The sequence below is a fragment of the Mytilus trossulus genome, chromosome 4 (genome assembly GCF_036588685.1).
Source record: "Mytilus trossulus isolate FHL-02 chromosome 4, PNRI_Mtr1.1.1.hap1, whole genome shotgun sequence".
Lineage (NCBI taxonomy): Eukaryota > Metazoa > Mollusca > Bivalvia > Mytilida > Mytilidae > Mytilus > Mytilus trossulus.
Window position 1 is genome coordinate 88,511,342 of NC_086376.1, and position 144,179 is coordinate 88,655,520.

A 144,179-nucleotide genomic window follows, 5' to 3' on the forward strand; every position below is an offset into this window, starting at 1 on the left:
TATATACAGATGAAAATGAATTTTTGAGAATTTTGCATTCACTGCACCGTAAAAGACCTAAAAGTACTAGTGGCCTTAGGATTTTAAAAATAGCAAAAAAAGTAAACGGTCATGGTACATATCCAAATTCATTTCTGAATGGTAAAATGAAAGTACTTCAGTTAACTGTGAATGTAGAATTTTTTGCAGTGTTAGAAAGTGATGAAAATTCTAAAAAGGCTATCATTATCCCTTATGGCCAGGAAATACTACCGTGACACCTTCAAGATAATCATCCAAGGCGCCACTAATACCTGTTTCACGGAATCCACTACGGACAATATCCGGATTGTTTTTTATGTGTTGGAACATCTGTACGAACCATTTTGCTGATAATGGTTTAAGTTTTGTTAGAGACAAATCAACCGGCACAATAGGTTCATTTTCGGAATCAACAATTTCTTTTCCATCCAACTGTTTAATGACTTCATTAGAATACCATTGTTCAAATAAGTTACGCATTTTATTTTTTACTGCTTTTAATTATAAGTGAGTTTCTTTATTGTTATTAAATCAGATAAGTGTTATGGTTAATTATTTTTTGTTACCTGAATGACCTCTGATGTATTAATTACTGATGCAGTTAATCCTTAGAATACCGGTAACAAAGATCGATATTTGTCACAGGTGTTAAAACTTCTTGTAAATGTTACCGTTGATAAATTATGAAATTGATCGGACCTTTGATGTACTAATTAGGTTCTAAAATTATCAATAGGAATTTACCTCTCTTATGTAATTTGACACTAATTAATAAGGGTGAAAAACCTGACAAAGTACTTTACACACTTAAATTATTTGACACTATTTAATATAATAAGGGTATAGTTCAGATTTCTCAGCCGGTATTATTTTCTTAGGTTTAAAGAAATTTAAGATACTCATCTTCGGACTTTAATGAACAACTGATATTTTTACATGTGTGAAAAAGAAACTCAGTTTAATTAGAACTCACGACGTCATTTTATAAAATACAAGTATGTACAATGCCCTTTGGCATTTATAATGTTAAACTAAAATGTTCCGTTATTGACCTGACGACCGGAAATAAATTATCGTTCTCACTTTACCTTTGAGAAAGTACCGAACGTATGCATAACATTTCGCGGAATTTATTTTCGCGATTTTCATTTATCCGCCAAAATAAGCGAAAATAAACACCCCGCGAAAATAACCCGCTATACGGTAATACTTAGAACTCTTGTACGCAATTGGCATTGCTATTACTGTTCTAGTTCATGTTGGTTTTTTTTTTTTTTTGTCACAAATTTTGCGTGTTTTGCTGTTAAATTACGTTTGAGAGACTGATCTAAGAACTTGGTTTCCTCTAACGATATTAGGATTTATATCATATATATTATGTTCTACTGTTTTAATGAGTAGAAACCATGCATTAATGATCAAAGGTCTTCATCGGACCGAAATACAAATAGGTTTTTCCTTTCAAGAAAGGCATATTTTTTTCTAATCTAATGATTTACAATCTTAAAAAAAACATTGACGTAATGTTTGTTTTATATGGAAACAATATTAAGAACACGGAGACGATTACAAATACGGTATTAAAAAACTTTATATGTAATACCTTTTTATTGAGTACATTGGATAACTTCATATACCCTGTCGATAGATATATTGGTTTTGGTAAAATATAATTAAATCGTCTTTATAGTAGAAGGTAGCTAGGATTACCTTATATACAACACAAGCAGAAATCAGTGTTAGTCTTGGTTGAATATACACGAAAATGCAAAAAAATGTGCAATGTGACCAAAAAAGGAAACAAATATCAAATTAAATCATAGTTGGTTATTATAACCTGAACATTAAATTGTTTGATTGCCTTTTGAAATGAACGCTTTTATTGCTTATCGGTGGCATATTTGATTAATTGTTTTTATTTCCTAATTTTTCTACAATTTATTTTTTAACCATATATAATTGGTGAAAAGAGATTCAAAATAAAATACCAATACGTCGTACAATCTGGTTGATCGTTTAAAGTGGTATCAGTAATATTGTCTTTAAATGTTGACAGTAGGGATTGACACTTCAATTTATGGCCTGAAATGATCAGTTTTAGTCAATTATGAGTTTTAACATTTACTGTAAACAGTTATACTCTTTCGACAAACAGGAATACGAATGTGTTCATACTAATATTTATAGCTGTTTTTCAACTATTGTCTCAGTTTTAGTTTTCTGTAATTAGTTAATACTTCAGTTTCTTTGTGTATGTCTCTTTCATATTCATTTGATAAAATTTACTTTTTGCAATAGCATGAATTGTTCTATATAATAACAATGTTCTTATCCCGGGCATAAAAACAATGCCGTATTTGGCGAAACCTTTTCAACTTTTTATCTTCAGTGCTGTACAACTTTGAACTTTTTTCACTTTCGATCTTTTATATCTGGGCGTCACTGGTATGAATGGTGGGGACAAGACGCGTTTTTTGGCGTATTGAATTTTAAACCTGATGCTTTTTGTTATCTATTAATCATGTTTTTCTTTGTCTAATATGTTCTCCTATTTATTTGTATTGTAGTCCTGTAATATTATGTTGTCATTTCAATGTTATATTTAACTTTGCCATTAAAGTGCGAGGTTTGGCATGCCATAAAACCAGGTTCAACCCACCACTTTTATTCCTCTTTCAAAGTGTCCTGTACCAAGTCAGGAAGATGTCCATTGTTATATTATTGTTCGTTTCTGTGTGTGTTGCATTTTAACGTTGAGTCGTTTGTGTTTTCTCTTGTTTTTGAGATAAGACGTGGCACGGTACTTGTCTATCCCAAATTCATGTATTTGGTTTTCATGTTATATGTGTTATTCTCGTGGTATTTTGTCTGATGCTTGGTCCGTTTCTGTGTGTGTTGCTTTTCGGTGTTGTGTCGTTGTTCTCTTATATTTAATGCGTTGCCCTAGGTTTTGGTTTGTTACCCCGATTTTGTTTTTTGTCCATGGATTTATGAGTTTTGAACAGCGGTATACTACTGTTGCCTTTATTATTCATGTCAAATATTTATACTTTTTAAATCGCCTAATCAAGTATTATGCTTTGCAAATGTTGTCTGGCTGGCGACAAGATGGTTTAGAGACTTCTTTTGTGTAATTGAAATCGTCCTATACATGTAAATTCATTTAAAATATTATTTATGTAAATTGTCGCTCTTGTTGTTACGGATTTATATAGCTACACATTAAAACAGAACTCTCTCGTGAAAAAAGTAAATCTATACGCAATTAAGAGCCCATAAACTGATTGTATAAATTGGCATTATAAACAAAGACACAATATTTGAACGTCATTGTAATCTGTGGTACATTTTGTATCTCAAAAGTAACTTTCATCGTGTTTACTATTTGCAAGTTAAATAATTTTAATAATTTAAGTAATCTTATAATAGGTTAGTAGCCTTATTTCTATTTAATAATATATTTATCGACTTATATTTGATATCAGTTCTACATTTTCTGTAGAACAGTTTGGTCGTTCTAACATAAAAATAAGTTTAAGAAATTCTAAACTTCTACCCTAGGACATATCATGAAAGTGATATGTATAGAACAGTTTAAGACATCGAGTATATTGAAATAAGTATTTATATAAACTATTTATTCATTAAATGTTATTTATTTAATTAGTTATATAGTTTATATTATTTTATTTATTTCATTCGTATTATTTATTTATGTCTGTCTGTCTGTCTGTCTGGTTTTTTCTTTTCGTTTTTCATTTACTAATCCATTTCTGGTTTTTCATTTTAACTTCACAATTGTCCATTGTACTGGTTAATCATTTGATATTTTATTTAATCGTGTTTTTGTTCTGTAGCTTTATTAAGGAGTGAAAAATAAGTTACACATATAATTGTCTTCGGGTAAAAAGGATTTTAAATTGCTTATACAAAGCAGGTGTTTTCTTGGTAGAAAGATAGCTTAAAATAAAAGAAGACAAACAGACAAACAACAAAACACACGACAGAACATAGAAAACATGAAAGGGAAGGGGATTGCAGTTACAACGTAAGGAACAAATTTGATATCATTTGTGAAACGATAAGTCCTTAACGGTCAACCAACTCGTGATAGCGTCCGTAAAATATTCGGAGAAGTATCGTTTATCCCACGATACCATGTTCAAATCTATATTTATTGAAAGTTTAGTCTAAGACATAGTAGTAACGATATAAAGGTCAAAGATGTATTTCCTGTTGATGATCATCTCCGATCAACAAATATAGTATCGATTTTATTTTCTGGGGCTCATGAAGAGGATTACGTGTTTATTTTTTCAATATCGCTATTTAAAAATTAATGAAGCATTTGAGGTGCAACATATATATTTGATTGATATCGAAAAAAGGTCATCCTTTTTTGTGATTTTCACGAAACTGTTGAAGATCATGGAAAACCTAACCCTTCCCAAAAATCTCAGCCTGATAAAAACAGATCTGTATGTGACATTGATCTTACTGTTCCAAGTCATGAAAATGACAGTTGTTATCTTCTAGTTCGTTTCTGTCTGTGTTACATTGTTGTTTTTTTTTGCATTGTTATGTTTCTGTTGTTTCGTTGTTTTCCACTTAAAGGTGATGTTTCATTTTTAGTTTTTGTTTTCTATCAATCGATTTATGACTTTTGAATAGCTGTATTATATCGTTGCATTTATTTACTATTCAATCGTACAGACGTTGCGTTACATTAACCTGGTTGTGCAGTTATAGTTACATAGTTGTGCCTCTATGTTAAATTTAATTTTGCCACTTACTCAAAGAATTTCCATTTTGAACCATCCTTGGCGTTCGGTATTGTTGTTATTAAATTTGTATCGGTAAGTCTCCTATTCACGTTTATTACGCATCAGCTCGTTGCATAATAAATATAAAGAAATGATTTTTGGACTTATCATTTACGAAAAAGGCAACACAAATAAAAGGGGCTGGACATATTATTTCCAATTTTCTAAATAAGCTAGAGTTATTGCCTTCAATTGATTATGTCTTTCCAACAAATACAACTTATTTGTAAAAGCAAAATAAGGTCCTCTGAGCATCTTTCATCAATAAGAACTTTAGTAATGATGACAGTCCCTCATCTATAATTAAAATGTAGAACACTATGTTATTGGTAATAGAAAAAAGTTTTGTAATTTACAGCTATCTTGTCGAGTCTGTCAAATGAAATGGCTCATGTTATTCGAATGGCTTATTCAAACTGACAGCAAAAAGCATTAAAGACATGGCATATGGATTAACATAATGCGTGTTTTATTTTATTCAGGAAAAGGAAATGTTTGAAAAGGGGGTTCCTTGATACATATTATTTGATTTTTGATAACAAAGTTATAGTTTGTCATGTCATTTCTATCAGTTAGTGAGTAATCTGTGTTGGAATTTTGTAAATTTTGTAAATTTTTACTGGGAATTAAAAAGAATGCATATAATCTTGTAACTAGAGCTGAATTGGAGACTTCCTATAGAATTTATTATTAAAACAAACTTTATTATATTTGAAGAGATTTGAATGCTGTAAGTTAAATCATCTTTTGAAAGAAGCCTACATGCTTAGCAAAAATTTAGACACATATGATTATACTCCTGGTTCACATTTGTAAAACATATTCTAAGTGTACTTAATATAGATATAACACAAATACAACAAGATACTAGTTCAGACGTAAAAAAACATAACCAAATTATAAATAGATATATAAAACAAGCTCTTAAAACTATATTAGAAATATGATTCATAAAAAGATGCAAAATATTGATAAAAAAAGTAAACCTTTTTTATATAAGAACTTGAAAAAAACTATTGTTGAAGACTATTTCAGATCATTAAACTTTACTTACGGAAAATAAATAACAAAACTAGAATCAGTGACCATAATTTAAATATACAAATACGAAGACATTCTAATATTTTAAGAGAGTGGAGATTAAGCTTTAATTGTTACATATAAGAAGACGAAAAACATGATTTATTAAATTGTATATTAAGGATGTATTCTTCTGACTTTTCATTCTCGTTCAGTCCCGTTGAAATCTCGTTCTAGAATTATTTCCAAAACATGTGATAGAAGTGGAAAATATCAATGAATTTTAAAAACATTATAATCAAACATGACTGTGAAAAAAATGTGCATGTGCAATGAATGTTTTTTGAGTAACTCAGTTTTTAAATTTTACGACCAATCAAGTTAGTATTTTTAGTCAAAATGGGTGAGGGATACAAAAAATGATTTTACAAGAATCATTTACATCCCATATCATTTTCATCTTTCTAATTTCTAAGATATGTATCTTTTCAATCATTTATTAAAAAAAAGTTGAAATAGTATGCATTTTGTTCTTAAAACTGAGAAAAATCACAAAAATACAAAATTGACAGCATGGTAAATTTTACACAAAAAAGCGTCAAAATATGATAAAAATTTCTTATATTAACACCTACCTATAGTTTTTGTAAGTTAAAATTATTCAGATTGGTGTACATTTTAACTTCATCTTTATAGAAAGTATGAAAAAAAGTTCACTGTTGAACTGTGATTTTCTTACGATTATAGCCCAAAAATAGGTAAAAATCGATGAAAAATGGGAAAATCATCAAATTGGGCATTTTCAAAGGACCGTAGCAAAAAAAAGAAGTGCACCACCATATGATTATCTCTTCACCAACTATTTTGTTACAGTCTTATAAACCCAAAAATCAGGTTAAGAAAAAAAGTTTAATTATAGAATTTTTTGGCTCCTCAAAGGTGTACATCCTTAAATAGGGAACTTAAAAGTTAAAAATTATTTTAAAGATTTGACTGATGAATAGAAAGTGATTTATATATTCAATCCACCAACAACATCATAGGTTAATACATTGGGGTCCTACATCAAAAAGTCATAAGAACTGAGGACAGGGGCCAAAAGACTATTTACTGTATATGATTCTGTATATACATTATTATGTTATACTATCTGCTAATTTTGTATTTGTCACAAACTTAATATTAATAAAGTTTTTACGGCAATAAAAAAATGAAAATGATGGTCTATGACTGAGCACGTATTCAATGTTTTGAACAACAGTTTAGTCCAGGATTTTCTTTTTGGCGACCACTGAATGTAGTATCGAAAGCAGAAGATGATGGTCATGTCCAGATAGGGTGTCGTCTCTTTAATCAATTTCTATATAAATCAGAGGTTTGTATTCTTAGTAGCAATATGATAATTCTCTCAAGAACACATATGTATTTACAATTCTGTCGCACACAAAACGTACAAATCTATATTTAGGAACATTCAGCACAGCGCTTGCTGTCAACATCAACTTGTGTTAGACTTTTAATTGTCACATTCCCTTATTATCTCTATATAGATCAGAATTATGTAAATTAGTCTTTAGACCGTGACTTTTTCGAATTTGTTGCTAAAGAATATTAGATAATAACAATGTATATCAATGGTCATCTTACATCATCTTTATATTTTTGTCATTTAACCATGTAAATGTCACATTCTATAAACAGTAAAAATATGTGTATTTGGAGTTGGCGACCATTTTAAGGTCTTAAAAACAGTAAGCGCCTTCATTTATAATGGTTTCATTTTAAAACATAAAGGACATTGCAAACTGTTTAAGCTTTGTTTTAATACGTCGCTATTTTTTTATGTTCTCAAAACTTTGCTTTTTTCGCGCATCAAGCCGCCTGACATCGTTAATTGGACCAATTTTCCTATTCGTAAAAGCTAGAATATACCATAGCTCGATTATATCTCGGTGTGTGAAGTTGGCATTAACTTGACATATTTAGATAAATCAAAATTTAGATAATTCGTAGTACTCTTGTACATAATAGACATTACTATAACTGTTATGGATGGTTGTTATGTCTTTCTTGTGTTTCTTTTATCCTATTTAGCGTGTTTGTTCTCTTTAATTACGTTTGATAGACGAGGAATACTTACTATTCTTACTCGATATTTTGATTGTTATTATATATACTATGTACTTTTATTTTAAGGAATATGAACCCCTGGAATGACTGAATGCAGTAAAAATAAAATAGCTTTTATCCGACCAAGATGCAAACAGACTTAGTATGTTTGTCTTTACAAGAAAAACGTAAAGTTAGTAATCTAATGATTGGCAATCTAAATAACTCATTGACGTAATGTTTGTCTTATATGGAAACAATAATGAGAAAACGGAGACGATTACAAATACGGTATTGAAACTGCTATCTTTAATACCGTGTTAAGTAGCTTGGATTACCTAATATACAATGTGACAGTATTGGTGGCATATTTATGTACTCGTCTTAACACTATGAAAATCAAAATTCCTATTCATGTTACAGGAATATTTCGTCAGTAACACAAACTGATTGCATAATCATGACATCTTTCTGGTGGTTGCAGTGAATGATAGAAAAAAACGAATACATAAATGATAGTATATTTGCTTTGGTATACATGAAAACAAATAATTCGTTTGATTGCTGTCGAATGACACGTACGTTATAGTAACTTCTTCCTTAATTTACATATAATTCATCCATATCGATACAGGATTGGTAAAAAACAGCAAGATAGACCATACGCGAGAATAGCATACACCTTTTAAATATCATTACTCGCTTAAAGTGATATCGTTAATATTACTGTAAAAGCTTTCTAAAAATGCCACTTATAGAATTGAAGAACTATCAACATATTTCAATATAATCTTACCAGTAAGAAATGATTCATCAAGGTTAAGCAGAGTCTGTTTCGTCGTCTTTGTCAAAGGTTCAGAAACTGAAATATCAACTATTTTTTCATCGGTATAATATACGATTTGAACTGTTTAATATTGTCTTGTAGTTATTTCATTTAATACATTTTTTTAGTTTTGTTTTATTGTTTGTCTTTTTTTTTAAATAGCGAGGTCAGTTTTTATTTGACTTATGAGGAAAAAACTCCAAGATCTCTATTCTGCTAAAACATCTACGACTATGCGAGCGGCTGGGATCCATTTCCAAGTAAGCCCATAGAAAAATATAAAGACCGCTTATTCGAAGTCGTTATTTACTACCGTCTAGATTAATCCTTAAAACGCACAAATAAGGGTGAAGCTTTATAGCTTGCTGTTCTGTGTGACCCAAGGCTCCTTGTGAAAGACCGTACTTTGACTTATATTGGTTTACTTTAATGAATTGTGACTTGGATGGAGAGTTGTCTCATTGGCACTCATACCACATCTTCTTATATCTACTCTTTGATATACTTATTATTATGAAGTGTCAGCATATCAAAATCCAGCATGGACTGATTAAAAAAAGTTAACAGGATTGGCACTTCAAATAATAGATGTACGTGAACAGTTTTATATGCTTTTGAGTTTACGCCTTATGTATATTTAATAACACAGTACTCATAAAACCAAAGGAAAATAACATTAGATTCCAGCAGCATTTTGAAAATGTTAATACAACAAAAAAAAAACAACAACATTAAAAAGATAATGATCGAATTTAAAAAAAAGTAATTTGTTTTGCCCTATAATGTGTTAAATAGAAATGGTGAACATACTAGGTGTTTTTCTGTAAATATATTTAGTTATTCATTTAAGCTTTAAAATTTTGTCTTGTTGGCGACAAGATGGTTAAGAGACTATGCATAACGATTATTTGTTTTGTCCGATTGATATCGTTGTATACATTGCTCTAAAATTTGACAAATTAATTCTGTTATTTTTTTAAGTGTTATGAATGGACTTTGCTACACTGAAGTTCGACATTACTGCGGAACACTGTCGTGAAATAATCTTATCAGAAACAACAATAGAGCCCATTAACTGATTGCGTAATTTGGAAATACAAACATTGACAAAATATGTGTTACATGAACACAATTTGACCATCGTAGATATAAGTTATATGTAGTCGGGAGATAGTGGCCTTGTTTTTCTAAACAAATCACTCTGATTCAGTCAAAAAAATCCCTAGAACTGACATTATTAAGATGTTTGTATTATTGATTGCAACATATTTACATTTTATTTAGAGGATGTGTTATTTTAACAAACAATCAACATTAATTTGACAATCAACTGTGGTTCTTATCTTACTGACTTATTTATATTTACATACGAGGCTGTATCCATACAATAGCATGTTGGAAAGAAAGAAAAGTAACTAGCGTTACCTTAAACTTTACATTCCGCTATGTAGATGACGGTCTCTCACTAGATAATTTAAAATTTGGTGACAATGTTGACTGCATCTACTCCATTGAACTTGCAAATAAAGAACACAAAACATACAGCAAATACTGCCTTAATCTAGACTTGATAACGAGGGTCGGTTGAGAACAAAACTTTACGACATAAATAATGATTGCAGCTTCTACGATGTCCACCCAGTCTTTTTTTTCGACTTTTAAGTTTGCATATTAATTTGTTATCTTACAACTCTATTTTTCTACTTTATAACATATACTGAATGTTATATCTCTATGACAGATTAAGAATTACCTATTCATTTAGGTGTTTATTCGATTTAGACTATTTACCGGATTTGTATTCACATAAGCAACACGACGGATGCCGCATGTGGAGCAGGATCTGCTTACCCTTCCGGAGCACCTGAGATCACCCCTAGTTTTTTGTGGGGTTCGTGTCGTTTATTCTTTAGTTTTCTATGTTGTGTCATGTGTACTATTGTTTTTCTGTTTGACTTTTTCTTTTTTAGCCATGGCGTTGTCAGTTTATTTTAGATTTATGAGTTTGACTGTCCCTTTGGTATCTTTCGTCCCTTTTTTAAACCTATTATGTTAATCATATGGTGGATTCGAATCCGATTTGTTCGATTCGTCCTCAAACTTTGCTTTTGACGTAGTTTTGTTTTAAATTTCTAACAACCTCGGTGGCCTCGAGTTAGTGTGTTCTCCTAATGATAGGGTTAGTTGATTTGAATCCGGCCAGGTCAAACCGAAATCCTTGAAACTGAAATTCGTTGCTTCTTCATTTATCGAGCAGCTTTGTGGATTTCGAGACGGAATAATGTTCTTGTAAGGACGAAACATCATCATACAGACTTATCTATGTGAACTAGCACGTTATAATTATATATATGGCTTCGAGTGTTTGTCAATTAAAAAGGGTTTATACTCATATTACAATATTTTCTCGTCTTGAATATTCATTGTATTTTTTAAAATAGACGTTAAAAGGTCATCCAGCCATCTATATTTAATTTCCCCCTATACCCGAACACTGAAACAGAAAGTCAAAATTTCTACACGTAAACATTGATCGATTGGATAACTCCAATATGCTATTATAACTAAGACAAATATCGACACCTGATAGGAGTGCCGACAAGATGGGTTAGAGTATTTCATTTGTTTGATTGTTATCGTGATATATACATTGTAGTATAAATTGACAGGTTATTTCTGTTATTTGTCTGTACGGTTAACATAGTTGTCAAGAAATGATATTTCTATATAGAAGTCTCATTACTTTGGAACATTGTCGTGAAATAACCCTATCATAAACAACCACAGAACCCATTAACTGATTGAGTAATTGAGAAATGCAAACAGGGACAAAATGTTTAAATGCTATTAGAATTAAGTAGGTCGAGAACTCTAGATTTTCTGACGTCAGAATATATTTGCATAGTAATTTCCAAAACACAATGCCAATATGGCCTTGAAAAACTGACCAATCGACTCAATGAACTACAATGCATTGTGGGCTACGACGAGTAAACTACTACTTAAAACACGTGGAATTAGTGGGAAAACAGTCAATTGATATATTGTCTGGTACTCGCATTACCAAAGTTTCTATTCTGCAAACATATTTAATGTAAAATATATAATGTAATCTTCAATTTGCATGCTCAGATTAAAAAAATATTGTTTATTGGCTTCACGATTCGACTTTCTTTTTCGCCTTGCAAAAGTAGTTGAACCGGTTTTGTGCATTGTTATGAATTGAACCAGCATTAATTTAACGACATGACACATATATTCAATGAAGTGACCACTGTCAAGTAAGAAAATCATTTGAGGTCTTTTAAACCTGTATAATGTTATTGCAAAATCATTTCTGCCTAGAAAAACACGAAACTTTCATTGAAACACTTCTTTCTGTACTGAATGTGTATTTTTTATCAGGACCTGAACTAATAGTAAGAACATCATAATATTCAGTATGCTAAAAATAAGTGTTATAAAAGCGGCAGGGACAGGTCCAACCATTTTAAAAAGGGGAGTCCTAACCCTGGACAAAAAGAGAGGGGGTTCAAACTACATGTCCCCATCCGAATGGATTGATCGTCCAAAAAAAAGGTGGTCCTTCCCCCGGATCCCCCGCTCCCTGGATCCGCCACTGAGCGGGTACAGTATAATATCTCAATACATGTTTTTGTATAGTTTCACCCATCGATAATATCTTGATGCTAATTTTATCACAAAATGTACCTCAGAGTTTTTTTTATCATTCGGCTGCTGTCCTGTTGACATATGTCAAATATCTCCAATATTAAAAGTCTCTGGATCATAGTGGGTGCCATATTGCCTATGTTTTTTCTTTCTAAAACGTGCATTGTATATAGAAATAAGAAGATGAGGTATGAGTGCCAAATGAGACACCTTTCCAACAAAGACATAATTGAGAAAAGTAAGCAGTCATAGGTCCAAAGCTAAAAAGTAAGCTATTAATGACCCAAAAATTACTTGTGTAAAACAATCCAAACAAAACAACAAAAAAAAAAAAATACCGACCCAATTAAATATATAAAAGGACAAGAAATCTATCCCATCATAAAAAATATATTGTATAGGAGCCTTTATATAGATTAATTGTTTAAAGATGTCAATCTTTTTTTCAAAGCTTGTATAAACAACTATACAAACAAAGCAATCAAGTCAACCAAAGTTTTACTTTGCAGGTTTAAGAAATCATCTGTAATGATTTTATTCAGTTTGGCAAATGTCCGAGCCCGTTAAAAAAACGAACAAACTGAAACTACAGTTGCTGACTTCACTACATTCAAAACAAAGGGAACAGTTTGGAAGTCCCATACTATACTGAAATGTGACCAACAAAAATACTTATAGAATTTGTTAACACTGCCATGTATGTAAATATTTCTTCCGTTTGTTGACGAACACAAAATTCAGGGATCCCACATTTGTCTTTAATTATCTATACGAACATTGCTGTACTCTTGAATATCAGCACCGGCTGTTATCGACGGCTAACTTTATACCAGTAAGTTTGTCTCATGGGTAATTGTGTTTTTTCGCTGTTGTTTTCTTGCTTCTGGTGGACAAATACATGAAATCTCTGTGCCATCATCAAACATGTAAATGGCTATATATCGGGTTATTCAAACCCTTTTTTAATTCTTTGCATAGAAACAACTCATCGTTAATCTGAGCATGGAAGTAATACTTTATATCACGAACTATAAATGAGGATACACAAAATGAAAAACTAAGCGAAATTGTGAATCCCGCATAGCACGAAAAAATGTGCGGTATTTCAGTAAATACCACGTGTTGTTGGTTGATTGTAAACACGTAGTAGTCCATCATGCATTGTGACTCATTTACTGGATTGGTCAAAAACCTAGGTTAAAATAAATTGCGTCACATGTAAATAAACAATTACATGTGCGAGAACATGAGTATGCTAATTTATGCATTTCCATATAAGGTAGTGGTCCTGATCTGTTAAATTTATAACAGTGTGGTCGACGGTAAAACGTTTGTTAGTAATTATACTGAAAAATTCGCCTATAACTTGTTTGTCGTTGGCGATGATTTTATGCTCACTCAGTCTATCAGAGGCCTTCAAGTGGGGATTTAAATAATCACTTGTTAACACATTTTGATACATAAAATGAAACTTTCTTTTCACAAATCATTTAAGCAATTTGTTTTAAATATTTTTTTTACCATCACTTTTTAATACTACAGTTTCACTTTTAAGAATGATAATGTTCAGAGCTGATATCAATAAATAACGATAAAAAAAAAGTTTATTCATGTAAAAAAAACCAAACTTTTAAGTAATGGGGACCTGCGTTATTTCACAAAATATCTTATTGATTAAGAGAACAAAATCATTTAAGAGTGACCTTCTATTTATTCAATGCTAACCATGTGGGCTTTGTTTGTGAAGAGTTCCAGATGACATAAAAAATAATTTTATTGTTGTTGTTATAAACAATAAATCGATCTGTTCATTCAGATATTTGTCAATTTGCCTTGGGTCTTAAGTCCAACACTTGGGACAGGAGGAACAAATGCGTCCTGTATGATTTTGTAAATAGATGCATCTTTTAAAAATAGTCGAAAAAAAAATTGTCTGTCCAATGGAAAGGTCGAGGCCAAAAAAAGATGAACGGTGCATTATAGAAACATAGAAGCTGGTTGCAAAAGTTGACGACAAGATCTATTTTCAACTTGAGTATGGCCTTATACTATTAACCTGAAATAGATATTTTTATAGCAATTCCCTTGATACGAATACATGTTGTCTTGGGCTTGTTTTGCCCTTTGGTTGGGTTGTTGTCTCTATGGCAATTCAATTCTCATTCTTATCATAGATATAACTGCATGTACAAAAAAAAGAATGTGTGGTGTGATAGACAATCATACAAATTATTTCCAGTGACCAACAGGCGTTAGCAAAATACACACTTTATAGAATGAAAGCTCCAAGAGGTCTTGGCATGTAAAAACAAACACGAAAGTTGAGCGAGAGAAAAACAATAAGGATACCGCTTACAAATTAGAAAATGGTCCGCAATATTACTTTTGTCAACTCACTAAGTTGAAATGAAAGACCTGGCGAATTTTAGCCTTTTCAATGGATGTGATGTATGTTTAAAAAATCATGGTTTGTTTAGACATTTAATTGAAGTCTTGGTTTTAAATTATTTGCAAGTAAGTTTAAAGTATTTAAAACAAATAAGCACTCACAGAAAGACGTCCAATCCATCTTCAAAAGAAAGAAAAAAATGAATAGACGACCTATAACGCACAGAATATCATGTATGTGTTTGGGCCGTATGAGTATTTGGACCATACGCGTATGGTCCGGAAAATATTTTATTTGCGATCACAAAATGCACGAAGTCGTCCATTTCTATGTAAATTGGGTCGATTTGAATATTAATAAGATGAATGCGTTTCTGTTGCCAAGTGTTTTTCATAAAGTAGTAGCAGTATAGCAGAACAGTTTTACCAATACAATACCGTAAATGCATGCAAATTTTACAAGGTTTAATCCAAATAGCTTTCTTACTATCCAATAACTTTCAAGTACGAAAAAGACAGGGCAGAAGTATATTTTGTCTATATGTTATGTATTTGCACAACTTTTGAAAGTGGATTATGCATTCGTTCTAAAATAATTTTTTTTACCAGATAAAAAAGTTAAAAGATGACATTATTCGACAATCGCATTTGTTAAATATCGTTGACGTCCGAAAAAGATAATCAATCAAAATATGCACTGCAATTTTTAAAGCCAGTAATTCATTCTTTTTTCAAAACACAAATTCATGATTAGTATTTCGAATTATTTTATTTAGGCGTTGAAAACCTTTGGTGACCCCACAGTTTAAATGTCTATACTAAGGACGTCGTGATCTATGGGCGTTATAGACGAACGTTCACCTAATCTGTCCCAGTCAATGGGAAATTAAAGTGCACCATTCAATGTCCACAGCCACACTGTTACGAATACGATTCTATAATCTTTGAAATCTCAAAAACGAATATACTTTTTTAAACTTCGCCTGAAAATGTAATGAATTACATATTATCAGTTACACGATATCAGGTTAAGACTTCCAATGATAAGGAATGTTATCAATGATATGGTTAACTTATATTTATTTATTTACTGTCCCCATTGCTCTTCAACTTCGTACTTTATTTGGCCTTTTTAACTCTTTTGGATTCGAGCGTCACTGATGAGTCTTTTGCCTCTTGTCTTATGCTAAATAATGCTTCTTATCACTGAACATTGAGATGTACTTGATAAAGTGAAGCGGATGTGATTTGTTTTGTATACATATTCTTATTGACTGTCCCTTTTGTATCTTTCGTCCCTCTTTTAGTATCTTGCAAAGTTTGTGAATATAAAGAACCTATAGGGTTATTGAATACATTCATAGATTGATTATATTACTGTTCCATTATTCATCTATATGTATGTGTTCAAAAGTAGACGAAGGCAGGCGATAAACATGTGTGCATTGAATATGTGGCAAACTGAGTCAATTGTTTTTTAAAGGATACAAAAAAAGAAAATTTTCGCCTTTCTGTCTTCTGTAATAATTTTACAGGATATACCTATTTGGTTTCTTTTTGACAAGATTTGTAAATAAAAACCTCAACAACATTTATTATGATTATCGTTATTGTTGTATGTCACTTTCGTTTTAAACTTATTTGTTAAGCAAACAAGATTTTTTTGTTTTGAATTGTTCCTCGTTGAATGACGGGGTATTTTATAGTTTACTATACGATATGGGATTTGATTTTTGTTGAATGTCGTACATTAACGCTGTTTACATCCTCGATCCTTAGTCGCTGGTATATAGTTGTCCTATTGCAAATCGTTATACATCTCCACTTTGGAGAATTGTGGTCCTTAATGCTCTTCAACTTATTACTTTATTTGGCCTTCTAACATTTTTAGATTCGAGCGTTACTGGTGAGTCTTTTGTAGACAAAACGCGCGTGTGCCTTAAATGCAAAATGTATCCTGGTATCTGTGATGAGTTTATTGTATACGTTTTTTTAAACACATTGGAAAATCGACTCTTTCTTATTCGGGTATATATATATTTTTTTATCATTGAGTCTAGTACGGTCGGTCGTTCGTGTGATCAATCCTGACACCATTGGAAAGGTTGTTATACGATATCAGAATCCTAAAAATATCCATTATCTATAACTTAACTTGCAATAAGAGTGTTTCATTTTTGCCTTGTATGTCTTTTTTTTTATTAAAAATTTGATGTTGATTTTCATATTGCTCATCAGTGTGAGACACACAAAAATCTATTGTCAGTATTCCCGCTTTGAAAAATGCCGTCTTTAGTTTTTTGTTTGTTAAGTTTGCCTATTTCGTTTGCGTTTTGTATATTGTTGTTGACCTTTTGATCGTGTTTCGTTTTTACATGGCATTGTCAATTAGTTTTCGACTAATGAGTTTAGATATTAAAATACAATCAACATTGTATGATATCATGGCAATAAAATAATCAACTCCCAATGAAAATAACGTAAAGACAAATAAAGTTAGTAAATTTATTATATTAGAAAAACGTCGTCCTCATTTTAAAATTGATAGATTTTAGCGCAACTTGAAGTTTAGATATATCATGAGTTACAAGATGCCTAAGTGACCTGGTTTTAACCCTTAATAAAATTGAGAATGGAACAGGGAATGTTTGAAAGAGCCAGCAGCTCGTCCAAAGGCCGCTAATAATCAATACATCAAGTAAATCAAGGAGGCAATATATAACAAAACATGTATATTCGGTCAGATATAAGTTACTGAAAATCAATCTGAAGCATTTATTAAAAACCTCATTAATTTGTCGTTAACCTTGTCGTATATTCAAAATCTTTTACAAGCACCAATAATCTAAACTGTTTGTTGGGAACGAGGCATCATTACTTTTTTTTTTTTTTTTAACATTCATAAATTCTTTATTGCACTCTTTGCTGTTTTAACAAGGCATCATTACTATTAAAAAAGGCACAGGATAACAATATTAATGTATCTAATAGATCTCCAAAAAATATCTTAATACATTTCTTTTCATCTAGATGATTCCAAAATATAAAATTATTTATAAAAAATCATTGAAGGATATTATTGAATTATATGATATAAAAAATACATGATCCATTTTGTTTATATCTAAATCCAAACTCAAAAGAGAAAAGAAGCACAGAATTTAACGCATAGCTTGACTTACATCTATAAATTGACAATAAGGGTCGGTTAAAGACAAAACTTTACGACAAAAGAGATGATTTCAGCTTCCCTATTGTAAATTTTCTATTTCTTTGTAGCAACATTACAGTAGCGCCTACATACGGAGTATATATTTCCCAATTGATACGATATTTCCGGAATTTCATATCCTATCATGATTTCCCTGATAGTTGATTGCTGCTTACAAGGAAGCTATTAAACCAAGAGTTCCAAATGGTGAAGTTGAAATCATCCCTTTGTAAATTTTACAGACGCCATCACGAGTGGATTGACTTTCATGGAATAACCGTTTCACAGATGAAATTGGATAATTATGTTCCTTATGTCCTGACTACAATACTCTTTCCTTTTCACGAATGTGACCTACCGAATTAGAATATTCACCGGATTTGTAATACAATAAGCAACACGACGGGTGCCGCATGTGGAGCAGTTTCTGTTTACCCGTTGGAGCACCTGAGATCAACCCTTGTTTTTTGTGGGGTTCGTGTTGCTTATTGTTTAGTTTCCTATGCTGCATCTTCTGTTCTATAATTTGTCTGTATGTTTTAGTTTTTAGCCATGGCGTTGTCAGTTTATTTTCGATCTATGAGTTTGACTGTCCCTCTGGTATTTTTCGTCCATCTTTTGCATATGCAATGATATGTGGATGTTCTCCGCGTTTCACTGTTAAGCAATTAGAGTTTTTTGTCTATATGCAAATGTTTGATATTTCTCATTTGTTTCGAAATCACTGATGAGTCTTCTGGAATCAAAACGCGTCTGGGGTACAAAATTATAAGAATGGTATTTTTTATGATAAAATTGAGAATGGAAATGGGGAATGTGTCAAAGAGACAACAACCCGACCGTAGAAAAAACAACAGCAGAAGGTCACAAACAGGTCTTCAATGTAGCGAGAAAGTCCCTCACCCGGAGGCGTCCTTCGGCTAGCCCCTAAACAAATATAATTAGTTCAGTGATAATGAACGCCATACTAATTTCCAAATTGTACACTAGAAACTAAAATTAAAATAACACAAGACTAACAAGGCCAGAGGCTTCGACTTGGGACAGGCGCAAAAATGCGGCGGGGTTCAACATGTTTGTGAGATCTCAACCCTCCCCCTATACCTCTAGCAAATGTAGAAAAGTAAACGCATAACTATACGCACATTAACATTCAGTTCAAGAGGTCCGAGTCTGATGTCAAAAGATGTAACCAAAGAAAATAAACAAAATAACAATAATAAATAAATAACAACAGACTACTAGCAGTTGACTGACATGCCAGCTCCAGACTTCAATTAAACTGACTGAAAGATTATAATTTCATCAAATGAACATCAGGCACGATCCTTTCTGTTAGGGTTTAAGTATCATACCATCATAACATATATGAGATCAACATAACCCGTGTCATGCCAACAACTGGTGTTAGAATAAATGTGTTTAGTTCCGATGCAAAGACCCTATAAGTAGTCAATATTAACGCCAAAATATGCAATTTTTAATTACCTGACAACAGTATCGTAACTATATTCCTCCTTAATAAGTCTATTCAAAGGTTTTGTTAGTTTCTGGGGTGAATACTGACACTTTTGTGCTTTATAAAGACTATTTCCATAAAAAATTGGATGTGAAATACCTGAACGTATAAGAAGTCTGCATGTTGAGCTAATATATTTACGAATGGTGTCCTTATACCGATGATAAAATTTAGTAAATGTTTTGACTAGTTTGTGATATCGAAAACCCTGGAGTTGATTTTGATTTTTTTTTATCATAAACAATTTCGACAACCGACAACACCACACAAAAAGTTATATAAGGTTATATTCTACTTAGAATCCGGTTACCAATAGGATTATTTTCTAATATTCAGTAATATGTGAAGTGAAATTACAGAAGAGTTAAAAAAAACCTTGTCGGAAATAACGCATAACAGCATTAAAAGCGCCTTTTCTTTGCTTTATGTATTTTTGCATTTTTTTTGTTGGTTTTGTGTCATGGATAGATACACCTGTATATACTTTGTTTTTCTATTATTTTTACTTACTTGCAATTAAAATATTAAAGAATGATTTAATTTTTTTATTTTCTTCTATTTGATTCAACAGGGAAAACATTCCTAGTCTAATGTTCAGATTTGTTATTGACAAAAAAAGGAATTCAATGCATCTATCAGTATAAAATAAAATGAAAAATCAACATTATTTCTGAATTGTGACAGGCACTTTTCGTGAAAAGGAATTTCTGACGTCAAACTACCCACTTACATGAGGGTTATTGATGTTTCAAAGCTGTGTAATATTCAGTAAAAATGTGTTTCCTTGAATGTGTTTGATACAAAGAAAAAGAAAATGTACCAAAGTTTAAACGTATAAGCTCAGTACACGGTGCTTCTGTACTGATTGCTGTTGTGTTGTTTTCCTCTTATGGTTGACCTGTTTCCTTCGCTTGTGGTCTGTGACCCAACTCGATTAATGACTTTTTTATAGTGGTATACTACTTTTTCCTTTAGAGATAACTCATATTTCTAAAAACTATCAATAACATTTTATACTGTTCATGTGTCCGACGCGATTTTTTGGATTATTGTCATCAGGAATATTCAAAACGAAAATTTTAAAGCAAAGTATGTATAAGAAACAAATTATAACCAAAACTTGTTGTTGAAGGCTGTGCAGTGACCTAAAATGTCTATGTAATTTGGTCTTTTATGAAGAAATGTCTCATTTGCAATCATACCACATCCTCGTCATATCGGCTTTTGGTGTTCTTGTTAAAGGTTGATCTGGAAAAGCGCTTTGGATGCATGAATTAAAAATAAATCGTTTCAAGTCAGGAATATGACAGTTGTCATTATTTCGTCTGATGTGTTTGGGCTTTTGGTTTTAAACCTTTATCTTTTTTGCTTGAAGGAGTCGAACCCTCATTTTTTTCAATGTGTACATTAAAAAACCGCGAGACTCTAGACTGGACATAAATAAATGCAACAGTAGTATATCACTGTTCCAAAGTCATAAATCGATTAAGAGAAAAAAAAAGCAAGGATACAAACTAAAAGCTTTTTATGGTGTTCATTTTTATTGTTCTTAGGTAACTTTTTTATTTTTTTCAGCTCAGATACTTTAAATTTTTGACGACGATGCATTGAATGACATGTCAGTAAAAATACAACTAATCTGTAAGCAGATTATGCAGACAATTTGAACATATTTGATAGTTATGAGAAACAGCTTTTTTTCGGTTTAGTAGAAGATGAGATTGGAGCGAATCAGCACCTTCAATGCACATATCGTAAACAGTTGTCAGTTGAAGGAATATGCATCAACTCTGTTGATAAAATATGAATAAATTGATAATCAACAAGACGGAATCTTTACACTGTATGTCTCCTATTCAATCTATATTGAGTATTCAAAACCCATTTGGCATTTAAGCTCACATTTTTTATGCGTGTTTTTCATTTTTTTTGTCTCAAATTCAACCTGTGAGTGGGAGTATAAAATTCCTATAGATTTTTTTTCTAGTTTTTGGTTTTTGGTTTTTTTTAAATCTATTATTCAATGTAAAGTAAATCTCGAATCTGCATGTTTGAAATAAATCATTGCTTATAATCAATTCAACTTGTTTCCGTGCATTTTAAATCAAAAGATTTAATGCATTAAGGACCACTCATTCGTTGAGTATTTATTGAGATTTTAGATTGAAGTTTGCATTATGTAAATGATTCCATTGATTTGAAAAACATTAGAAGAACTGCTTTTGACCACAGTATTCTTATTTTTTGTGTTACAGTCATGTGCATAATACAATAACAATCACGACTTTATTGGAAGTAATTAATATGTCTTATTAATAATTTGGGTTCGGTTTAGCATATACTTTATTAATACTTTTGGTGTGGGGTGACGTCAATTAACTAAATAGGTCGAAGTTTTGTGACACTTAAATTACATGATATGTGGTATCCGATCATGACACAACATCAGTATATATGTTAGCGGTCATAAGTGAATTTAGGCATTAAGCTTAAATCATAGGCAATACGCTAACGCCTACGCAGTAAGTCTATTGCCTTAATGATGTTAGGCATTAGTCTTTATAAATCCTAGGATTTAAGCTTAAATCATGAAAAATGTGTGCAGGCATTAAGCTTAATGCCTAAAATATAAATGCGAGTAAATAGAATACATTTATTTATTTAAATAAAAAAATGTTTGTTAAATATTTTCATTATTACACCTATTTATTAGTAGGGTCTATTTATCGAAACAGTCCTCAGATCGGTCCTATAACATATTCTATGGACAGAAATTCTGATAAAGTAAGGACCGATTTACAACATGTCTCAGCGTGCACATCGAAGTTATCTTATGATTATCTTACAATGTAGCTACGTGTCCAAACCGCTTTCCCAAGTATTGGCATAAAAAAAATAGATAATGAAAAAAAATGAAATATCGTATTAAATTACAACAACAAATTTAATTTAAAACCCGACTAATTATTAGAAAATAATTATTAGTTTTAAAATAAAGGTAATAAATAATTTTGTTATTATAATTGAACATTTTTACTCGATAAAACAAAACATTAATAAAAAAATATAACTAACTTTTATATCAGAATTCAACAAACTAATTATATATAGTCAAATTAAAATATATTATCGGTAAAATTATTATATGCTTTGAGGTATCTGAATTCGAAGCATCACGGTTTCAAAGACCAATCTAGTGCATATTTCATATAAATGCTTTGTACTTCAACTATTTTACTGCATTTCTACGAATAACATACGTGTTAATATTAGCAAGAAAAGAAATTCGAATTTTACCGACGCAAAACTACAGAGCCTAGTTACATGTTTGATAGAAAGAAATTAGTGGTTATATGCTTGTCAATAAGACAACCCTCCTAAAGAGACCCGAAATAAAATCACTAATAGAATATGTTATTTATCTTAAAATGCACCATATAATTATAATTTAAAAATAGGAAATCGTGATAGGAAATCGTGTTAAAATCATTTTGTTTTCACAAGTTATAAAACTGTTAACAACGAAAATTTATTTATCCAATACAAAAGTTTGGGAAAATGGTGTGAGCAAAAATTATATTTTATACTTTTGACCAGTTCAAAGCTGTTCGACAAATGAAGTGTAAAAGTTTTCAAATAAATATCTTAATTATTCTATAGAATCTCGCCATTTTTTACATTGCATACAAAAACTTCTAAAAAAACATTTTTTTTAATATTTGTTATACCACAAAAACATGAAAAAAATGTAAGTTCTGTTTTTTTAAATGTTGAAGTTACTAAATAAACTTTGCGAAATTTGAAGATCTGTCAAATGAATGTATATTTATACATGTAGTATTAGAAATATAACTAAGAAACGACTTTATATCAGGAAATAATAACATTAGATGTATGTTTCATTATAATACTTTATTCTGATTGGCTAACTGCACATCACGTGTTATTCCGTAAGCAATTGCATTACTCAATAAAACTTTTCATTCATGATAACACGTGGTCCCACAATAAAGTGCACAGGTGAATAAAATAAAAAAATAAAATTCCTGTTTTCATGATCATAGCTAAAAAATGTAATTATAAGTATTGAATTCTTCTTTTTGTGACTTCATAGCGTTATATCTTATATAAGATTCTATAGCTTCCGCGCTTCATACAAAATGTACTTCGGTCAACGCTTTTACACCCCAATGAATTTACAAAAATAAGCATTCAATTCTTAATAAATTACCAAATTTGCATAAATTACAGAGTTCATCTTTTGCCTAAAATTATGTTCGGCAATATGATGAATAATAATCATCCGATTTCAGAAATAGCTTAATGCCTGAAAATTTCATAGGATTTCCTAGGATTTAAGCTTTATGTCTTATTTCACTTATTGCCGCTAACATATACACAGGTAAAAACACGAAATGCAAGACAATTATGCAAGCAGTAAAATTTCGTATCTTTATCTGATCAATGAATGCAATATAATCAAACATAGGCCGTACATTTACCTACAATGGTACACTTTTGACCTATAATTGACCTATGATGGTTTACTTTTTAAAATTTGTTATTTGAATGGAGAGTTGTCTCATTGGCACTCATAGCACATCCTCCTATATATATAGACAATAGTGGCTCAAATCTTTGAACATGCAGAGGTACGACACGAAAAGTGAAAAAAAATACATTCCTCGATCATTTGTCGTAAACGATCTTTACAGAGTTCTGTGGGTCGGGAATGGTCTAGATAGGTTGACCAAGTGCCCCTTTCATACATACGGGGTGTCCCCTATTATACTTGAAACTCGGACGATTTGTCTAATAGACCACTTTCGAGTTCATCCGTCACCGGAAAAAACTCGTCAATTATACGCGCCTTTATCACCGTCATTTTTGCGTTTAAGGGCGTCGTCACTTCCTTCCAAGGTTGAGCGAGTGGTTGGAAAACTATAATTCTATATTGTACGAATTATTCGGCAAATTGAATTCTCAAAATTGACAATCAACACTGCTGTCATTAGGGAATTGTCAGTAAGTACCTACAGAGCAACCATTATTTCTAGTTTATCCTGCACAAAGACGATCACTAAGACGCTTGATGAACGTAAATAGTGCAGGGATACAGGCGAGCCCCTCTATCTGGTAAGTGACGTCATAAAGGCGTGCATAATTGACGAGTTTTTGCCGGTGACGGATGAACTCGAAAGTGGTCTATTCAATAGCAATAGTGACATGTCGTGACTGTGCTGTATCGTAACAATGTCCTGCGTTTTTGAAGATTTAATTATAGTTGATTCGCAATAGTTGTTTTTATTATCCGTACCTTTACTACAACCTATCAGTACGATTCACTGAAATAAAAAGTAAAATAACAAAAATAACGAACTCCAAAGAAATTCAAAACGGAAAAAATATTTGGTAAATTAGTGTACATAGGGTTATATAAATATAATTTCTAATGCATATTTTTGAAAAAAAACATTTTGTACTACAATTTTTGGTTTGCTAAATTGTGTTCAATTGTCAGTTTGGAGAAAAGGTAAAATGAAGATACCTGTAATATGTGTACATTTCTTTCTGTCAAACGACTGGTAAACACGTATGTTGTACATTCATTTCATTTCAAATATATAACTAACGTATTAGCTAAAATGATAAAAAAAAAAAAAAAATTTCAGACTAATAAATACAAAACTGGTTCAATGTTTCATTGTAAGTTTGAAACACGGTATGAAGTTGGGAACATCAAATTCAGTAAATGGTCGTGACTGGTCTGTTGTATTTGTGTTTTTGTTAATATATAATAATTAGGCCGTTGTTTTTTCGTTTGAGTTGGTTTACATTTTTTGTGTCGGGTCTTATTAAGTTTCCTATACAGTATGTGTTATACTCATTGTTTTGTAGATAGTAATCTCATTGGCAATCGTACCACATCTCTTTTTTTAATCTACCTCAAAAGATCATTTTCTGGAAAGAAATATGATAATCAGCCTAACAATGTTTCTCATCAACTGAAGCCAAATTACATTATAACCCTGAAAATTGTATTTCACGCAAAACTTATTACAAAATATAAAAATAAATTTTCTTATTAATATTCATTAATATTTGTATTAAACATATTACTGTATTATATCCTTTTGTAATTCAAATAGATAGAAATGAGTCTTATAATTGATAACATAATGTAATTTAATCATAGTCTGGTTATAAAGCTTACTACCAACTCGAGTTATATCTCTTTGAATCTTTATTTTATAGTACTTTTTCCAAGTATTTAGACAACATTTATCCTTACATGATCTTAATTCGCTACACTTATGATTAGGTCTGGAGGTATTTTCAATGTTATCATTCACCAGTTTGATTATTTGACTACACTTAAAGTGCTTATTCTTCTATAATACAGTTTACAAATTAATGTAACATAAAGAGGCAAGTGAAACACATACGTAAAGGTATATTAGTGCAAATGAATTATAAAAGCTGCCCAACACTCTGATAATATTATTATATTAAACATGACCTCGCATTAAGTATCTAACCAGTACTTAAATTTTCACCATGACAAAGTCGGATATCGCACTAAAAAACTAAGTGCCAAGAAAAATAATTGTCAACTTTTAAAATGTATTCCGGTTAAATTGCCGTTTAGCTTCATGATGAGTTAACTTCAGAGTATTCATAAAAGTTTAAATTGGTACCAGGACAATCACTTCATTCAAAAAAAGATAGAATATAGCATTTGTGTGTTGATGTCTGAGTGTTTTAAAAATTACGACGACCATTATTATGATCAGTGCAAGTATCTTGTAACACTACAAGAAGATATAAGAAAACAGGTTTCTATGATACTCTATCTTTACCTTTAAATTACATGTAGATCTGAAAATTTTGAAAATATAGACAGAGATAAAATCTCACTTTAAAGTTTAAAATATTATAAAACGAATGAAACATTGAGCTTTTCCGAATCGTTAAAAGTTTCAATTGGTCTTGCTAGCATTGATGAATATACTAGTCACTTTAGCTATGAGAAATAATAAAATTCAATAACAAAATTCTTTTTGTTGAATCATTTATGAAATTGAAAAGTGAAATGAAAATTCGTATTTTACTCCTAATTTCGTTCAATGTTTGTCAAAATAATCTAAGACAAATTATTTACTTGCAATTGTGGTGTCTTCGGCTTAGACGCATAACCTAGACATATTTAACGCAAAGAATGTAAACATTTGGAATGAAACGGGTAAATAGTTTTTTTGGTATTTATTTTTTACTGAATCGATTTAAAAATACTTCTTCTTCTACATTTGTACTGGTAAAAAAGCGTTTAACATACTAATTATTCTTTAACCACAATATGTTATCAAAGTGACATAAACCATCCAATTGCGCGTGTTTGCTATATATTTATATCAATATTTACGTTTAATTGTTCATATATGGTGTCAAAACTTATATTTCATACGAAAGAGTGATACATAATATGGAGTCCATGCAAAGTCGAATGTTTATTTTATATATTTTTTTTATAATCTAAATATGTGTTTAAGTGAACTATGTTCTTAATCAAATATGACAAATTTGAGCCAAATCGGTGAACATGTTAAATTCAACAGCACAATTTAGAAATTGTCATTATTGTATCATTGATGATTTGATCAAGCAGACATGGCCTTATATTTTAAAAAAAGATACTGTTATTTATACTGTTCTAATAGTTGCATTAGTTCAAGGGCATGTGCATATAATAAATTTAGAAAAGAAGGACCCAATTCCCACAGATAACCTGCATCTATATCTGGTACGTTAAGAACAATGACAAGCCAATACAAATACAAAGTGGACAACTCAAACACACTATAATATAAAATTGTTCCAAATATCCCCTTCGAAGAAATGTATTTAACTATTGAAAATAGAAATGGGGAATATGTCAAAGAGACAACAACCCGACCACAGAGCAGACGAAAGCATGTACTATATTTGACAGTTTCCTGAATCTTTCTCTATTTCTTTTGTTTAATGTCAACTGGATATCCCGAGGGTATCACCAGCCCAGTAGTAATCACTTCGGTGTTGACATGAATATCAATTGTATGGTCATTTTTTTTATATAAATTTCCTGTTTACAAAAATATGAGTTTTTCGAAATACTAAGGATTTTCTTATCCTATGCATAGATTACTGTAGCGTTATTTGGCACAACATTTTGGGAATTTTGGTCGTCGATGCTCTTCAACTTTGTACTTGTTTGGCTTTATGACTATTTTAATCTGAGCGTCACTGATAAGTCTTATGTAGACGAAACGCGCGACTGGCGTATTCTATGATAAGCATGGTACCTTTGAAAACTATCAGACTGTGTAAAATATATTGAATCCCAAATTTAAAACTTTATTAACATTATAAAAACAATATTAATAAAATGTTCATAAAATTAAAGTTTAAAAAATAATAAAAAAATCTTTTCTTAGGTTTTCTTTTTGTTATAGTTTGCTTTCTTTCGTATTTGGTTTTAAAATCAACAAAATGGTTGTCTGGTTTTTTTTTTCTATACTAGATTTTTACTAATAAATGTCATTACCTAATCGATACGAGTTTGAGGTTAAATGTTTCTTATGCTCCATCATACAGGGTGAGGAAACATTCTTCCGGAATTCCACGGAGGACAGTTTTAAGAAAGCGACAAGTAAGTAGAGTCATTGATCATCTCGTATTGGATTTAAAGAATATTGTTGGTTCTCACAGATAAATTGAACTCTTTTCAATTTTAAAGTGAAAATAGATTTAATCCAAAATGTCTGTTAATCATCTCAGATTCAAGTTTTTACTATTTCCTGGTCATACTTAACAGCTACAATTATTTCTCACACTGCCAAATCTTAAGGTAGACAAAGAACTTGTGATCGTTGATAAGGTGACCAGCAAGTAAATTAAGTTCGAAATCTGTTTTTTCTCAGAATCTCCTCATTCATATATATATATATATATATATAAACGAGTCTAAATTGAAAACTACGTTCAAACCTATGACTGCGTTGGATAAAAATCGCAATTTTTATACGTGTGCATGTCAAACAAATTTCGTTGTAGAAGGGTCTAAAAACAGCACAAACAACATTTTCCAAAAGACCAAAAGAGTGAAAAAGTATATTTAATCAAAACGCATTTGACTAACAGGTCGAACAATTGATGTTCTTTAACCCTGCTGACTGCCATTGGCGATTGCCAAATAAAATTGATCACAAGATGTAACAAAATGGATTCTAATATAAATTTAATACGTCACAGAAAGAAAACAAATTTGTTAACTTGTGGACAGGATGTTGTGCCATAAACATTCGGTGTCAATATTTCTTTAGTACACCATATCCGGATTTCGACAATATATATATATATATATAATTCGTGTGAGTAACAGCCAAACAATGTTAGAATTGTAAATCGTGATTCCTTGCTGGGATTCGAACTTATGCTACTGAGATATCGTGACACCAACTTGTATCTTGTATTATGCCCGGTGAGCTAGACCACTGGACCATGTAGACTCGACTTATATCAAGCTTTCGGTGGCCAGGTGTTACTTTTCTCGTTAGTTTCTATCTAGAGTCGTAACACAGTACAAGATAAATATGGCGTGAGGATGAAATGTAAGAGATTAGCTGAATTATCTATCGTAGAGGATCTTACAAATTAATGCAGAATGCAGTCACAGAAATATTTTTATTATGAGAACGTCTTAACCAGTGACAACTTACGACCTATTTTATCCATCGGATCACAGTGATATTGATATAAGACTGAAAACACATTATGTACATACAATAAGTCTCAATAACAGCCCAACATTGTTAGATCTAAAACATTTTGTTCTTCCCTAGCCAGGATTTGAACTCCTTTTTATAAGATCTTCTGGCATCAAATAATTTATAGTCGCCGTCACGTAAAACTGGCATAAAGTTATTTGTCAAAATTTTCTTTAATATCGACCGCGTTTACTTAAAATTATGTTTTTTTAATTAGCGGAAGAAAAATCCTGTCCAAATATCCACTACTGTCCTACCTTTTATTGTGTTTGCACTGTATAATTCTGACCTTCACATAATCCAAGATTATTTTGTATGGTGGAATCCGCTATTGTTATTACCGGAAGTGTTGCCGTGGAGTTCCACGTGCTTTCCATTTTCTTGTGTCTCTCTGAATTTTTCGTTATCTTTACGTAAAAAGCGCTGGAAATTGTATCATCAATGACAATGATATTACCGGAGAGTAACGAATGTTATTTATAAGGTATCCTCATGGAAACCAAGATTGCGGTTTTATAATGTAAATAATCATTAAAAAAGTGAAGGTCAGGATTATACAGTGCCAACACAATAAAAGATAGGACAGTATTGGATATTTGGACAGTATTTTACTTCCACTAAATGAAAAACATCATCTTGAGTAAACTCGGATGATATTTAAACTTTTTTTTTTACAATTTTACGTGACGGCGACTATATATATTTATCATATGTTTAGTAGTAAATACAGTAGTTTTGCATATTTGATAAATAGCCTGCTGTTTAATCCATATCGCGCAACTTTGATGCGCACCCTTCATCGCATACCCTTTATCACACCCCTACTCTTTATTGCATACCCTTTATCGCACCCCTACCCTTTATCACACCCTTAATTTTTTTAATTTTTTTTTTACATACAGTCATTTTTGTTTGTATTTTTTTTTTTGCTTTAATTTTTGTTCCTCAAAATAGGTCAATTTTTTGAATGACGTCATTGTTTGGTGTGTGACGTCACGAACGTCCAGTTTTCATATTGTATCAGTTGGAAAGCAAGTCCTTCGATACGGCCGTTGTCGTCAAGCTCTATCAGCAACAATAGCAGGGGGAATTAATTAGGTGGCGCTACAGTCGTCCGTAACGTCAAAAAGTCCTCAAAATCAATCAGCTAAAAGATTGACGTTTAAAGTATTTTTTGCAACTTGTCATGCTTTTATTATAATTAAATTTTAAAATTTGTAGGTTTTGTGACCAATATAATTTCTTTACGACATACAAACATTACAAAAAATAGCTTTTTATTGCTATTCCTTTATCCTGTCCGTTCTAAAAAAATAGCCATTTTTTTTGTTCGCCAAAAAACTCGATTTTTCCTTATTTGACGTTTGCGTATCCAAATACAGAAAAGAACGGTTATAATCTTAAATGAAACCGGGAAACCTGTTTCAAATTTCTGCACAATTTTGAAGCCATCATTTTTTACTTTTATACATCAATTTTGGTGACCACCAGCCATGTCAATTTGTATCTGGTTTTAGCTACGTTTCTACCTCAAAACAGTGAAATTTAGCTTCTTTTCATTGTACCTGTTTCAAAGTGCTATAAAATACTGATTTTATTAAAGACATGAATGAAATTTTGATTAAAAGTTGCGGATTTTCACAATTCCATACGATACTTGTATTTTAAAGTAACTAAAACCCCTATTGATCCCCTACATAAATTGACGGTGACATTGTTTTCTTTTTTCAACATACGTCATTTATAAACGTTTATAACAAAATATGTGTCAGGGTCATGTGCATAGTAAAAAATTACACATTGGAAAAGTGAAACAACAAACAAAGATCTTCTTTATTGCGTTTAAAGCTAAACGTCTTGGAAAATTCTGACAGATCTGCCAACTTATTGATAGCCTACTGTACTGTATGGATGGACAAAAGCACAAAAATAGCAATAGAAAATGCATTGCAAAGAAAATTCTGTAGGATAAAAACATATAAAAAAAAAGGAAATGAAGGTCAGTTAATAAATCTTGCTTAGATTATTATCTCTTTACTTAGTAAGTTATAGTAATAAGAGCAAAAACTAGCTTATCAAGCCAAGTCAGCAAAACAAGAAGTTAATTCATAGAGATATGTTCTTACAAAATGGAATATATGGCAAATTCTTGTCAAATTTAAGCATCATTGATCATTATTGAAGTAAAATGCACAAAATGTGTCCCACCAGTTTCATTTCATTTACTAGTATTCAGGTGAAGAATATATATGCAATACTTTAAGTTTGTTTATAAATATGTAATTAAAAGCAGCTGATACAGCAACCTGTTCAAGAGAAGAAGACCCATTTTTCAAAAAAGTTTACTTTCTGAATCTATAAAATAACCTGAGAAATAAGACAAAGGGCTACTGACACTGTACACTCTAATCTAGCTAATAGTTTAATTTTATTATAATAACAATGATTCTGAAATTCAAAATTGTGTCACTTTCACTTATAATTTAAAGCATATTTTTTTTTACAGAATTTCTGTCAATATTTTTGGTATAAAACTTATAAATCCCTTTTCTGTATTTTACTGTTCAACTAAGAAACATAGGCTTGAGTTTAAAGGCTCTCTTAATTTGAAGAAATTTGTTGTGACTCTTGGTCACACTTCATAGAATATAAAATATATATTGGCAGTACTATTCATTTTTAAATAATTATATAAATTTTCAGAAAGATTATTAAAATTGTATAAACTATGTTTTATTAATTGCATTAAATATTATCAGAAGTGTTTAAAAAAAATCTGCTAGGAATGATCCCACATATAAAAATAACATGTAGTATATTTCATCCACCAGATCTAATTTCTTTCAATATAGCTAGGTTTTTAGTTTTACCTGTAGGTGTCATTATCTACATTTCTGAATTGTTTTTCTACTTATATTTTGTCCTTTAATTTTTTACATTTAGTCCTTCTCTGAAAAATAGGAAGTATCTCTTCTTTATATTATCATAACATAGTTATAAATCGAGTTGAGTTTATTTTCTTTCTAATTTTTGTAGAGTAAGCTCCTTTCTTAATTTCTATGCATTTTCCTGGGTTTTCATTTTTGACTGGTGATAGTAAGGGGAGATAACCACTTGCACAAATCGGCATAAAAACCACCGCCTCGTTTTGAAATCAATTTGACGTTTGCGTATCCAACATTCTATTGCCGAGATGTTCATATCAAGTGTTTGTCTTAATGAGATGCTTTATTAAATTTAAATTCAGCCCGTCATTTTTAGTTTCCTCGTAGAAATTTAGATTTTTCGATCGGGAGACTTGACAATTTTCACCCAAACTCCAAGTTTGCATATAAAATAAAGAATAAAGGACTTTGATTTGATGTTTGAGCTTTGACGAGAAAAAAATATGGATACTCAAGATTATTTAGGTCAATAAGTTTTTGTTACGACAATAGTGTTTAGTGAGTAAAAATGATGTTTGTCTCGTCCGTTTTTTTACTGAATGTTCACGGTCACGTGATTCTATTGTTGCTGATAAACTTGGGGTCAAACCGTGACCTGCTTTCCAACTGTATGTGACGTCACGAACGACAAGTATTCATGATTTTTGGCACAATAAATGCACTATATAAAAATATACAAAACACACAAATAAATACAATGATAAACAAAATATTTTTAAAACAGCACGCAAATTGTAAGGTAACCCAGGTTCTTCGGATGAGTAATTGAGCAGTTCTTTGAAGGCCTTTGAAACAAGACAAAAGTAGAACTGAAGGTAACCCAGTGCTATGGATCAGAAAACAGTTCGTATAATATAATACTCTTCTGTTGAAATATATGATAAAGCGTATCACCCTCGACCAATATCATCCCTCGGGCCTAAAGACCCTTGGGCTGATATTGATGTCTCGGGATGATACGACATATGATACGGATTTTGCCATGTTTTATTCTCTATATATACGTGTGTTTGTGTGTGTGATAATAACGTCTAAACTAGTGATAATTCTACGACAGGTACATCCATTTGACCTTAAGATATAGACGGATTAAAACAAAATATTTTTACAATTACTCTAAGTGTTAGCACAAGCATGTTTAAACAATTTATGTTAGTTATTTTCAAATCCTGATGATTGAAATATTTCCGAAATATTTTTCTTTGAAAAGTTATGTCAATATGACTATGACCAACAAGAGATGAAGACTAATGATTAGAATGCATTTGATGACATTTACATCCCTATCAAATTGAATCAACTGAAAAGTTTATAAATTCAATTTCACAATGAATTACGCGAGAAGTAGAATATTGTAAGTAGTTATTAGTTTTAATTAGTGTTTGGTCATCTTCAGGGAAGGTACTTAGTAGGAAGTAAGGATTATAGTTGGAAAAAATCGATTTTGATCTAATCATGACATCCATTTAGGTATATAGTAGACATGACCGTGGACTTGTAATCCAATTATTGAGTATGTATGGCGTTAGTAACAACCATCTATAAAATGAACTGGATTAGACGTCTCTATGCGGCTACATCATAAGTCGTTTAATAAGACGTTATTGCAATGTCATGTTGGTATCAAATTCAATTTTCACAAACATTTTCTTCGCAAGATATTTGTTTGGAATTTTGAATTGAGTTTCCATAAAAAGTTAGATTAAAAACTTATAATGTTTTTGTTAGAGATTTATTCCATTTTCTCTACGCGTACACCATATCGTAACCAGGGGGAACGCGAAATAGGGCGTTATAATTTGAAGTTTTTTTTTCCAAAGAGCTTTAAGGTCACAAGAAAGATGCGCTTTAACAATAGTCTGATTGGTCTTTAAATGGATCTTGTTCTAAGCAAACCTGAACATCTAATGAAAAAATTATGTTCACCCAGAACTAACACGCACACCAGAGTACCTTGGTAACATCTTTATACATTAATTTTAGTTTATTTTTGACAGTATTCTATTTTACAAATATTGTATTTTTTGCACCATACCAATGCATTAGTGACATGGATATGACATATATTATTTAATTCCACCTTGAATGTGTGGTTACATTTGTATATGCAAGAGTTTAGTATTAGATTCATACGGTTGTCTGAAATTCAGAGATCAGACGTATTGTAATGTAAAATGCTTGTTATGCTATTCGAATTGACAATGCTGATGGGATTGATGTCAGCATAATCGAGGGAAGAATCTTTGTATTACAAGGTCGGTCCCTGGAATGCTTTTCCTTTGTGTCATCCGCATAATGTTGCATTGTTGCAGATCTAATACAAATACTGTTAAATATTATATCATAATTTGCTGTGCAATTCTCACAGGTAATGGAATATAAATCAAAGTTATTCATCTTCTTCTAGCATTCTATACAAGAACTTAATCCACATGAGTTAGTACAGAGATATATTTTTTTTACTTTTAACAAACTTAATTACATCGTGATTTACAAATGTGTGAATTGTATAACTATAGTTTATTGCAATGACTATATGAGTTGTATGCCCTGTTTGTATGTATAACTCGTGTGTACTTGGTATGTCATCTTTACCAACTTGTATTCTGTCTGTATTAATTACATATATAACTATATATATTAAAACATACAAATAAAAAATGGTATCGGCAGCCTAGTATTCAGACCTTTTATGTTGACATGGCATTACTGCTCTATGCCTTATAACCGCATTTGGTACAACTTTTCGGAATCTTTTATTTTTTATGCACAACTGCTTGCTGGCTTTGTCTTTTCAACTTTTTTTTTCATACACTGCTGAAACAAAATAGAATTCTTTTGACTATCTAAATGAATAGACAAAGCTGTAAATCATTACTAAATACAGTAAACCTTAACACATATAATGAATGGATATGTATGGATTATCCTTCGTACCTCGAAAGAAAAATGTCAATTGCTTGAATTTGAATTTTGCTACAAAATGCTATTATATCGACGTAATTTTTCTAGAAGAGATTATTTTACTGTGAAATTCCTTCTTTACCTTGTTTTATTTGAAAGCCATCAATAACTATTAAGTTCAGATTTGCATCTTGCTTAATTCCTGAATATTTGAAATTGATTACATTCATTCACGGTAATTATTTCTTTCAATAATAAAACTCTTGTTAAGCTGTCGATGATTGGATAATATCTTTTAACCTGACAGGAAAACTGAAATTAAATATAACGGATTTTTTTTTCTATTCTGGTAATTCCTATTAGTCACAAAAAGTTTGAATGGACAACGAACATTTTTGTTTATGCAAATGTTAAATAAATGTATATTATATTTGAAAATGTTTCCGTTTTATGTTATAAATAATACACTTCATGGCGATTTTTGTCTTAACTGAGAAGCACTGCACAAATGGGAATAAAAATATAATGACGTAATCACACTCTGGAAAAAATATACCAGCAGATATGTTATTTATCTAATATACATTATTCTCAGAGGAAACGTACAGAAAGAACAGCTTCAAAGTAATGCTTTATGTATGTCTGCCCGGTGTGCGTAGTTGATACAGTCTAAGGCATTATCTTGAGTTAATTTTTTTATTATCGCCTGATAGTCCTTTTCGTACAATGTTAAACCCATAATCTTTGAGAGCACGCAAATGTTGTTACCTACCAGTCTTTTTTTCTTTATGTGCTGTTATATTCTTAAGCTTGTAACTGACAAAACACTATAAAATAAGAAAGTGCTCATTTTGTAATTTGTTTTCCTTGTGTAATTCTTCCAAATATCTAAAATCGATAATGAAAATGGGAAATGTCAAAGAGACAACAATCTTACTAAAAGGCAGAAAACAGCTCAAGGCCACCAATGGGTTATCAACACACGAAGAATCCCCTCCAGGAAGCGGGCTTCAGCTGGATCCTGGCAAAAATATGTACTAGTTCATAGAAAATGGACATTACATTAAACTCTAAAGAATATAATACTAAAATGTTTTAGGACAGGCGCAAAATGCGACGTGATTAACCATGTTGTGTGAGATCTCAACCCTCTTCCTATACCTCTAGTCAATGTGGGAAAAACAACACAGTAATCAAAAATGAAACTTTATAAAAGGATCAGGGTAGGATCTTCAGACGAAACTTGTGGTTTAAATTTAATAACTTGAATGTTAAGCTTTTTGTATTTTGGGTAACAACTCATATAGATTAAGGCGACTGTAGTTTCCCGATATTCATATCTAGAAAATCGATTAAGATATTACAAATCAAGGTAAAAAAACTAAACAAGCAAAACTGAGGGAACTCATAGAAAACGAGACCGGTTGTTTCAACATATTCCTTCAATTCAAACTTAATTTAAAAAACTAACCAAATTTAACACCCTATTGTTTAATTCAATATACCGGTATATAGTTTTCTTTCGTGGAAGTTTTATTTTATACAAAATTCACATAGTTATCCAACGGTTATATGTGTGCTACTGTCTTCGTCATTTGTAACAAATGTAACTGTCTGGGAATCAGGTAATCTAACAATAAGTAACAGATTTCATTAAACTTAGTTTGCTTCACGTCCATTCTTTTCAATTTGTATTCAAGGCGAAAACAAACTAACAATCAAGAAAAAAGAGTACATTTTCAAAGGTTGTAGATATGAATGAAGGGTAGACATTGTTAGTGACACTGGAAAGTGAGTTCATACTGGAAATAGACCAGAATGCCGATGCATAACGATGGTTAATCCCAAAATGTTCAAAATTATTAAAAATTGCATGCATTGGGTTTGTTTAAATTGAGATATTTGCATGTTATTAATCCAATGTCAAATATTTGCATGTTATTAATCCAATGTCAAATATTTGCATGTTATTAATCAAATGTCAAATATTTGCATGTTATTAATCCAATGTCAAATATTTGCATGTTATTAATCCAATGTCAAATATTTGCATGTTATTAATCCAATTTCAAAGTATGAGGTAAATATGTGGACATGCATTGGCAATTGAAGCCGATTTTACTTGTCCTATTTAGATGATTTGATTTTTCTTTATATTATTTCATTCATTGGAATGTTGGGTCCTTAATGCTTTTCAACGTTGTACTTTTTTGGCTTTATAACTTTTTTTTTTATCTGCGCGTCACTGATGAGTCTTATGTAGACGCAACGCGCGTCTGCCGTATTAAATTATAACTCTGGTATACCTTTGATAACTCTTTTCATAATTATTATGAAGCAGAATACAGAACATTCGATCTCAAAGACAAGAAAAAACAAGCCAGGTTCGTTGATTTCACAATGGCAAAGAAAAGAATATTGTCAAGTCATGATGTTTGAACCATCTCTTAATTGGTTTACATTCCAGTTTTATGTGCCTCATTGGAACACAACAACCGAGGATATTTGGTTCAGTCATCAACCTGTTGGTAAAATAAACTGGCAAATAGGATGAAAACTATGGCTTCACATGCAGAGATAATGGAAAGAAAACATTACAAAAGAAGAAATGTATGTCTATATTATAACAATCTGCCAGACTCAACACGGAAGTTGCTCAACATGAGGCTGGAAAACTGTCTCAACATTAACACGTAACAATGTACCTTCCGTGTGTTAACATAAATTGCCGTCTTAACTCGTGCCAGAATATCCAGAATAGAGTGAAATCCCACTTGAGTTGGTGGTAGAGACATTAATGTCAAAAAACCTGTTGAATCTGCAAAAAACACGGGTATAACTCTACTGGTATACATGTCCTTGAATAACCTATACTTCCTTGTTAGTAATTGATCATTTTGATGTTGCTTAGAAAAGATACTACCCATGAGGCTCACCTTCCACAATTACTGATTATTACTTACAGATGGTGGTGTTCTGCTTGTCTGCTGTCATATACTCTTGACTGCTCATCTTCTTTCATCTCTGAATCCCTGTCGCTCTCTGTCGGTGCTTTGATGTCTTCAGATGGTTCCAACCGTCACCAGATGTTTCGGCCCTGTACCATTACATCCCCCGGTTGGCGGTTCAGTAGAGGTGGTTAAACCTCTACTAATCAGCACTCGGCTTCCAGCTCAAATCATCTCGGGGATGCCATAACCAGCAAGATGAACACTCTGCTGCTTCCCCTAGCTGTCTTACTGCTGTCTTTCTTGTCTTTCCGACTATTCCCATTGCATGTAGCATCCTCCATACTGACTGTGCAGGGAAACCTCTGTAGCCTACTTCTATACTGGGAACAGCCACGCTATCCAACCTCTCTCTATTGTCATCAGCTCTGTGTACTTTTCCTTCTTCCGCTGGTATGCCTCTTCACATTTCTCTTCCCAAGGAGCTCTCAGGTTTATTGCAACTAATACATGTATTTCAAACTTGGTTGCATACAGAAGTAAGTAAATAAACCAAATAATTAATTGGAGTTAAATAATATTAACATTTATGCATTATATTGTTTCATATCACAAAACATAAACATGGCATATTAGAGTTACTGCGGTCCCTTTCTTTTTCCAATAAACCTAGAATTAACACATGTTATAAGTTTTTCAAAATGGCTCATTGATAATAATCTGTCACCAGGAATTCAATTAGATCTGTTTAAACCTTTCTTTGTTTATGCTAAAGAGAGGGGAAATACCAAAAGGAGAATCAAATGCATACATTGTAGAGTGACGATACGCCTCGATGGTCTCATGGTATCATGTCTTTCTCCAGTGTGGAGTCAATGATTTGAACCCTGACGGGTCAAATCTAAGAATTGAAAAATGTTATTTGATAATTCACTGCTAAGTGCAGGGCGTAAAAAAGTAAACGCAAAATGTGGTTGAATCAAAGTCAGAACCATGTATCTGCATGGGTAATATAATACGTTTTTCTGTGGATTCATGATCTAGCATGTTAAAACTCTGACTCGGCGTGTCGGTCAAGTATAAAAAAAAGTTTTTCTTTTCATATCACACTTTCAGGATTGGGTCCTGAATACGCATATCATTTTCCGTACTGGACAATAAACAGACATCCATCCAAACCACCAAAAAAAACTTAATTAATATGGCTTTACAACTTTTGATCTTAAGTATTCCTGATCACGTTTATTCCAAAAACACGTGTCAAGCGCACTGAAATCGTTATCGCATGCAAGTACATATAATTTACTACGTATTGATTACTTTGTGCTTTTTTTGGCTTATCGTCAATTTTATGTGAAAGTAATGCGACAAGTTAATGAAGATTGTATGGATTTTATTACATACTCACTTATGTGCAAAATTGTTAAGGAGGATTAGTATTATGAGTTCACGTACTCCCAGATTCTATTTATTTGGTCTCGATGGAAACAAAAAGTGTTTTTTCACATTTTTGCTTATTTGCAATGGTTGTTTAATTCTTTTTTACTTCTAACTTCTTGTGTAAAAAAATTACACTTGCATGCATTTATGATTTTCTTGTTCTTACTTGTAACTTCAGAAACAAACAAAACACGAAATCTGTTTTCTGCTTTCATTTGAATTTACAAACAAATTGAATGTAATCTATAAAAATAAACAATAGAAAAGAGATATATTCACAGTACTATAAACTAGTAATTCAGTTAAAATTAACTGTTATGGCCAATTCATCCACCAAATTTACCAAGTACTTTATATTCTCGATCATTTGACCAATTTTGCTTTTGAAAAACATAAACAAGATCAATATTAACTTATATGTAGTCAACGAAAAAGGAAGCCAATACATTATTGGAACAAAAGACAATATTTAGGGTGGAACCAAACACTGAAAATCTACTTTGGTCCATTGACAAAAATATAAAAATTTAAAAATTATACACTTTGATATTATAATAATAGCAGATTGAGAAACACTTATTTTAATCATTGAGAAGCTTAATTTTTCCTTATTTAGAAATTGATTAAAACGTTCAGTAGAGTTAACTCCTTGTAGTGTTCAGCACCATCATATGATAACGAAGAAAAAGATTATTCGAGTAAAAAAACTGGATATGAAAAAAACAGAAACACACATAATCAGTCAAGGTAATTTGAAACCATTATGAAGTTTGACTGTCCCTTTGGTGTCTTTCGTCCCTCTTTTATTACCACTGGGTCGATGTCTCTGCTGGTGGACATTTTTTCCCCGAGGACATCATCCGCCCAGTAGCAAAACTACAATTGCATGAACTTACGAAGAACTAACAGGAAACTGGCTCGGACGTCGCCCAGTATAAAAAGGTCCGAAACAGACGTCACAATGGACACGGTGTCGTCTGATACGGCAGGTGTCCCCTCATCACCAGACATGACAAATAACCCAAACACAACTCATTCAGATCATCGTCCTAGTGACAACAGCAATATTACACATATACAGCCTTGTTCAGTTCTCCTTAAAGACATTTTGGTTTTTGATGACACAGTACAACACTGTCGCATTTCAAAATGTGAGACCAAAGGCTGCAAAACTTGTGCTATTTTAATTACAGATGCTGAATTCACTAGCAATTTGACCAAGAAGTCATATTTTACCAGAAGTTACGATGATCTGAATTGTAAATCGATAAATGTCGTCTACGGATTAGAGTGCAACCTTTGCGGCTTGGTATACGTCGGTGAAATGAAAGGAAGGCTAAACAAACGTATGTGCGGTCATAGATCAGACATTAACCTCAATGCTAACGACATTCTATACCAGCATTTCAATCAGCCCGATCATTCCATCGTTTCTATGACAGTTCGAATTATTGAAAAAATAAACCATAGCTCGAACAATCTTTCAACGACTCTCCGTAGACAAAAAGAAGACTACTGGATTAGACAATTGGGAACTGCAACACCGTATGGCTGCAATGACAAAATTGATGGTATAGGTATTCTATCTAGTCCTTCGTGTAACTCGGTGAATGTGATGAATATTTTCAACATGACTCCTCGACGTAGACGTAGTCATGGCCATCGTCATTATACATCACCCTCTCTGCATGATGTCTCTATTAATGACTTGCTGCCATGCATACAAAAACCGTTAGGTATTCATCACATTCGCACGAAACTTTATTCATTACCCCTTTCAAAACTTCATTCTCTGTTCAATGTATGTTTGGAATCCACTGTAACAAACCCTCATTCAAACCAATACAAACTACAAGCTATAATTTCGGATATTGCTAGTCACAGACTTTTCAAGCCAGTTCGCATTGGAAAAGATGAAAAAGAGAAAAGATCTTTTCTAAATCTTTCCTTTGCCAACAAAGGTCTCGATGGCGTCAACCTAGGCAATATCCTTCATCATAAATTAGTTCAATCGAAAATACCTCCTTATTTCAAAGACCAGTCTGTACCAATAATTTCTTATACCTATACCAAACCTATTGCAACTAAAATTTTCAATTACAAACGCGTTTTGCAGGATCTCGATATTGACGACTTCAAGTCTAAACCTCCTGATTGCACTTGTGCTAGTTCCCAATTCACATATAATCCTGCTGGCCACGTTATTACCGGTGACCTTAACATTGTTAATAACACTTCTCTACGAAACGTGTTATCGAAAGGTCCAAAATATCGTGAGCCTAAATCCATCAATTGGAAACACAACTTTAAAATTTTGATGGATTCAGTCGAGGATTATGCCAGGCAATGGGCTAAGCGCGAGAAGGAAGACGTAGACACTCTATCCGAATGGATTAAGGCAGTGAGGTCGTTAATACAAATCAGAATTAAGAAACTGAATGGGTCCATCAATGCCCATGCTACGTCAATCTTCAAAGATCCAAATGTTGCTAAACACCTATCTGACCTCCATGATGAATATGTTGTTGTCCCCGCAGACAAAGCCCCAAATAACATCGTTTTTATCTGTAAAAGTCATTACATTAATTGCTTGATAAACGAATTAGGTATAGACAATTCACTTGGAAACCCAACATATACCCTCACGACACTTACCAAAGAGGAAATCCTGGATAATCATAGGTCTGTTCTTTGTTCCTTTGGTATTTCAACCAAAGATGAAGAACTGGATCTTCCATCACTGTATTGGATACCTAAACTACATAAGTGTCCTAACAAACAACGGTATATTGCTGGGTCTTCCAAGTGCTCCACGAAACCCCTTTCTAAATTATTAACATCCATTTTATCAGCAATCAAAGACGGGCTTCAAAGTTATTGTGAAACTGCCTATTCTAGAGGTGGCGTGAATCAGATGTGGATACTTAAAAATTCCAAAGATCTTTTAGAGTACATACAATCTAACTCTCTTTCATCTTGTAACAGTATTAAAACATTTGACTTTTCTACTCTTTACACAAGTATTCCACATTCCAAACTAAAAGACAAATTAAAAGAGTTGGTATTACTTTGCTTCATAAAAAAGAATGGCCAACGTAGATACAAGTATCTTGTCTTAGGGAGGGATAAATCATACTTTGTAAAGAACCATTCTGATTCAAACAAAAAATTCTCTGAAATCGATATTATCAAGATGCTTGATTTCTTGATTGACAACATATTTGTTACGTTCGGAGGACGTGTTTTTCAACAGACTGTCGGCATCCCAATGGGAACAAACTGTGCCCCTCTACTTGCTGACTTGTTTCTTTATTATTATGAGGCTGACTTCATGCAGGAACTTCTTAGGAAGAAAGATAAGAAGTTAGCAATATCCCTTAACTCTACTTTTCGCTATATAGATGACGTTCTTTCACTAAACAATTCAAAATTTGGTGACTATGTGGATCGCATCTATCCCATCGAATTGGAGATACAGGATACTACAGATACAGTTAAGTCGGCTTCAAATCTTGACTTACATCTAGAAATTGACAATGAGGGTCGGTTGAAGACAAAACTTTACGACAAAAGAGATGATTTCAGCTTTCCAATTGTGAACTTTCCATTTCTAAGTAGCAACATTCCAGCAGCACCTGCATATGGGGTATATATCTCCCAATTGATACGATATTCCCGTGCTTGCATTTCCTATCATGATTTTCTTGATAGAGGGTTACTGCTCACAAGGAAGCTATTAAACCAAGAGTTCCAAATGGTGAAGTTGAAATCATCCCTTCGTAAATTTTACGGACGTCATCACGAGTTGGTTGACCGTTATGGAATAACCGTTTCACAAATGATATCGGATATGTTCCTTACGTCGTAACTACAATCCCCTTCCCTTTCATGAATTTGACCTACCGAATTAGACTATTTACCGGATTTGTAATCACATAAGCAACACGACGGGTGCCGCATGTGGAGCAGGATCTGCTTACCCTTCCGGAGCACCTGAGATCACCCCTAGTTTTTGGTGGGGTTCGTGTTGTTTATTCTTTAGTTTTCTATGTTGTGTCATGTGTACTATTGTTTTTCTGTTTGTCTTTTTCATTTTTAGCCATGGCGTTGTCAGTTTGTTTTAGATTTACGAGTTTGACTGTCCCTTTGGTGTCTTTCGTCCCTCTTTTAGACCTTTTCAGATTGTAACATTTAATGAGATGCAAACCGAGGATGTGTCAAGAGACAGCAAGCATTCTGAAATGCAGAAAAACAGCCCAAGGTCACCAATTGGTCTTCAGTGCAGCGAGAAAATCCCGCAACCAGAATGTAGGCTACAGCTAGCCCCTAAACAATTATAATGTATGTACAAGTTCTACCTCCCACAAAATTCAACTTAAAGTATGACCTACCACAATCTTATAATTAGCTTTCTAAAATAAAATACAATTCATCGCTGAATCTGCTGGAAAAAAAACACCTGATTATTTCTTTTGATTAATTTATATTATGGAATGCAAAATCAAAACGAGTGGAACGAACACTTTCATCCTTTGATGGCGGTAGTGTCTGTTTTGCAGTGGGTTCATTATAGAAAACACTCGCTTGATACATAATGAATAAAACAGATTAAAGATGTTATATCAAGACATTATTCTATTTTAACGATCTATAATATCCAGAATTTTTTGTTGATAATACTCATTCTGCGTTTTGTATTCTCATCGAAGCGAATGTAATGATGTACATGTATGTTTACTTATAAGCTACACAGAACAATTGGCTTTTCTTACGTTTAGAATGATTAACTCTTTCTGTAAATCGAATTTATATAACGTTTCTTCTGGACACTATTAGATGTATATCAATAATACCTTCATTAATGTTCTTTGATATATAAAACAGATATTAGTTACAACATTTCGAGTCCGCTAAAGCGTTTCTTTCCCTTTCGACAAGAAAAGTCAATATTCAACTTAGTACTGAATAGATTCGTTCATTTTTACCTGTCAACATTCGTTGATATTGATATCAGCGTGATTTGTCGCAGTAGATAAAAACTGTCTGGAACTTCTAGTATTTGCTGAAGTAATCAAGGTAAGCTTTACAAAAAATATGATTTTATTATAAAATGTAGTGTTCAAACATTTAATATAGTCTCTTATATTAATATATTCTATATGGGATTGGCTGTCACGATCTCTATATTTGTATGATGCTGAAATGTTTGTTTTAATATTCATTTCCTGGATACTGATTTAACATAATTTTCCTTGTGTGCGTGTTATTCCCCTTGTTTGGAAAGTACATTGTAGTTCACAGTATACAAGGTCAATGTTAAAAAAAGTCATTTGCCGCTTATGATTTCCCTTTCTTATTTCATTTTTATTTGTATTCAATATTTGGTTTGGTCAAATAGAAAGTGTATTTACATTTAACAAACGTAATCCATTTCAAGTGTAAAAGTGACAACCTTAGTATACATAATGAAAAAAATTGTTCATATTGTACTGCTGTCCTTATTTGTCACCCCATGGCAAGCAAGTTTACATGCATGCACTATTTCTATCCGGCAAACATCTTTTGAGGGCCCTCATGTGGTCCATCGCACGATAAAATAAATACATGCCCCATTCCTTTCTTGCTTGTCTAATTTATCACAAATAATATTGAATCAAGTGACCTACATAATGGATTTATCTTCATTTTCATCGAAAAAATTTTATTCACTTCCCCTTTTATTTAATTCATAATAAACATATTCTCATATTATCAGCAGTTTCAGTAAAATAGAAACTCCAACAATATTGATATGATTTTGATTGTTTGTGTGTCCACGCCACCTTTAGGCTAATTCGTGGCGGCCAGTTGTTGCTGGTGGGGAAAGCCGGAGTGCCCGAAGAAACCCACTCACCTTCGATAGGAAAACTGACAATCCTTCTCAAATAAGATTGGAGTCGAGTGTACTCGCACACGCGGGATTCGAACTCACAACTTCAGCGTTGACTGGGTATAGTGATTTCAGTAGTAACTACATGTACTTTGACCACTCGGCCAACGAGGCTCCCTCAACAATATTGTGTTGTGCACGAAGAATTAATAACTGATGACAGGTGTCCCCCCATGGTTAACTACCCCTCATTATTAGTTAAGCACAACACATGCAATATTGGTATCTTTACTTGTATATGAATCCTTATTTTTTACTGATTACATAAAAATGTAAATCATTTTAAGTGAATGCGTCTTCTTTAGTGTACAAAGGGCGACCGGAAGATAGACAATTGACCCATAATTTGTGTATTTGTCATATTTAACCAGTACAAATTGATAAAATCATAACGTCTGTGCTCATATACTGAATCTAATCCATTAGTTTGCAAACATTTGCATTACAGTGTATGACTATTTGTGATATAAAAGATATCTCTTAAAAAGTCTTGACTACCACAAAATGTTTTATCAGAAATGGGTTTATTTAATGCTTTTTAATCCAGAACGGACATTTATTTTGTATAATTTAATCAGTAGCTCCGGAATGAAAACTATACATAAATGGTGGTAATACGTATTTTACAAATGTTAGAAGATAATAACACGTAGGAGTTCGTTATTTGATAAAACTAGAAATCTTTTAAAGAATTTATTGACAAATATTTTGTACTGATAAATTTGATAAAAACATTGATCTTGCTGTTTTAGAGGTCAAATCGGAGATAATCAAATAAAAAAACGGAAATGTGTCGCCCATCTTCTTTGAACACGCATTCTATCCATAACTATTAGAATACTATACAAACTACAGAATAACTGGTGCTTTTTCTCCAAACGTCTGCTTAATAAAAAGAAATATATTAAGTTTGGAAAAGGGTATGATTCATTACCTATAAATAACATTTCGAAGATTTGTTATCTTTTATTTCCTTTTGGTTTCTTCTGCCTCTTCTATAAGAAACATTTTCTTTTTAAGGAAAGGTATGTATCAAAGCAGGAATATGACAGTTGTTTTCCATTCGTTTGATGTTGCCATTTGATACGGTACTCCCGTTTTTAATTTTCGGACTTGGGTATTTGTTAAACATTCTTAAGAGATGAGTAAAATCGAATTTCTTATGGATCTACTGACAAAAAATATAAAAACAAATAGCTTGAAATTATAAATAGTAACTATTAATCTTTGAGTTAATGTACAAAATATCCGCTTTTTCATTCATTAAGAGTTTTGTGTTCATTTCGTGCTGTATCTTTAGTAAAATTGATAAAAACAGAAAATCAATTGCTTATAGTATATGTTATTATCGAAAAATTGATCACAAAAACACACTGAAAACTACTATACTGATAAAATCATCAGATAAAAGATACTATTAGTTTTAATTTCTGTATTTATTCGATGAATAACTGTCATTTAAGTGGGTGTTACTATTTTAAATTATATTATGCATCCCATTACATTCTGCATACTTTTGTTGAATGATTACATACTGCTATTGTGGTTTAAACACTCTTAAAAAGAAAATTTTTGTAAGATCGTATAAAGAATATTTGAATACTCATAACAACAGGCAGACAATCAATATTACAAATTCGACATTAAGTCGATTATTCGATTAAGAATTTAGTGAAGATTTTGGCTTGTACAAGTATTATAGACATTGTACTTAAAACTAACAGCGTAGCTGTATGAATATACCAAAAATTGGTTGAAATTTCAAACTTTATCACGCACAATAAATACACATTGACATTTATCCATATGCATTTGAAGTGATTACAGTCAATTACAAAAATATGTTTTTTTTTTTCTTCTGATAACTTGTTAAGCGGGAAACACACAATCATAATTTATAATTTTTTAGACATTTAAAACTGCAGTTCGTACCTGCAGTTGAGTCTTCATGAAAATTAAAAGTAGACTGTATAACTTTTACGTTACTTACATATACATGTAACAACACATTATTATTGGAAGAACGTTACTTTGTGTCTTCCAAAATATGTGTTGATAAAGTAAGACGTATTACTGTCATTGTGCATCACATACAGTTGTAAACAATGTATCAATTTAGACACAAAACTATGTGAGGAACTGTAGTTTCCTTTGATTTCGTTCGTCATAAGTATTTACTATAAATCTATTAAGGTGGGTGTCCTGACTCAAGGTACGGTGCTAGTATAGTTTATTGTCCTAAATTGTAATATTTACATGTCTATTGAGTATTAATATAGTAATGATTAAATCCTTCAGGCTGTGTTCAAAGAAAGCACGATGTAATTTAAATTGTAAAATTTAATCTTCCGATTTAGCATTTGGTCATCAAAACAGTTTGGTGTTCTCTTGCACAATATTATCATGAATTAAAATGATACCGTGAAACCTGACTAAACCGAATCCTGTATAAACCGGAAATCTGTATTAACCAAACATGTTCGTAGGCACCGTCATATCAAATAAAGTGCGTTGTGAAACTGATTAAACCGAACATCGGCCAAAACCGAACAAAATCTAAAGTCCAGAACAGATTCGGTTAAAACATGTTTCACTGTATGCTACTTTACTATCGTTTTCCCCAGAGTATTTCAGTGTTACTTTTGGTGTTTACTTTCTCTATGGTTAGAATTGTTTAATCTTCATGTTTATGTTTTATCTCCTTTTTTGTATTACATAGACATATTCCATTACATTTTTACTGTTTATTTTTTTTTAGGGCGCAGTATTCATCGTAGGTGTAAAGCAAATAACATTCAGACCATAAAAATGGTGTGGGCATGATTAAACCGGATTTCTGTTATTTTGTGCCTTTTTAATGTAATTTTTTAGTTCATTGCATATGTACTGTTCAGAAATTCATACACGACAAGGAGACACACATAAGTTTAGAAACATCCAGTGTTTATTCTGATTGCCAAAAGAAAAATCCACAAAAAAAACCGAAATCGAAAGTAGGTTTTGGAACGCATATATAAGACGTCAAATTTATCAATAAGTTATGTTCTTTAAGCACTCATTCTACCTAATTTTTATGCAATGTAAAATAAATTGACATTTTTATTACGTTCACATATCGAACTTGTTTTGCCTGTAAAGCAATTAAGAAGGTTCATCTACAGCTGCGATACTTGAAAGAACGTCTGCCGTTCGTGTTATCATTTGTAAGTTTGACACGTGCTATCGTCTGCTTTTAGTATTTTCCCTTCTACCCCTTTAATATCGCTTTGCTTGTACATTCTAACAATTAGGAATTACAGTAACTGTTCTTGATCGCACTGACATTTACTGCAACTTTTTGTCAGTTTAGTCCGAGATCACATAACTACGATCTAATTAGAATGAACTATATTACATAAGTATATATACAGAATATACCTGTACCGTGAACGCAAAACATGTGCACTACCCATTAACCCTCTTTACTCACATATTAAAGTTAGATCTCTATCAAGAACCATATGATAATTTTTTTAAATTGCTCTTCAAATTGAAAAAAAAATCAAATTAATTATATATGAACATTATAGATTTTTAAAGTAACATTTTACCACAGTAAGCAACAGGTAGTAATCTATTTCTAATTCGAGAGAATATAAATGTATTCTTTGAGAGTCCTTTAACCTGCTGTCGAGAAAAATTATCACACTTCAATGACATAAACTTAAGTTATAGAAAAATTTTATTTTCATTATTATAAATGGCCACCTACCAATTTAAATGACCGACCTTATTTTATATAAATGGATCCATTTCTAATTAAACGGCTCCCCTGGAATTTGTTATGTACGTAGGAGATTTTTATTTAGGTGACATGCTCTACTAAGACTCGTTGAATAGTATGATTTATTTATACTTGAAATACTCAAGTGGATATCGAAGTGATGACTTTTCATAGTCTACGAACTATGATATCTGTGTATTCGATAAGGTAGGTGGTGACTTGTAAATATTTTCTATCCTTTATCATATCATAAGTTTAAACGTAAAGATAAATTTTTAATATCATTTCAATCTCTACACACAAAGGTAAGTTACTTATGATTTTCAAACAGTTAACAGAAAATACATATATATCCGTATTAAATCGTTTTAGTTATTTCATAATATGTATATGAAGATACTAGTCAGTCTAATGAGAGCTATGCAAGGGTAGTGATTGTACTTTCAAAATTTTAGCCCCAGTCACACTGTCACGTTTCAAGAGCTATGTTTTACTACGTTTTGAGAGCATAGCGAAACTGGAGTTAATGTAACGAAGTGTATCGAAATGTAGTTGTAATATGAAACAATCGTAATAATCATTATTTTGTTCGGGAATTCAACAACAAACGTAACGGAAATTGAACCGAAGTAGAAAACTAGTAAATACGTATCACAGCTTAGCGGAACGTAACAAAACGTGCTTTCTACGTATCGAAACGTGTCAACGCGTGGTGGAAACGTGGGTCTATGCGTACTCATACGTAGCAAAACGTGATGAGAACGTAGCACAAACCTAGTAAAACCTTCTGTAGCTTTCAAAATAGCGGGATATTTTTTTATTCAAAACGTAGTTGAAACGTAACATTTTATAACGTTACGTACGAAGTAAAACGTGATAGTGTGATTGGGGCTTAATTACTGAAGGAAATACGGGGACACTAACTGAACACCACATTTTCATTTGCCGTTAATTGTACATGTAATTACTTTTGGCTCTTTTATTGTTTGACCTGTGTGCCCTTTCCAATATTCGTCAATGTATAATTATTCATAAACGTATGTATATTCACCTGCAAAATAAGCGACTATATCGGTGACAAGGACTAATTTATATGAAGTCACAGATGATAAAAATTATAGTTGCAAATTTAACCATTATCATCTACTTGTGATAGCGGTTCTTATGTTGTAAGTAAAGATAAATTCATAGCTTCCAATTAAGCCGATTAAAGTGCAATTCTTTGAATATCAGATGATTTTCTTCTATAAAAATGAAAGTTATCTGATTTGAGATGCGTTGCGACACTCCTTCAAAGTACGAATTGTATTAATCTGTGCAAACATGCACTTTAAATTGGTCAATCAAAAGTTTGAGAGAGAAAAAAAATCTTTCAATTACGATTTATTGTTTAGATAAGCCACCGCATGATGTTAAAATAAAAGACAATTATTTCAGTGATAATGACGCCAAAGTCAAAATTTTTAAAACATCTGATTGTCTAATTGCATGCGTGAACGTCTCAAATATGTCGTGCAATATTTACAAACATCATTCTGTATAAGAGGTACCATCTTTCTCACAGGACTAAATATGTCTTTCCTATGTGAACTAAATGAAATCGGGGGAACAAATATTCGAGAATGCCTCAACTTAGTTCATCATTTAACAAAACTTCAATTCATCATGTTGAAACTAAGGTTATACTGAATATTTACACAAGACCCCTAGCTTCGTAAGACTTCGTGTACATATTTGGCGCAAATCAACAAATTTGTCAAATATTTTATGTGCAGTGTAAGACCTTGACATGATACTGTCTAATCCCACTTTAAGATAATGTAAGGCCTTTGATTTAACAAACTTTCTCCTTTGTAATAAAGCAAAAATAATAAATCACTGGTGACTATTTTCATAAAGGATTGAATAATGATTCTAAAGATCAAATAAATATTTGTACACAGGAAAATTATCGCAAGTTATAGACTGTATAATCCCTACTTTCAAATCCGTATAGAAAAGCACATTTCACTTTAATACCTGTTTTATTGAAAATAAATATATATTACTGAAGGTTCAGAATACTTGAACATTGTTGTAATATAAATCATTCCTTGATATAGTAGCACTATTAAATGTACTCCTGAGTAAATTTCATACAGCAAAGGTATGAACGATGCAGACAGACAAGATTTTGTGGAATAGAATTGTAATACAGAAAAGAAAATTACAAAACGTGCGTGTCTGGCGTTCTTAATTATAATCCTGGTAACTTTGATAACTATTTACACCACTGGATAGATGCCACTGCTAGCAGACGTTTCGTCCCAAAGGGTATCACCAGCCCAGTTGTCAACACCAAATGAATAACAATAATGTGGTCATTTAACAAAATTTCCTTTTTACAAAACTTTGATTTTTCGAAAAACTAAGGATTTTCTTATCCCAGGCATAGATTACCTTAGCCGAATTTGGCACAACTTTTTGGAATTTTGTATCCCTAATGCTCTTCATATTTGTACTTGTTTGGCTTTATAAATATTTTGATATGAGCGTCACTGATGAGTTTTATGTAGACGAAACGCGCGTCTGGCGTACTAAATTATAATCCTGTTACCTTTGATAAATATTTACACCACTGAGTCGATGCCACTGCTGGTGGAAGTTTCGTTCCCGAGAGTAATTATCACCAGCCCAGTAGTCAACACTTCGGTGTTGACATGAATATAAAATGTGGTAATTTTTATAAATTTCCTGTTTACAAAACTTTGAATTTTTCGATAAACTAACGATTTGTTCACCCCATGCATAGATTACCTTAGTCGTATTTGGCACAACTTTTTGGAATTTTGGATCCTCAATGCTTTTCAACTTTGTACTTGTTTGACTTTATAAATATGTTGATATGAGCGTTACTGATGAGTCTTAGGTAGACGAAACGCGCATCTGGCGTACTAAATTATAATCCTGGTACCTTTGATAACTATTGTGTCCATTCTTACTTAAGCTAATTGATTTTATTACCCTCTCCAATATAACTTATACGAATGAAAAGATCAAATGACATTTTTAAACAATAAAAGACAGGTGTAAATATCGTTTCCCCTTATATTCCACCGAGTTAAAACATTATTCTTCAATAGAACTTTATAATTGTCAAAGTCTAGACCAAATAATCGTAATGAAAAACATTTAACTTCGGAATATATTTGTTCATGGAAACCTGAGATCCTACTGCAACACACTCGTTTGGAACAAACTAATTCATGATACTTATAGCTTAATATGTTCATAAATATTGAAATATTACTGCCTGAATCCTTATTATTATCTGCTGCCATATAAGTTGCGAGTTTTGAATCTTTCGAGCCCACGCTTAATTAAAAAAAAGAAGATTTTAATATATTTTTTTGACTTCATTTTGCGTTTTATAATTTTTTTATTGACTCTAAAAATGTTGACATTTTGTATTCAATGTAAATTAAAAGCTCCTTGATTTTGACAGGCTTTCTGTTACAAAATCCATATAGTCGATATATGCAATGCATTTTGTATTTATTTATAGAAATATTCTTATTGAATAACCACCAAAAACAAACAGACTATAAAAGTATAAAAGAAGATACATTTATTTTCAAAGATTTTAACCATATGCTTTCCGGTAGTACCCTCCCCCTCATATCTGTATTATTTACAACAGGCATCAGACTTTTTCCACTTGAATACAGTGTGACATACGAGACACCAAGCTCTTTATAGTAAAGTTATTTATACTCTCCTGTACAATGGTCTTTGAAGACGGTAAATGGATAAATGCATTATAAATTAGCAAGATATGGATTAAACTTTCAATTTCATTTCTCGATATACAATGCAGATGCCTCAACAATAGTGTCAGACCGAATTTAATGGGTACATTATCGTGCTTAATGAATCAGAAAGTACCATTTTCCTTTCCCAAGAGATGACAGGGAGTCGAATGTAACAGATTAACATTATGAAACCAATGTTTAATATTAATTATTGAATCGTGAAGATAGTAAACACGTCATGGCTATCATTTTAGACTCCATAAAAATGTAAATAGTCATTGCAATATAATCCATTATCACTCTTGTTTACCATATTAAGTATGATTTTGATGATTTATTTAGGTAAATAGTCTTACGGTTCGTATAAAAGAAATAAATTTACATGTCACATATATACAATGTATGTTATGATAACATAAAAAACTAGATTATACATGTAATGTTTTAATTTAGTTTTAACTGCTTATGGTTTTGCATGTCAAAAACAACCAATTATATTAATGTTGAAGTTGAAGAAAAAAGCTAATTGACTGGAATATTGTCAAGTGTAGTATATCATATTGCATTAGTTGCTGAGAGGGGAAAATAGTTTTGAAAATTAGTGCATTACTGAATCCTTTCATAATATACTTGTAGTTCCAAACATTCAAGCAAAATTGATTGTTAATGTACTGCTTTCAATTCCTGCGGCAGAGATGCTTGCATTAAGGATGCAATGTTCATCTTGTGTATCTCTAATTCCCTTCCAAATAGCGTTTAATTTAGAACTTATATAGTGAGTTCAAACCTGAGGTGCATCATATATAGTCAGTACACAATACTAAATAATCATTATTTTCAAATCGTCGAAAACGCTTTACCTAGTTGAAATCTATATAAAGTGTTTAATTCTTTGTGAGGTACATTAGTGTTGAAAGTTTACATTTTGTCATTTCGGATCCAATATAATAGGTGAATACGATATGGTCATTGTTTGAAGGCCCTATGGTGACCTGTAGTAGCTGAAATCCGCTCCCTTTGTAAATAATACCATTTTCTACATAAAGAAATGCTTGTATGTATACCAATAGATATAGGAAGATGTGGTGTGAGTGCCAATGAGACAACTCTCCATCCAAATAACAATTTAAAAAGTAAACCATTATAGGTTAAAGTACGGCCTTCAACACGGAGCCTTGGCTCACACCGAACATCAAGCTATAAAGGGCCCCAAAATTACTAGTGTAATTCATTCAAACGGGAAAACCAACGGTCCGGCAGTTGTTTTCCATTTGTTTAAATTTTTGTTTTTTTCTTTATTTTGAAAAAAGGACTTTCCATTTTTGAATTTTTCTTGGAGTTGGTTTTATTTTGTTATTTTACTTTATACCATATACTATACTATATCTCCTTATTTCATAGTTATCCCATTTATACATATGTTTCATTGGTAATCATAAAACATGCACTTAATATATAATTAATCAATGGCATTTCTTGGTTGCCATTTACGCTCCTTGTACAAAGGAAATAGAAGGGTAGTTGTTAGCAACGAAATGCATCTATATGTAGTTGATGAATGAACAGATGACATAGTATTAAGATATAAAATAGGAAGATGTGATATGAGTGCCAATGAGACAACTCTCCATCCAAATAAAAATTTATAAAAGTAAACCATTACAGGTCAAGGTACGGTCTTTAATACAGACCTGTGGCTCACACCATTTAAAAAGTATTTTAACAGACAGTGCATGCTCATGAAGTGCAAAATATCTTCTTACACGACGAATTAGTTTTAAAAACATTAAATAAAGAATTTTATTTTATCTACTAGTGACCTTTACAATAATGTTATGTAATATTCAGCATAAGCCTTCTTATATCATAACCTTTTATGGGAATCCATACAGTCAAGTGTATATTCTCATTTTAAGTATTATTTACGCGGCTGTGGATACCTCATGCACATGTACATATAATGGAATCCCTTAGCGACATACATGAGCTATTTTGTGGATGGAAGCAAATATAGTTCATCGTATACTATTTATCATCTATAAAAGCCACCATATGACAACCATACACTTAATTGCGTGACCGTGATTTGGGACAGGTACATGCAGAATTTAGCTGCATGTGTTAAACATTTTCCAGTACGCCCAATCCTCCCTTTACCTGGGACAGTGGTGTAAGAACACAAAATAAGAACAAACTACAAAAAATCAATAGTTTTGTGCGAAGCAAAAAACAACATGAAAAACAATAGACACAATTTTTTATTGTTTCAAGAGCTGAAGGAATACTCAAGACTAACATTCTACAAAAGAAGGTTAGGACAAAGAAAAAAGTTTGACGAGAGTTATAATTACACTTATTTTAAAAACAGTATGGTAATTTCAATCTATTAAAAAATACTTTTTTTCTGTTTACTACTGCAAACAATCGTTCAAGTTCTGTGTACATTCAACTATATTACATATTCAGTGCAGTATCAGCCATATCTTCTTATTTCTAGAATGCATGTCTTGATAAAGAAGGAAGTATTTAAGAAAATATTTAATCTTTATAAGAGTCAGAGCAGTGGTTGTGGTAGCGCAACATAATAAGTGGGAATATAAGTGGTTTTACAATAAAGTTTTAATGGAATGCAAACCATAAACAACACAATTATCGTACAAACAAGCGATTATAGTTTCTTCATGCAAGTTTTACTTACCTAAAAGTCAAATATACATGGGTCTTTCATATACATGTAGATACTAACATGCATGCACTCGAAGATTATGCAGTTGTTCATTGTAATGGATACTGTTTGCAGCGTAAATATGTAAACACTGGTTTTAAGAATAAACAATTGGAGGCGGTTAGGGGAGGGCTGGTGCCCTTATGGTGCTTGTATATATATTTATCATGGTTAATGCATCGACTTATTACAAGTCCACACTCATAAAAATGCCTTGTTCCACCATTCCCTTTTCCAAATCCTAGATCCACAACTGAAAGTACTAGAGTCATTTTGGACTGATAAAATAGAAGATATATATAAAGAAAAACATCCGACTTTGAAGAAATTCTGCAGTATCATGGCTTTCCTAAGTATTTTTTAAAACTTGTTAATACATTTTTGTATATCATTGATTGAAAGAGAGATAAAGGGAGAGAAGGTGGGTTGAGAGATAATCAGTATCAGGATAAGAAAGATATTGTTTTCAAGCAATATGCGACTTTAAGCATGTTTCTTAAGTTGAGATAGTGACGTGTACTTTAGTAAAATCTTGTATATTACAACAATAAGATGTTGTATGTTTCTTGCATCATAATACCAGGGTTTTTATTCTGAGCCGTCATTAGTCATGTTTATCAATGATAGAACCGAAAAAGTCATCATTGAGCGTAATTCTGTACGGCTTGTGTATAATTAGATTTTGTTATCGCGGACAAAGGAAAATTGCATTTCTGATCCTAAAGGAAATTGTATGACTGTCTTCCTAAATAGAGTCCTATAAATCATAACCCTTTCATCTGCATCCATGCTAATAACGTACATGAAGATATCACGAAATACCAATTGTTGCCAAAAATAGTATAGACGATTTTGAAAGAAGATATTAACCATATCAAACGATATTGTAATCTTAAACCAAATGTGAAAAGTCGTTCATTTAATGGACATTTTAGAATTGCTATAAATCAACGATTCCTCGATAAACGACATCCATATAGCTTTGTTATGGAGCGTGAATAAAAAATATGTCTAGGGAAAGGTTTCATTTAAAATACATACAAAGAAGAAGTTGTCAATGTGAATAAAATACCAGAACCAGACCACCTTGCAGTTTTGAATCATTTATTTAAGTCTCATTAGCCTCTTGGGTAAATTAGAAACGCATGATTTTTACCTGTTACGATACCAAGGGTGTATAATGTTACAAACATAACAATATTGTTTTCAATGTAAACGGTTGGTTACGTTTGTATATCTGTAACTATTAAAATGAATGTATAGTTCGATTTACTGTTAAATTGTAATGGGGTTTGGTTGTCCAGTATCAAGCTCGCTTTTGATATAGTATTTTTTTAGACTGAACCTAGTCTAGACCTTGAACTAGTAATCAGCGAATACGTAACACCTTACGGAAAATAGGAACCAAAGTAACGGAAATTGTGTACCTCGTTACGGAAATCAGGTGATTATGTTTTTATCAGTTGCATTAAACGTAGTTTGTTTGCCAATTTACTTGACTCAACTTCTCATGTTTGATTTATTATAGCATACTAACACATAAATCCCAATCAACAAAAGTCATATTATTAACCACCAGGATGACGGCCGAAGACTTTCGGCGGTCATATAACCCAATACAATATATAAACATAAATATAAATATAAACAAATAGCGACGAAAAAAAATTCAAAGGGTTAGTTAAACATTTTGAATGAGTACTTGTCCAAACCAATAAATTACGTGTTTTATTTTAAGTATTATAGTTCTTTACATTTAGTTTAGTCATTTGATTTTATCTCTAGAAAATGGCGGCTGATCTGTATTTGCAATCATCAAAACGGCAAATTAGATTTGGATGTGTTTACAGTTTCAAGACCTGTTATTTGGTTTAATTAGTGATGCTGCAATAGAACCTTCGGTAGTTTCTTATTTTTTGTTTTATTAAATTCAAATGCTCATCCGGTACAGTACCTTTAATTTCACCTTATTTCATTAATCTAATTTCGATTCGAGCGTCAATGGGGAGTCTCTTGTAAACCAATCGAACGTCGTGGGTACACAAGTTTAATCCATTTATCTATGGCCTGTTTTATTCAGTCCCACACTATACGCTTGCTTTAATTTGTTGTCATTGTACAACAAGTTCACTGAAATCATAAATTCCACTAAAGATTTATTTTCTTAGTCAATTTATTTTTTCATGAAATACGTTTAAACATTTTCTGACGAAATTAAATGTTAGAAGAAGTTAGGACGGATGATCGAACTATTCATTCATTTGATGACAAGAAAGTTCACATAATACTAACGACCATGCAGGTCAGATACAAACTGTTATTATTTTCTAAAGATCATGTACATGTATCTATATATGTTTAATCAATGTTCATTCTGAAATATATAAATATGATATCATTATAATCTACATGCACAAAGTGAATACTAGTCCTATAAACTATAAAGTATTCTTTTTTGGAAATAAATGTGTAAAACAGTCAGTATTTAAATATGACATATTATAGCAATCAATCTGTACATATATATATACCAAAATTGCTATATCTTGAAATAAAGATACTTAATTTTGAACTATTGAAAGTTTGCATATAACATTAACCATACTTTAGTTACATCCCATCGGTTGACAGCCTCGGTGGTACATCTAATACCCGAATGATTTTGCCTGTGTAATACAAAGAACTGCATTTCCACTATTTCACAGCAATCTAGCGGTTTGAGTTCATCCTATATACATTTAGTGGTTCACACATAATTCCAAATTATTAACATAATGCACTTAGTAATCTTTACAGATGATGTCACTTTTAGATAAAAGAGACCAAAAATATGTTTAAAGTTCTCCCACAAGCATTCCTCTTCATGGACAACCACCGTTACAGTGATTAAAAGTACAAATGCATATAACTCTACAGGTCTCAGAAATATCAACAGATAACCATTACATATTTTTAATAAAACTGACATCAAAAAGCTATTTATTTAAAAACTAGTATGTTTATTTGTATGTAAAAGACGTTAATCCACTGTTTCGGATGTTTCACAAAGTACAATATGATTTCTGCTCGAGTTCTTTTAATAATCGTCATGTTAAGCCATTCAACTCTGTAACTACATTACAGGATCAAAGTAACGTTGTTTTACAATAATAAAGTACGACCACGGGACAGATCGAGAAAAAGGAAAGTTTATCAATGCCAAGAAATACTACATAAAATCCATTCTGAATGAACTTTTTAAATGTGTTAGAGAAGACATCCATCTTTGAAATGCCATGACCTCATGTCGATTTAATAGTATAATATTAAACACTTAAATGCATGTAAATGACATTTTCCAAGGCCATGTTTAATTCCAAGATTATGCATGCATGAACAATATACTGACATATTAATGTTGGCCTTTGATGTGTATGTAAAATGTATGGTAATCTACAAGGAAAATCATACTTGCATTCAACCCAAACACTTTCAAAATTGAAAACAGTTAAGTACCATTGCAGATATTGGAAAACAAGTTTCATTTAATCGTACAAAATATTTTCATTTATCTTGTATACCTATTTTATGTATATTTGTAAAAAGCGAAGTGTTGTCATCTAGATCTTCCACAAGATAAAAAAACACATAATTGTAGGGGTCATTGAAAACAAAAATTGTTAACGTATCATTTGGGAACATATTCCATCGCCGAATTTAATACGATGTTTCTCAACTTTCAACTTTTACATTTTAATGATTAAAACATTTGACAAGCTTCTATCCGTAAAGAGTCGAGTAATATCGTTACACACTCGATACAGTGGTATATTTTGTATAAAGCAACCATGGACACATCACTCCTCATTATAAGAAGTTACTATTAACATAAGAAGATGTGGTACGATTCCCAATGAGACAACGCTTCACCACAAACCAAATGAAATGACTTTCTTTTCATTGTTCGTTGATTATTCGCATAAGTGGTCTATAATATTTCTTATTTAATTTCTGAGTTCGACGTAATATTGAAGATGGTTTCATATAATATTTGCCCTAAGAACCTCTTATAATTGATAACAATGAATATATTATATGTGGTATTGTATTAATTTGAAATATTTTTTGATGAAAGTGACGCCCTTATTCTCAAGTCTTACTTGACAAATAAGAAAGTTCAAATAATGAATTGTCATAAACTTAAGTAGAACCAGACCCGTGATAGTAAATAGATCCAAATATAAAACGTTTGAATAAAAGATTTGTGATAACATTATCTTGAGCAGCGTTCCCACCTTATAGTATTGTGAAAATATAAGTTTCCACCTTCTTATATAGCTTAAGTAAATAATATATACCATTGAATATGGGAATCACTTCAATTAATGGTATTACACTTTAATATTATAGGGAATTACAATAAACATAACACATATTTCAAGGGGATTATGACAATGTATTGACTTCTTTATACCTATAAGTGGATTTCTATATGAAATTTACCTCACGTAGAATAATGTCGATTACACGCTTCTAAAACTAATATTGATCTAAACAGTATGGGATTTTTTTAAACCATGATATCTCGCTGTAGGAAAATTAAAGGAATTATGCAATTTGAAAGGTATGTGTTTACATTTATTGCATTATAATATTAATAAGTATAATTGTATGCACATACTTTAGAAAGTATTATATGTTTTAGATTGAGTTGAAAATAGATCAGCTATACAGATTACTTTATAATAATTTTTGAAAGTTTTTATTGCGTTTGATTTACAATATACCTGTAATTTAATAATAAAATTAGTTGGGCCTGACTCAGCCAGAACCATTCTTGTACCCCTGGTACCATCCAGTATTTTACAAGTTTGTTTATATGTAATATGTGTTTTTGTTTTGTTTATTTAAACAAAAATAATATTATCAAACGAAAGCAAACTGAATATTTTTAAAGAATCTCTTAAAGACGATTGCCATTCGTTCTGAACTTCTGTGACTGTTCCAAGTCAGAGTGCTGTAGTTTAGTTGTTGCCGTTTGCTACTGTATACCAATTTTGTTTTTCGTTTATTGTTTTAAACATAAACCAGGATCTTAAGACAGTTTCGATAAACAGGCCCCATGTCGTTAGTTTGCTCGTTTAAATTGTTTGAATTTGACTTATGATATTTCAGAACTTTGAATAGCTTACTATGCGGCATGTGTCTTACTCGTTGTTGAATTTCATACGGTGAACTAAAGTTGCTTTCTCGCTATTTGGTATCTTGTTGATAGTTGTTTTATTGGCAATCGTACCACATTTTCTTACTTTTTATTGTAATTATTTACACGTGTCTATAATATTTTTATGAACGTGTCGAGTGCATTATAGGTATGTTCAAGTAGAAGTTAGTTTTGGTATAATTTTGAACATGCAAGATTAAAGGAAGTGGAAAGGAAAACCCAATCATCAGGAAAAGTACCCTTAACATATTTTGTGGCGAAATATGTGTGGTTTACAATCACCTCCACAATACAATTTATGTACAATGAACTTTATTTTTCTATATTCTAGCGCACCTTGTTTTGAAAAAAGAATTTAAGAATATCTACATAGCTTCGGAACTTTTGTTTATTTTAAATGTGTTTTTGTTTTGTTTATTTTAAAAAAAAAATACCATCAAATTTTGATACACGTTTCTTATCAATTTATGCGGGATCATTTTGAACAAATGCTTTTAAATACTGAACGAAAATATTGCTACATTTACATGTATAAGTGCATGCTACTTTAAACGTTTTAATCGACAACATCCAAAGTAGGACACACTAGTATCGCAGTGTTGTTCTATGTACCATATGGTACAATTTACATATGGAATTAACTTTACTTTTATAAAAACCCTTGTTTTTGATAGAATGAAATTCCCTATGGCGAAGAATAGAGTACACGGATTTTATTGTAATTGCTCGATATTTATTAAAGCAATTAGAATAGAGGCTTATACTACAGTTATATTGCCGAATGTAAAATGAGTTGAATTTTAACAATCAGCAGTAATTTAATGAATACAACCATTAAAATCACTATAATTATTTTTCATCAAAATGAGTGTAATTGTGCGCTATAAGTAAGAATAGGTTAAATTCCTGCAGATCGTCGCTGCTTTGTAACATTGTCTATTCGTAGAACTGAGGACTAGATTCTCTTTGCAGTATTATCGATACTAAATCTGTACACTAATATGTAGAGATTAATTGTCAAAAACTGGTAACAACTATCGTCCTGAACATGCATGAAATATTTGCCACTGAACGCCGGTTAAGCAACCAAATATCAATGGTAACAACTGTAGCTGGTGATATAAACACCCTGGTCTGTTTATACAATACATGTATGTATATCTCTTAACCAGAATTTTACAGATGTAAAAATTACTTCTAAAGTTTTGCGATCAACAACCTCTGTCATGACAAAACACGTTAGGGTAAAAGTGTAACAAAAGACACCGTTGACGAGAAAATATTGCTTAAATATTCCCCCCAAAATATTTGCTACACACAATTAATATTAACATACCGAGGATTTTGTCATATTCTTGCTGGTTTCTATCTTTCTTACGCTGTATTACAACCATAAATAGCAATAATATCAGCAATTAAGGAAAATCATTTTACCCCTTCTGACGGAAAACGAAATTAGTTTTTATAGAAACTATTAAATTACTAATATATATTCTAATCTCGTGGTGTTTCGCGTAAGGCGGTCTGTTTTTATTGTATCGTTAAATTGTATAAAATTAGTTCAATTTTCCGTTCTTATTAAATAGGTATCATTATTCTACACAAAATGTTCCTATTATTGGTTTAATTCTACTATGCGATAAAGGCATGTACAGATTTTAATTAAAATGTTTTTCCTTACAACAAAGCCTTATTTGATCATGTCTTTATGAAATATACTTTTAAGCAAAAATAGGAATTTGGTTTAGAAATCATAATTCCAAAGATAAAATATTGAAATATCGCGTCTGAAGTCAGGTGGCTAAATACTTTTACTTCAAGAGGATATAAGATGTCACACGGTATGCTATTTGATCTAAATAACAACAGTATAAAAAAAGATAAAGATGCAATACTTTTCTGAATACAGTACACACATTATATTGTTTTCCTTTCCTTCTTTACAGTGCAAATAAGGCCGTTAGTTTTCTCGTTTGAATTGTTTTACATTGTCATTTCGGGGCCTTTTATAGCTGACTATGCGTTAGGCTTTGATCATTGTTGAAGGCCGTACAATGACCTATAGTTTTTGATTTCTGTGTCATTTTGGTCCCTTAAGAAGTTGTCTCATTGGCAATCATACCACATCTTCATTTTTTATAATCCGTTTTTTAAAAATATCATATTTCTCTGCTTTTGTGCTTGAAAGCAATTGTTGAAACCCCAAGGAATCAAAGCTATTATATTCATGTATTATGACTGTTCAAGATACATTGCTGCGTATTTAGTCACTTATATTTAAATAACTAGTAAAATACCCGCGCGAGCACGTCCTGAAGACTACTTGAAATGTTTATGGTGATACACAGCCTGGGTTCGTGTTTCTCAAACTGTTTTTATGTACTGATTCATTATGTTGATAGTCTTTATTAGTTTGTCAGTTATTCTTCCAATTGCTAGAACGAAGGAAATAACTCAGAGAAGAAGAAGACAATATATAACACTGATGATTAAAACATTTCTCAGTGGTGCTAGGTTGTAGTATTTCTTTTGTTTTCGAAGGGTGCGAGTTAGGTTCTCTGTGATACAGGTACTCCAAGAACGGAAGAAATAGTTCAGAGTGGGTCGAGTTTGAAAAAGTGTTGCAAGTTGTAATAATAAGTAAGACTGATTTGAGTGGTGGGAATTAGCCGTGGGCCGAGGTGTCGCAGTACGTATGGACTGTACATCGACAAGGATCAATCACGGTCTTAAAAAAAAGATACAACTATCCAACAAAACATGATAAAGAAACGGTCGTCAACGCATAAGCTGAATCTTACCCCATCTTACATATGAGGGAATGTGCCAGACTAACTTTTACTTGTTCTTCTCACAAATGTTGTTGTTTAAGATTCGTTGGATCTTGAGCTAACGTACATGTACACAAACAAAAAACCCAAAAATATGGTGTTCTATCCTGTCTTCATAAAAATAATGATTATTTTATTTTTTTTAAACTACCTTCAAGTACAAAAATGTATATAATATAATGGTTGACATTTCATATATCTACACAACGATGTGTCTTTTAGAATCATATTTAAAACAGTGTGGTCCTGGCCATTGATTGACGACCTAAATTATCCCATTGACTGGGACATATTAGGTGAACGTTTGTCGGTAACAACCACTGCTCACTATGTACTTGTTAAAGACATTGAATATGTGGGGTCACCAAAGGTTCTCAACACCTAAATAAAGCAATTCGAAAAACGAATCCGGAATAGTACAATGTGTTGATTTATATCAATAATATAAATCAAAACATAAATGTTATTCCTGAATAATTTTTCGAATTCTTTTATTATTGAGGCGTTAAGAACCTTTGGTGACCCCACAGTTTAAATTCTGTAATAAGTAAGAAGTGAGCAATGGTCGTTACAGACAAACGTTCACCTAATCTGTCCCAGTCAATGGGATAATTTAGATCGTCAATAAATGGCCAGGACCACACTGTTTTGAATATGATTCTAAGTGTTTGATAAATCTTTCGATTCAAGCAAATGATAAATTCTTAATTAATTAAAGAAGCTGACGAGATGTAAAGAATTAGCACCGGAATAATGGTCTTTCGTCGCTGTAGATAATACTTCCAAAGTTTGGCATTAAAGCAATAAGTCAGTGTAACCAAATTAAAAGGAAACTGTCCTGTTTTGCTGAACATTAAGACGATTTTCTTCATTGAAAACGGTCCATAAACACAATTATTGCCACATTGACCAGCTAAAACTACGCACATTATAACGTTATAGTCGGTCCTTTGGGATTGGATTTCATGGCTTAAAACCATTATGCGGTATCTAATTGTGTTTTGAATATTCTTACCGATTTTTTGTTATCTTCGCGTACTCTTAAGACTTTTATATTTGTTTTACAAACTACGGTTTGTCTTTGTTATACTATTACAGTGACACAAACCTATAAGATTCCTAACATAAATGATGTAAGACATAGATTGTTTTTAGAATAAGGAAGGATAAAATACTTTGTGTTGATATAAAAATTAACTGTTTACATCTTGACAAAACGTTTATTGACTCTTGTGTCTGCTTGTCTTACAGAGAAAAACAGCGATTGACCATTTACCTTGTAAAATATACAAAACACTCACATTCGTGAAATTATACACACACATACACAGATTGTTTTTCCTTTCAAACACATCTAATGGACTTATTTATGTACAAAAATGTTAAACTAAAATTAAATAAAAGAAGATGTGGGACAAACATGTACTTTTATGAGACATGCACAGAAACCGAACGAAGTTCATTTTTTCATGAAAAATATCATGTATTACCGATTATTCTAATAATCATTTGACAGGTCAAATGTCTCCTTTGGTATCTATATACATCATTTCTAAATGTTCAGTCTGACTATCAAATGTATTGTACAACCTACATTGTACATGGATATGAAATACTTGCTTTTCTTGCGGAACCTGATCAAAATTTTAGACCAAGTTCAAATGTAAATTCATACCGCACGTGGTAGGTGAGCTCGACTCCAATTGTACTTGACAAGTCAGATTTATTACCTTTCCCACCAGAGGTTGGTCGGTGGTTCTCTCCGATGGTTGATTCTTCCTCCACCAGTAAAAACTGACCGTCACAAAGTAGCACACAACAATGATCAACAGTGCTGAAAATGGCGTTTAAAAAACAATCAACCAACCAATCAATCAGTTAATATGTATATTATAACTTCATATTCTTTATAAATAATATCTTTTTTGTTTACAAATTTACACAACAGTAACAGCAATCATGTTTAAATCGCAAAGTATTTAAGATATGTACCACAAAAGTGTGATCATGGTTACGATATGACAAACCTTGTTATTTCTGATCTAATATATAACGTATGTGACTTAGCAACAAGTGTTAGCTAAAAAGAATCTTAGCATTGATTTAGTTACTGTGTCAATCAAAAGTATACCTAGTATTGTTAGTCGGTGAAAGCACACAAAACTTATGGTAATAATAACGTTGATACTCTAAAGATTATGTCAGTATTCTATGCTAAACATTTATGGTAAGTCAATTTTATTACTTCATCTTTAATATATTCAGTATATTACTTTTGATGCTGCATTCTATTTATTCAAATTTATTTTTTCTGTGATTTATGATACAAGATATTGAATTCTAGAACTTTTGGTAACTCATATTCGTTTTGTTCTCATTAATATCCTAAAAAGTTATCAGACATTTTTTTTTATCAATTCATTTATTGGCTTTTTTTTTCAATACCGTCTTTTTATTCTCTAAGTTTCGTAAACAAAACATTTATTATAGTGTTATCACAGACATTGCCATAAAAATCGAGAAAAGATAAATCTCAGTCTATTCTTTTTAACGTGTTTTAAATAGAGAAGTACTTTTAAGCCAATAAAACAATAGATTGAGTGGGTTTTATCTTAGTGTTCCACAAAACATTTGATTTCTATTGTTGCCTTAATGTATCCACGCAAGCATTCGGCGCATCAACACCTTTTGCATGTAATGTGGTAAAATTGAGATTGAATAATTTGTAGCATGGATAGAGTTTCAGATGTTCACACATTTGAAAATGAATATCATTGGGGGAAAAAAGGATTACAATGGAAAATTAAGATGTGTTTCCAAATGGGTGAATGTGGGTCGGGTTATTATATGTTCAAAGTACTTTATATTTGCAACTTTTACAATTTCTGTGCATCTGTTAACAATTTTGAATGAGCATTATCAATAAAATTTATTGCCGAATATGGGAAAATTATTTCACAACTGCTTGTTATATCTTTATTTTATCTCTCTCAAATACTTGACTAAATATATATAAACGTTATATATGTAAATAAAAAACCAAACTATTATTATAAAGTTGATTCTTATCATCAGACAGCTACATGTATGTGACTATTTCGACTCATAGTTGTATAAACTGTTCTAGACTAAGTCTAAATTTTTTCTTTCCATATAAGTAAAAAAAGGAGAAGCTAAATAACATACAAAACATGATTACTTTTTATCAGACTTGACCGTTTGATTCAAAGTTGAAACATCAATATCCATGTTCGGGCATATCAGTTTAAATACGATAAACAGATAATAATATTTCTTCTCAAATTTCTATTTATAGTAACGACCGCCATATTGGTGAAACAGAGTGATTGATCCAATGAACATCGTTTAAAAAAGATGACTTGATATAAATTGATAACGTTACCACATTTTTTATAGTTACTAAATGAAAGAACACAATCATTTAGTGCTGCACACATATATTTGTTATCATACGAAACAGATGGTGTGATGATTTATTTGCGACAATTTGAACTAGACACTAATGCCATGTTACTTTTAGTGTACCTACTTTAAAAAAGTATTGGCAGATATTTTTTTTCCATTTTCATTCTCAATTTTAGATAAAGTTTGAAGTAAACGTAAATTGAAGGAACTTATTTATTATTGCTCCTTTGAACAATGCAATAAGATCACAAAACATTGTCTCTATCGGTACATTCATTGATACCTGTCCTACATCCTGTCGATGTTGGCATTGCACAATGTCATGGTTTTCTCAGACTGTTTTATATTGATTGATTGTTGGTTGCTTTACTGTTTTATATGTATTTACACTAAATCTTTCGGATTTGAACCGATTAATATTCTAGTCCGGCAACAAAATATTGATTTAAATGTTGTTATGGTCGGGTGGTTGTCGCTTTGACATATTCACCATTTCCTTTCTCAATTTTATTATTGGCTTTTAACAACCTTTAAGTAACTCCGATTATTTTACATCGTCTCTTGTTCTCTTGTTATTAGTTACTACGACTGTTGTGTTTGTGCTCCATATCGATCTGATGTGACAAACCCTTTCCAACAGCTTGTTGTTTTTTTTCTGTTTTTACGCCACTATAGAAAGTTGACGGCTAGCAAACCTGTTTTTCAACCCACGTGCGTGTCCTTGGTTATCTTATAAGATTGGTCTACACGTGATGCCTTTGGTTTTTAAAGCTTTATTTACTATACAGTATGTGATATTCTTATTGTTATACATGTAGACCCTATGCGGTGCCCTAAAGTTGTTTCTAACTATGTCATAATACTAGTATTCTCTTTTGGATAGTTGTTTACTAGGCAATTACAACAAATCTCATAAAAACATATAAAATTTTAGAGCGTAGAAGTTTAAACAGTTTTATTTTTAAACAAAAGCAACTATTATGACAGTTACTTGCTCATACCACAATTTATGGTTTAGATATTTTTGTGAAGGGATTTTAAAGTGCATGTTAGAAAGACAAATATGGAATAAAGCATTAGCAGATTAAATGTAAAAATGATAATAGATAGAACATATTCTTAATCTGGTTCAACAATTGCTTTAACAGGATGTAAAAATGTTCCAACACTTAGTAGCGTTGAAGTTATAAGCTTCTAATTCAAATAATTTACGTTTTTGGTTTAATTGCATTCAATTTGTGTTTAATTTTACAAGATTTACTGAAGAAAGATGTAAATCGTTTACATAATAACGTTCAAAATTAAGTATTTTGCACTCAGGTTGTATGGTGTGCCTCGTGATGTACACGGGATGTTTAAAATGAGATGAAAAATGCCAGAGGACAATAAGTTAAGAGGTTTACTGCATTAAAATAAGGTTTACGGCATTAAAATCTAATATCTTGGAATGATTCATCTTGCAAAACTCTTAATGTGACAATGAACATTCAAAATACAACACTGTTTTTTTTTTTAAATTCCTAGGATAATGTTACTTGCTGAAAACCTGCAACACACATTTAATACTGTTACGTAAAAGATGTTTATAGATTTTTTTTGGATTTTTTTTATTTTGCAAATGGTTGTTAATGTTTGACTCTCAGAGGTTTGACTCAAATCTTTGCAACTAGTGTGTTCAATGCTTTTTAACTTCCTTCAAACAAACAAAAAATGGATTGATCTTCCAACTGCTTCTATTGGAGCCACCAAGACGAGTCGTTCAAACAAAAAAAATGCAATGTATGTAAAATAGGCATATAACTTGCAGTACAAAGGTGAATGACAAAATTCAACACGTAATACTGATTAAAGTAAGAGATTCTTATTGTCACAGAAGTGACCCGAAAAAGGTCTGCAATAAGCTCATCATAGATACCAGAAATAAAATGTTGCCAGATGTGCTAGGTCAACAAAAAACCCTTCAGAATTGACGCGTGATTTCAAAACATTAAAAAGGCTAACTAAAAGTACAAAGCTGGTGAGTAGTGAGAACCTACAATTCCAAAAGATTTTACCAAACACAACAAAGGAATTATCTATATATTCTTGGTCAAATTTCAACTTAAATCATATATAAAGAAAGTTTTCGAAGTTGAAGGTCATTTAATAAACCCGTGCAGTGCAATCTAACTAATACTTCTCTGTATTTATAATGGATTGTCAGCAGGATAAATGTTTATGCCAAAGAAGAACATCACGGCGATTTAATTGACGATTGTCTCTTTGCTTCAGCAAAATTTAATCTAAAACAAATCTGGTAAAATAATGTTTTGATAGAATAGCAATTTTTGACGTAATATAAAAATGTAAGCTTTCAACGACCAGTTACTGCTAATTATACTTCAACGCTCTAATTCAACATGTGCAAAAAATAGCTTTGATATGAACAAACGATACTGGTTTTTAGTTTTCACTTGTGGTATATTTGAAAATGAAAATACATAGATCATGACCAATAAAGGCCCTCAAAGAATGTCAAAAGCGTTTAAGGTCTCCCCCCCCGAACTAACAGCTTCCTAAAAAGCATGACAACAAATTGTTGATCTTCGGCAGGTGTATATTGAAAAGTTTTATTTAAAAAAAAAAAAAAAAAAAGATACCAAAATAAATAGTTTAGAACGCAACAATCTATGATCATTCGGTCGTTCAAATTGTTTGGAGTTTAGCAAATTAGTGTCAATTAGACAGAGAGAGGAAGCTACCCCCCATAATAGGGCAGTTAAAAAGGGAGAGCACTATATAGAACTGGTATTATATATATAGTCATGTCATTTAATATTTTTTCTTTTGTACTTAAGAGATTTACAATTATTGAAAAAATAACTTCTGACTATGCTTATATTTTGACGGGGTTGTGATTAACTGTCAAAGTAGAAAAATGTATGCCAAACAGTATTTCGGTTCATTATCTTTATCTGTATGAACGTGCTGACAAAAAATATGAAATTAGTAAGTTTTTTTCGCTGATCTGATTATTCATTTATTTCAGATTATGTAGGGGAATCGTGTCAGGATGCACTCTTTGCAGAAATTAAAAATAAATTATTTTGCATTCATTCGTTAAACATTTCACGAATGTTCGTAACGTATAATTAGCAAGATTAATGACTACATTTATCTTTGAAAAATGAATATGCAACGTTGTGGAGATTTCATAACATAATAATTAATGTTTCACTGAGGTTTAGCATCTCCGATTGCATGGTAAAGTAATCATTTTGTATAGGCATCAATGCATTTGGAACGAAAATAAACATCTAGGTTACCAACATATAGGTCATATAAAATTATTTTCTGAAAAAGCTTTTATTAATTGATTGATTAGTAAGTTATTAAAGAGGACCAGAGGCCTTCGACATAAAACAAGCAATCATAGTCGGAGTCGAACGGACCGCTTCCCGCAAAGAAGGGTTGGAACTTTCAACCGTGGACAGCTGTCATATTCCTGACTTGGTACAGGTATTTTCAAATGTAGAAAATGGTGGATTGAACCTGGTTTAGTAGCGCTAAACTTCTCACTTATGACAGTATGACGGTCGCATCAAATTCCAAATGATAAATACTGTCCTGAGAGTAAATTACTTTTTTTTTATATTTTAGAAATTCAATATAAGCTTGAACAAATTACAAAAATATCATATCGTATTACTAGTACTGTAATTCTTACTTTCCCACCAAGAATGATTATGCAACTTGTATATTTATTATTAATTGTGAAACCTCAAAACATTTAATTATTGAAAATAAATTGTATAGTTATACAAAATGAATTCGTCGCGAATGACATTAATTGAAAAATTAGTAAATAAATGAATAATAAAGAACACGAAGTAATTTAACGACGTTTTCGTACTACTAAACAAACAATCATTTATTATCATATGCACAAATATAAGTAATAAACATTGCACAACACAAATATTTATGTTCCGCTTTTGATAGAAAAAGAGAAACAAAGGGTAGAAGCTTTATGATTTAGAAATGTTTGCCTATTATAAAAACTAAAACATTCTAAATGAGAGTATTTTACTACACTCGGGGTCATTTGAGTGTTTATGTGACCACCAAAACGTTCAAATTGTATTGTTGTTGTTTTTTTAAGACGCGATTTTACTCAAACATAAAAGTTGAATAAATTAAAAAGGTTACATCAAGGTTAACCTAACATTGGCAGTCTTAAAAATATATGTTCACAGCAATAGTACAAATGCAAAGTCATTTCTCATAAACTACATTAACAACTATTAGTAAAAATGTATGATAGAATGAAAGTTGTTTTTATAAATTTTCTTTTAAAAAAGGTTCAATCTATATGCACCTTACTGCAGCGATCTGAAATAAATGGTCGTTTAACCCAGGATTTTTTAATACACTCAGGTGGTCTTTTATGCAGATCGTGACGTATTCAATATCATATTCAAACATAATCGAAAACAAAGATTTGTAACAGAATTTTCTTCAAATACTTTTACATTGTCATTTCGGTGTCTTTTATAGCTGACTATGTGGTATGGGCTTTGCTTTTTTGTTTAAGGCCGTACGATGACCTATAGTTGTTAATGTCTGTGTCATTTGGCCTCTTGTGAAGAGTTGTCTCATTGGTAATCATACCACATCTTTTTTTAATATTTACAAGCCACGGTGAATTTATTGTCCTTATAGTTACGGTATGTAATATTTTTCATATTTATCAAGTATTGACATGAACTGAGGCTGATGATGAAACGTAGATTCGGATATAGAATTATCCGTATGATAGAAAGTAAAATCAGTAGCGTACTGTCTAGTGAAAGGCTCGCTAATGAAAAGGATTGTGGTCCTATAATTTCCGGAAATAAATATTTGATATAGCAATAGTATCGAGATTTGTAAAGAACAGCTAGATACAGTCTATCAGTTATCAATATTAATTTCAACCAATTGATCAAACTTGTTCATAACCAAATAACTATTGTTTAATTATGATTGCAGCTGACATGTATTGGACAATGGTACGTTGACTCAACAATGCCATGTTCCAATATGATTCATTGTAACAATAGCCTATTCTGATATGCAAATAAGGAGAAAATATCAGATCGTCCGTGATAACTTCATATTTGCTAATTAATGCTTTTATTCTTTTAATTTGCAGATTCATCGACAAGTCACAAATGAGTCATCATTAATTTATAAGCTATGAAGTTTTAATATAAAAACGTGAAGTCAATCGCACCATGAAGCAAGGATTTAAATTAATCAATGAAGTTCTATGACTATAAAGTGTCCCTGTAATTTTTCTCAGTAGATGTGTGACGTATAGTGACAAGGATGCTTATGTGTCATTAGTTTTGATGAATATGACTATCTACTAATTTTACTTTTATTGCGTTTGATCTTGTAAAGTGTTAATCAATGTTGTCATATGGCGACAAAAAATTCTTTCGATGGATTTAACCAACGACATGGAAATAGGAGTCATAATTCATAAAAACATTTATGTTCGTTTGGGAATAGTTTTATTACTTCACCTTATGAAAGGTAAGTTTCTGAAAATAACATTTATTTTATGAATAGAAATTATATGTATACTGATATATACCCTGCATTGAAAAAAGGTTAAGAAAATATTATTAAAAGGAATAAATAAATATGTATAGAGTTTATATGTACCAAACGGATTGAATATAAAGTTTGCTTCCCTAGGGTTAAATACTTTAAAAATCATTGAAACTTGCCAGAAAAAGGTATCATACAAGCAATGTGTAAGTTCACAAATATATAAAAAAAAATTAGCATCAAAAGTATTTGATTATATTTTTTTAAGCAAATGTATTAACGAAACTTTTCTAACTTTGAACTTTTATTTGGTTTTTAGTTACTTTTATTACATATTTTATACTTTATTATTGTAGTGCGTTAAGTTTGTCTTTTATCTACATGTATATCTTATACATAATAACAGTGATTATAGTTGTACTCTGTTATCTGATCATTGCTTAAGTATAAGTGGTAAACAAGACAATATGTCTGTACTGAAAGCTATAGTCAAAGTCTTGTTATACGGAAACAACCGCATCGCGAGATGCATGCTTGGTAAACAAGACAATATGTCTGTACTGAAAGCTATAGTCAAAGTCTTGTTATACGGAAACAACCGCATCGCGAGATGCATGCTTGCACCAACTTACAATAAACAGAGCCATAGTCAAAGTCTTGTTATACGGAAACAACCGCATCGCGAGATGCATGCTTGCACCAACTTACAATAAACAGAGCCATAGTCAAAGTCTTGTTATACGGAAACAACCGCATCGCGAGATGCATGCTTGCACCAACTTACAATAAACAGAGCCATAGTCAAAGTCTTGTTATACGGAAACAACCGCATCGCGAGATGCATGCTTGCACCAACTTACAATAAACAGAGCCATAAAGCATTCGAGATAATCATGTTATTTTTGTAAAGATTTTGTAGGTGAAGAAAATGCGGAATGCATCGTCTTAATTGGCAATCTCTTTGATTTGAAAATGTTAATCCAGTTACATCATTCTAAACGACTTAACAACTGCCGTGTAATTTATTTGAAATAATTCAATAAGAGTTTACAAAGCAGTTGTTTATTTAATTATATACAAGGCGATAGAAATTATGCTTTGATTTGAGAAGTAGGTTATGCAGAACACGAAAAAATGTTAAACATGTGACAGAAAATGAATGTCATACTTAATAAATATCAAGCACTCAACGATTTCCCAAAGTATGCGTTTCTGGAGCTTTGCACATTTCTTATTACATTATTACGTGCAGAGATCGTATATTGGGATCATATGTACAAAGACATTTGATAAATAAACCCGAGGCAGTGTGTATATTCCTCGTTTGAATAAAATTTAAAATAATATAGAGGGTAAAGGTCAAAATCTTTGCGTCCAGTGGCAAGTTTTTCATACATATTCAAGGTAAAAATAAAAGCAATACACCATTACGAAGGAATAATAATAATAATTGCAAATTCGACAAACCGCGTTTAAGGGCGTGTCACATGGATGTTTACCGGAAAGAAGATGTTTGTTTTATGTTAGTGTATCCATGACACACATTGTGTAAACATTCTCAAACGGTTTCCTTTCCCTTGACACATAACTTTTTTTAAACTAAACAGGAAAACAAAAATATGTGAAAGTTTTATTATTAGTTTCTGGACATGATCTAAGATACAAATTATCTCCGTTATTTTTATTTCTGATAATAAGGATGACTTTTATTTCACACGCGGAATGTTTGTAAGATAATCAAATAATTTGCCGGTAAAAATATATGTATATAGAAATAATGAATATTTATTACGTGACTGAATTGACAAGAAAACATGGCATTAAAGTTAATAATAAATATACAAAACAAATAAAAAGACGATAAGTGGAATTTATGGGGAAAAGTTAACTTTTTTATCACATTTATGACAAATCCAGTGTAACCTATTGATTGCTTCTACTATGCGTTCGCCTTTAAATTTTCAAAAGCGCTTTTGTGTTCTGAAAAAAAAAGAACTAAGCAATGGAATAAAACATGACTCAAATTTGCCTACGGACAAATGAATCACGACTACGATGATCGTCAATAAAACTAAGATAAAAATGGAATTCTAAGCTTAAATGGGTAGCTATGCAAGCATTTAGCACATTTTAAGGACCAAAAACCCGTTGTGCAAGTATGAATGTATATATGTCGATAACCAAATGAGTATTTTATTTCATACTATTAAAATCAGATACAATTCTGCCCTTAAAGAAATATGAGCGGAATGATTTGGCATGTTTATTTAGGTGATGCTAATATGAAGACAATTTCTTAAAGCGTACATATTAAGTATAATCTACTTTTATTTTATTTTTAGTTGAAGTTCGATAATAAGTAAGCGAACTTCAAAGTCCTATAATAATCTGCGACATAGGTTAATGGATTTATGTTATTGAACGTAAGTCTGCTTCACAATATTCAAACACAGCGATGAGGATTACCATCTGTGTATTAAACACATGACAGGGTAAAAATTTGACACATTTGTTGAATAAACACAAATACTAAATCAGATACAATTCTGCCCTTAAATATGAGCGGAGTGATTTGACATGTATATATAATATCAAAATTGTAATATTTAAGGTTTTGCTAAAACATGAGCATACTTGTCCAAACCCTTCAAATCTTATCGAAATGATAGAAACAAATTATAACACGGAAACAGTGAAGTCATAACCATTCACATTTGTAATTTCAAGAAAAATGCCTCTAAATATACAAGTACCCTTTATATAATTCTGTTCAATACGTTCAGTTTGTTTAAAAAAACACTATTTCGAAATTGATAGGACGATCCACTTAACTGAGATCAAATTCAAATTGAATACGTATTATGTGTGCCATTTTACAAAGTGTCTAATAAATACAGCCAAATAAAGGTCTATCCTCAATAACATAAAATAACACAGCACAGGGTGTGTTTGACACATTACGGATTCATAGTTCCAATATCAAATATAAGCCATTTCATTATTCCGACCGAATATCTTATCTGCCTCAATAACAGTGTGTGTAACGTAATGAAAGGAACCACCACATTCAGATCGATGTTGCAAGACATTTAATAATTCGTGGCTATATGAGTTTTAGTTTACGTATTTCTAATAATCATTTATTTTCGCATTAGCCTCGAAAATAAATTAAAAAAAATGCTGATTTTTTTTTTTATTTCCATGGAGACCATGGAGACCTTCTGAGATTCCGTTCGAACTTGACATAATTTTGGTGACACATTTTAATCGTAAAAGTATGTCTTCAATCAAAGTCTAATTAGTTCATAACTATAATTATATTTTAGTTCTCCTAAAGCTGATTAATATAGTTGTACGCTATAAGGTTTATAAATTTTAACAGCATGGATTGATAATACTCAATGTTCTAATCCCGGGCATAAAAACAATGCCGTATTTGGCAAAACCTTTTCAACTTTTGATCTTCAGTGCTGTACAACTTTGTACTTTTTTCACTTTCGATCTTGTATATCTGGGCGTTATGTATTCGGGTTTAGTTTTCTGTAATTAGTTAATACTTCAGTTTCATTATGTATATCTTTTTCACATTCATTTGATAAAATTTACTGTTTGCAATAGCATGAATTGTTCTATATAATAAGAATGTTCTTATCCCGGGCATACAAACAATGCCGTATTTGGCAAAACCTTTTCAACTTTTGATCTTCAGTGCTGTACAACTTTGTACTTTTTTCACTTTCGATCTTTTATATCTGGGCGTCACTGGTGAGTCTTGTGTGGACAAGACGCGTTTTTGGCGTATTGGATTTTAAACCTGATGCTTTTTGTTATCTATTAATCATGCCCCCCCTTTTTTTTTGTCTAATCTGTTCTCCTTTTTATTTGTATTGTAGTCCTGTAATATTATGTTTTCATTTCAAAATTATATTTAACTTTGCCATTAAAGTGCGAGGTTTGGCATGCCATAAAACCAGGATCAACCCACCACTTTTATTCCCCTTTAAAAGTGTCCTGTACAAAGTCAGGAAGATGGCCATTGTTATAATATTGTTCGTTTCTGTGTGTGTTGCATTTTAACGTTGAGTCGTTTGTGTTTTCTCTTATTTTTGAGATATTGAGATAAGACGTGGCACGGTACTTGTCTATCCCAAATTTATGTATTTGGTTTTGATGTTATATTTGTTATTCTCGTGGTGTTTTGTCTGTTGCTTGGTCCGTTTCGGTGTTGTGTCGTTGTTCTCCTCTTATATTTAATGCGTTTCCCTCGGTTTTAGTTTATTACCCCGATTTTGTTTTTTGTCCATGAATTTATGAGTTTTGAACAGCGGTATACTACTGTTGCCTTTATTAAGAACACGTAATTATAAACAAAACAAAACGAAACGGTATTGCAAACCTTGAAAGCGTATTTTAATAAAAATGCACTTACTGATGTGCTGTCGACAAATATGAATAGTTGTCATGGTAAATGAATTCTTTTGACATATTTATCCTTTCCATATTTTAAATAATCTTCTTGTAAAGGAATTATAGTTATTGACGTCCATATTTTATCAATGCATCTGTCATAATTATTGATACTTAAAATCATTTGATGTCTCCCATCTGTTAGATTTATTTTCACTCATCTTAAGAAACCAATATCGTCGATACTAAACGAATAATGTAATTTATTACCATTAGCAAGATTATAGGCAGTATATTACATTTGCTGGATCCTTTCATTTGTAACGTGTGGTAGACTATTGAAAAAGATATAAGATATATTAATCTTTTTAATGTATCAAAAATAATGAGTAGAAGAGTATTGAAAAGATGTAAGATATATTAATCTTATTAATGCACATAAACATATTGAAAGCTGAACTTTTGTCAGGTCAGTAAAGACGGGTTATCGCCATTTTTTTTATATATATATCTAAAGCGTGTCTATTGTCATAAATTAGGATATGAATATACAAAGTCGTGAATGTAACGTATAATCAATACAGAAAATCACAAAAAGAACCAATACAGTGCAACTGAAAAATTTACAAGTAAAAATCAAAACAAACGATTTCCCCCTGCATATACACTGTAAAGAAACTTTAAGATATTTAAAAAAAATGTATCAACACGAAGTCTTCTACACATTGTACACGTTCAGTGGCGGATCCAGAAGTTTTCATAAGTGGGGGCCCATTGACTGACCTAAGAGGGGGCCCCTCCAGTCACGCTTCAGTGATTCCCTATATAAGCAACCAGTTTTTTTTTCCAAAAAAGGGGGTGACAGGCCCCCTCGGCCCCCTAAATCAGCCTCTGTAGGTTGTTGCTTTAAGCAAGAAATAGATCAATAAAATACTTGCTTTAACTTCACTCTTTAGAGATTTTTTGTTAAATATGCTCCATACATGAAAAAAAATAATAGTAAAACCTTGCACTATTTTTTCCGTTATTTATTGACAAACTATTTACAGTATTTTTAGTTAAGTATCACTTTTCGTGGCATCTTTAGTTGCGACACTAAACTGTGTGTACGAAACCGACCGACATACAGTATAACGTAGACACAGCAAGCAGCGAATATTTTGTGTTTACAGACGTGTACATGTCGGAGTTCTGGGATAACTTAAAATATAATGAAAATTTCGTTATAAGTGCACTAAGGTAGGAGAGTGGGTTAATGTGCAGTATAAAAGTTAGGTAGAATTGCACTCATAGTAATGATTGAATCTTGATGTAATCTTTGACAAATAAATTTCAAATATCAGCTGTTCATCAGACTGTGATCCCTTATAGCCATCTAACCGTACCGAATGTAAATTTGCTTTTTTGGGGGTAGATATTGTTGTTCTTTACTCTTTTACATGACCTACATGTTAAAAATAAGAGGATGTTGATGGGGGTTCATCGAATAGCGGATAATGAGAAAAACATATAAAGAATAGAGACAATTGGGACAAAGAAATAAAGAATAGAGAAAAGAGATATTCAAAAATATAAAGATTACATAATAAAAGGCAATAATTTTAAAGAATCGAGAAAATTGGCATAAAAAAAAATAAAAATACAGCAATGAAGTTCATATCCTCAAATATATAAATGATATAACGGATCATAAAACACAAAACACTTAAAAATAAATGAATCGTTGCGAATAAATATTTATATTCATAAACGTTATAAATATTGTATACGTTTTGTATACGTTTTCCTGTTTGTGTAGCATCGCCATTTCGTGATAATATATCTATTTTAATAAATTTGCTGGTTGGTTGTTTTCTGAGAGGTTATTTAATGAAATTGTTACTGTATTTGGATATTCCAAATAAAACCGTTCTTTCCTAAAATAAAACAGACGACACTCTGTTTGAACTTTCTTGTTTTTATTCTATGCGTATTGATTTAAAGCATGTTTTCTGGATAAAGTTTCTATTAAAGAAGATTAAAAGTTCACGTAAGATGACATGATAAGTAACGATACTCGATAAGTATGTACAGATTGTTCTATTTACAATGTTCTCGGAATTATCAATAAACAAAGAAACATTCCGGAAGGAATATTGACAAACACCGGTAATGCCATGTTGTTCTGACAGCAAAGTCAATCATACATTTACCGTCTTCATTAAGTAGAAAAAAACGTGCACTGTTAACACTACAGTAGTCGCATATACTGCAGCTTTAATAACATATCTATAGCGACAAGTTCAACGTGCACCTGCTCTATGTTTTGCAATAGTCTGAAGTTAATTTACCCATTTCAGTAGATGTTTCTGACATATAATGTTCATTTGTCGCAATTTAATGACATATATTTCGTTCTATTGACGAGTTTTTGAAGGAAAGAAAAATCGGAATGTACGTAGGGATTTGAAGCTTCATGAAACTGATTTTTTTCTTAACATAAAATTTCAAGACCAATGTGAAAACTTTTTTTCATAAAAGTAAACTTTACTCCACACGTACTGTACTTCTATACTTAGGGCTAGAGATAGTAGAGTATATCTATCATTGAACGTTTAAAAAATTAAGCACATCCAGTGATCTACTGTTTTAATGCTCACTCAGGCTAAACTTGCTTGAGACATTACATTGACAAACACGGTAACTACACCAGGATGAGAAGAGTCTCCAGTGTTTTACATTTTAAATTTAGGTTCCTACATAGAGGGTATTAGCCGCATTTACTGCATCTTTTTGAAATGTTTGGTGTGTGAAGGTTTTCAATTTCACGTTTCGTTCGGGCCTTTCAACTTTTCTTCAAGCGCCATTGTCAAGTTATGTGTAGACGAAACGCGTATGACGTAACACATTAAGAGCATGGTACATTGTTTGTACCTTTGATGAGTTTAATTTTCTTAGTGCTTTCAAACTAACATTGCAATTATAACGAATTAATTGGCTGCATATCAGCTTCATTCAACCTACATCATATACATATAACTATCACAAATCGCGATCTCCATTGAAATGACATTTAACTCTTGTTAGTAGCTTCAACTGAAACATCGCTTCGTATAAATAGAACATCAATGTTATACCACTTATGATATAACAGTGAATCTCAGTGGAACATCAAATTTAATTTCCGACTCATCACGAATTTATTCTAGCTAATAAAAGTATCTGATTCTATTAAAACAGGACATTCAGTATAGTACATTATAATTTCATTCAAACGGATATTTTAACTGAGCATTTTTTATACACGAGTGACCTATTTTCAAAATGTCAGCATCCCATTACTTTACTTTGTCAACACTGGGTACTAAAATATCTTTTTTGAAGAGAAAATAATAGTGAGGCTTTTAGTATTGACTCAAGATAGCGTTGCTTATACAACGTTGTGTTTGCACCCACATACGGTAGAAACTATCTAAATTGTCGACAAGCACTGCGTGGTATCTTACTTTGCATCATGGCTTATTATCTTTTGCATCGTCTTGGAAAACAATTAAAGACATAACTATAAGCTTTGTTTTGTACAGTAATGACGTGTAAACGGAATAATTCATACTAAGTTATAATCATCCATCAACTGTCAATTGCTTCAACATTATACTCCAGAAATCAATCAGTTACCAACAATAGATAAATAACTTTTGGCATTTTTTTAGTTTTTGCCTATTGCTTAGTAATTAAACTCGTTATATGAACTTTTTTTCGTATGATTGACAAGACAATAATCGCTGAAAAGAAACATAGAATATTTATCAGACAAAAATGATGTGTTTATTTCTTCTTTCAGAAGAAGAATAGAAAAATAATAACTTAATACCTATCTTCGTATTTACAATAAATAATAGCATGAGTGTGTCCTTGAAAACACCGATAGCAGTTAACGCTGTTGTGGTCGGTTGTTTTTTGTGTGATTGGAAGGAAATTTTGGGGAAATGTAAAAGAGCTGCAACACAGTGACACAAAAAGACCTCAACAGGTCTGTGTTTCCTTTAACAATGAGGCATCAATCCAACGACACAAAAACAATAAAAACCTATCAGGATGCCAAAGTAAGCCCCCCCATTACGAATGAAAGTAATTCAAAAGACTACAGAAAATTAACGCAAAAGTCCCAAAAATATAAAATCACTCATATATAATTTAAAAAATGAACTGACTTCAGAATCCAGCACGTCCGTGTGCGAGGCTCCAAACTTAACAGACTAGAATTGTCAGTTTTCCTACCAAAGGTCGGTGGTTCGATCCGGTCACTCCGACAACCTCCAGCAATAAAATTTTCCCGCAACAAATGACACGATATTGTAAAAGTGGCGTTAAACCCTAAATTCATCAATCAAATCAACTTTGGACAAATTTTGAGGTTATATGTCTTCAAACAGTGTTGGTATTTTCAACACATTGTGTTTTACATTAAATAAAAAGCTAATCAAAGGTGCCAGGCTTATGATTTTTTTAACGCCAAATGTATTGTATCTACAATAGATGCGGCAGTGATGCTTCAACCAAAACAGTTGTAAGGCCTATATATAAGGTTCATGTCGAAATACGCTATTTGTTATTAAGTTCCAATGATATTATGCTGCCTAGTAGCTACAATGTATGACATTGTTCTAGCTAACCATGAGTATGTCTCATCGGTCTTGTTACTGTTTTGTGTAAGGTTTGATAGATTTTGAAGGACATTGTTCTAGCTTACCATGAGTATGTCTTATCGGTCTTGTCACTGTTCTGTGTAAGGTTTGATAGGTTTTGAAGGAAGGTCAAACCTATCTATAATTCATTAGTTAGAAGTTATTAGAGTACATGAAGATTTGATTGACAGACAAGTTGTTTGATTAATGTGCTGAGTTGGTACTTCAAACAAACACATTCGTCAAAAACGATAGATTACAGAAATCAAAGTTGATTACTGTATACTTACATTGCAGGCATTCTTAATCAAAATACTTAATACCAAGGTACCAGTACAATTCTGCGTGATCAAGTCAACTCGACATTGTATAGCAAAAAAGACGAATATCTTTACTGTTAATATTAAACAGATATATCATATTATGGAGGGGTATTTGTGATGTGTATGCTGAATTCATTGGAAAATAAAAGCTGGCATATGATAATATGATGATAAAGTTATAAACTTAATGACAAAAAGTAAAATCACAAAAATACTGAACTTAGAGGAAAATTAATTCGGAAAGTCCATAATCACAATTTTCTGAGAGTGTATTTAATATCAAGCAAGGGGTACCTGAAGTATACGCACATGGTCATTTCTTCACTTATTTAAAACTGACAGTAACACCGTTAGCATGCATTAAAAAAACCAATAAAACCTGCAGCCACTTAAAAGGGACATCAAAAACGAAGCCTCTATTAGGAGAGAGCCATGCTTGTGGTTTTTGTTTAATTTCATATAATAAATCAATAATTGAAATCAAGCGATTCATTTAATATTTATTAAAACAATACACTTGTGTATATTTCCGCAAATAAGATAAAAAGTACGTATATATTTAATTTACATTAGTTTCAATAATATTCAATCTGAAAGTTTTAACTATGTAAGATAAAAGAATCAATTTATCAAAGTTAATCATTTAGAATATGAAGGAAGTTGGAATCTGTTTCAAGTCTTTGTGCAAAAATATGTAAGCATTGGCGCCACACAAGGTCTGCTATGCATCCCCGATTTTTATGCATAACTGAATTAATACGATCAAATAGTTTACAAATTGTAAAACTGAATTGAATTCATTCATGGTTCTGAACGAGAATCAGTTCAACAAATTGTTTTTGTGACGTCTTGTTTATGCTTTTGTGTTTAAAGAAAGTTATGGAAATAAGCTTGGATAGACATTTTCTGGTAAATGATTTTTACCCAAAGGGAGCCGTGCGCGGACAATACATATAACAATATAATATTAAAATAGTATGATAACTAGATGTAAATAGTCTGGTATCTGGACTCCACGGAGGTACACATCGGCTTAGATTGGAAGTAAAGGTGAAGATTTTAAACCACGGAAGTATACAAAAGTTGGCAACATTTACACTTTACTATAACTGTCCTTGTACAGTGCAATAAACTCTTTATTAACCGTTAGGGTTTAAAAACTTTATAGGCGATCTAGTTTTATTGCAAACCGTTTTGTTAGCCAAATTTAAAATATTCGCTTTGAAAGACACGGAAAAGGTACCAGGATGCATTAAACATTAAGTGAAATGTTTACAACTTATCAACTCTAACTACATTATTCTTCACTACGGAAATCATTGAATTACGTATATAGTTTAAGGCCATTCGGTAGAGAGTAATCAGTTCGCCAGTCGATTTATTTGCAATATAAAATGTAGAAATGGACTTTTTATTACCTCATTGAAATTATCTAGCTGGTCATTACACATTATTTACGTACATATCAATTTATTTTATTCTTTTTTAATCAAATATAAAAAGTATAAATATTGTAGATATCCGCATATATCATTGTTAGATAATTGATAGGGTCTATTAAACGTCCATTTATAGGAATAGAAACAAACCTATAAGCACTTGCAAAGCGTCAGTATCGTACAGGCTGACACAGCAGCCAAAAATGTTGGCATGACTAAACTCTCAGTAAGTTGCCTTTGCATAAAGTAGCGACCTTATGAGCAAACTTCTTTCGAACTATATGTTCTTTGCAAATGTTTAATGTCATACTAGCATTTATTGTTTAGCTCTCACAAATATGATCAGCACCACCATGGTGTATGTGTGCCTGTTCAAAGTCAGATGTCGATGGTGGTTCTAATTGGTTGCCACCTGTCATCATGATTGCATATTTCATCTCATGATATATAAAGTCCATCATTGTTTCTGAATTGTTTCCTATTTGGTTATAAAGCTTCCTTTTACAGCTCACGTATGGGTGTTGATCAACGTAAATGTCGAACGGTGACATCAAGTTTTTTAAGTCCCTGTTATTTTAGAAAATAATTACCTCATTGCCTGACAATGATACATCTCCGTATTTTTATAAATCTGGAATTATCCGTCGGACCTAAGATTTTTGTCATTGGTACTTTGTTTTTTTTTGCCTTTTGTGGAATTTGCATATAATATATTTTAGATACATGTATTTGTCATTAAAGATTGCATATTTTGGCGTTAATATTGAGTCACTGATAAGGTCTTTGCGTCGGAACTAAAGACATTTATTCTTAAAACAGTTGTTGGCATGACACGGGTTATGTTCTTCTCATATATGTTATGATGGTATGATACTAAACCCCTAACGGGAAGGATTGTGCCTGATGTTCATATGATGAAATCATAATCTTTCAGTCAGTTTAATTGAAGTCTGGAGCTGGCATGTCAGTTAACTGCTAGTAGTTTGTTGTTATTTATGTATTATTGTCATTTTGTTTATTTTCTTTGGTTACATCTTCTGACATCAGACTCGGACTTCTCTTGAACTGAATTTTAATGTGCGTATTGTTATGCGTTTATTTTTCTACATTGGTTAGAGGTATAGGGGGAGGGTTGAGATCTCACAAGCATATTTAACCCCGCCGCATTTTTGCGCCTGTCCCAAGTCAGGAGCCTCTGGCCTTTGTTAGTCTTGTATCATTTTTATATTAGTTTCTTGTGTACAATTTCGAAATTAGTATGGCGTTCATTATCACTGAACTAGTATATATTTGTTTAGGGGCCAGCTGAAGGACGCCTCCGGGTGCGGGAATTTCTCCTACATTGAAGACCTGTTGGTGACCTTCTGCTGTTGTTTTTTATTTGGTCGGGTTGTTGTCTCTTTGACACATTCCCCATTTCCATTCTCAATTTTATGTTCGTTGATTGGTTGATTGTTACCTACTTGGCAACGTTTGGTTATAGTATAAACTTTTATACATATACAATTATACAGTATGGTATGATAATTAAGTAGGTAAAATTTCAGAATAGTAATAATTTTGGAAGCTCTGCATAGCAAGAACATGTATGGTAGTTCGCGAATCTTTACTTTGGTTTTAAACTGGCCATCTACAACTATATCAAAAGTCAGAGATTGTGGCATTCACCCACGACTTTTCACATGACTTAATTCATACTTAAACATTACATAGAGCAACTGTAACGGCACTCTTTCAGCATTTGTCTTTATTACAGTATGGTGTCCAGTAGTGAATGATATCTTTGCTCTCTGCTCGGGAGGCCAGACTTATCAAATTTCTGCCTCTAAATGTTTTTAAGCAAAGTGTGGACATTATCTCTATTTTCATCAGATTGGCGTTGATGATGTTTTGATGTATGAATAAACATGAAAATAAAGAAAAAAATCTTTAACGTACATGAAAGTTTTTACTTTGTAAAATGCCAAGAAGTTACGGTTAGTTTCAACTTTCAGATTTCAACCGATTGGATTGAAACAATTGCAAAACCAAAATAAAACGCAATAGCTTTTTTGTCCTTACTATTTGTAACTTTTAAGAGCTACAATATACATAGTATTCATCACTACTTGTTAATGCTGTGTCATAATTTAAAGTAATGATTATGAAAAAAAAAAACATCGCATTAGCTTGCTAAATATCGGTTGTAGATTTTAGGCGTTAGTCGATCTCCACAATCTGGAATAGCTAATTTTTATTCCATTATTAATTATTTTCAATATAAAACTTGTGGTCCCGTTATGTTGTGTCTAGGTTCTTCGTTAAATGCCAAACTGTATCAATATCCGTAAATATATTACGGGTACTTTAACTCAAAATGATTCATGTCATAACACACTTAACATGCTGCAGATAATGCTTCATTGATTGTTACTTAATTATGTTTTATGACTTTGTCGGTCGTCAAAATTAACTAGATCCATGTTATGAGCAAACATGCATAATAGCTTTTGTTATAACTGTCAAGAGTGATTGCATGTTCACATATTGAGTGTCTCAAATACCTTTAATCGACATAGCTTTAAGATACTTTGTACTCTTCTAACAATTGTCAATCAATTACATTGGAAGTCTTTCTGCGAAAGCACACTGCGGAATTATCAACATTCTCATATATTTTGTTTCTTTCGGGTTTTATCATAATACATTGAGTCTTTGTGTTAACACAGCGATATTTTATCTTCTGTTTACGATTGTTTCGGTCTAATACAATCCTATGTAAAAAATAATAAAAAATACTTATTAATGATTGGTCTCAAAAAGCCCCCCCCCCCTAAATCCGCCTCTGGACTAAGATATTTGTGTTACTTCTTACATGGAAAATAATTTGAACTATCATGCCCTATAAAGAGCATATATGATTTTGTTCTGGAAGTCACAGTTAGGCCTTTCAGGAAACAAAAAGCTGACATGAGAGCAGTCTTATCTGAAAACTTGGTGCAGTCTTGTTTCCCTCTATCTTTACTTATATAGAGTTAAAAGGAACACACCAACTTCGACATATTATAATTAAAAGGAACTTTGGGTACGTTCATGCTACTTGTAGAATGGATACCATTTTGGTTTTGTAGTTACTAGTATAATAAGTAAAATTTAGTTATAAACAATATGTATTTACTTCTGATTGTAAGTGTCAACCTATAATGAGATAACATCGTAAAGCAAACAAACATCAAATCATATGTAATTCCGTTTAATCGGTTTGCAGTAATAACACAGATGACCGTAATCATGTTATTGACCTGGTATAATTACAGGAAAAATGTCCTTGGATAAATAGAAAAAGAATCATGTCTTGTGTACAAACAAAATACATTTAAATACTTTGTTCAACTGTTCAATAAGAAATGCATATATATCGAAGGACTTACCATCGGTCTCATTTGTAGTTCAATAAATCTAGAATTTTTGAAATATAGCAAATAAGCCGAAAAAATACTTAAAATAATTAAAAGAACGAATTGAGGCTGTGTAGTAAAGGAAGCTTCCTACTCTATATATGTTAGCTAGCATCCCAAGATACATTTATAGCTGTTATTTTCAATTCTTCTATTGAATTTCTGGCTCCGAAATATTGTGCATGCTTAGCATTACGGTGATCACTAATCCCTTGCCATTTCCGAAACGTGGGCTAGGTGTCATAAACGGTTTATAAAATCAATTTAAAGATCTAGAAAGACGCCTTTTTACTCATGGCTCGTCAGTCTGTTGTAGAGTGCTAGGAACTATCAGACAAAATCATCACACCCTTTTCATTATAAAGTAGCACATAAACCAAGACATGACTATCAGTGTATTTGCAGAAGTTCGGACCCTATATTACAATGCGAAATAAGTATAACCATGTCAAAATCTGACAATGTAGGTTACAAATTATATATAAGCCGATGCATCAATCCTAATTTTGTGGTTATTCATCGTACGAAAACTATACATGCAGCTATACATGAGTAGTTCATTCTAACTGTTTCACACAACCGTTGTGCACGCATATAAAGTAAATTACTATTACTGCAGTTATCGTAGTGAATAATTTCCGTACAATTATGAAATGAATCATAAATTACAAACGGTTTTATGAAATCAGTTGTCTTTTATGTGCGACTCTCGACATATTTTGTAAATTGCACTTCACATGTATCAAATCTGCATAATCCAATTCAGTCGGAATGTCCATTTATAGAAGTCATTATATTTAAATATACAGTATTAAACTAACTTAATCGTAATGTCAAATATTAAAGCTTAATTAAGTAAACGTTAAATTTTTTGTTGTGTTTCTGTATCATTTGTAATCGCATCAAACATCGTTGCAAAAAAAGTCTATTGAAAAAACAAAATAAGAGAAAACATCAACTTTGTTATTGTTTTATCAATTTTGGAGACCACGGTAATTAATAAAGCAAAAGTTTCCACCTGATTTATACAGATCATCTTCGCTAGCCAAGGCCTTCGATTCGACACTGTTTCTCCACTTTACAGGCATTGCAAAGTAAATATTAATAACAATGTAACGACTGTATTAGAAGAAAAAACACCCGAACAAACCCAAGATTTTACAATTGTAATCTTTATTTTCAACATTTATCACTTCTTAAATAATACGATCTAGAAGTACATAAAACATATGCTTTTGATTTGAATTTTATTAACTTTAAAAAAAAATGTTGGAATTGCGTAGCAACTATTTCTTTTCTTTTTTTTGTACTATCATGAAATCATAAGAATATGAGAAAATTGTCATGCCTGAGTAGTATTGCAATCGAATTAGCAAATATTAATAATTCAGAAATTTGTCATGAAATTTTTTTTAATCGATGATTATTCAGATTGTTAAGCACTTCAGTAGGCACATACTCTTGACAAGTTAGCGTTATTGTACTCATTGACAATACGTTTTCAACTCAATGCGGAATTTCAAAGCTAAACGGGTGTTTTATTTTTACAATGTTTAGAATTTTTTTTTAATTATTATTCAAAGCATTAAATACTATATTTGATTTAACGATTCGTTCAGTAAACGTTTTCAGCAATCGGCATTGTTAATGCTCGTTAGATCATAACTTAATTTATTTTGCTCTCTCGTGGGAATAATTATTAAAGATTTTGATGAGATTTATTCATTCTTATACATTTCAATTAGAATTAATGGTTTGATTAGAGAGTGTTTGTATCTAGAATTATTACAGCTGGGTTTTGTTTAACTGGATAGTTTTTTTTTTTTTATATATATAGATAAGTCTAAGAGCTATTTTCAAAAGTTAAATGCATTACATACATTTTAAACATTCGCACAATTTTATATTGTCCTCAATCTCGTTCGCTGAATGATGTAGATCGCACTTGAAAATTTACGTCCCTTATAAGCAATTTACTCATATAACCCAGTCGCACAGCGATAAATATCAAGTGCATTTCACATAGGAATGCAACAGTACATATGACACGTGCATATTGTAAAGTCCGCGAATGTTCCTATGCACATTGGTAAATATCATTACCAGTACATTTCTCATACCGTGTAATTCGGAGTGAGAACATTTTTTATAGGATTATCAAAGTGTTAAAGTCATTGTAAACTTTTCAATGGATACAGAAGTATTTGCCGTTTATATAACATGCTAGAAAATAGCAAGTTTATGCAGTTTTTGAAACGTACATCTGTGTCCGTCAGTCATCTTGGTTTTCGGATGCTACAGCAATACTTAGTACCGTATTGCAACCTCACTATTATTTATAGTCATATGAAATGAGAGGAAGACCCCTCTTAATATCAATTTGAGGTCACCATGCTTTAAATCGTCGTCGTAATTACTCAAAATTGAACATATTAGGTAAGTTGTTTCAGGGTGTTTTTTTTCAAAATTTTTATATAGGATTTCAATCTTACTAAGTCATGTATGGTCCCATATCATGTGTCAGTAATCCGTATTGTTTTTTCAGGTCACAACGTCTAAGTTCAAAGTCTTAGTTACTGAAAACAGCCCTAAATGCAGGAAAGTTACCCAAAATAGAATAAGATAAGGAAAGTTATTTCCATGTGCTTATTTAAATTTTTTAGGTGGGAAACGTCTACGATTAAGGTTATACAATGTAGTACTAATCACTCCCCAACATTTGTTCAGGATAGTTTTTTCCAGCTGCTAATTCAAATGATTATATTGGATTCGATCTAGGTTCATTTATGGTCATATATAATGGTAGAAAGATCCCTCTTGATTGTAAGGTCTTAAGTCCAGGGTCAAAGTATACTTACTGAAGGTTTTACCGATTTTTACATAAAAAAGGGGATTTCGGAAATTGAATAAAATATTTCAGAACGGATTGCAACTTTGGTACATTTTTTTTTTATTAAAGTTACAAATATTTCATGAATGTTGAACAATAATCAGTCATTATGTTTACTGTTGAGCAGACAGACAGAGAAAGGGTCTGGAATTTGAACTGACACTGGAAATATAGACTTTTCTTAACGTATAAGTTGATTATAAGCTGTAAATGTTCACCTATAACAAGCCATCTAACGTTTAAAAAGTCTATTGTATCCAGAGAGCGTGAAATACTCTTATCATAGGTTACTGGCGGTATTAAATATAGAATGCCCCTATTCTGACTAATGCAGTAATGAATTTGTAAATTTCGCACAACGGTGACCACCCCCTTTTTTTGCTGATCATATAACTGAGGTTCGTATCATGATCATAAACTAGATGTGAATATACACTGTGTTCCAATTAAAGACAGCTGTTCTGGTATAAGAAGCCCCTTAATTACAATGCTACATGAAACGTAACAAAATAATTGATTCGTGAGAGTTAGAAGAGAAGAGACTTGCTTTTTGTCTTCTTTTTTATTTGAACAATCCTTAAAATAGCTTAAGGCCTAATTTGTTTAACATTTGACATTATATTTCTATATAATGACTAACGAAAGGTCGAACGTACTTCTTTCTGGTTTGTTTGGAAATCTCATTAATTTATTTCTTATACAAATATGAAGCCTTATTAATTTCTACTTCTCGGGTTTTTTTTTATTCATTTCATCATGTTCATGCATACAAGAAATGCAATACAGTTGCAGTAAAGTGGAAACACGGTCTCAGACAGTAATAATTCATCTGAAAACAAAATGTAAAGAGATTGTTGGCATTTCTTACATACAAGAAAACATATATAGTTTGGGTCCTGTCAAAATAATATTAGAGTATATACAAAACTTTTTCTCCAAGGACTTCAGTAAAACGTTACTCTGTTTTTCTGTGGCATAGAGGAATTTTATTAGTTAAACGATACTGAAGACGTTACAGAACAAAATACATGCAAGAATGAATATTAATTTAGAATGGCCACAGCTTTCACGCCGTCGGTCATAAGAATACAAGAGCACAGATATTTGTAACGAATTTTTCATAGTGTACATTGTACTAGTTGTGTCCATTTTTTTTTTTGGAGAATTTAAAATCTCGAATCAAATGAGAATCCAGCTTTTGTTGCAACCGAACGGTTAACTCCAACAAGTGTTAATGTTACAGTTTATCTTAGCGCAGATTCTCTTAAAAAGTGTGTTGTCTGTTTTTGTTAGACTTTTGGTTTTCATTGCTTCGGTTTTATAAAATCATACCAACTTAACACGAAATGTTAATAAATACCAATAAAGAATGCACAAAGCTTCTGCTTCCTGTATTTTACCTTTAAACTAAATACGGATGTTTTTTCTATAGTTTCAGGAGAGGTTGTGAAAAGACAGCTAATACCGAGTTTCATTCCAATTATACCAAGAGATCAGGTAGTCCATACAGGAGACACTGTTCTACTAAAATGCCAGATCAGAAATTTGGGTCCTAAATCGGTAAGTTGGTTGTTTAAATGTAACATGAAACAGGACAACATAATCTGGTTTTATTAACAGGATTTCGTTGTAATGGTGCTCAGCAATACTGTTCGTCATTCCACTAATATATTTCCTGTGTGATTTACAAATCTTAACGAAGAGAAGAACGATTATATAATTGATTCTAAAAGTTTTGCATCTTAAAAAAAAAAAAATTCGCATTTTATTCAATAACGGTGAACCAACTTATAATGGCGTCCGTATAATTTACGAACGAATGATATTGACTGACTATATATATAGGATTCGAACTTAACGCCAATAGTTCCGAACGTACATGGGTTTGTACTTATTCATACCGCAGTCAAACAGACACCATTCGTTTTGTATGGGTTTTACCACCAGATGGGAGAATTCCATTGAAGACCACATTTTTTACCCTATTCAACTCTTTGTGTGATATCTTTTGGCATCGTATGTATGAGCGAATGTGCAAAAAGTAATTGATAATTGGAAAGCATCTAAAACGAAAAGATGCTAATGATTCTACATTAATTATTTCATGACAAAAGTGAAATAAAACACACGTCAATACCCTTGCAATATTCTAAATGACATTATAATGTCCATACAATTATTGGTAAAGCATAGATATAATTGACCAACATAGCTATTTGCACATTATAGCAATCTGTTTTTAAGAACTATTAATAATTAGCATGTTTTTTATCGCTTTATTGTCCTGCAAAATATCTCATTGCCAACTTTCCAATAATTTTCAATTTCTTTCCTTTTAGGTGTCATGGCGTAAAATATCCGAGGATTTCCCATTGACTATAGGCGACATGATGTATGCGCCGAATCCAGAAATGAGTGTCGATTTTGTGCGAAATGGTCGTATAACAAACAATACTTTAATTATAAAACGTGTAAAACCGTCACACTCAGGGACATACGAGTGCCAAATAAGCTCTGCGAATATCTATACATATCATGTGAATTTAGAAGTTTTAAGTAAGTATTGTATTAGTCACGTGCATGCACACTCAATGATGTTTAAAACTTTCTCGCAATGAAATAGACGTCTCATGAAATTTAAAATCTGACTAAGCCAAAAAAATAGCAATCTAACGCCCCTTTTCTATTTTTATCAAGTTTAAGTCACAATGAGGCCTTCAATGAAAAAAAGAGCTCACACTTTAAAAACAATATTTGGTATGATCATATGTATCTTGTTACATTACACAGGATTGACACTTATTTTCTTTAAATATTGTTGATGTGGTCTTCTTGGCATGCACACTCTGTTAAAGAGACAGTATTGTCAGATATGATCTAGTTGCACACGTCAAAATACTAATACAGGCTGTTGGATATCAATTGAGGGTACAGGTCTGATGTGACACTTTACTCAAACTTGTTAATCAAAAGACAATATTTTAATAAATGTTATCTGAAAATATTGAACAATACGATTATCATAGTTATATACACTGTCAAAAGTTTTAAGCCTGATATCCGTATAGTGAGTTTGTGTAAAGTTTTGCTACTTACGAGCAACACAACAAATTATGGTTCCGTTTCGTTGAATTGCAATTACGTGAAAACTTTAATAATATATAATAATAGTTAACTTTACATATAAAAATATTACCAAATTATAAAATTATCAGTTGGATTTGATTGACCTCCGCGTATTGCAATTTAGACTTATTATGGATAATACTCAGTCTTGGCTTAAATATGCGAGACTTTATTAACCTATAAAGTCATGAATGTAGAGGGCTACTTGTAATGCTTATTATTTCTGAGAAGCCAACAACAAACATATGGTGTTCGTGACGTAGATAAGACTTTTCTATAAAATGCTGCTGGAATAAATCATTCCCCTTTGTCCAAGTTCAAAAGAACAATTAAAAGGTAACAAGATTAACAACACGGATGATAATTCTGTGAAATATAATTATTGTCTTCGTAAAATGCCGTCTTCCTGGAGGTTGATAATAGCAATGCATCGTTTTATTGTCTTTTTTATGTCCTCATCTTGACATAAACAGATGTAATTAACTCCCCTGTCAGTGATCTTTTGATAAATCGTTACCTCCACCTTGTCTCCGATATGAATCCTTGGCACAAAACAAAGTTACTTTTACATTATTACTAACGCCTGTTGAATCCTGCGACGTACATAAAATAGTGTCAAAACAAAACAAGACTTGTGTTTTCCTTTTATCTTGATTGTATTTTACTAACATTTGTAGTTAAATGTTTCTGAAAGCTGACGCGTATTGCTAAGTAGAAACATATTTCTGGCACTCTGAAACTCTGTTGGTAGCCATGTCTTTTCGACACATTAAGGAATTTTATCAATTATTGTAAATGCAAAGATATTTCCCAATGCAAAGACTACCTGCTAGTTTTATTACGTGCTAAACGACGCTGACAGCCAATTATAAAGATGTCAATATTCACAAATGTAATAACGAAACATTAGTTTTCGTTTTATTTGGTAATTTGTATTTTTATATGTACCAATCAAGTATTTTAGTTGTTGTTAACATATTGCTAATATATTCCCCATGCTACGCCTACTTCTTCAAAAGAAAACCTTGAAAATTATAGGTACGTTTTTGTGTTCCTTTGAAATTACAACCAACATTAAGAATCATTTCCTTTCACTTTACTAGATAAACGAATTAAATACATGTACATGTAAGTGTCATAAAACAAATTTATACTGCGTCTTACAAATATATTAACGTCCTCTGAATCGGGTATGAAAAATTGGCTGAACAGTTACAGATCTCGATATTGACGACTTCAAGTCTAAACCTCCTGATTGCACTTGTGCTAGTTCCCAATTCACATATAATCCTGCTGGCCACGTTATTACCGGTGACCTTAACATTGTTAATAACACTTCTCTACGAAACGTGTTATCGAAAGGTCCGAAATATCGTGAGCCTAAATCCATCAATTGGAAATACAACTTTAAAATTTTGATGGATTCAGTCGAGGATTATGCCAGGCAATGGGCTAAGCGCCAGACGGAAGACGTAGACACTCTATCCGAATGGATAAAGGCAGTGAGGTCCTTAATACAAATCAGAATTAAGAAACTGAATGGGTCCATCAATGCCCATGCTACGTCAATCTTTAAAGACCCAAATGTTGCTAAACACCTATCCGACCTCCATGATAAATATGTTGTTGTCCCCGCAGACAAAGCCCCAAATAACATCGTTTTTGTCTGTAAAAGTCATTGCATTAATTGCTTGATAGACGAATTAGGTATAGACAATTCACTTGGAAACTCAACATATACCCTCACGACACTTACCAAAGAGGAAATCCTGGATAATCATAGGTCTGTTCTTTGTTCCTTTGGTATTTCAACCAAAGATGAGGAACTGGATCTTCCATCACTGTATTGGATACCTAAACTACATAAGTGTCCTTACAAACAGCGGTATATTGCTGGGTCTTCCAAGTGCTCCACAAAACCTCTTTCTAAATTATTAACATCCATGTTATCAGCAATCAAAGACGGGCTTCAAAGTTATTGTGAAACTGCCTATTCTAGAGGTGGCGTGAATCAGATGTGGATACTTAAACATTCCAAAGATCTTTTAGAGTACATACAATCTAACTCTCTTTCATCTTGTAACAGTATTAAAACATTTGACTTCTCTACTCTCCAAACTTAAAGACAAATTAAAAGAGTTGGTATTACTTTGCTTCATAAAAAAGAATGGTTAACGTAGATACAAGTATCTTGTCTTAGGGAGGTATAAATCCTACTTTGTAAAGAATCACTCTGATTCAAACAAAAAATTCTCTGAAACCGATATTATCAAGATGCTTGATTTCTTGATTGACAACATATTTGTTACGTTCGGAGGACGTGTTTTTCAACAGACTGTCGGCATCCCAATGGGAACAAACTGTGCCCCTCTACTTGCTGACTTGTTTCTTTATTATTATGAGGCTGACTTCATGCAGGAACTTCTTAGGAAGAAAGATAAGAAGTTAGCAATATCCTTTAACTCTACTTTCCGCTATATAGATGACGTTCTTTCACTAAACAATTAAAAATTTGGTGACTATGTGGAACGCATCTATCCCATCGAATTGGAGATAAAGGATACTACAGATACAGTTAAGTCAGCTTCATATCTTGACTTACATCTAGAAATTGACAAATGAGGGTCGGTTGAAGACAAAACTTTACGACAAAAGAGATGATTTCAGCTTTCCAATTGTGAACTTTCCATTTCTAAGTAGCAACATTCCAGCAGCACCTGCATACGGGGTATATATATCTCAATTGATACGATATTCCCGTGCTTGCATTTCCTATCATGATTTTCTTGATAGAGGGTTACTGCTCACAAGGAAGCTATTAAATCAAGAGTTCCAAATGGTGAAGTTGAAATCATCCCTTCGTAAATTTTACGGACGCCATCACGAGTTGGTTGACCGTTATGGAATAACCGTTTCACAAATGATATCGGATATGTTCCTTGCGTCGTAACTACAATCCCCTTCCCTTTCATGAATTTGACCTACCGAGTTGGACTGTTTACCGGATTTATAATCACATAAGCAACACGACGGGTGCCGCATGTGGAGCAGGATTTGCTTACCCTTCCGGAGCACCTGAGATCACCCCTAGTTTTTGGTGGGGTTCGTGTTGTTTATTCTTTAGTTTTCTATGTTGTGTCATGTGTACTATTGTTTTTCTGTTTGTCTTTTTCATTTTTAGCCATGGCCCTGTCAGTTTGTTTTAGATTTATGAGTTTGACTGTCCCTTTGGTATCTTTCGTCCCTCTTTTACATTGATTGACAGAAATGTCTTATAAAAGAATGCATGTGATAAGTTTAGAAGTTCAACGTAGTTACTTACATGTAAAAAAAAGTTATGAAACTTAACGTCGCAGTCCTTTACTAAGTAAAATGATTCTAAAGTTTGAAGACACATGTAAAGAAAGCTTAGAGGACGCAGTGCTGTAAAATGTTCGATTATAAGAAATCAATTAAGGAGATACAAATCGAGGTAAAAAAACATAGAAACTGAGAAGTATATGAACTCCTAAAGGAACAAAACATAGAAACTGAGAAGTATATGAACTCCAAAAGGAACAAAACATAGAAACTGAGAAGTATATGAACTCCAAAAGGAACAAAACATAGAAACTGAGAAGTGTATGAACTCCAAAAGGAACAAAACATAGAAACTTAGAAGTATATGGACTCCAAAAGGAACAAAACATAGAAACTGAGAAGTATATGAACTCCAAAAGGAACAAAACATAGAAACTGAGAAGTATATGTCCCAAAAGGAACAAAACATAGAAACTGAGAAGTATAATATGAACTCCAAAAGGAACAAAACCGAGTATAAAGTAGTCCACGTTTTTCCAAAAAATGTTTCTAAAAGCGACATCAGAATTTGAGATAACTGAAGGAATTGTTTTACGTCTCCAAGACGGCTTCCTGATCTGTACTTGTTTTCATAATACATTAAGGTGAACATACAACTCGAATATCAGTGCGAACTACACACTTGTACCCTAAAACTTGTTGCTGTAGCACACACAAAAAGAAGCAAACATCTTTTAAGTTAATTTTTAATCAAATAAGAGTTGTTTAGTGATTTGTAACTGCTGTTTGCTATTTCGTATCATTTTTTGACAATAATGATTCTGTCTGATTTTATGTTACCCCTAATAACCCATTTACTTTTACAAATATTTGTGTATCAGTCAATAATTGAATGTACATACTAAAAGTAATTGACAAATACATAAACTTTTCGAACTCTAAAAAGAAATTATTCTTTTTATTTCAGATACCAGGCGTTACACAGAACCATGTAAGTTTTCCTCAATTGTTCATTTAGTTATTCTCTTAAAACGAAGGAGGTTATATACTAGATTTTGATATAACCGCCTTTTTAATACTATACAACTTCATTTTATTATTCTCATACGAAATAATGTGTCGAGTTTAAGTATCTTCAGTATACGTTAAACTCAAAAATGGCATATAATAGTTACACATTAATTGCAAAAAGTAAAAGCACAAAAATACTGAAATCCGAGGAAAATTCAAGAAGGAAAGTCCCAAATCAAATGGCAAAATCAAAAGTTCAAACACATCAAACGAATGGATAACAACTGTCATATTCCTGACTTGGTACAGGCAAGAAACACCCATATTTCGTTAACAATCTAATCATTCAAATAACAATGGAAACAGAAAATTCAATGTTTATAGATAGTCAGTCTTGTGACAAACATTGAAATTTATCATGATTGAGCAGCAATGTCAGATTCAGACTCCTTTTTGTACAAACCGAACACGTTTCAGTATGACTATCAACCGAATTAAGTAGTGTATTATCTTTAGCATTTATTTTATGCTAACGCTATTAAAAGATTTCGTCATACAATTTTAGGATCATAACAAACATTGATTTTTAATTCACAGCCTGAAACATGTGTAATGAAATTGAATAAACGGATTTGCATTGGCCTTGACCATTTGCATCAAACGTTTTTTTTCTGAAGAGTACAAGGGGGTGTATAAAATCTTCTGTGCATATCCGTTCGAGTTACTTTTGTTGTGTAGTTTTTATCTTTGAACCATGCTACTCAACAATATGCAGTATATAAAGACAACCGTAGTATACCGCTGTTCAAAATTCATACATATATACATATAAAACCAAATAACAAAATTAATAAGATAAAATTTACATTTCCTTCAGCAATAACTCTTGACGGTACACTGTATCCAAGTCCAAACCAAAAACTAAATCTCACGTGCAATTCAACTGGTCATGACCGTTCTCCTGATAAAATAGACTGGTTCCATAATGGAAACCTTATTGCAGAAAACAAGCCACGGTGGAGAAATAGAGCTGTTATAGTTAACTATGTCCCTGAGGTACCAGGTGTATCGTTAATAAGTCAGCTTACAATAGATAAAGTAGGAGCATCAGACGCTGGAATATATGTGTGCAGAAGTATGACCCCTAGTGAGGGCATGACTGTAAAGACGACCAGTGTTATGGTCAATGTGTTAAACGGTAAGCATTCAATTTGTCATATTTCTTTTAGATTTCAATACTGCATTTAAAAGAACAAATACGAATCATTAAGAATCACGAACAATGAAATAAACTGAACTTATTTAATATGAACTTGTCGTTTCTGGACTTTTTATAGTTTTCTATGTGGCATGTGATGTTATGACGAACAACAAAATCTAAAAATGTTGAAAACAAAAACATATTTTTACACATAACACTTTTTCTTCATGCAGTGCAACGGTTTCTTTTATATTATGTTTGCAAGAGACAACGGCTTTATTAATTACTTACATATCAGACTATGCTGAAATATAAACACAATTATAAATATTATATAAATATAAAACATTGCGTACAGTGATATATTGTTTTGTATCGGGGAATCTGGATAACCATTTAAATCAATGTAAATCATTGCCGTGAATTTGAATAATACTAAGCATCTTGAAATCAGCTTATTCTATCAAAAAACAAATACAAAACTTATACTACTCCAATTAATAATGCTTTCTTTCAGAATGATATATCTATCTTTCATACGTATATTGTAAATCTCTGCATCTATCATGATAAATAAATTTCGAGCTGTTAACCCTTTTCTATGAATAGTAAGTTTGACCACTTAATGTTAATAATTTTAAGGTGACGTCGGTGATGTTTCATTCTTTCTTATTCGTTGGTTCAAAATGTGTTAATGTTAATTATAACCATACACATATTGTTGTTTGAACTGCACAAATGCCTGTTCACATTCCCAACACAAAGCTTTGTAAATTTTATAGGAATTGTAGGAACAAGTGTCCAAAGTCGTTGGATATACAAGAAATAAATACAGTTGTTCCTATTACTCTTATATGAAATCGGACTTCAAACAATTGTAGGCAGTAAGATTCAGAGTACAACTATTTTACTTGACAATATAAAAAAAAAGATGTCGTATGAATGCCAATGAGAGATAATTCTTCACAAGAGACCAAAATGACACAGCAACTATAGAAAACATTGACAATACATGTTACATTAGTTATGTTAAGTGTTCCTTTGTTTCATACACAAAAAGTCATGTATTTTTACTTTTTTTCAAACTTCACCACAGATGACATATTTCTTCCTTTTCAGTCGTGATCTGTTGCTGTCATTTAGTTAGTAAGTTGAACAAATAAATTTATTCCATAGACTTTTACCATTCCTATACTATAATCCTTGTGTGTATTTATATTTTATTTCTTTTAATTTTCATATTGCAGCAGAGAAGGATATTAAAAAGAGAGAAGGTTGGTAGATACGTTTTTATTCTAATTAAGTTTTATACGCTGACATTTTATTAAAAAAAATAGCAACAAAGGTAAGTTGTTAACCGACTTGAACTATCGTATACTGTTAAAATCAGTTTTAAAGTTATGAAAATAAGACAAAGTTTTTTTTTATTATCAAAATTGACGTATACTTGATTTTAAATACGAATTGATAATGTAGAGCGCACTCAAGTTATTCTATATTCAATCTAATTTGTCCCCTAATGTTAAAGCTCTGATGTTCGCATTTGGCTATCATTTTAAGTCCACTATAGTTTGATCAGTACGTCAGCATTTGTATAAATTTTATATTTCAAATATTGTGGCCTCGAGCATCACTGAAGAGACATTTCTCGTCGATATGCGCATTTGGTGCAGTAAAATTGGTACGATTAAATAATGTTATTAACATTCGTATCGAAATTGCAATCTTGAAACACTCATTTAGATTATATCCAATTTGAATAATACCCTTAGGTTTTTGACAGATTAAATGCCCCATAGAAATGCACGAACGTCTATTTAAGACAATTGCCACCAAATATTAAATGTAAAGCTATAATGAATGAAGATTGGTCTGCATATTTGTTTTATTCAAAGGGCTTTGATTTTTGTCGTATCCTAAATTGGTCCTTTTTTCTTTTGTTTCTTTTTTTCTTCTTGAATTAATCAATTGAACATTAATTTTGTACCTTCTAAACGGATCTCTAACTACTACATAACAAATGTGACTATTTACACCACTGGGTCGATGCCACTGCTGGTGCACGTTTCGTCCCCGAGGGTATCACCAACCCAGTAGTCAGCACTTCGGTGTTGACATGAATATCAATTATAAGGTCATTTTTATAAATTTTCTGTTTACAAAACTTTGAATTTTTCGAAAAACTAAGGATTTTCTTACCCCAGGAGTAGATTACCTTAGCCGTATTTGGCACAACTTTTTGGAATTTGGGTCCTCAATGCTCCTCAACTTTGTATTTGTTTTGGCTTTTTAACTATTTTGATCTGAGCGTCACTGATGAGTCTTATGTAGACGAAACGCGCGTCTGACGTATAAAATTATAATCCTGGTACTTTTGATAACTATATATAATGTATTTTAATGTTCTCAAGTAACGATGTTAACTTTTAATAGGTAGAACGCTCATATTTATAAAACAATTCTGTATTCTAATTTTATTTTATTAAATATTAAATGTAAATTAAAGTTTGGTAATAAAACAATGACAAAAAAATATTACTGACAAGTTACGGGTCAAAGTATATTATTTCCATGTACACATTGATATGTCTGACAGTGGTCAGCCAACAAGATTTAATGACAAATATATATAGAAATACGTTTGGTCTTTAGTCTTTTTTAAACTGAAACCATGTAAACAGATCATTTATCTTGTTGAACTGAAATACATTACACTATACCCTACAGGGCGCGCGAGTTTTTATATATACTTTGGGTTTTTCTATGTGTTAATGATGCAGAATATTTTTCACTTTTGCGTTATGAAAAGTGAAGGTTTACAGTGTCTTACTGAATGAAATGCCAAAAAAGAAAAATTCAAAGTTTATATGCAATGTGATTTTTTTTAAATTTTCGTAACCGTAAACAACAATGTTATAATTGCCATTAATCAACATTTCAGACGGACTGTGTTATAATTGCCATTTATTGAACATTTCAGACGGTCTGTGTTATAATTGCCATTTATTGAACATTTCAGATGGTCATACGCAAGATACGTCACATAAGTTATCGAGACAGGACAGTAGCAAGACAGTCAGACTTTCGAGCTGCATTTACTTGACACTGCTTGGACTATTATTTCAGATGGTGAAATGATAACATCTATGTGATATGTACTATTGTGCCTTAAATGGGCGAATGAGAAAGGTTTCACCTTGTTGATACCATGGCAACTAGATCATTCATGAAACTCAATGGAATAGAACGTTTAGTGTTGTGAATTGCACTTTTGTGATAAAAGTTAACGATAATGCCGCAAAAGTCGGACAATGGTCATATTTTGTACGACAACAATGTTCATAAAATTACATTTCATTTCAGTGTTGTGATCAGTTATATATCTGAAATCCATATCATAGAGAATCTCACTGATCATCTATGCACGTTTGTATGTTTATATAAGTAAAAATAAACTTACATGCAAATCATATAATTCTGGCTTAATGTTGGAATTCACCGCTGTTTCATTTTAATCCTGAGCTTGACACGTCTTAATAATACACTCCAGCTTATATTAGGTGGGTTCTGTCTTATTCATTCTTCGTGGCAGATAGCCTCAATATGCCTTCAAGTATATATATGAAATATTGATGGTAAATGCCTAATTTTATGTCAATATATTGTAACGATACCAAAAGAAACAATATATCTACACAGAATTTGAAATTAGCGGGCAGTCTTAAAAAGCTTTAACTTAATCCCCGTGTGGCAACTCCCACTATAGACAGGGCGAAAAAGTAAAACACACCTCCGCACCTTTGTACTTTCTGTACTTCCAAAATACAAGGGCTCGAACATGAGGCACTCAAAACTAGGTTTCAAGTGAAATTCGCGAAACAATTCATTTCTCCATATTTGTATACTTATTCAAAATTACCAGCTTGATAACTCAAATTAGTGAATATATTTAGATAATTAGAAACTTACATCAACTTGATTGATTTAGACACAAAAAATAAAATAATACCGTAGATGTTCACTTGTTTTTCGTTTATTTGCACTCGTAATTATGTCTATCATATTCATGTACATTCAACTACACGTTTTCTTGTGTTATTATTTCACCAAATCGTTTCAGGACAATTTTATATATCTACCCAAACTATTGTTATTTTAACCACTAAAGCAAAGATACCGGTATATTTACATTGTTACCTCACTTCACTGTACATTTCTTTACCATGTCATATATGTTCTGAAGATATTATTTTGTTAAATTGTCAATTTATGTTAATAAAATTAAATTATTGAATAAATTGCCTACTATACTTTTTTCCATATGTTGCCAATTGTTGAAATTGTACTATAGACATTAGTATAAACATAAGATTTGAATTCAGTGCCAATGAGACAACTCTCCATAGAAGACCAAAAGACATAAATAATCTCTCAAACGGTTGTCGCTGCCTTTTTTTGTATGTAGGTGTTTGGTGTTATAGTATCTTCTACATATTGTCAGAAGTTCGTTCAGATATTATATATTAATAGCTTACCTGGCCCAAAGGGCTAAGTAAGCTTCCTCGTCACTTGGCGTCCGTCGTCGTTAACTTTTACAAAAATCTTCCCCTCTGAAACTACTTGGCCAAATTTAATCAAACTTGGGCTAAAAACCATCAATAGGAAATCTAGTTTAAATATGTGTCCGGTGACCTGGTCAACCAACCAAGATGGCCGCCATGGCTAAACATAGAACATAGGGGTAAAATGTAGAGTTTGTCTTATAACTCTGAAACCAAAGCATTAAGTGCAAATCTGACAGGGTTAAATTGTTTATCAAGTGAAGATCTATCTGCTCTGAAATTTTCGGATGAATCGGACAACCGGTTGTTTGATTGCTGCCCGTGAAATGGGTAATTTTATAGAAATTTTGTCGTTTTTGGTTATTATCTTGAATAATATTATAGATAGAGATAAACTGTAAACAGCGATAATGTTCAGCAAAGTCAGATCTACAAATATGTCATCTTGATCAAAATAATGGTCTGTTGACCCCTTAAGGAGTTACTGCCCTTTATAGTCCTTTTCTACCATTTTTTCATCAATTTTGTAATCTTTTACAAAAATCTTCTGTGAAACTACAGGGCTGAATTAAACCAAACTTGGCCACAATCATCATAAGGGTATCTAGTTAAAAAAATGTGTCCGGTGACACGACCAACCAACCGGTGACCCGGTCTACCAACCAAGATGGTCGCCATGGCTAAAAATAGAACATAGGGTACAATGTAGATTTTGGCTTATAACTCTGAAACCAAAACATTTAGAGCAAATCTGACAAAGGGTTGAATTCAGGTGAATTCGACAACCAGTTGTTGTGTTGTTTTTGAGTAATTTCGTTTTAAGGCTATATAATGACTTTTGTTGAATCTCCTAATATTCATATAAAAAAAAAGTAAAATCACAAAAATACTGAACTTAGAGGAAAATCAATTCGGAAAGTCCATAATCACATAAATGGTATGCATTTACTCGAGGACTGTATACAAGCATTTATACGTCATCTTAGCGCAACAGCGGTACATCGCGTGGATGCATGCACACAAACATTTGTAGAATTAATTCTATGACTGAACATGCTCAAAAAGACGTACATGTATATCGGTTTAATCGGGCATGCATTATATTAATTCGTGCTGAACGCCACTAGCATATCGCTGCATGACTTCTATTGAATGACTAATATAATTTTAATGATTTAAATTCAAGAGCACAGATTTGCATTTTTTTGCATGACTATGCAATGATTTAAATTCAAATTATGCACAGTTTTACAATTATTTCCACAATTCTACAATGATTCAATTCAAGTGCACAGTTTTACAAATATTTTCATATACGGCAAATGTAAGCGGTCATTGGGTATACTAAAGAAACCAGTTATATGCAGTGGAAATTACTAATAAGGATGAATTCGATTAGAAAAATGTTATTGTAATGCAACGTTAATAAGATTTTGTTATTATTGGTTTATTTTGTTATGTAAATTGTATCAATCATTTCGTCTGCCAAAATATTTAACTCATGACAGGACTAACATGAATTAAATAACATACCACACTAATTAGGCAACAATCCAACAGCACGATAAAAAGGCATTTATATTGGTCCATTAACGCTATAAAAATAAGATGTTCTATGATTGCAAATGAGACAACGATCCACAACAACCAATGAAAAAGATGAGAACAATAACAGGTCAACATAGGGCAGTCGGCTATTAGCAAAACTTAGATTTTTTTTATGTTGTCTTGTGTACTATAGTTGTTTATTTTTATTTTTCATCACTGGGTCGATGCCACTGCTGATGAACGTTTCGTCCCTGAGGATATCACCAGCCTAGAAGTTTTGGGTCATCAATGCTCCTCAATTTTGTACTTTTTTGGCTTTATTACTATTTATATCTGAGCTTCACTGATGAGTCTTATGAAGACGAAACGCGCGTATGGCGTATTTAATTATAATCCTGGTAACTTTGATAACTATTCACACCGCTGGGTTGGTGCCACTGCTGGTGGACGTTTCGTCCACGAGGGTATCACCAGCCCAGTAGTCAGCACTTCGATGTTGACATGAATATCAATTATATGGTCATTTTATTGATTTTTTTCGAAAAACTAAGGATTTCCTCATCAAATTATAATCCTTTGATAACTAATAAGCCATGGCGTTGTAAGTTTATTTTCTATCTATGAGTTTAAAAGTCCCTCTGGTATCTTTCTCCCGTCTCTTTTAAACCATTGAATAAGCTATCAATGATCGGGATATGACAAAATATGGAACAATGCTGAAAAGAAGTAAAGGTCTGATGGACGTTTCTTCTTCTAACTGATGAAACGAATGGTCAATACAAAAATATTTCTCGTGTAAAACGCTTAATAGTAATATGTCAGCAAAGTATCGTGTTGCATAAATATGAAAAGATAAATGTAATGATTCGAATATATATAATGATTGAATTAAAGAGGATAATGTTTTCACTGAGTAATTATAATGTAGTAAATCAAATTGTTACTCACGCCACATCGTCTATTTGTATATTAAAACCGAGGTGGAAATTTCATCCACGGGTTCTTAAACAATTTCTTTTGACCAATGCTCAAACCATTTATACTGACTTGTTCTACCAAACTTTTTGTCTGGAACTTACCTAATAAGGCAAATCACTCTCGAAAAAAATGTTAATGAACATGATTTTTTATTCAATTTGGTTTGACAGCTATCCTATTATCTTTTATATAAGCTTTGGATTTCAAATATTTGGCCACGAGCATCACTGAAGAGACATGAATTGTCGAAATGCGCATCTGGTGCAAGAAAATTGGTACCGTTAATTTTATTTTTTTACTATTAGTTTTACGTGAGCCATCTAGATATTTGTTATCGTTGACTACAGATTCATTTTCACTATGGGCGCTGGTACTTCTAATGAAGTTGCCAAATCAAACCGAACTGAAAAAAGAAGGATTTTGGATCTTTATTTTTAGTTATTAATAAATACCAATCCTGAATATATGTATTTCAGATTTAAAAAAAATAATCAAGTTAATGTTTGCTTTGCACTTTACTTTTCAACAGAATTGAAAAGAATATCAATTGACAAGTTCAACACGTTCACTGTTTCAATAAGAATAACTGATTCTTGGAAAATGCTCTACCTATCAACGATATCCGTCTTTGAAACTGTTTGAAAATTATACCCCTTTACAAACGAAGAAACATTTGATTCCTTCATTGTTTCCCAGAGATATTTAAATGCTTCCCTATTCTAAAAAGTTCTACTTACAAATAAACGTCTCAATGTGTCATATAATTATGTTACGTTAGACATAAGCCGTCTTAAAAGTTCAGTGTATTAAGGAATGACTGTATTATTTTTCTGTCTATGAAGAATTGACCTAAAAATGTGGTGCACACTGAATAACCTGCGCATACGTTACGGGTTAATCTAAAAGTTTGCGTAACTAAGACAGAAAAAAATATTACAGTTAGTCTTTGTTATTCAATTTTTAATTCCATTTTAAGGAGTTATTATAAAAAGTGAAGAAAAAAACGTGGGTGACGTCACATTCCAAATTATGTTTATGAGCTGATAGTCAAAACACTTTCAGTTAATAAGAAGAAGTGTAACATCCAAAATACCAAGATATATGGATATCAAAAAGGTTTGACTGAAGTTTAAAACGCATTCACACCACGAACATGATTTCTCTCGTGTGGTAGTAAAACTACAATCTTAAGCGAGGTTCGTGACTGGTTTTATGTACAGCATGTATTGGAAGAATTTGAAGCCATGTCTGGTTTGGAAAGGGAACGTTATGTCGGGTGTTTTTTTCAAGGAGAGTTTCATGCTTTGTTTAAAGCTTTTCGAAATAACAATTTGATGGTCATATTATTGAAGAGGAACGAAAGATATCAAAGGGACAGTCAAACTCATAAATCTAAAACAAACTGAAAAAGGCTAAAAATGAAACAGACAAACAGACAAACAATAGTACACATGACACAACATAGACTGTTGCAAGACAAAATATTCTGTTTTCAAGCAATCACTTTTTTAATTCATGCAATAACCAATAATCAATCAAGAATATCAACATGGGTAAAATTAATTGTCAAAACTAGTCAGCAATTTAGAACAGTTACTTGTATACAACTTCCGTAATTGTTTTTGTGCTAAAATGATACCTGTACGTTTTAGTATATACAATGTATCTTTAACCCCTGAATTGTGTTTTTCATGACAGTGGATGAACGTAAGAATAATTGTCATAATACAAATAGATGATCCCTCGAAGCATATTTAAAGCTTTCTCTCGTGTGTGGAATATAACAATGGTGATACTTTACCGTAACATTCATTTTCATCATTTACTTGTTATTTAGCAATATACATAGCTATTTAAAAATACATGTACATCAAATGTGTCACTAAAATATGCTTTTTGATTTGTTCCATAATAAAATCCACATGAACACGATCTTATCTTTCCGTCGCGAAATAAATAAGTTGTCTGTTCTTGTCTAAAATTTGTAAAATAGATAAAAACGTTTGAATTATTATACATTAGTTTTTAGTAATCGAATTGTTTGAATCATTAAAATCTAACCGGAAAATGCAGAATCTCAAGGGAATATTCTATTTTGACATTGGAAATGCTAATCTTCCAATGAAATTCTGTTCTTTCATGTCACAATTATTGAGCGAATTCCCACATGAATAGCAAATACAGGATACGAACCAGCTATACAACAGCTGCAATAAAAATCGAAATCAAGATTGCAATATACGAAGGACAGAAATCAAAAGCATTATGCTGTTTCAATAATGTCTTTAATTTGCGACTCAGTGGAAAGATGCCGAGACGTAGAATAAACGATAATTACATTATCTATATCAAATATATATTTACTGGGATGTGGAATTAAAGGACTAAGAACTATCGTGCCAACATAAGAAATCTGTCCACAAAAAAAAAACATGACGAGGAGCTAGTATTGATAAAAACATTATCACACCTATTTACAAATAAACTCAATAAAAAATAAAATATGTAATGTGTTAACCCAAGAATACAAATATTAAACTGTAGATTGGTTTATTTGTACAGGTTTTAACTTTTGTTAATAGATAAATAGTTTTATCTTCATTCATTGGTACTATACTGGCGTTTGCAACTGATGTCATTATAATAGTACCAGTCAAACACAAAGGACAATGCTGAAGAATGTTTTTTTTAATATTAAACATTTACCACTCTAACATGATTTAAGGTATACTTTGACAACAATTTATAATGTTCAGCAAAACAATACAACATTTTTCCTGACACAGAGTCAATTCTACGAAAATTTTCTTGTTCTATTGTTCGATTATTACATTCAATGCAGAAAAGTTTAATAGCGAAACAGTCTCCTTGAATCCTTAAATTTTTAGGTTCTTATTAATCTTATTTACACCGGAAAAGGGAGTCAGAAATGTACGAAACACAAAGATACCAAGGATAACCTTAAGTGAACAAATGCAATAGGACCGCACATTCATGTCGAAGAATGTAAAATTGAATATGTTCTATGATGTACCTTTTCTTCAAATAAGCGATTTACTGGTTAAGTTGGTATATGATGGTTTACTTTTTAAATTGTTTCTTGGATGGAGAGTTGTCTCATTGGCACTCACACCACATCTTCCTATATCTATATATGAGAATCGATCAAAACCACTTTTTCTTCTTCTTCTTCTTTAAGGTCACCAAGGCTTCAATACTGAAGAATACATGTTGTTGCGCATGCTTGATTGACAAAAATGTATACAAAGTTTAAAAAAATATTTTATAACAATTGGAGTGTTTGTATTTACAGATTGTGATTAAAAATATATGTACATGTTTTGTTTGAATTTGTTTATTTGAAGCTACAGAGAACAGCTGGTGTTAGCTGATCTCTAAAGCTGTCAACAGTGGTGGTTTCAATTACAGTTTTTGGTAGTAAATTCCATTGAATAATTGTCTGAGGGAAGTATGACCATTTGTATATGTCCTTTGAAGTTTGGATGTGTCTGTATGTCTGAGTATGATGTTGTCTTGTTCTGCTCTCTGTTTGTTCAAGAATATGCGAGAAATGGCAACAAGACAATGAATTACTTTATAAAATAAAATAAGTCTGGTTTTTAAGCGTCTCTCAGCTAGAAGTGGCCATTTCAACTGATTTAGCATGTTTGTGATACTGTTTGTGTAATCGTAGTTGTTGTGTATATACCGAGCAGCGCGTCTCTGTACCTTTTCTAATTGTATCTGTTGTTCTTTCATATGGGGGTCCCAGACACTACAACTATATTCCAGTTTTGGTCTTACTAGTGCCTGGTATGCTCTTGATTTTGTTTCTGTGTTTGTAATTTTTAAATTTCCTTTTAGAAAACCAAGTGATCTGTTCCCATTTGATACTTTGTTGTCTATATTATTGTTCCAACTCAGATTTGATTGTAAGGTAATGCCTAGATATTTTGCGGATGTAACTGATTCGAGAATGTAATTGTGGAGGATGAGAGATGGAAAGGTTTGTACATTTATTAGGGTGAAATGCAATAAGCCAACCTGACTCCCATCGAGCTGCGGAGTCAATGTCAAGTTTTAGCTTATGACAATTATCTTGTGTTTTTATTTCCCTGTAAATTATGCTGTCATCAGCAAAGAGTCTAAGTTAACTGTGTTCTAGGTATTCCGGTAAGTCATTTATATAGATAAGAAAAAGTATTGGGCCCATTCTGTTTCCTTGTGGTACACCAGATGTTACGGGTACTGAGGTGGAGGAAATGCCATTAATGACTTCTGTTTGTGTTCTGTCCTGTAAAAATGCCTGAATCCAATTTAGTGTGATATTTTCAATACCATATAATTTGAGTTTGTAAAGGAGGTGACGATGTGAGACTTTGTCGAACTCTTTAGCGAAGTCCATTATGATTAAGTCAATTTGTGTGTTACTATTATTTGATCGTGCTAGTCCCTGAATGAAGTCTATTAATTGTGTTTCACACGACCTTGATTTTCTGAAGATCATATAATATGTGATGATTTTCAAGGTGAGACATGACGTTACTTGTAATGATATGTTCCATTAGCTTGCAACATATGCAGGTTAAAGATATTGGCCTGTAGTTCACGGGTTTGTATTTTCCCCCTTTTTGAAAGCTGGAGCAACATTAGCATGTTTCTAGTCCTTAGGTGTTTCTCCAGTATCAAGTGACTTTTTAAATATCAATGTAAGAATTGGTGAGATTTGTTCCTTTAGTTCTCTAAGGACTCTGCCATTGATATTGTCCGGGCCGCAAGTTTTATGTTTGACAGTAATTTAGTGATATCTGCTTCAGTGATTGTTATTTTTGGCATTTTAGGGTGGGATCTTGTACCTTTGTCTGGGATGTCATCATCTGTTTCATCTGTAAATACTGATTGAAACTTTTGATTTAAAATGTTCGCTTTTTCCTCAGAGTCTGTGACCATTTTGCCGTCTTTTTTCAAAGGTGCCACACCAGTGTTATCAGATCGTGTGCTTTTGATATAGCTGAACAGATTTTTTGCTTTTGCTTATTCATATCGACCAGGTTCGTCTATTGGTATGTCACAGATCATTTGTTCAATATATTTCCCATATTCTGTTCGCAATTTTTTTTGTACTATTTGTTTTAACTTTTTATATATATTTTTTTTTTATATTTTTCTTTTTTGATAAGCTTTGTTTTTCTTATTTATAAGCCTACGCAGTTTGTCTGTTACCCAGGGTAATCTATGTTTGTAAGTTATCATTTTGTTTGGTACATTTGTTTCTATAGATTTTATGAGGTCTATCTTAAAGTTTTCTCACAATTCATTTACATTACTGTGTTTGTATTTTTCTTGTATTGTTGTTAATAATACAACGAAATATGTTACAAAAAATATACAGATTAAAATATTTATCAACCTTTTCAGTCTTGTTTTATCACAATCCCGCAAAACTGAGTAGAAAAGTGTTTAATACAAATGTTTCTATTTTGAAATTTGAAAAATGTAAAACTACAAAAATACCGAACTGCCATTAAAAATCAAAACGAAAATTCCTTATAAAATGGAAAAATCAAAGATAACACAAATTTCACGAATGGATAACAACTGATGTTCCTAAATTGGAATAAACATTTTCGTATGTAGCTAAACCTCTCACTTGTATGACAGTCGCATTTATTTCAATTATATTGACAAGGATGTGTGTACAAAACAAACAGTTTTTGAATTTTCATAAAACACTGCCAATTTAACACGGAAGAATTGTTGATGAGGGTCCTTAATTGTTTTATTCTTGATAATTTATCTGAATGTTTTATATGTTTTGTCCATTGATGTTTTATTCTTCACATGTAAGCACCTTTTCATTCTTTATTCTTTATATTTTTGGCCTTTTATTCAGCACTTTGTGCACATTATTTTCTATTATGATAGCCCCATACAGTCACTCATGAAACCAGGTTCCTGAAGGATTCTGAGTGCAATTATATAATTGTTATTGGATTATTATTTTAATCACATTCCTCTAATATCTTGACATTAGCAAATTAAAATTGCATTGTTAGTGTTATTGGCCATTCCTCCATGAGGACATGCGGTTTTAATTTGCAACAAGACATGCGTATGCATAGCTTAATGCAGTAATAATATTAGTTATCAATAAATAAACAATTTTTCACAAGTACCATAGGAAAACTCTTCAGTTGTAATGGTTCAAATGATTAAGTAGGGATTAAAATTTGCATAGAAAATCTTTTCTGAATTCCCGGAGCAGAAAATGAAAGCATATACAACCGTAATATCAAGAAAATGTTAAAACACTACTGTCCACTAGGGAAATTAAGGTTTAATGTAACATCGATATTTGGATGAATATTGATTAGACTTTTCTACACCAAAGTGTCATTTCTTTTGATAGTTTGATTGCTTTACACATATGTAAATGCTTTACAACATTTGTTTCAACTAACTCGACCTTCAATAGTTTCTGTTCTTTTCTAAGAAGACATTATATATAGAGATCGGAAGATGTGGTATGAGTGCCAATGAGACATCTTGCCATCCGAGTAACAATTTATAAAAGTAAACCATGATAGGTCAAGTTACGGCCTTTTACACGTAGCATTGGCTCACACCGAACAGCAAGGTATACATTAAAGAGCCTCAACAATTTACAAGTGTAAAACCATTCAAACGGAGAAAGAGGGAGGAATAGTTGCAACAACCCTACCATTTTCACAATACTGTAAACAGTTTGATACAGTATCAAACCTCAAGTTTCTTCTTTGCAACATTTCAAAATTTCTCTAACCACGAAATGCAGTTATAGTCGTACTATCACATTGTTCACTTGATATATAAGAGACTTGTTCATCATCAACCAGATAACTTTCCTAGTCAAATGCAAAGTTTAAATTAGAACTTTTTTTTATAGTCGATTATAATAATACTTATTATGTCTATTGATTAAATGCATATATTAAAAAATTGACTCAAATACTTATATTTTATCTAACATGAACGTAAATTCAAATTACAATAAGCCTGAAATAAACAATTAAAAACTATAATATATTTATCATTGTCTTCCCGTTTTGAATGTTCCTTGGAGTTCCGGTTATATTTATTAGTCTAGAGGCCTTCTAATTAACTTTCGAGATGATATCCAGAGACGATAACCGGTCACATAACCCGACAAAAACATTACCAGAAATATGAATAGATAGCGACCTCGTACAATTGAACTTCTCTATGTCTTTTTGGTTTCATGTTCGAGGTTAAACAAAATAGTTAATCGTTGTGTTTACCTGTATACGAGTGATATTTTGTGGATCGAATCAGTCAATCAAATGGTTCACTTTTGTGTCATTTCCTATTTTGTCATTTTTAGCTCACCTGGCCCAATCACTTTGCGTCCGTCGTCCGTCGTCTGTCGTCGTCCGGCGTTAGCTTTTACAAAAATCTTCTCCTCTGAAACAACATGGCCAAATCAAACCAAACTTGGCCACACTCATCATTGGGGTATCGAGTTTAAAAAATGTGTGGCGTGACCCGGTCAACCAACCAAGATGGCCGCCACGGCTTAAAATAGAACATAGGGGTAAAATGCAGTTTTTGGCTTATTACTCAAAAACCAAAGCATTTACAGCAAATCTGACATGGGGTAAAAATGTTCAGGTCAAGAACTTTCTGCCCTAAAATTTTCAAATGAATCGGTTTATCGGTTGTTGGGTTGCTGCCCCTGAATTGGTAATTTTGAGGAAATTTTGATGTTTTTGGTTATTATCTTGAATATTATTATAGATAGAGATAAACTGTAAACAGCAATACTGTTCAGCAAAGTAAGATCAACATGACCAAAATGGTCAGTTGACCTGTTTAGGAGTTATTGCCCTTTATAGTCAATTTTTAACCATTTTTCGTAAATTAAAGTAATCTTTTACAAAAATCTTCTCCCCTGAAACTACTGGACCAAATTAATCCAAACTTGGCCACAATCATCTTTTGGGTATCTAGTTAAAAAAATGTGTGTCGTGACCTGGTCAACAAACTAAGATGGCCGCCACGGCTAAAAATAGAACATAGGGGTAAAATGCAGTTTTTGGCTTATAACTCAAAAACCAAAGCATTTTGAGGTAATCTGACATGGGGATAAAAATGTTTATCAGTTCAAGATTTATCTGCCCTGAAATTTTCAGATGAATCAGTCAACCCGTTGTTAGGTTGCTGAGTCTGAATTGATAATTTTGAGGAAATTTTGCTGTTTTTGGTTATTATCTTGAATATTATTATAGATAGAGATAAACTGTGAACAGCAATCATGTTCAGCAAGGTAAGATCTACAAATAATTTAACATGACTAAAATGGTCAGTTGACCCGTTTAGGAGTTATTGCCCTTTATAGTCAATTTTTAACCATTTTTCATAAATTAAAGTTATCTTTTACAAAAATCTTCTCCTCTGAAACTACTGGGCCAAATTAATCCAAACTTGGCCACAACCATCTTTGGGGTATCTAGTTTAAAAAAACGTGGGGCGTGACCTGGTCCACCAACCAAGATGGCCGCCACAGCTAAAAATAGAACATAGGGGTAAATGCAGTTTTTGGCTTATAACTCAAAAACCAAAGCATTTAGAGGAAATATGACATGGGGATAAAATGTTTATCAGTTCAAGATCTATCTGCCCTGAAATTTTAAGTTGAATCAGTCAACCTGTTGTTGGGTTGCTGCCCCTGATTTGATAATTTTGAGGAAATTTTGCTGTTTTTGGTTATTATCTTGAATATTATTATAGATAGAGATAAACTGTAAACATCAATAATTTTCAACAAAGTTAGATTTACAAATAAGTCAACATGACCGAAATGTTCAGTTGGCCCGTTTAGGAGTTATTGCCCTTTATTGTCAATTTTTAACCATTTTTCATAAATCTAAGTAATCTTTTACAAAATCTCAAATGAAACTACTAGGCGACAATCATCTTTGGGGTATCTAGTTTGAAAAATGTTTCCGATGACCTGGCCAGTCAACCAAGATGGCCGCCACGGCTTAAAATAGAACATAGGGGTAAAATGCAGTTTTTGGCTTATAACTATGAAACCAAAGCATTTAGAGCAAATCTGACAGGAAGTTAAATTGTTAATCAAGTCAATATCTATCTGCCCTGAATTTTTCAGATGAATTGGACAACTGGTTGTTGGGTTGCTGCCCTCCAATTGGTAATTTTTAAAGAAATTTTGCCGTTTTTGGTTATCTTGAATACTATTATAGATAGCGATAAACTGTAAACAGCAATAATGTTCAGCAAAGTAAGATCTACAAATTAGTCAACATGACCTAAATGGTCAATTGACCCCTTAAGGAGTTATTGCCCTTTATAGTCAATTTTTTAACAATTTTCATTAATTTGGTAAATTTATGTAAATTTTTACCAAATATAGTTCTCTGTTACTAATGGGCAAAGTTCATTATAGATATAATTGTAAGAAGCAAAATCGTTCAGTAAAGTAAGAACTTCAAACACATCACCATCCCCAAAATACAATTTTGTCATGAATCCATTTGTGTCCTTTGTTTAATATGCACATAGACCAAGGTGAGCGACACAGGCTCTTTAGAGCCTCTAGTTTTCTTTTTAATGGCTTAACACGAATAATACATTCGTATCTAATCTTTACATGTACCTTAAGGAGTAAATTGAAGGTCAAATGAATACGGATTCAATGAGATCGAATTATTTACTAGATGTGAGTAATTCAGTGGCGATTTTTCTTAGCTTTTAAAAGGGAATTATTATATCACTATTTCTCTGTCATTTATAATTGAACAACAAAACATCATTTTTCAAATTTTGCACATCTCGTAGCTAATTTCTCTTTAGGAAAAATCAGCCACTATTGTTCTTTTCCTTGGTTTGAATTTAATAAAAGTGTATTGTTCTACTATAACTTAGCTGGACTTGTCAAATAATAATTCTTACATAGACATCAATCTTTGAAATATTCACAATAAATACTTCTTACATGTACATTTAATGTGACAGTCGATACTCCAGAGACCGTTTCCGACACAACATATGATGAACTTGACCAAAGTATTACACAAGATGAAATTTTGAAGTGCATTTCTAACCTAAAACGTTGCAAAAGTCATGGTATTGATGGTACATTTAACGAGTTATTCATTGAATTTAAGGATATTCTGCTACCGTTCCTAGAGGAAATATTCAACAAGATATTAGCATCAGGACACTTTCCGAAATCTTGGGCACTTGCAGTGTTAATTCCTGTTTTTAAAAAAGGCGACTCGTCCGATCCATCGAACTATCGTGGAATCAGTTTAGTCAGTGATTTAGCAAAACTATTTACATCTATTATAAATTCAAGACTAATTAAATGGTCTGAGAATAATGATATTATTACAGATGCGCAATTTGGATTTCGCCCGGGTAGCAGCACTGTTGATGCAATTTATTCTTTGTTGACACTCGTTCAGAAAGCACTTTTCAAGAAAAAACGTTTATATTGCTGTTTCGTTGACTACAAACAGGCATTTGACTCCGTAACCAGACTTAACTTATCGGTGAAACTATCAAGAGTTGGTATAACAGGCAAATTACTTTCTGTTTTAAAATCAATGTATTCTACAGTAAAAGTATGTGTGAAAGTTGATGGTTTTTATTCTGAGCAGATTACAAGTTCAGTTGGTCTTATGCAAGGGAAAGTTCTTTCTCCTATACTTTTTTCGTTATATGTAAATGACTTTGAAATGGAATTTCTACGTAATAGTAATATACCATATGAAGTGCAAGACTTGTCATTATTTTTACTTATGTATGCTGATGATATGATTTTATTTTCTGATTCAGTTATTGGCTTGCAAGATATGTTAGACACATTATTATTATATACTTGTAAATGGGGCATGACTGTAAACATTGCCAAAACAAAAATTATGGTATTTAGAAACGGAGGTTTTGTAAAAGACGAAGAAATTTGGTATTATGATGGCAATGCTATTGACATAGTGGATGAATTTTGTTACCTTGGTGTACTGTTAAATTTTAACGGTAAATTTGTTAAAGCTGAAAAACATTTAGCTGAGCAAAGTAGAAAAGCTGTTTTTGGTTTAAAGTCGAAGGTTTGGTCATTGTATTTGAATGTTTTACATATTTGAATTTATTTGATACTTACATTAGCAGTATTTTATGTTATGGTTGTGAAATATGGGGCTTCCATAAAGCTCCAAATATTGAAAAAATACAACTTGATTTTTGCAAAAACATATTAGGTGTCAAACAATGTACAACAAATGTTATGGTTTATTTTGAATTGGGTAGATATCCTTTGATATATTTTAGAATGTACAACATAGTGAAGTACTGGTTCAAATTATTATCCACAAGCAATAGTATTCTTAAAAACTGCTACAGGGAACAACTGTATAATTTCTGTAATATTAGAAGCAGTTGGATTTATCAACTACAACAATTATTATTTAACTTGGGCTTAAATGAGATCTGGTATAACCAAGACAATTTGATTATTGATACAAACTTATTATTATTTGTAAAAACAAGGATATATGATCAAGCAAAACAGACTTTGAATGATCAACTGAACGTTTCATCTAAGTGTTATTTATATAAATATATTGTCAATAATGTATGTTTACAGAATTATCTGACTAAACATATGAATTTTAGAGTGTATTTAACTCGCCTTAGATTGTCATCTCATAATTTGTTTGTTGAAGTAGGCCGTTATCATGGAGTAAATAGGTAAGATAGAAAGTGTACTCTTTGTAATTTGAATATCACTATAAGATGAATTCCATTTTGTTTTACAATGTGAAAGCTATAGAGACTTAAGGAGACAGTTTATTAAGCCTTATTATTATAGACGTCCATCGTCGTTCAAATTAGTGCAACTTCTCAGCACTGAAAATGTAAAAGATTTGCGTAATTTGTGTAAATTCTTGTTTAATGCACATAATCATAGGACCAACTGTTATTGGTCAATACTTGATATTTTAATATTTGCTTCTCTGATGTATTATGTTATGTTGTGTTATAGAAATGTATTTGTATTTATTGCACTGATAAGCATAATGTGCTTAAAGTAATAAAAGAATTGAATTGAATGTACATGATCTATCATGGGATCTTCTCTTGTTATTTTGTTATATTCATGTAAAAGAATATATTATTTAGGTAATCATGCCACAGTACACATTTAGATTAGTACTAATTAAATCTCTTTGTAGACTTGATTGTGTCTATAATGCATGATTATAATGTTAACTGCACTAGCAAACATGTTGGATAATAGTATATATAATAATCAATAGAGATTATACAAACGTATTAATTAACTTCCAAATCAATTAGTATTTTTAAAATTTTGCTAAATATGCATACATATTGTTGCACACCAAGATGGGTACAGTAACTGCTTAATAGATGATACAAAACATAACAATAGTTTGCCCACAAAAAACTCATTAAAATCTGTTGTGATCTTTCACCTATTGACTTTAAATTCAGTGTGTTTCGCATGTCACAGTACTAGTGTCATCATCAAATCTAGTTTGGTCAAATTTAAACATATTGTTAACAAAAACTCGAAGAAAAACCAACATCTCAATCTTTTAATTTAACCTGTGACATTTTGGACACACATATGAGAAGTTCTTCCACACCTTAAAGTAAATGTTCAGATGAAGTTTAAAATATATTGTTGTGCTTTATTAGGTGTAATACCACCATTGATTTTCCCCATTAGTCTTTGTTAAATTTGCACTTTTCAAAAAATTGTACAGAATTTATATTTGTTTCAAATAAAGAAATACTTGGCATGAGTAAAGTTTTATCCTGTCCAGTTCTATAGAAAAAGTTTCACATAACATTTCATTGCATATAAGAAAATAACCATCATTGGAAGTTAACCAATCAAATTTCTCCCCTTATTCTATCTGTGTACAAGGTTTAGTCACCATGTAACCTCAAGATTACCAAATTTTCTATAGAAATCACAAATAAAAAATAATGGTGTTTTGAAATACACAAGACATATGTTTATGACACAGAAATAGTTTTACTGCAATAAAGTGTAGGATAAATTACCTACAACGGTCAAATTCAAGGGAATATTTTTTTTGTCCTACTTTCGTATGTAACCGAATGTGACGTACCATGATTTGGTGGTATTACACCTAAAGGTGTTCGTCCTGAATCTGACAATTTTGACACCCAGACAACTGACATTCATTTTAATATATCAAAGTTCGATCCAGTTAAATGTACATATATATGGCTTCAAATACTCATGCTACTGTACTTTAAAGACATTAGAACATTGACTTTAAGAACAAAATTAAATAAAAAACCTAGCATTAGACGAATGCTTTTATTTCAATTCACAGCAGAAAAGTTAAGAACATTTATACAAAGAATATACCTTCAAATTTGCGTGTTCTGATGGTAATGCGAAATTAATTCACTGTATAGATGTTTCGATACTCTAAAAATCCATGATACGAGAAAATAGATGACATTATTTTACATGAATGCTGTTTTATTTATTCAAAAAACTCATTTAATCTTATTCCATTATATTAATTAAGCAGCATGCGTGTTATTGCCGTAGGAGATTTCGTATTAATATAACATAATTCTTGAAAATAAAATATCAATAAAATGATTGGTCTATTAAAATGTTTATTTTGATTGCAAAATCGGATTTACTCAAAACCATAGACGTCAATCATAGTATATAATCTTTGCTGAGGTTTCTATAAATTATTTTTAAATAAAAATGAAAAAAATATACTGAAAGGTGACAATCCCATTTTAAGTATTTCATTTAAGACCTCGAAATCTTTATTACATAAATTTCAATCTGTTTTAGTAATCTTCCAGTCGACATATACTTCTGAAGGTCTCTACTCATGTTCGTTACCACGGAACTTAATTTAGATTGTATATCATCCACCTCCGGTGATGGCATTTCCGGCTGTGGTATGGCATCAGTCACAACACGTTATTTGTAGTCGACCGTGCAGGGGCTGTATAGGCAGACAAGGTCGTTACAAATCTTCCATAATCACCATCTGTTTGGCTCCAAATTGCAAGTTCTTAAATTTCAAAAGCACTCTGTCAATGACCTTGTTGAAATCAAGTGATTGATATCTTTAAAATCAGAAAGTGCGTATAGTGAAATTGATAAAATTAAAGTTAAAACAAATTTTGGTACACAGTGTTTCAAAATAAAGGTAAGAAAATAGCAGAAGGACACCAATGAGTCTTCAATACAGCGATAAAATCCCGAAACCCGGAACCGTGCTTTAGCTGGCCCCTTTACAAAAATGTGTACAACTTCAGTCATAATGGAAGTTTCAAAGTCCTGTGTGTGTCGGAAAATGCTAATATCTCAATGTCAAGACTTTAGGTTGATGGGGTGTTTAAATTATAATCCATAGAATTTCTTAATAGTTTGTTAAAATGTAGTTTATATCCTGCTTGTTTCAGAACATTAAAAAAAAATGGGTCACCGGACTTATTTTCACACTACAGGTTGTGCAAAATTGTCAAATTTTGTATAGATTATTCATGAAAAACCCAATATTTGGTCATAAATAGAATTTTCAGGTAAAATGTGAGAAGATAGCTCCAATATTATTCTTTCAGATAAGAAGAAGAAAAAATGGGGTCACTGGACTCGTTTACTTGCTACATAATAAAATGTGTAAATTCCTAACACAGTCTATTGTAAAAGTAACACTATCTGAATAATCTGCCCTTGCATTTGAGTTGTCTCCCCGTATTTAGCAAAGTTGGAAAAAAATGAATCAAATAAAAGTATTTGTTTTTTGGTAAAATACAACCATAAATATGATAAAACATGGCATATTCTATATTAAAATGAAAAAAACTTACTTATGAATTATCTACTAATTTCAAAATTTGCACATTTTATCAAAAATCTAGACCTTGTTTTCTGGTATTTCAAAATCCGAAATGGAGGAAGACACTCTATCTACCTTAAAGACCACTTTCGAGTTCATCCGTCACCGGAAAAAACTCGTCAATTATACGCGCCTTTATCACCGTCATTTTTGCGTTTAGGGGCGTCGTCACTTCCTTCCAATGTTGAGCGAGTGGTTGGAAAAATATAATTCTATATTGTACGAATTATTCGGCAAATTGAATTCTCAAAATTGACAATCAACACTGCTGTCATTAGGGAAATGTCAGTAAGTACCTACAGAGCAACCATTATTTCTAGTTTATCCTGCACAAAGACGATCACTAAGACGCTTGATGAACGTAAATAGTGCAGGGATACAGGCGAGCCCCTCTATCTGGTAAGTGACGTCATAAAGGCGTGCATAATTGACGAGTTTTTGCCGGTGACGGATGAACTCGAAAGTGGTCTATTAGTACTAGTTTTTAAATAAAAGAAAGTTTGCATTCCAGATACTAAATAAACATGTATGGTCATGAACATGTTGTATGTGGTTGTCGTTTGTTGATGTGGTTCATAAGTTTTCCTAGTTTGTTTTATAATGATAAGACCGTTGGTTTTCCTGTTTAAGGGGGCTCCTGGGTATAAATGATAGGATTTGGCTATATTTTTTCATAAAATAACTTTATCCTATACTGAAAAGAAAAATGAAATAAAAAAATGGGGTCACCGTTCATTTAAGCTAAAATCTGCCTCTGGAAGAAGCATACATTTTTGTTAATGTCCTTTTTTTCTGTTGAACTAATAGGAGAAAAAGAGGAAATATCGAAATAAAAAAATAACCTCATATAAGAAATCGCTTAAATTTTACAATTATTTAGTTTATGTATAGCTTATTTGAAAACAATAATAAAAAATGTAGGTCACCGATGAGTTAAAAAAGATATTTCAAAATTAAGGCCAAAAAATGGCATTTTTGCACCAAAGGGAGATAATTTGGAGCTTTTTCAATTTTTAAAGTCATCTTGGGCGAAACCAAATCATTTTTTTGGGTTGTTTTTGGTACCATATCATAAAGTAACAACTAATAATGTAATAAATAAAATTTGTAATGAAAAAATTAAGGTTTAATTTTTTGCTAAAATTTTTGTACCCACGAGCCACCTTAAATGGTTCTTGTCCAACAGACAGATAGATCTGGTATCTGTCGGACAAGTCTACTCTAAAAGGAGGATACTTTACCTCACCAATCGATGACTTCACGGTTCAGCTAGCGAGCAAGCTACCCAAAGATATATTACCTTTACCTTCACACCAATGCAATCGGTTGTAAAATATTGCAAATTTATCTCAACTTATTTTCTATTTGCGTTTCATTTCTGAACCATTAATGCCAAAATCATTTCGTTTCTTGGTTTAAAAAAGCCGGAAAATCATTGTTCCAGAAAAAAGCCACGAAGGGTTCAAAATTGGATTCAATAATTGGGTTTGTGAAAGAAAGGCAGTATGTTAGAGCTATAAAAGTATTGTACGAGTTACAAAAAGGGGCGAAAAGACAATTTATGCGGTTTGTAAGTGGAGTTGTGCGTAAAGAAACAAGAGGCTTTCAAGAGCCTGAATCGCTCACCTTACTGTTTTTGGTTAAATCTCTCATCAATGATTATTTCGGCTTTTCAATTTATTTAAATGTTCTTTGAATCGTCCTATTTTCTTCAAAAGCAGAATTTTTTTTTCTCCCATGTTCTATTTTAGCCATAGGAGCTATGTTTCTTGACATACAAGGAAATGAAATATAAAATTCATACTAGATACTCTGAAACTCATTTAGCCTAAGTTAGGCTGAAATTGATACAGTAGTTGTCGTTTGTTTATGTAATATATACGTGTTTCTCGTTTTGTTTATATAGATTAGACCGTTGGTTTTCCCGTTTGAATGGTTTTACACTAGTAAATTTGGGGCCCTTTATAGCTTGTTGTTCGGTGTGAGCCAAGGCTCTGTGTTGGAGGCCGTACTTTAACCTATAATGGTTTACTTTTTAAATTGTTATTTAGATGGAGAGTTGTCTCATTGGCACTCAAACCACATCTTCCTATATCTATGATGAACAGATTGTGAAAAAAGTCTTTAAAAGTCAAAAACTCCTTAAGGGGTCAATTGACAATTTTGGTCAAATTGACTTATTTGAAGATCTTACTTTGCTTAACATTTTTGCTATTAACAGTTTATCTGTATCTATAATAATATTCAAGATAATAACCAAAAACTGCAAAATTTCTTAAAAATCATCAATTCAGGGGCATTTTATCTGAAAAACCAGTTACCCAATTCGGTCGAAAATTTCAGGACAGGTAGACCTTGACCTAATAAATACTTTAACTTCTTGTCTTATTTGCTCTAAATGCTGGAGTTTTTGAGATATAAGTCAAAAACTGCATTTTACCCTGTGTTCTATTTTTAGCCATGACGGCCATGTTTTTGACGAAATAAAAAATAAAGCACAAACTTTATGTTATACACCCTACTGATCATTCAGCTGAAGTTTGGTTGAATTTGGTTGAGTAGTTTTAGAGGAGAAGATTTTTTAAAATTAGCAAATATGATGAACAAATTGTGAAAAATTGTAATTAAAGGACAATAACCCCTGAAGGGGTCAATTGACAATTCTGGTCATATAAACGTATTTGTTGATCTTATTTTGCTGATCATTTTTGCTGTTTACAGTTTATCTTTATCTATAATAATATTCAAGACAATGACCAAAAACTGCAATATTTCCTTAAAATTACCAATTAAGTGGCAGCAACCCAACAATGGTTTGTTTGATTCATCTGAAAATTTCAGGGCTGATAGATCTTGACCTAATAAACATTTTTATCCTGTCATATTTGCTCTAAATGCTTTCGTTTTTTAGATATAAGCCAAACACTGCATTTGACCTCTATGTTCTATTTTAAGTAATGGCGGCCATGTTTTTTGACGGATCAAAAATCGAAGCACACACTTTGTGCAGGATAATCTAGGGAACAATCATGCTAAGTGTCATTTAAATCCATTCAGTAGTGTCAGAGGAGAAGATGTTTGAAAAATTGTTAACGACGACGACGACGGACGCCAAGTTATGAGAAAAGTTCACATGGCCTTTTAGGCCAGGTGAGCTAATAAAGGATATCTTAAAAGCTAACAACTTTCCCACTTTGTTTGAAGGCATATATTTCATCTGTAACAGATTTCAGCCGTGACCCAGACCTTGTCTGACTTTGAAAAATTAGCACCACTTACATACAACGTATTAAGACGTGCTATAACGCGGAAGTCGGAAGAAGCTACGTTGTGCAAAGGAAAACAGTCAACACAAAACCAAAACTAGGAACAGTAGTTGTATATCTTCTCCACGCTAAGGCTTCAATAAAGGCTGCCTTTATACCTACGCTAGTATCTATCCAGTTTTGTCGGTGAAATCTCAAGCGAGATACTATTAAACAGATGTCAAAACTGAATTATGTAAGGGATATGAGGCAATCCTTGTCGCTATTGATAATACCAGACGCGATTAAGATTCGGTTGTAACATTCTGCAAAAGACAATTTGAAGAGCTCACAAATGTCAACGACTAATCAAACATGACTAAGACATGGACGTGCCGAATGCGGTAGCAGTTACAGTTGCAAACCATCTGAGTCGGATGATACATTCTCTAATGAGTATAGAGAACCAAATGAGAATGGATCTGAAGAAAGTGAGAACCATGGTAAAGAGGTCGAGGACAACGATGAAGATTTTAAGATGATTAAAATGATGGTATTGCAGAGGCATTAGATAACGGATTCATAAATGATGTGCCAATTCGATCAGAAACCGATCCTACGTTGCAACCTGGTGTCACAATGTGTTGGGATAACGTTGGTAAAAAAGTAACACCAATACAACCCTTACTTCAACCAACAAGTATATCAATATGACACTGTTACATGGCTTTAAATCGTGTTACAACGACAAACTTGCCATGGCAGTTTGACGATACCGTAAATAAAGCCTTAGACTTGCCGCATCTTTCCCAGTCAATCAGATTTTAAAAACGTCAAAAGCAAAATAGAAATTGTTGTTAGACGTATCTCAAGGATTATGACGAATAATTGAATTAGTTGACTGGATGTTCATAATCAACCTGTATATATGTTGGATTTTTATTATACTGTTACAAACATTTTAACTTTGAACTTCTTAGTAGTTCCAGGCAATGCAGTCGGAGGAATCGCCAAATTTCTGGTATCACCAATCCCCTCCCTGAACGTCGGTTCACAATTATATATATATTTTTCTGTATTTTTTTTTCTTTATATATACTAGTAATGAGATGAATATATGTATGTATGAGGACATAAGGAACTCAAGACAGTTTGATGAGGCATATGAGGTATGCGCACTACATTAATAAAATTAGATGCAGGTGGTGCCCATACGAAGTATCGTCCAATGTAAGGTTCCGGATGAGAGACCACGAGCGATCGCAGCACTGGTAGGATTTATTATGGTAAAAAAGAAAAGAGAGAAAAGAAGAAGCACACAACAACTATGAAATCAAGTCAACAAAACTTGTGGTAAAAATGAGGAAAAGATAAAGAAGCTTTTCAACGAAGGAATTCCCCAATATATTGCCACATCAATTTCTCCACTAAGGGAACCAGTTGACATATAATTCGAAGAGTTGGTGGCCACTTATTGACCTCAGATAAGGAAGACCAGTTGGTTGTTCAGTGTACCAAGGCAAAGGATGGCTACAATTTCAATGCAGCTGGAAGAGCAGGATAAATTATTGGTGGAGTGTGTGGATGAAAAGGAAGACACACCTAAGGAGATCGCAGACATATCGTCTGTGGTTTCTACGGAAACAGAGGACCAAACGACTGTGATGGAAACAAGAACCAAATAAGATGACGTAATGGAGATCGTGGATATAGAGAAAATGGAAGAAAGATGTAGAGATGAACCGGACATTATCCATACTACAACAATAGAAATACCCGAAGAAGTGATACAGAAACCAGAGGCTGATAAACTGACATTATTGCCTGCAGAATTTATTATTAGTGATACAATTAAATTTCAAATTTCATAAATAAGTTTAGGTAGAACGATTGTAAAAATTGAATATTATTTATTATTATTTATAAGAATAAGTTTAATCAAATTGTATTATGTGTGTTGTTATTTTGTCGTCATCCATATTTGTTGACGTTATTGTTTTAACTCATTGGATAGGTGGAGTGTCGTCTCAGACGTTACCATGCTAATTGCGTTGTCATTAAAGTTTATGCTTCTGTAGCCATGTTTGTACGCATTTTTTTTTTTTTTAACTTTAATTGTATCAAAACTACAGATGAAATGAATAATAGTGATAGGCCATGTTGAACATATACCAAGGGGAAATAAAGAAAATCCACAGCCTTTAATACAGAGATTTTTGTTGTGAAATTTGAAACATAAATTACTCGCTTGTTTTTCTATGATGTGCTAGTGTTTATTTTTTACGAAAAGTTCTAAGCAACCTGTAAATTCCTAAATACCTCGTGCTGAATCACTGAAGTCGAGCGCACCCTAAAAGATATACTTGATTTGGTCCACATTTTAATATGTTTTAACCAATAGGTACATTAATAAACTCGTTTTAAGGAAATCAATGCTAGCACTGCATGCAATAATTTTATATCTATCCGTCATAAAATTTGCAAATATGAGGGCACAGGGATAAATGCTGTTGATTTTCTATAAAATTTCCATATATAAAAAAGAAGATGTGGTATGATTGCCAATGCGACAACTGTCCACAAAGGACCAAAATAGGTCACCGTACGGTCTCCAACAATGAGCAAAGCCCATATCGCATAGTCAGCTATAATAGGTCCCGATAAGACCATGTAAAACAATTCACACGAGAAAACAAACGGCCTTATTTATGTAAAAAAATAAACAAAAAACAAATATGTAACACATAAACAAACGACAACCACTGTATTACAGGCTCCTGACTTGGGACAGGCACATGCATAAGTAATGTGGCGGGGTTAAATATGTAAGCGGGATCGCAACCCTCCCCTAACCTGGGACAATAGTATAACAGTACAACATAAGAACGAACTATAAAAATTAGTTGAAAAAGGCTAAACTCATCAGATGGACAAAAATACAAGTGGGCGTGTTAAGCATTGAATCGACACAAAGGTACATAATCCTTAAAGAACTTTTTGTCGCACCTTTTCGTGCTGATTATAAATACGGAAGTTTGCTTCTTTCGGGTTAGTCTTCTCTTTGCTGGGCACCTTATTAAAAAATAAAAGTCTCAATTTGCAAGATAATATTGTCGTATTGTTGTTAAGGTGGCCACACTTAACATTATAGTCGAAAGTAATTTCGATTCATTATAATGAAAAGTATTAATTTATCCTTATAAAGAAAACAGTTAGCTTTTATTAAAAAATAAAACACTGTCTTAAATGTGTCCCGACACTGCTATAGTGTCATTTATAGGAAATTAGGTTAACTGCCTTTGGAAAAATAAATACCTTATATTTTAAGTTATTGAAATTAATTTTACTATAAGTATTACAAGAGAATATGTATTCCACATCGTCTACAATAGTATTATAAACATTTATCTAAACTAGAGTTTTTGAAGGCCCACGGGCTGTTTCACTTGCACAAAACACGATCAATTCAAAGTACGACACGCTAGTGACAAATTTTTGAGCTATCATATTGAATAGTTATTACTATATCATTAGCACTAATAGAGATAATAAACGGTTAATTATACGAACAATTAAAAATATCAGACATTATATAATTATATAATAATAGTATTGTGTACTACTTCTATTAATACCAATGCAACTACCTTATTTTGATACAAGAGCTAACTACCACGAATGTCAGTAATATCCATATAGTAATCCTTTTTCTCTCTCTTGATTTTGAGGAGCCCCATATATTACTAGAGCAGCCAATATTGTTTTAATTGTATATAATGTGCTTATTTATATAGATATTGTTCAACCTGTATCAACTAAATTATTGTGGTTAATAAATTATTAACTTCATTCAGTATCATCTATAAAAGCCATACAAGACTTAAACTCGGTACTGATTACAAACTCGTAGGATGTTACGCAACCTACGATCTGTTGTCAGGTATATAAAATTATCAGACACACAACGCTTAATAGAAAGTCGTCCTTCGTCATTAGTTGGAAACCAATGCCCACTACAATATATTATAAAAGCTTATTTCCAAAATGTAATCAGATCTTTTTTTCACAATTTGAAATCTAAATAATGCTATTAAAAAAAATCTGCTTTTTAAAAAAAATGACCTTACCATAACCTATACATATTTTTATCTAGTTTGGTACCTTAATTAATGCACTTTTGACATGTACTAGAATATCAATTTCAAATTCTATATGTTTAGTTGATACAAACACATTATTGAAGGAAAAGGCCACGTATGACAGTATATTAACATGTTTATACAAGGTATAAAGTTTTATCTTTCAATCCGTTCTTTTAAAAAGTTTGATAATGTTATTGACCGTTTTAGTCAATCAATAGTTCAGTTCCTTATAATTGAATGCATCGATCATCAAATTAATACATCAAAAGTTTTATTTTTTTCAATTGCTTATCCTGGTATCTATGATGATTGTATTTATCATTATTTGATATGCATATTCATGTCAAAACTTATATAAACTTATTAAGGAAACCGATAACTTAATTTAGAGAGCCGTGGTGTAGTGGTTAGTGCATCGGACTACTAACACAAAGGTTCCTGGTTCGATTCCCGTTTGGGATGAAAATTTCAGGAACTCAATTTTCGGCTCTCCCTTGACACCATTTGCGAGTATGGTCTTGAGGAAACGATGATAGTCCGTCGGAAGGGGACGATAAATGGCTGACCCGTGTTAAGAGAGAGCCATATCTCTTGCACGTTAAAGACACCCTTGTAGATTTCGAAAAAGAGTAGGCTAATGCCGCTACAAGGCAGCACTCGCACCCGCACAGTGGAGAGGGATTAATATAAGTTGCAAAACTTGTTTCCCAATCCACTCTAAATAAATATGTTTAAACTAATAACTTAATTTGACAATAAAATATAAATTGTGCGTATTCAACATGCACGAGCCAATTGTCGACTTTGCCTTCCAAAAATAAAGAAATTTACAACTTTTCACGTGTTTATTCATTGACATAATTCTGTGTTACTGGCCTACGATTATGTTTATGACTTGACAATAATTGAACACTTTTTTGCAGAATATTTATAAAAGGAATAATCCGAAGAAAATATTAATGAATGTGATATTGCATTCACAATTGCTTGAAAGCATGACAGTTAATCTGAAAGAATAATGAGTCTTTAAAGAAGTTACGTAGATTAAGTAAGAGAAAATTATAATCAATTTGCCAGTGCAATGAACGTTTATTTTTGTATCTGTGGGAAAGAATAAACAATTTCACTCAATGATGCAAATACTTAACTCGGAGAAAATTCATAACGGAAAGTTCCTCATCAAATGGCAAAATGTTAACCTCAATCACCACAAACGAAATATAAAACAACTGCTATAAAAGCTTACTAGTTTTTTTTAAAAGTTTGAAATCTACACATAACTTTAATGTCTTCCTTTATTCTTTTATTTGCTTAACAATGTAATTAAATCTAGAGATGACTGAAGCTACGTGTTATGTAATGATATGATAAGATTTAATATTGAGTTTGCCTGTAATTCACTTTATTTAATAAATAAAAAATAATATTGTTTTTGCCTTATTTCATGACGCCAGTAATTTTTTTTTGTTGCTCGTTTCATTGTGAAATATTGGTACAAAAGGGTAAACTCTCATTGGTGGATTTACTTACATCATATTTAATTTCTTTAATAAGTTTCAAGTTATTTAATAGTTTTTAGCCCTGACTAAGCATAGTTTGTAAAAGAAGAGGGACGAAAGATACCAAAGGGACAGTCAAACTCATAAATCTAAAACAAACTGACAACGCCATGGCTAAAAATTAATAAAGACATACAAAAAAAAACAATAGTACACATGACAAAACATAGAAAACTAAAGAAAAAACAACACGAACCCCACCAAAAACTAGGGGTGATCTCAGGAGCCCCGAAAGGGTAAGCAGATCCTGCTCCAAAACTCTAGGAAAAGTAAAATATTCTGGTCTTTTAAGTAAAAGCTTATCCACGTTACTTGCTATCAGACCACACCGTTGGATTTCATTCGCTTGGACCAACATTACAATGTCCTTTGAACAATGTATTATCATGTATGTTTACAATGTCAACCTGTATATGTTTAATGAATAAATGCACATTTTTACCAATATGGGTTGAAGGCATACATAAGCAATAATGTATATGCAATAAGCTTATATTTGTCAATAATTGACCTCATTGTACATGTATAATTATGTTTTAACGTAATGTTGTATTATTCATAAATAAATATTGGCTCTACACTTGCTAAAGATTCACTGTCACCTGAGTTTTCCAACTTATATCTAGTTTATTGAAATAACAAGAAATTGTATAATTCGCTGTGCATATGTTGATATAAAAATAAGATGTATTAGCATTGCCAATGAGATAATATTACAAACAAATTAAAACTAAAGGTCATGTTACGGCCTTCAACGTTGAGTTAAACCAGAAATATTTCCGCGGATGCAAAATTATAAACTGCACACTAAACTAATTTGATACGTCGATTTCAATTCTGCTGTAATTAACAAAATTATATCGATATACAATTTCCTTGCCATGAATTGTGTATGATAAATGAAGTATGCAACTTGTGGCATTTATAAACAAATACTTCATTTTTTTCGTTCAAAAATAGGTCTTTTGTACAGACGAGTTTGAACGAATGCTGCTTTTAATTCCAACAATTTTTTTTTATATTTTACAGTGTTATACGTAAATAGTAAAAAAAACTTTAATGCGTTGACAAGGTTTGATCACATAAATGATACTATTTTCAGAGTTGTTTTACGTGTTACAGTGTACGTTTGGACAACAAAAATAAAAATTTCTATTATCTTGGATAAGATCTAAAATCACAGATAAAAAATATGTTTGAAAATATAAATATTTACATTTAAAAAAAATAAAAAATAATTGAACAAGTATCTGTTTTGTATTATCTGCTTATACTTATTCGTTACATATTTTTGTGTATATCTGGAATTACAAAAATGTTTTATATACAATATATGCGATCATCAAAGATTGGATTATTGAGTTAATAGGTTCAGCCTAAATGCATTCACATTTACTTTGATCACCTATAATTGATAGCAGCACACATCCTGCTTAAACATATTTAACTAGAAAGGATTTATCAGTTTTAGTCTTGTCTCCAGAACAGCTTAACTTGAATATAGCTTCCTCTAATTAAAATAATAGCGGCTATAGAAAGTATTAAACCATTCAACTTCAAAGAATCTTGTAAGTTTTTATCAACTGATCAAACGGATCGTTACTGATTCACTTAAAAACGGTTCGTGATTATATCTAAATGTGTTTTTTTCTTCTTTTAAGTAAAATAGCAATATATCATAACTATATGATAAAAATAAACATTGAACCTGTATATTATATATATTTGATCATATACAATGACCTTGTTAAATTCTTTAACCCCGACCCCTCTCTAACAGAAATACAAACCAACAATAAAAAAACTTTACTGGATACATTAATTTCTCACCAAAATGTAACAACTAAACAAGGAAGTTTTTACTACTTTTATTGTCCAAGTCTGACATTGATGAATATATTAATCATCATATAAATTAGTTAGCAATATCCTTCAACTCTACTTTCCGCTATATAGATGACGCTCTTTCAATAAACAATTTAAAATTTGGTGACTATGTGGAACGCATCTATCCCATTGAATTGGAGATAAAGGATACTACAGATACAGTTAAGTCGGCTTCATATCTTGACTTACATCTAGAAATTGACAATGAGGATCGGTTGAAAACAAAACTTTACGACAAAAGAGATGATTTCAGCTTTCCAATTGTAAACTTTCCATTTCTAAGTAGCAACATTCCAGCAGCACCTGCATACGGGGTATATATCTCCCAATTGATACGATATTCCCGTGCTTGCATTTCGTATCATGATTTTCCTGATAGAGGGTTACTGCTCACAAGGAAGCTATTAAACCAAGAGTTCCAAATGGTGAAGTTGAAATCATCCCTTCGTAAATTTTACGGACGCCATCACGAGTTGGTTGACCGTAATGGAATAACCGTTTCACAAATGATTTCGGATATGTTCCTTACGTCGTATCTACAATCCCCTTCCCTTTCATGAATGTGACCTACCGAATTAGACTATTTACCGAATGTGTAATCAGGACGGGTGCCACATGTGGAGCAGGATCTGCTTACCCTTCCAGAGCACCTGAGATCATCCCTAGTTTTTGGTGGGGTTCGTGTTGTTTATTCTTTAGTTTTCTATGTTGTCATGTGTACTATTATTTTTCTGTTTGTCTTTTTCATTTTGTCTTTTTCATTTTTAGCCATGGCGTTGTCAGTTGTCAGTTTGTTTTAGATTTTTGAGTTTGACTGTCCCTTTGGTATCTTTCGTCCCACTTTTATGTTTGGCCAATAGGGATGGTATGACTATCTTTTAGTTTAATATATACATTCTTGCAGCTACTAGTATGTCTGATTGAAAATAAAATATAACACTTACAGTAAACAAAAGCTTCCACAGTATAACTATATACATGTGGTCTAAAACATTAATTTTCCTCGACTAGTTCTCAAATGATGGGACGTGTTGACTTAATCTCAAATTAGAAACATGTTTAAGTATCTTTCCAGTTGCATCAATTCAGCAAAAGTGAAGTCTCTTATAATCACATTGTCAAGATGGTTGTTTTCATGATCGCTACGTTTCCAGACGTGTTTTCCAACAAATAATCGGCATGCCCATGGGACTAACTGGTTCTTGCTTACTTCTTTTTTCTTTATATGATGCTTGATTATGAAGAATAAAAGGAAGCTAGCATCATCCTCTACTTTCGAGTATAACACATAACAGATGCATTAAAGGCTGTCCCATATCTTGTGAATATAACAATTGGAGCGAACCAGAAACGATATATATATACATAGCTCTAAGTTAGAACAGAGCTTGCATCTCCCAACACAGTTTACGTGATAAAGGGCGGCTGCGAACAACGAAACCATTGAACAAAATGTTCAAAGAGGCGAAGTTTAAATCCTAAAATTTACGGACATCACGAGTTCTTTAACTATTATGGAATATCTTTTTCATAGATGCATTCAGATAATAATCCACAGATTTAAACAATGAAACAACGATACAAAACATAAGGGCCCTTATAAACATGTATCGCTTAACTTAACTTAAAGTCCAATACTAACATGTAAACATGTTACATCTTCTCAACTTTGGAGTTGTTGAGTCTCAAAATCATATCAAAAATTGCTTATTAAGTCTAGCTGATCAGGTACGAAATTAAACCTAAGTTTCTTTAAGGTCGTCCGTCTGCTTTATATCATGCATTTAGTTTTCATTTTAAAACCGTAAAACAAACCAATAAAGCTTAAAGGAAATTCCTTAATGTTGCATTGCAGTTAAAAATGTATCACTGCCCTAGGTATCTGCATTGATATCCTTTACACATAATGTATGCAACCCTTTCACCGTTCGTGAATACTTTATAGGGACTTGCATGGCCGATGAGGTGCACAAAGCAGTTGACCCATTTTGAAGTTTCTGCGATACATTGCTGTGTGCTTGTGTTATAAATCGATTTTCCGTATTTGAAATGCGGTACGATTCTGCTGCCTTAATTTTGCCATGACACATAACGAATACACATATGAAACATTTATAATTTAAAACTTCTTTACCCAGGTAATTTAAATTAGCCGTTACGAATTCTTTTTTTTTTTTTTTTTTTTTTTAACTCTCACTGATGATCGTAAAAACTTCAATTGATAGTTTACATGATGCAAATATAACAACCGGTAATTCATCAAGTTAAAAGGTAAATATACAAACTCATAGGAAGCAAATAGCAGTTTAAGGAAAAAGTTGAAATATTTGTTGACCATAAATGCCATCCCCATTATGGCCTTCCATTTCAAATTAAAAAAATGAAGATTGATTGATTAATTGATTGTTGGTTGCTTAACGTCCAGTGGCAACTATTACATGCATATTCAGGACGAGATCAAGTTCACAATAAATACAATAGGTAGGTTGATACAAAAGAGGCCATCTGGGATAATGGTTGGAAAAATTTGGACTGCCACAGGAAAAAAAGGGTATATAATATCGGATAGGGCCAGAAATTTGGCCTTGCAACAGGCCACCTACGGACCCCTCAAACAGTTGTTGCAAGGGTTCTTAACGTGCAAAGAATGTGGCATTCTCTTTACACGAGGCATCGGATTTAACGTCCCCCTTCTGACCGGACGTGACTGCGAACTTGATACATCTCGCACAGCCAAACGGACGCCCCACTTCGGTAAGCGTTTTACTGCCGATCGGGAGAAGACCAAGTGACCATGTTTCTATTCCCCAGTCACCCTTAAGGATTAAAAAATGAAGAAAAAACAAAATTATTTGCTCTTCTGATTAACAAACTATTTTAGGATAAATGTATATTTTCGTTAATGTTTTTTTTTGTAGTTTTTTTTAATGCACACTTCGTACATTAAGATCAGAATAGACTAAATTAGGAAGAATTTAATATCTCAAATAATATAAAACAAAATATACATTCAGAAAAAAATAAAAAAAATAGAGGGGCTTAAACTTGGGTGATGAAAAAGGAAACCAGAGCATACATGTATTCGATCAATATTGATCTGTTCTATGGCTTTTTTTGGGTTAATATTGAGTTAAAGTTGAAATGTCTGATGACCCTAGGTAAATGTAAAATTTCAAAACTATGAAATAGTAAATGCGTAATACAAACTAAGTTTCAATCATTTAAAAAATGTAAAATAACGAAAATATTGAACTCCGAGGAAAATTCAAAACGGAAAACACATCACACGAATTGATAACAACTGTCATATTCCGGACTTGGTACTGGCATTTTCTTTTGTCTTTTGAAAGGTTCTAAATGATTTCTGTTTCATACAAGTACAAATATAAGCCGACCAAAAGGGGCATATAATTAGTACCCATTAGAATAGAATAGACTGTCTGTTGAAATATCAATCCTTTAAACTCGACAAATATATATATTATCGACTAAAAGGTCAATCATTTTGATAATATCATCTTCACTGTATTTTCTGATAGAATCATTGTGGTTCTCTACAAAATAAGAATTATTGTAACCCAAAACAAGAAAAATGTATCTACGATTCCCATTTTTATAGAAAAGCTCTTGTTTAATGAGGTGAAGTCGATGTTTCAATTGAGCAACATTTATATAATTGTATAACATAAAGTGTTATTACTTACTTTTGATATTGTATAATAACTTAAAGTGTTATTACTTATTTTTGATATTGTATAATAACTTAAAGTGTTACTACTTATTTTTGATAACATGTTTATTTTCAAATTTTAAGGGACCTATATGTACATGTATGACTCGGCTTACCATACAGTCTCCTTGGCAGGAAAAGGAGTAAATTTCTGAGTCTCAATGAGTGCATGTTAGGTATAGATTCGCAAAAACAATGGAAAAGCAGGTAGACATTTTGTGTGCAATCTTTTTATCTCGTGGATGATTTTGGTTGAGTTTTTAACATTATATGTACACTTTTCCACTTGATGAAACCGTGATATGAATATCTTGAATTCAGAAATGGAAAGAATTAAGATGAAATGATTGATTCAAGCCTAAACAAAATAATACGGTGTAACCGAAAAATTTCAACATTCCGTTTGGTCAAAGCACAATTTATCAGTTACATTATGCTATGCTTTACCCCAATGTAATAAAAACTATCTAATACTAGGTGGGAGGAGAAGTAAAAGTAACCTTGTCAGTGAGTTAGATTCGAAGAACATCACACATTAAAATGTCCAATTATAATATAATTTAGATCTTTCCACCTACATCTTTTCAAAATTCTATAAGGGTAAAAAGGTACGCAAAGGTTGGTAAGTTCTACTTGTGCAATATTTGTATCTGTATCTTTGTAATGACAGTTTCATTTTATACTTTCAAACATCTACTGGATGATTTATTAATTTGAAAAACAAGAAGCATTACGCAACGGTTACAGATTTTAAATTAGAGCTATTAAAATAGCTTACTTCTAAGATGATTAATTAGCTGAAATCAATATAACAATGCATTAAGTGCACACTGATATTTTTCATTAGACTGTAATGATAGATTTTCTTGTAGGTTTGCATTAAGAATATCAACGTTTCAAACATTGGTTAATTGGATAATGTAGGGCCAAATACTAGGTATATGTAACCCGATTTACTAATTCCCAATGATGCAATTTTCATAAATTGTTTATTGATGATATCAGACAACTTCATTCATGAATGAACTCAACGTCAATGTATTCATTAAAACATCAATCGTACGTTAACTAGAATTTGTTAAGGATTCATTTTATTCGATTTATGAGGTCTCTCCACTTTTCAAGGTCAAATTCTAAATTTTGACGTTTGCTTATATTTGCATTTTCCCTAACAGTTTTAAAGATATATATAAAAGAACAAGTGCAAAATGTTTGCTTTATTGTCATGAAGATATGTCACATTTGGTCTGAAACAATCCAATGGCATCTTAAACGAGTTACTGTCCCTGAAATGTTTAATTTTAAGGTACTTCAACTTGGTGCATTAAAAAGCCATATGACCTGTTACATAAGGTTGGGTGCCAAATGACATTGAAAAATGACACCGGATTTGATCATTAGAGAACCGGAAGTAGCCATTTTTCGGAATTGGTATATTTTGTAACTTACTACATTAACCTATCCCTCAAGACTAGAAATGACATTCAATCAGCAGGAAGTGCCCGATTATCTCCTGGTGTAAAACTAAAGTATATAAAAAACTTTATCTTTTAGAAATAAGTGTAAAAGAAGCTTTCATATGATACCAAAAGAGACATTTATTTCACCGGAAGTAGCAAACTATCTCCCTTATTTCGCATAAAGGTATATCTAAACCACTTATGTACCGCATCAGTATAAAGTAACTAGCTTCTTTTCAAAATTTCTTTTATGTGGAAAGACCTTCAACTGTTCTCTGAACAATTGGTTTTTAATTTTTATTCGTTTACTTCTATGTTCTTATGTTCCTTTAGGGGGGGGGGGGGGTGCGTACACGGGATACACAGCCTATGACGTATTAAATTACATGAAATCATTGGCTTTTCAATGCGTGATAAATTAAAATATAACAATTTCAATAAACCCGTTTACCTACTGCTAAACAAAAAACATAGGTGAACTTCTGCTGTTGTCTGTTCTATCATCGGGTTGTTGTTTCTTTGAGACATTCCCCATTTCCATTCTCTTTTCTATACATCATTTGATAATGCTGCCTTTGAAAATTCACACTCAAATAGTAATCTCATATCATAACATTCGGTCCGACATATTTTTTTTTCAATTTTAATAAACACTGGATACAATAACAATATACAACTAAGAAATTAACCTTTTTGGATTGCATAGGTTAGAAATGTTTGCCATCATTCTATTAATCTTATAAACCTAATCAGAAACTAGATTTATTTAAAGTAGTCTATCATCTTAAAGCAGCCCGTTGACTCAAATAATTGCAAATTTAGTATAAATACGGATCAATCAGAAAATAACACATATTCGTACATCCTATTTTAATAAAAAGAAAAAGAACGAACCTACGATTTTTTTAATACGCCAATGTTCGTTTACCTTCATGTCTAGCAAAATACAGACAAGGAAGTATTTTGATCCATTTAAAAAAAAAAAAATTGTACAAACAATCTTATCGTTACGAATATTACAGTTGAAATCATCCCTTCGTAAATTTTACGGACGCCATCACGAGTTAGTTGACCGTTATGGAATAACCGTTTCACAAATTATATCGGATATGTTCCTTACGTCGTAACTACAATCCCCTTCCTGTTCATGAATTTGACCTACCAAAGTACGACTTTTTACCGGATTTGTAATCACATAAGCAACACGACGGGTGCCGCATGTGGAGCAGGATCTGCTTACCTTTCCGGAGCACCTGAGATCACCCCTAGTATTTGGTGGGGTTCGTGTTGTTTATTCTTTAGTTTTATATGTTGTGTCATGTGTACTATTGTTTTTCTGTTTGTCTTTTTCATTTTTAGCCATGGCGTTGTCAGTTTGTTTTAGATTTACGAGTTTGACTGTCCCTTTGGTATCTTTCGTCCCTCTTTTACAGATATATGCATGAAATCTGACTTGTAATTGTGAGCAACTGAAAAACATATATTTATTATTTGTGTGCAGATAAACTCTTCATCCAGGATTGAAATTTTATATTTTCAGTACAGTATTTCAATTGAAGTCGAATCGGTCGTTATCGAAGACAATCAAATAGGCGAGTGTTCTTAAATGTTTAATAGTGTTGATTAGCACATGTCGGATATTAATTTAAACGATTTTACAGTTTATGGGTTTCCCTTTACTTGTGTTGTATTCGACGATTCAAATATATGACAAAACATATGTTTATTCCCTTCGAACTGATGCCGCATAAAGGAGGTGTAGAGGCATCGCACATTACTGGTAGTTATAAAATGTTGGATTGTTCCACCTCATACATTGGTTGGTCCAAGCCCCCTTATGTTACAGTGTCAATGCAAAAATAAGTAGGATTTTGCCGAAATGGGAGTTATTAGTATACACAAAAAAGTGGTTGGACTGAACTGAATGACTGCAACGTCACATTGATTTTAATCAATGAAATTTGCTGTTACAATAATGTACTCTTCAAAAAGGAAGATACAAAAGAACTAAGGTTAATAAAGAGAAAGACTATATAGATACATTTTACGAAGTTATTACACATGTGTTCATTAGTATTAAGAACAGGTAGGTTCTGTTAATAGATATATAAATATGAAAAAGCACGAATATGCATCTACTAAAATGACAAAAAGGGAGGATTACCTTTGTAAATATGTTATTGGCACATCTCCATTAATCCCGATAGGCAGTGACAGTGCACATGGACTTCACTTCAATCTCCTAGCTCATTAGGTGTTCTTTTGATATCGGAGAAATTTGCACCCATTTACGATCCAGGGGGACGGGTTCGGGGGTTTGAAACCCCCCTTTTTTGGGACGATCAATGCATTTGAATGGAGACATATAGTTGGACCCAACCCCCTTTTGACCTGGGTTGGGTTTTTTAAAATAGCTGGATCCGCCCTGCGTTCGCCCCCTTTCATGTTTGCATCCAGTGCGGATCCAGGAGAGGGATTGAAAATTTTAATATAGTGATCGTTTGAAAGTTCCAAGTGTCTGTAGAAATTATTGGTTTTGTATCGAAAACAAAGTTTTTGTGTTTGTACACACTCAATTAATACATTCTTTGTTTTTTTTTCCATTTCTTCTCTTTTCTCCGGTAGAATTTAAAATAAATAATAGCCGACAATGGCCATGTTTATAGGAAATTTTATTTAGAAAGATATTTACTTAATTACCATATGAATTTTATTTTTCAGATGGATTGGAAGCAAATGAAAATGAGAGCTCGAGGCAACCACTACAGATACCTCCCCCTGACCATTTAGACTATGAATGGAACAATCTTTGCCTGCTATTGTCAAGGATAGTGAAACATTTTTTCAGAACAGGTAATAGATCATTGACAGCTGTAGATATTTTTGAAGATGTTTTATGATTGCCTTTGAATTTGAGAATATACACTACAGAGTAAACTTTAAATAAAAAAGAAGATGTGGTATGATTGTTTATGAGTCCAACAAAAGACCAAAATGACACAAACATTAACAATCATAGGTCACCGTACGGCCTTTATAGCACCTTTGAATTGATAATCTTGAGGTTCGTACAATGACATGTAGATGTTAATTTCTATTACAAAAATTAGTTTACATATAAGTTGTCTAGATTGTTTGCAAAGTATAACACTCCCATTTTCTTTAACAATATTTTGGTAAAAAGATGTTGCAATTTTAACTTATAGATGACAAAAGGGTATGGATCAAATTAAATGCACCTTTTTGGTGGCCAGAAGATGTGGCGTTAAATCTCCAAATCATGCCAGAGGTTTGTAAAACATTGACATACTTTTAATGTAATTTAAGTTGCACTACCAGAAATACTGATATTGAATATTTGAAATTCCTCTTTTGCCTTAAAATTTGCTAGAAGAAAACAGTTATCATTAATAGTTGATTATGATTTTGTTGGGTCCTTATGGGTATTGTTCAATTAAACATTATCCTATTGAATTAGGTTTTGTGTTTATATTGAAATAAGGAGATGGTATAGTACTTTCTATTGAAGACAGCATTAGTTTAGTATCTAGTAAAGACCCTTATAGGTTAAATTGCGAAACTATTAAAAACTTTTTAATAATTTATTTTTATCAACATGAAATATTTTATATATACATCATAGTCAAATGTATGTTAATATATATTAAAACAAGTAGTTTTTAAAGCTTTAATTAATTTACAAATGATAGTTTTAAACCACTGAATTATAATTATATTTTTACATTATCATCCATATACTAATAACTTTCTGTAATTTAAGTGTTACTCCAGCATTGATATTTAAGTAAACATTTGTAGAGGTCATGTATTTTTTTTATATGTATTTAGATGGATCACCGAGGCTAACTGTGCAAGAAATGCAGAGTTCTGCAAATTTCTTTTTTGACAAATGTGAACAGTTTTACACACATGAGTTCGTTAATGAAAAATGTTGGCCTAAATTTAATGCATTACTCAAATTAAAGTTCATAGTTATCTTACAATTTCAAAAAAATAACATCATTTAAAACACATCTCTTTACAAAATTAAAAGTTAAATCTTTCAAATTAGGTCAAAGCCTTATATTGTAAATTTCTTTTGACTTGAAACGTATGTTTCTGTTGCAATAGATACCAATCTTTTATTTTCAAAAAGTACAGACATTTTTATTTATTTATCTAATCTATATATAGATCAGCAATAGCAATAATTTAATTCTGTGCCTATTAAAACAAATAGAAATAGTACTGGTAAATCAAATTCTCTATAAGAAGGAAAAATCCATGGTAATGCAGTAACAGTAAGAAATATGCCCCTAAACCTCTTAGCGCCATGTGCCAACCGTATGAAAGTGTATTGATTTTTTCTCATAGCCAAATTTTATTTCAAATTGCATGGGATCTTGTCCCTTCCTTAAACACTTGGTAAATTTCTGTATTACTTTAGGACCACTATTAAAAGCTTATATAAAACGACTAGATCTAGATCGTACGAATGTCAGGTCGTTATGGAATACGATACTGTACACAGCATTACACATCATCACCAATACAATATTAATAAACGTATGAAGTACAATATACAAACATTCAATAAGATCTATGTATATTAAATATAATTCGTATTATATATGAGCTACTTGGTGAAAAATGTCATTGCAACTTTTAAAAATCCTGAAGACATACACATTAAACACATGGCTGTGGAAAAGTTGGCTATACTTCAACTACATTCAAATTAACAATAACCACACGATGGAACATAAAATATGCTGTACTCTGTAAAAGAGTGACAAAAGATACAATAGGGACAGTCAAAATCATAAATCGAAAATAAACTGAAAACGACATGGCTATACACGGTTTGTTTTTATAATTTAAAAACCAGTAATAACTTGGCCTTAAATTCGTCTTGCTAATAAATTTGTAAGTGAGTGAAACCTGCTCACTCTGTTATGTTGAGAGAATATAATATATCTTTATTATTTGATTTAGATTGTTCGAATTCAGTTAGAACAATTCGTAATTTTGAGTTACTAGATTAATAGTTTTTGAACAGAATTGCCGATCGACCTATAGAGAGGGAGGGGGACATAACTATAAAAGCTTAGCAGAGTATGGGCTTCCATGTGTAGATAAGCCAGAAGACGAAGCCGAAGTAAAACCAAAAACTCATAGCAGCGCCCGTAGACGGTTAGAGGCCGCACAACTGTTGGATAGATCATTTAACGAGGAAGACGAGAGTGATGAAGAGCTGACACAGTTCCGAAAGTCGTTTTAAGAAGCCGGGGAGAGTTATGAGAAACAGCATCTCTGAGTGGAGCTTAAAAAGAAGCAACATGATATAGAGGAGGAAAAAGGCGAGAAAAATAATGAGAAAGCCAAGAATAAGAAGGTTACTAAGCCCCCGTAATTCATGTAATTATAAAGACAAACTTAACTAGACACACATAACTTATTTACAAATGATGGGAGTGCAAATTTGTATACCATCTAAGAAGTAAGGGACCTTTTATAGTACTGCTTGATTTAAACTACTAGTACCTCTACATTGGACCCATTCGGTGCCAATGTTTCCAACTTTCTTATTCAAAATTTGTCCGTAATGATCCGTCGTTGAATTTTAAGTGTTGTGGTCAATGTTGACAATAAGGCAGTGGGTTTAGATCGATGTGACTAAGAATTACTTAGATATTTTAAATGTCAACTGAGGCTTTAAGTCCGAGTCACTGCTTTAGCCATACGTACGTTATGAATCGTCAAAATACTGTGTACCAAGTCAGGAATGTGATATTAGTTGTCCATTCGTTTGATGTGTTTAAGCTTAGTTTGATTTTGCCATTTAGATATGGACTTTCCCTTTTGAATTTTCCAGAGTTCAGTATTATTGTGATGTTATTGTTAATTGAACACCCGAAGAAAAACTAGATGCATAGTGTTTTATTTACTTGTAAGTTGGACATTGTTTGTTCCCTCAACCGTTCAAAGAGCCTGCAGACGGAAAGTGGTTTAAATGTTGAAGTATGTGTAACCAACACATTTTTAAGGACTTCCGAAAGCCATTACGGACGGAAGGATATTGGAAAGTTTAGGACTTAGTTTATATATCTTTTGAATTTTGCTTATTATCTGGATTTAAGTATGGATTATAGGCCAATACAAACGAAACTCTTTTGTTTATCTTTTTGATTATTGTAAGTTGTATGAAATGATATTTCGATTAAAATCACCATTATGACTAACTAATGTTGGAATTAAGCATTAATTTACACTAATCTAGTACAGACTTTTGTTAAGGGGCAAACTGAAGGCCGCCTACAGATGCCGGATTTTTTCGCCGTGTTGAAACACATCGATGGTTTTCGTCTTCTTTCGGATTGTTGTCTCTTTGACACATTACCTATGTACATTTCCAATTTTGTATATGAATTAGCCGAAATGTATTTCAATTATTAGTTTTCAAACTATTCCATCAAATTGAGAAACTCGTTCCTGTTACAGTATTTTCAAGGTTAAGATGGGATAAATCAAATTGCTTTACAAGTTTACGAAGTAGTAAACATGAGTTATTTCGAATTCTATTTTACAAGCCTTTGAATAGACATAATACTACTTTCGGGAATTGACAATTTGAAGAGACGTTTAAAGTCGTTAAGTCAATGAAGATGAATTCGCCATGTTTTGTATTGGATAGCCCCAGAGAATTTAATCATTACAAAATAATTTATTTTTGTCACATTGTAGCTTCTTAAAATAATGACTGAAGTCAGTAGTTCTTGGAGTATTATTCCAATATGGTAGTGTTGGGTTTGTACATTGTAAAAAAATCGTCAAAATCGAATTGGAGCTTGATATTCACGATATTAGAAATGTCTTTGAGATTGTAGAGTTTGTATTCCTGAATATCAATCATCTATAGCTCTTTTCGATAACTAGGTTATTTTCCTTTAGGCGTTCTCCGCTATCTGAGATTTACTGCTTCCGGTAGGTACAACCTACCAGCGTTCATAACAACGCCCACTTCAACAATTATTAGTTTACTATATATCGATATCTACGTGAACCAGGACAGTTTTATAGATAGAAATGGCAAGTGACTTTAGTACTTGGAAAAAGAAATAGTTACAGGATTTTCTGAAGAAGTGTAACCAACCATCTCTCTGAAATAAGCCTGAATTAATAGAGCGGGCAAAAGGGGTTAAGATCTGGGCCTAGACATAAACAATAATGCACCCCGAGATGAAATAAAGTCGCCTCTTCTCACGCCGTTAGGTGAAAATTTACCAAGTCCATCAGAATTAAAAGAGGGTTGGTCAACTAATTGTGACCAATTTCCGGACTTTACACACAAAGAACTATATAACTTTTTAGTTTTAAGTAGACATATGTTTTACGATGCCAGTGAAATGGGAGCTAGACGTCAACTGAAGGCA

The 144,179-nt window shown here is 32.0% G+C and overlaps 1 protein-coding gene across 4 annotated transcripts; it reads left to right on the forward strand.

The window, feature by feature from the left end:
* Window positions 1-44,586: 44,586 nt before the first annotated feature.
* Window positions 44,587-102,935, forward strand: LOC134716243 (MAM domain-containing glycosylphosphatidylinositol anchor protein 1-like). 4 transcript variants are annotated; one of them, XM_063579116.1, is made up of 8 exons: window positions 44,587-44,708; window positions 72,474-72,859; window positions 91,473-91,600; window positions 92,380-92,596; window positions 97,434-97,457; window positions 98,355-98,675; window positions 99,926-99,952; window positions 101,698-102,935. In XM_063579116.1, exons 2-8 carry the CDS (start codon window positions 72,766-72,768, stop codon window positions 101,814-101,816), a joined length of 930 nt encoding a protein of 309 aa, XP_063435186.1. In that variant the 5' UTR covers window positions 44,587-44,708; window positions 72,474-72,765; the 3' UTR covers window positions 101,817-102,935. The 4 variants fall into 4 exon arrangements, with proteins under 4 accessions (XP_063435186.1, XP_063435189.1, XP_063435187.1 ...); XM_063579119.1 differs by lacking the exon at window positions 44,587-44,708 and adding an exon at window positions 49,449-49,531; XM_063579117.1 differs by lacking the exon at window positions 44,587-44,708 and adding an exon at window positions 60,338-60,443.
* The last annotated feature ends 41,244 nt before the right edge of the window (window positions 102,936-144,179 follow it).

What these genes read in the sequence shown, in the direction of transcription:
- LOC134716243 (XM_063579116.1), top strand. Translation starts at nt 72,766, where the DNA reads ATGGATTTAACCAACGACATGGAAATAGGAGTCATAATTCATAAAAAC. An exon ending in CAGGCGTTACACAGAACCAT is followed by an intron (nt 97,458 to 98,354) that starts GTAAGTTTTCCT and finishes CATTTCCTTCAG; the next exon opens with CAATAACTCTTGACGGTACA. An exon ending in GGATATTAAAAAGAGAGAAG is followed by an intron (nt 99,953 to 101,697) that starts GTTGGTAGATAC and finishes TGAACATTTCAG; the next exon opens with ATGGTCATACGCAAGATACG.